The 144,179-nt window shown below is 34.6% G+C and overlaps 3 protein-coding genes across 9 annotated transcripts; all 3 read left to right on the top strand.

Annotated features, from left to right (window-relative positions):
- Positions 1-31,107: 31,107 nt before the first annotated feature.
- Positions 31,108-121,974, top strand: LOC129949459 (protein hu-li tai shao). Of its 7 annotated transcripts, none has more exons than XM_056060936.1 (11): positions 31,108-31,264; positions 43,361-43,489; positions 43,586-44,066; positions 44,122-44,860; positions 55,442-55,565; positions 58,061-58,171; positions 83,348-83,639; positions 86,482-86,601; positions 86,669-86,740; positions 116,797-116,864; positions 120,485-121,974. In XM_056060936.1, exons 2-11 carry the CDS (start codon positions 43,397-43,399, stop codon positions 120,590-120,592), a joined length of 2,208 nt encoding a protein of 735 aa, XP_055916911.1. In that variant the 5' UTR covers positions 31,108-31,264; positions 43,361-43,396; the 3' UTR covers positions 120,593-121,974. The 7 variants fall into 7 exon arrangements, with proteins under 7 accessions (XP_055916911.1, XP_055916904.1, XP_055916905.1 ...); XM_056060929.1 differs by having other exon boundaries at positions 120,479-121,974; XM_056060930.1 differs by lacking the exon at positions 31,108-31,264 and adding an exon at positions 31,265-31,402 and having other exon boundaries at positions 120,479-121,974.
- A 13,577-nt stretch (positions 121,975-135,551) lies between these two features.
- Positions 135,552-138,503, top strand: LOC129950604 (uncharacterized). Its single transcript, XM_056062536.1, has one exon. The coding sequence runs from the start codon at positions 135,552-135,554 to the stop codon at positions 138,501-138,503; it is 2,952 nt and encodes a 983-aa protein (XP_055918511.1).
- Positions 138,504-139,755: 1,252 nt separating this feature from the next.
- LOC129950603 (uncharacterized) lies at positions 139,756-140,742 on the top strand. The gene has a single exon (XM_056062535.1). It carries the CDS (start codon positions 139,756-139,758, stop codon positions 140,740-140,742), a length of 987 nt encoding a protein of 328 aa, XP_055918510.1.
- Positions 140,743-144,179: the final 3,437 nt, after the last annotated feature.

Genomic DNA, 144,179 nt, shown 5'->3' with positions numbered 1-144,179 from the left:
ATACGCGATTCGAACGCATGCACGCTTACACTTGACTTGTAAAAAAATATGAAAATTTTGTAAAATATGGAAAAATTTTGTATTATATTAGAACGAAAAATGAATTGAAATTTTTGAAATTTTTAACGGCAGTGATGACCAATGTTGGTCGGTGGCGCTGGTGAAAGCGTTGGCGACACGTGCTAGTGGCGCTTTGAAGAGTCGTTGGCGACAAGGAGGTAGTGTCAATCAGCAAAATCAACGATGAACGGTGGCGGCAGCAGCAATGATGATGAAAGATGACGGTAGCAATAACGAAGAGGAGTGGTAGCAGACAGTAGCAATAACGATGGTGGAAGTGGTGATATTTGGAAATGGCACGTTGGTGGTTGGTAAAAAAAAAAAAAATCGTACGATTTTGTCCTAAAAATGTCTTGTTCGATGGTATTTGTTGATAAAAAACTTTTTCGTTGGTGCGATGGAGAAAATATGCCGAATTTTCTATGAAATTGTAGCCGTGGTGTGCTGATGCAAGTGTGGTTAAGTTGAACGTTACTTGTGCCGTTAACTGTGGCGTGTTAGATCCGGCCTAACTGCACTTCGTATGCGTTATGCAGTCGACCGAACAAAATTCTAACGGCCCGAAAAACTTTACTTGCACTCAATGATGGCGTCTGGATAATTTTAGAAAAAAACTAGGGGTCACTAATGTTACCTTGGTTCACATAGTCCAACGTGAAAAAGAGACCACAACGTGTTTTAACTTTATATATACATACTTTTTAATATAAAATAATTTAGTTTAGGTATTTAAGTTTAGAATTTAATTTTAAGGCTTACAATTTAGTTTTAAGTTTTCCTTTTTTAGGGATGGAGTTGCTAGCTCCAGCACAGACAGAATTAATCTAATTGAAATATTTTGAAATGAACGCGAAGATGGTTTCGGTTGTAAATTTTGCTTTGAATTCGGAAGTGTTCCGAAACATGTAAAATGTAAGGGCGCGTGTTGTGAATCGCGTTAATCGCGCTAAGGCTAGTTCGCAACGCGATTGATTTTGGAAATGCATTTCGATTGTTGGTTTGTTCTCAAATGCATGTCCACCACATCACCCTCCTCCAATCGAGTCCCCCTTTAGATGATTACTTATGATGGTTGATTTGTACTATGGTTTAATTTGGTCGAAACACTAGATACAATGAGCTGGTTTGAGACGATCGATGGAAATCGAAACACTTTTGTTGTTCACTTGAATAACAAAATGTTTTCTCAGGTGGCGAATAACATTATATGGACCCTCGTATGAAGGCATGAGACCTGTTTTAACTTTGTCAATCCTGATAAAGACCTGTTTGCACTCATTTAAATGTTTTAGAATGAAAATTTCTTGATTTGCTTTTCTAGTTTCTGTTGGTATGAGATTTCTCATACCAAGAACGTCTGGAGAGCTTTCTTGATTTTCGTTGCCAATGAAAATTTCTCCAGGAAGCCTCAAATTTTGACCATATACCATTTCGGCCGCTGAAGAGTTTAGGTCTTCTTTAACTGCGCAGCGAATTCCTAAAAGGATGATTGGGAGTTCTGAGCTCCAATTAATGGTATTACATCTAACCTTTAACGAACATTTTAGTTGTCTATGGAAACGTTCAACCATACCATTGGCTTGCGGGTGATATGGTGTAGTGTGCATTTTATGTATGCCCAACAGTCTAGAAAGCTCGCTAAAGAGTTTTGATCCGAATTGACTTCCTTGGTCTGTAGTGATTTTTAAAGGAGTACAAAAACGGGAAATGAAGTTTTCGACGAATGCTTTTGCTACAGAACTGGCAGTTATATCAACTAGAGGATAGGCTTCTGGCCAACGCGTGAATCTGTCAACAGCAGTGAGGATATAAGAGAAACCGTTTGATACAGGAAGAGGGCCTACCAAATCTAAGTGTATGTGATCGAATCGACCTGTTCGTACTTCGAATCTTTCGAATTCTGATTTGGTATGCCTCTGAACTTTCGATTTTTGTCATCCTATGCACGATTTTGCCCAAGTGTTGATGTTCTTGTTCATGTTTGGCCAGAAGTATCGCTCTGAGATGAGCTTGCGCGTAGAGCGTATGCTCGGGTGAGAAATGCCGTGAAGAACCGTAAAAACTTTGAAACGAAGTGTTAAAGGTATGAAAGGTCTATTTTTGTTTGTTGAAGTCTCGCAATAAATGGAAACGCTAGGAAATTTAAATTCACGCAGTACGAAATTCGAAGTTTTCTTTGCGTTTTTGTTTTTAAGAAGCTCTTTAAGTTCTGGGTCCGTTGACTGCAACTTGGCAATTGTGTAAATCAAGTTCATGACTTTTGATAGCGGCGATTTCATCAATGCGGGAAAGGGCATTGTCTTTGCCCTTGACGTGTTGGATATCAGAAGTGAACTGTAAGATAAAGTCTAGATGACGTGATTGACGTGGACTCCTTTCAGTTTTGCTTGTTAAATTGAAGGAAAGCGGCTTGTGGTCTGTGAAGACAGTGAATTCTCGTCCTTCAACGAAAAAACGAAAATGCTTGATCGATAAATATACAGCGAGTTACTCGCGATCGAAAGCTGAATATTTTCTTTCTGAATCCTTGAGTTTCTTAGAGAAAAACGCTAAAGGTTGCCAAGACTGAGAAATTTTTTGTTGAAGCACTGCACCAACGGCAATGTCGGAAGCATCAGTGGCGATGCTTAAAGTGCCGTTATGTATTGGATGAGCGAGGAGAGTTACTTTCGAGAGAGCTTCTTTTGTGTTTTTGAAGACGCAGTTGATGTTTTCCGGACATGAAAAGTCTTTTTTGTTTTTTTTTTTTGTTTTTTGTAAGCACAGTTAAATGTTCGTGAAGAGGAGCGAGTACTTGAGCTAGTTTTGGAATAAAGCGATGATAATAGTTTATCATGCCTTTAAAACGTTGAACTTGTTTGATAGAAGTGGGTGTTGGAAAGTTTAAAATTGCTTTAACGCGATCCTTTGAAGGAGAAAGTCCTTCAGCGCTAATTGAATGACTTAAAAATTTCAAGGTTGAGACACCAAAAACGAACTTTGAAAGGTTAATGTTAACATCGTATTCTTCCAGCCTCTAGAATAAAAGCTCGAGGTGTTCTTTGTGCTGTTCTTCGGTGTTACTGGCGATAAGAAGATCGTCAATATAAGCGAAAACGAAGTCAAGTCCAAAGCAAACCTCATTCATAAAACGTTGAAACGTTTGAGTCCAAATGGCATTCAAAGCCATTCGAATAAACCAAAAGGTGTGGTTAATGCCGTTTTATGAATGTCTTCTGATGCAACTGGGATTAGATGATAAGCTCTCACAATGTCAATCTTCGAAAAAACTTTGCAACCATGGAGAAATCCTGAATGTGGTGAATTGGATGACAATCCGGTACCGTGGCAGCGTTTAATCTGCGGTGATCACCACACGGCCTACAATCCTGATTGTTTTTTTTTTTTGACCATGTGTAGAGGTGAGCATGTGCTCGAAGACGATAGCCGACAAATTCCCAGTTGCATCATATGTTGAAATTCAGTTTTTGCTGCTTTATGTCTTGAAGCGTCCAGCCGTCTAGGTATTGAAACTGGAAGTTGACCTTTTGTCACGATATGATGGACTAATGTATGTTTAATTGGTGCGAAATAATTGGGTTCTTCTATCAAGCTTGGAAACTTTTTTAAAACTGTGTTGTATTCGTTATTTACTTGAAAATGTTTGGGGGTTGGATCATCAGTTCTAATGGTTGTTGCGTTTGTGCAAAGCTTAGTTAGGGGATCCATCAATTTTTTGTTTTTAATATCAACCAGCAAATTAAATTTCGATAAAAAGTCAGCTCCGAGTATTGGTGTATTCACTGAGGCTAATATGAAAGAATGAATGAGATTCAATAATTTTGAACCGAATGTTGGAATCGAAGTTAATAAAAAAAACCGAAACGAATTTCGAAAATAAATCGCGAAAAGGAACTTGAAATTTGAATGTTAAGAAATGCGCGAAACGATAAAACCCAATACGCGATTCGAACGCATGCACGCTTACACTTGACTTGTAAAAAAATATGAAAATTTTGTAAAATATGGAAAAATTTTGTATTATATTAGAACGAAAAATGAATTGAAATTTTTGAAATTTTTAACGGCAGTGATGACCAATGTTGGTCGGTGGCGCTGGTGAAAGCGTTGGCGACACGTGCTAGTGGCGCTTTGAAGAGTCGTTGGCGACAAGGAGGTAGTGTCAATCAGCAAAATCAACGATGAACGGTGGCGGCAGCAGCAATGATGATGAAAGATGACGGTAGCAATAACGAAGAGGAGTGGTAGCAGACAGTAGCAATAACGATGGTGGAAGTGGTGATATTTGGAAATGGCACGTTGGTGGTTGGTAAAAAAAAAAAAAATCGTACGATTTTGTCCTAAAAATGTCTTGTTCGATGGTATTTGTTGATAAAAAACTTTTTCGTTGGTGCGATGGAGAAAATATGCCGAATTTTCTATGAAATTGTAGCCGTGGTGTGCTGATGCAAGTGTGGTTAAGTTGAACGTTACTTGTGCCGTTAACTGTGGCGTGTTAGATCCGGCCTAACTGCACTTCGTATGCGTTATGCAGTCGACCGAACAAAATTCTAACGGCCCGAAAAACTTTACTTGCACTCAATGATGGCGTCTGGATAATTTTAGAAAAAAACTAGGGGTCACTAATGTTACCTTGGTTCACATAGTCCAACGTGAAAAAGAGACCACAACGTGTTTTAACTTTATATATACATACTTTTTAATATAAAATAATTTAGTTTAGGTATTTAAGTTTAGAATTTAATTTTAAGGCTTACAATTTAGTTTTAAGTTTTCCTTTTTTAGGGATGGAGTTGCTAGCTCCAGCACAGACAGAATTAATCTAATTGAAATATTTTGAAATGAACGCGAAGATGGTTTCGGTTGTAAATTTTGCTTTGAATTCGGAAGTGTTCCGAAACATGTAAAATGTAAGGGCGCGTGTTGTGAATCGCGTTAATCGCGCTAAGGCTAGTTCGCAACGCGATTTATTTTGGAAACGCATTTCGATTGTTGGTTTGTTCTCAAATGCATGTCCACCACATCACCCTCCTCCAATCGAGTCCCCCCTTGAGATGATTACTTATGATGGTTGATTTGTACTATGGTTTAATTTGGTCGAAACACTAGATACAATGAGCTGGTTTGAGACGATCGATTTAAATCGAAACACTTTTGTTGTTCACTTGAATAACAAAATGTTTTCTCAGGTGGCGAATAACATTATATGGACCCTCGTATGAAGGCATGAGACCTGTTTTAACTTTGTCAATCCTGATAAAGACCTGTTTGCACTCATTTAAATGTTTTAGAATGAAAATTTCTTGATTTGCTTTTCTAGTTTCTGTTGGTATGAGATTTCTCATACCAAGAACGTCTGGAGAGCTTTCTTGATTTTCGTTGCCAATGAAAATTTCTCCAGGAAGCCTCAAATTTTGACCATATACCATTTCGGCCGCTGAAGAGTTTAGGTCTTCTTTAACTGCGCAGCGAATTCCTAAAAGGATGATTGGGAGTTCTGAGCTCCAATTAATGGTATTACATCTAGCCTTTAACGAACATTTTAGTTGTCTATGGAAACGTTCAACCATACCATTGGCTTGCGGGTGATATGGTGTAGTGTGCATTTTATGTATGCCCAACAGTCTAGAAAGCTCGCTAAAGAGTTTTGATCCGAATTGACTTCCTTGGTCTGTAGTTATTTTTAAAGGAGTACCAAAACGGGAAATGAAGTTTTCGACGAATGCTTTTGCTACAGAACTGGCAGTTATATCAACTAGAGGATAGGCTTCTGGCCAACGCGTGAATCTGTCAACAGCAGTGAGGATATAAGAGAAACCGTTTGATACAGGAAGAGGGCCTACCAAATCTAAGTGTATGTGATCGAATCGACCTGTTCGCACTTCGAATCTTTCGAATTCTGATTTGGTATGCCTCTGAACTTTCGATTTTTGTCATCCTATGCACGATTTTTCCCAAGTGTTGATGTTCTTGTTCATGTTTGGCCAGAAGTATCGCTCTGAGATGAGCTTGCGCGTAGAGCGTATGCTCGGGTGAGAAATGCCGTGAAGAACCGTAAAAACTTTGAAACGGAGTGTTAAAGGTATGAAAGGTCTATTTTTGTTTGTTGAAGTCTCGCAATAAATGGAAACGCTAGGAAATTTAAATTCACGCAGTACGAAATTCGAAGTTTTCTTTGCGTTTTTGTTTTTAAGAAGCTCTTTAAGTTCTGGGTCCGTTGACTGCAACTTGGCAATTGTGTAAATCAAGTTCATGACTTTTGATAGCGGCGATTTCATCAATGCGGGAAAGGGCATTGTCTTTGCCCTTGACGTGTTGGATATCAGAAGTGAACTGTAAGATAAAGTCTAGATGACGTGATTGACGTGGACTCCTTTCAGTTTTGCTTGTTAAATTGAAGGAAAGCGGCTTGTGGTCTGTGAAGACAGTGAATTCTCGTCCTTCAACGAAAAAACGAAAATGCTTGATCGATAAATATACAGCGAGTTACTCGCGATCGAAAGCTGAATATTTTCTTTCTGAATCCTTGAGTTTCTTAGAGAAAAACGCTAAAGGTTGCCAAGACTGAGAAATTTTTTGTTGAAGCACTGCACCAACGGCAATGTCGGAAGCATCAGTGGCGATGCTTAAAGTGCCGTTATGTATTGGATGAGCGAGGAGAGTTACTTTCGAGAGAGCTTCTTTTGTGTTTTTGAAGACGCAGTTGATATTTTCCGGACATGAAAAGTCTTTTTTGTTTTTTTTTTTTGTTTTTTGTAAGCACAGTTAAATGTTCGTGAAGAGGAGCGAGTACTTGAGCTAGTTTTGGAATAAAGCGATGATAATAGTTTATCATGCCTTTAAAACGTTGAACTTGTTTGATAGAAGTGGGTGTTGGAAAGTTTAAAATTGCTTTAACGCGATCCTTTGAAGGAGAAAGTCCTTCAGCGCTGATTGAATGACTTAAAAATTTCAAGGTTGAGACACCAAAAACGCACTTTGAAAGGTTAATGTTAACATCGTATTCTTCCAGCCTCTAGAATAAAAGCTCGAGGTGTTCTTTGTGCTGTTCTTCGGTGTTACTGGCGATAAGAAGATCGTCAATATAAGCGAAAACGAAGTCAAGTCCAAAGCAAACCTCATTCATAAAACGTTGAAACGTTTGAGTCCAAATGGCATTCAAAGCCATTCGAATAAACCAAAAGGTGTGGTTAATGCCGTTTTATGAATGTCTTCTGATGCAACTGGGATTAGATGATAAGCTCTCACAATGTCAATCTTCGAAAAAACTTTGCAACCATGGAGAAATCCTGAATGTGGTGAATTGGATGACAATCCGGTACCGTGGCAGCGTTTAATCTGCGGTGATCACCACACGGCCTCCAATCTTGATTGTTTTTTTTTTTTGACCATGTGTAGAGGTGAGCATGTGCTCGAAGACGATAGCCGACAAATTCCCAGTTGCATCATATGTTGAAATTCAGTTTTTGCTGCTTTATGTCTTGAAGCGTCCAGCCGTCTAGGTATTGAAACTGGAAGTTGACCTTTTGTCACGATATGATGGACTGATTGTATGTTTAATTGGTGCGAAATAATTGGGTTCTTCTATCAAACTTTTTTAAAACTGTGTTGTATTCGTTATTTACTTGAAAATGTTTGGGGGTTGGATCATCAGTTCTTATGGTTGTTGCGTTTGTGCAAAGCTTAGTTAGGGGATCTATCAATTTTTTGTTTTTAATATCAACCAGCAAATTAAATTTCGATAAAAAGTCAGCTCCGAGTATTGGTCTATTCACTGAGGCTAATATGAAAGAATGAATGAGATTCAATAATTTTGAACCGAATGTTGGAATCGAAGTTAATAAAAAAAACCGAAACGAATTTCGAAAATAAATCGCGAAAAGGAACTTGAAATTTGAATGTTAAGAAATGCGCGAAACGATAAAACCCAATACGCGATTCGAACGCATGCACGCTTACACTTGACTTGTAAAAAAATATGAAAATTTTGTAAAATATGGAAAAATTTTGTATTATATTAGAACGAAAAATGAATTGAAATTTTTGAAATTCTTAACGGCAGCGATGACCAATGTTGGTCGGTGGCGCTGGTGAAAGCGTTGGCGACACGTGCTAGTGGCGCTTTGAAGAGTCGTTGGCGACAAGGAGGTAGTGTCAATCAGCAAAATCAACGATGAACGGTGGCGGCAGCAGCAATGATGATGAAAGATGACGGTAGCAATAACGAAGAGGAGTGGTAGCAGACAGTAGCAATAACGATGGTGGAAGTGGTGATATTTGGAAATGGCACGTTGGTGGTTGGTAAAAAAAAAAATCGTACGATTTTGTCCTAAAAATGTCTTGTTCGATGGTATTTGTTGATAAAAAACTTTTTCGTTGGTGCGATGGAGAAAATATGCCGAATTTTCTATGAAATTGTAGCCGTGGTGTGCTGATGCAAGTGTGGTTAAGTTGAACGTTACTTGTGCCGTTAACTGTGGCGTGTTAGATCCGGCCTAACTGCACTTCGTATGCGTTATGCAGTCGACCGAACAAAATTCTAACGGCCCGAAAAACTTTACTTGCACTCAATGATGGCGTCTGGATAATTTTAGAAAAAAACTTGGGGTCACTAATGTTACCTTGGTTCACATAGTCCAACGTGAAAAAGAGACCACAACGTGTTTTAACTTTATATATACTTTTTAATATAAAATAATTTAGTTTAGGTATTTAAGTTTAGAATTTAATTTTAAGGTTTACAATTTAGTTTTAAGTTTTTCTTTTTTTAGGGATGGAGTTGCTAGCTCCAGCACAGACAGAATTAATCTAATTGAAATATTTTGAAATGAACGCGAAGATGGTTTCGGTTGTAAATTTTGCTTTGAATTAGGAAGTGTTCCGAAACATGTAAAATGTAAGGGGGCGTGTTGTGAATCGCGTTGATCGCGCTAAGGCTAGTTCGCAACGCGATTGATTTTGGAAATGCATTTCGATTGTTGGTTTGTTCTCAAATGCATGTCCACCACATATCCATATATAGCGTATCCAAGTAATAATATGGGCGTTGTTGACGGTTGAGTTTTGCACAATTCTTTCCAGAACAATGTTAAAGAGATCGCTTTGTCTAAACCCTTTTCTGACATCAAAAGCATGGGTAAGATCTTTTCCGACATTGATAGAGCACCACAAGTACTCCATCGTTGTTCTGCAAAAACGGATAATTTTGACAGGGATGTTAAAACTGGGCTTTGCTCTGTAAAGCTCTTCCCTATAGATTCTGTCATACGTAGCTTTAAAATCGATAAAGAGATAGTTTTATACGTTATGTTTATGTAGTTAGGGCAAATCAAAGGTCTCCTTTCTTGAACATTGGGTAAATTATGCTGAGATTCCACTCATCGAACATGCTTTCTTTGGACCAAATTTTGAAGATGAGTTGGAGCATGCCACCAAGTCATGTCCTGCTGCTTGGAACAATTCGACAGCGAGTTAAAACATCCTCAGAGTTAAAACAAAACGTTTGCTTTGATTGTAAATAGCAAAATGATTTTGCAAAAGTACACATCTTTGCTTTTTATCTGCATTTTAAATCATTTTAGTATTTTAATTAGTCAATTTGGAACGTTTCTTGTTGTTCGGTTTTTAACAGTTTCAACTCAAAGAACAATGTTCAACATGTGTGTTCAAGAGAACACAAGCACCCAGAGGTTTTTCTCAAAATTCGCCTCTTTATCAACTCCTACTCTCACCTTCCGTGATGAATTTTAATTTTTGTCTTGCCTCCCGTCCCCGTCTCGTCACAGTCTCGTTTAATTTAATTTATTTTGAACAAAAACTCAATTAAAACAAAAAAAAAATTAGTGATCAAAAAAATATAATTGGTTTATTCAAAAACACATGGATTGTAGATTACTGTTTTGATTGTTAGGGTCCGGACCAATTCAACGTCACTACTAAAGGCATAACACTAGTAGTGAGGTTATATTGCAAAGATCTTTAAATAATCTTACAGTAATATACTCGAAAGCCTTTGTTCGATCTCATTGTTATCGGTTGTGGAATTAGTGTTTTTCTGAACAGTAGAAACACTGCAAATGCTTGAGCTCTGGGAAGCCTCATAAATCCTGTCTGCAAGATTTGCTAATTTTTCTAGACTTTTTTGTCCAACCGATAACAATGCGATGTTAATAGCTTGAGGTAATCGACGCATCCACAAATTTTTTATTATATCATCATTGAAAGAAGAACCAGCAAGCATTTTCATAGATCTTAGAACTCCCGAAGGTTTTCGATCGCCGATGTCGGCCTTATCGATGAGTGATTCTAAGCGTTTAATTTCGGAAACGGAATGGCGTTCTATTAATACTGCTTTCAATGCCTGATACTTTTCGTTGGCTGGTGGATTTGATAGGATGTCGATTACCGTATCGCAAGTGTCTGGTGGTAGAGAACTAACAGTGAGACAGTATTTTGTCTCAGAACTTGTTATTCTGTGCACTGTGAATTGTGCCTGCGCTTGAATGAACCACGTAACCGGATTGGAATTCCAAAATGTTGGAAGTCGAACTCTGATGGAGTCTAAATTCCCCTGGGGGAGACCCGATTGGGTCTGTACAGGCAGATCTGCATCTGAACCATTTTGATTATTATTGTTGTCTTCCATCTTGTTCTCGCTTTTAATTTCAACCATAAAGTGATTGAAGAAAAAAATCAAAATAAAAAAAACCGAAACGAATTTCGAAAATAAATCGCGAAAAGGAACTTGAAATTTGAATGTTAAGAAATGCGCGAAACGATAAAACCCGATACGCGATTCGAACGCACGCACGCTAACACTTGACTTGTAAAAAAATATGAAAATTTTGTAAAATATGGAAAAATTTTGTATTATATTAGAACGAAAAATGAATTGAAATTTTGAACATGAAAAAAAATCTGTGCTGAAGCGAAAAACTCTTACCTGTACAGTTTTGATTGTGAAAAAAAAATTAACTGGAACTCTGGATCTCTGATTTTTTGATGATGCTGTGCTGCTTTGAAAATATTAAAACTGCTCTTCTGGTTGGGCGCTGATGAACTCAGGACTTTGCGCTGATGGCGCTGTTACAGCTTGTAGTTGTTGTTTCTTCTTATGATGTTTTTTTTTTTAATTTTGCGAAAAGCCATTTGCATGTTATTTGTTCACAAAAAAAAACTTGCGAAAAAAAAATCTGCTTCGTTAGTGCAAGTTGTTTGTTCAATAAAAAAAACTTGCGAAAAAAAAAATGGTGGAGGCTGTAGCAGCTACTAAATGTTGGCGACACGTAGTGGTTGCACATGCAAACGGTGGAGCTTTGAAAAGACGTTGGCGACACGGCAGCGATGACCAATGTTGGTCGGTGGCGCTGGTGAAAGCGTTGGCGACACGTGCTAGTGGCGCTTTGAAGAGTCGTTGGCGACAAGGAGGTAGTGTCAATCAGCAAAACCAACGATGAACGGTGGCGGCAGCAGCAATGATGATGAACGATGACGGTAGCAATAACGAAGAGGAGTGGTAGCAGGTGGTAGCAACAACGATGGTGGAAGTGGTGATATTTGGAAATGGCACGTTGGTGGTTGGTAAAAAAAAAAAATCGTACGATTTTGTCCTAAAAATGTCTTGTTCGATGGTATTTGTTGATAAGAAACTTTTTCGTTGGTGCGATGGAGAAAATATGCCGAATTTTCTATGAAATTGTAGCCGTGGTGTGCTGATGCAAGTGTGGTTAAGTTGAACGTTACTTGTGCCGTTAACTGTGGAGTGTTCAATCCGGCCTAACTGCACTTCGTATGCGTTATACAGTCGACCGAACAAAATTCTAACGGCCCGAAAAACTTTACTTGTACTCAATGATGGCGTCGTCTGGATAATTTTAGAAAAAAACTAGGGGTCACTAATGATACCTTGGTTCACATAGTCCAACGTGAAAAAGAGACCACAACGTGTTTTAACTTTATATATACTTTTTAATATAAAATAATTTAGTTTAGGTATTTAAGTTTAGAATTTAATTTTAAGGTTTACAATTTAGTTTTAAGTTTTTCTTTTTTTAGGGATGGAGTTGCTAGCTCCAGCACAGACAGAATTAATCTAATTGAAATATTTTGAAATGAACGCGAAGATGGTTTCGGTTGTAAATTTTGCTTTGAATTAGGAAGTGTTCCGAAACATGTAAAATGTAAGGGAGCGTGTTGTGAATCGCGTTGATCGCGCTAAGGCTAGTTCGCAACGCGATTGATTTTGGAAATGCATTTCGATTGTTGGTTTGTTCTCAAATGCATGTCCAGCACATATCCATATATAGCGTATCCAAGTAATAATATGGGCGTTGTTGACGGTTGAGTTTTGCACAATTCTTTCCAGAACGATGTTAAAGAGATCGCTTTGTCTAAACCCTTTTCTGACATCAAAAGCATGGGTAAGATCTTTTCCGACATTGATAGAGCACCACAAGTACTCCATCGTTGTTCTGCAAAAACGGATAATTTTGACAGGGATGTTAAAACTGGGCTTTGCTCTGTAAAGCTCTTCCCTATAGATTCTGTCATACGTAGCTTTAAAATCGATAAAGAAATAGTTTTATACGTTATGTTTATGTAGTTAGGGCAAATCAAAGGTCTTCTTTCTTGAACATTGGGTAAATTATGCTGAGATTCCACTCATCGAACATGCTTTCTTTGGACCAAATTTTGAAGATGAGTTGGAGCATGCCACCAAGTCATGTCCTGCTGCTTGGAATAATTCGACAGCGAGTTAAAACATCGTCAGAGTTAAAACAAAACGTTTGCTTTGATTGTAAATAGCAAAATGATTTTGCAAAAGTACACATCTTTGCTTTTTATCTGCATTTTAAATCATTTTAGTATTTTAATTAGTCAATTTGGAACGTTTCTTGTTGTTCGGTTTTTTAAAGTTTCAACTCAAAGAACAATGTTCAATATGTGTGTTCAAGAGGACACAAGCACCCAGAGGTTTTTCTCAAAATTCGTCCCTTTATCAACTTCCACTCTCACCTTCCGTTATGAATTTTAATTGTTGTCTTGTCTCCCGTCCCCGTCTCGTCACAGTCTCGTTTAATTTAATTTATTTTGAACAAAAACTCAATTAAAATAAAAAAAAAAATAGTGATCAAAAAAATATAATTGGTTTATTCAAAAACACATGGATTGTAGATTACTGTTTTGATTGTTAGGGTCCGGACCAATTCAACGTCACTACTTAAGGCATAACACTAGTAGTGAGGTTATATTGCAAAGATCTTTAAATAATCTTACAGTAATATACTTAGAAGTTCGTTTGTTTTGATTTTAGGATTATTTTATATTGCAATGACTTATAATTTTAGAGTAGATTATAGTAATGTTCGTGGGCTGAGATCGAATTTTCTGTCTGTGTACATCCACACTAATTTTAACAGACCAGCTGTTTTGGCATAGGTAAAGATTGCGATCCTGCTGAATTTTGTATTCATGGGTATTGATTGGTGCCATTATTCTTATCACACCATGTTCTCACTATATATTAGGAATGATGTTGCATATCAACTTTTACCACTATACGGTCATTGTACCAGCTCCCTCTTTAATTTCATGTGGTTAAAACTTTCCGTGAATAAGCACATCATTCACTATTGTTTTCTTTATCGGAGCCCAAATCTGGATAGAGTTTCAACTTCTCAGGAATTTGATGCTCTTTCTGAATTAATACAAAGAATTGTCTAACTGTATCCTCACACTGAAATCGTTATTACGGGCGATTTCAATTCACAATTCTTCGTGGCTTCGCCATTCTGGGACGATCCCAATAATTTCTTCAGGATCTTTAATTGGTCGCTTCCTCTGTAGTGACGTAGACTACAGTGCAGATATGATTTTTAGTATGATTCATCTGGGAATGGAAACCAAGGTTAAATCATGGTTCGATTCGAGCTGCAAAGAGGTTATCAAGGAAAAAGAGGTGAGGAAAACCGGTAAAAGTTTAAGCAAGCCAGGATGGCCTGCAACGCCTATATTTGATAAGGACCAAATTTTTACATGACCAAAATTTACGATACATCGAAGGCAGTAAGAATTTTTTATCATTTGAAAAAAAAACATTAGGAAATCTTCCTCTTCCTCGGTTCCTACGCTTGTTGTCAATGACACTCCTTTAATTAGCTCTATTGATAAAGCCAATTTATTTGCAAGGCAGTTCGACGAATATTCCACCTTACCAGATAGTGTCATGACTCCCCCGTTTTTTAACGCGTAAATGATTCTATGGAACCAATCTTTTTTCGTACTCAAACTGTGGCGAGAGTTCTTAAAGGGATCTACCACAATATCTAGAAATTAATTATCTAGAAAGTAACAAAATTCTGGATAACTTACTTCTCTTTAACAAACTTAAAGTTGACAATTAAAGTTATCAATCATACTGCACATTTCTACAATGCACCTTTCTTATTGTTTCAACTATTTTTCTTGCTCAGAAAATAAAATATTGGGTAAACTGATGTATTTGTGTTTTATTGAATTTTAACAAAAAAAATCTCGAATTTTTTTCTAGATAGAGTCTTTCGAGATTTTTGTTAATTCTGGATTTTTGTGGATTCAAGATTTTCGCGTTCTTGATATTTTTTTTTTATTTTCGAGATTTTCGCCATTCTAGATTTCGTCATGATCCCTTTTTTTTATTTTCGAGATTTTCGGCATTCGAGATAATGGGAATTCTAGATTTCGTCATGATCTCTTCTTAAAGATCTCAACATTCATAAATCAGCTGGCCCAGATTGTATCCCCGCTATTATTCTGAAGAGGTGTTCCCCACGCTAGCAAAACCACTGCGAAAGCTTTTCCATCTATCCTTTTCTTCTGGGCTCGTTTCGAGTAGTTGCATTTTTTCAGCCAATCTTAAAAAAGGCGAAACTTCTTCTCCCACAAATTACTGACCGATAGCACTAACGTCCCTTCTTTCGAAGGTCATGGGAATTTTGATTATTTATCAGCTTAAGAAATATCTCGAGGAACGGAAGCTTTTTAATGACCGGCAATAGGGCTTTCATAGCAATAGGTCTACTGGTGAACTCAGGGTTCATCTCACCGAACAGTGGAACAAATCTTTACATCGTTTTAAAGAAAGTAAGATTATTGGACTTGATATTTGATAAAGTCTGGCTCTTTTATCGAAAATGCGTGTTTTCGGTATCGACGAATCTTTTCTTCGTTGGATTAGAAATTTTCTTTTGAAACGTTCAATACAAGTTGTTTTAGACGGATTCAAGTCAGAAACTCATAAAATAAATGCTGGTGTGCCCCAGGGCTCCGTTTTGTTTCCAACCCCCTTCCTAATTTTTATAAATGATATCCTGTCTGCACTCTTAGCTTTTCATATTCGTTTCCAACCCTCTTCTTAGCATGTGAAACTGCAACGGCAAAATATGATTAGCAATTTAAATCCGACCTACACAGCATTGTACAATGGGGAATGAACAAAAAAAAATCAAATGGGGTGACGCAACAGTCCGTTGTGAACCAGGGCCTAGTGACTTACAACTCTCAACCATTCCTGTGTGCGAGTACTGTTGTCAGGAATTTAAGGGACCTACAATTTGAGGCCGAATCCAAACGGCTAGTTTTGAGAAAGCACTTTTTCATGACAAGAATTACTCTTGAAGGATTTGTCAATTCCTCGCAAGAGGCAATGAACAAGGGGAATGAACAATCGTGTGGAATCTAATGCTTCGAAAACGCAATGCTGTCTTGTATTGTTAAAGCGAGATAAACCCTCTTTGCAACTATCGATGAGTGGTACTTGCATCAACGAAACTTACTTGCATCAGCAACCACCTTTTGTGGAGCGTTCACATACGCGATGTTGTCAAAAATGTCGCAAGATGTCTAGGTTTTTTGAGAGGTTGCAAGAAGTTTTTCTCTCCGTCTGATCTGGCTAAAATCTAAAAAAACTATATACGTCCGAAACTTGAATATAACTCTCAATCTGGGCTGGTGCTCCAGTAACTTATTTAAGCATCTTGAACGGTATTAAAAAAAGAACGGATTCAGGCTCATTGATTTTGCTGCGGGGGGAAACGTCATGGTAGCCAATAGGCGTTTTCCACACCTCAACATCCACAAAGGAACTTGGAATTCTCCATATCAATCTACCGTCAACCAGATTGACCATATTGCGATCGATGCCAGACACGCTTCCAGCATCATGGTTGTCTGACCTTTCCGAGGAGCTATCATCGACTCGGACCATTACTTCATTGTAGCCAAGGTAGCACTTCGGGTTTCCAGAGCCAAAGTAAAACAAGGAGGTGCTGGGAGAAGGTACAACGTCGAATGGCTACAATCGTCAGAGATCGCCAAATCCTTTTCCGACCGAGTTACCTCTCGCGAAGTTCTCTGCCGCTAACAAAATTTATCGAAAACCAGTGGCAACATTGCCAAGATGCAATCAGAGAAACCGCTTCTGATGTGCTGGGTTTCAAGCAGCCACGAACAAGGAACCCCTGGTTTAAAGAAGAGTGTCGGCAGGCGAATGCAGCCAAACAACAAGCACGCAAAGCTGCGTTGCCTAAAAGGACGTGAGCTGCTCATGAGCTCTATGAGCAGAAGAGGCAAGAGGAACACCGACTTCAAAGAAGGAAAAAGGGAGGACATGAGAAGCGTGCGGTCAAATATGTTGAGAGGTTTAAAAGCAAGAATGAAGTTTGAAAGTTTTATGAACAGTTGAAACGAAATTCACAGGTACATAAACCTAGAACAGAAGATTACAAAGGCTAAAGTGGAAACATTATAGTGGAACCGCAGTCAATTCTGAGGATATGGAAGAACCACTTCTACAGACTGTACAACGGCGACGACGAATCAAATCCTGCTGTCAGGCAGGATGATCCATTCAACAAAGACGGCGAAAGCCAACCATCCCGTCCTCCCGACTTAGACGAAGTAAAGATTGCCATATCTAAGCCGGAGTCTTATAAAGCCGCTGGAGCGGATGGCTTGAATGCCGAGCTCTTTGAAGCAGCTGGAGATAAGTTGGTTAGGAGCATGCACCAGCTCATTTGTAAAATATGGCCGGAAGAAAGCGTGTCCGAGCAGAAGTCACACGTCAATACTAGAGGCACTTCCTTTCAAAAGTCTGTCCAATTACTAGTATATGCTGATGACATTGACATAATCGGAAGAACTCAGCGTGATGTCAATGGGGCTTTGGTAAGTATTGAGGCAGAGGCGGTAAAAATGGGTTAATGAGGGCAAAACAAAGTACATGCTGTCGTCAAGAAAGGTCATACAACACCGACATCATGGTCAAAACGTCACTATAGACAGACGTAACTTTGAGGTAGTCAATTACATCGTCTACCTAGGCTCCGCTGTAAACGCAAAAAACAAAAACCCTAAATGCAAACGGACCACCAACGAAATCCACACGAGAGTGAAAAAGAGTAAGTAATTGTAATTTAGTCACCAACAAAATATTTCTAATTCGTATAAATTTACAAAAATTTGGACAACGCGCAAGTATTCCGTACAAAAAAAAAACTATTAACCAAGAACCAAAAATACTTAAAACAAACCGGAAGAGGCCTGTTTATGGAGTTACCGTTTGACACAAATGAAGTAAAAAGTTTTTGGAATTAAGGCAGTAATAGTGGGGATAAGTGGTGTTTAAAGCTATAGTGGTGAAGACGAAAGTTAGTTAGTTTTGGTATAAATGAAATAGTCAATTATATTTCTTTTGAACACTTTTAAATTTCGATGAAAAATGCATAAACGTGCCTCAAATCGAGGAGTCTGTCCTTCTTGCGCGAAAACAGGTGGAGCTACAGGAGAAGTTCGTGACTCTGCAAACAGACATACAAGCTGTACTTGAACTAGTCAATTGATGGTGTCAATGAAACCTTAAAAGCCCTTTGCACGGTCATTGGAAATAATGGCAGTCATCGCTGTCTCTAATATCTGAAGATTTGCGGTTCGAAAAAACTTTATTGTTGGCAACTGCCAAAAGTGATATGAACATAGATATATGTGTATATCTCTGACCCATGAATTATTTATTGTTTTTTTGTTAAAAGTACATTTGCATGTACTATTTTCTTTGTTTTGTTTGTTTGGTCTTCGTTTTATTATTATATTGTATGTGTGTACACTGTACATATATTCAATATTGTTAAAATAAAAAATGAAGTTACATCTATATATGTAAAAAAATTAAAAAAATTGGGTGGCGCAACAGTCCGATCAGAACTACGCTCTAGTGACTTACAACTCTCAACCATTCCTGCGTGCGAGTACTGTTGTTAGGGATGGAGGGAACCCACACCTTTAAGCCGAATCCGAACGGCAAATTTGAGAAAGTACTTTTCATGAAAAGAATTAATCTTGGAGAATTTTTCAATTCCTCGCAAGAGGCAGTACCCGTGAAAAAAACTTTAGATGGCATAGGCAGGGATCAAAGCCAAGTCCTCTGGCATGACAGTCCAAGGCACTTTTTTTTTCAAATTCATTTTTATTTACTCAATCATAAACCTATCTTAAAGCTAGACAAAAATTCATAATGGTCCCATACGGACACTCTAAGTTAAACTATAACACTAACTACTAATGCCCTTTGGCCCTAAGATCTATTTTACTTCAATTTATATTTTATTTATTTCTGTATTTATTAGAAAATTTTGAAAAAAAAACTAATATCAAGATCCTTTTTTTTACTTAAAAACTACTTAAAATAAGGTCCTTCCTATAAAACTTAAAACTAACTTAAAATACCTATTCAACCTATAAGTTACTTAAAACTAGAACAACCACAGCAGCAAATCTAACTATCTAACATTTTTGTTTTCCATATTTTGTTGTCTTTTTTTTTGTTTTTTTTTTTATTGCATGTGTTTTTTTTAATGTTTTTTCTGTATTTTTTGTTTTTTTTTATTGTTTTTTTTTTTCTTTTTGTGCCACCATGCCTATTCTACTTAAAACTAAACCCTAAAACTATAAAACAAGTATGTAAGCCGACCAAGGCTAAAACCCCATCTCGACTACCCAATATCAAGTGCCGATTGAAGCCACCAAAACTGGTTCTCCTGCTTCACCCTATCAGTTCGGTCCCGTTCGGACACCTTGTGCCATGACGTCCTGACTGTACAGGAGTCGCCTATCCACGGTTCTTCGTCTGACGTGGTAGATTAACGGAACTGCCAATCTATCCTGTATCAGACCGCATTTGTCTAAAAAGAGGAATGCCTCTGGTGGAATAAAGCCGCTCAAGCGTGCACTTTCAAAATACTCGTCGTTCGGATAGAGTGCCCCGAAAATTAAATTATTGGTCGAAGACCAATAGAAGAAGACATAGCTCTTGCAATGTGACCTCGAACGAGTTTTATCACGAAATTGTCAATTCTGTTGATTCGAGCCCCGTTGTACAGGATCTCGTTGGAATAATAATGCACCAAGAAGATTCGGCTGTTCGATATAAGCCGGTACAGCGTCGTAAACACTGCCGCTCGAACACCCGAAACTTCTCCATCTGGGAAGGGGCAACGTTGAACCACACAGGACAAACATACACGATCATTGGCCGTATGAGGGCCATGTAGCAAATTACCTTCACTCTGGGGTCAAGCCGACTGCTAAAAAACAGCCGTTTCGTCAGAGCGAAGGCTCCTCTGGCCCTGGTCAGAGCAGCATTTATATGTCTGTCGAAATATAAATACTGATCTAACCAGATACCGAGGTACTTCACAACACTTTTACTCGCTAATGGCTGCCCGTGAAGATCAACGATGACCATCTTGCGCCAATTCTTGCACGTATCCCTTGTGGCCCTAGCCAACGGAGTCCGGAACAGAATTGTCTCCGACTTCTGGACATTTATTTTCAGTTTCCAGTCGTCGCAATATCGCTGAATCTTGTCGAAATCACGCTGCATGCGAATTCTAATAACCTCAACCTTTCGGGCCGATCTGTACGCAATTAGATCGTCAGCGTACGCTATTGCCTTTGTAAGACTACCTATCAGATCGCTGGCGTTAATGCTGTAGAGAATTGGCAAATTCACCGCTCCCTGTTGAAGACCATTTTTAATTGAGAATGTTGTGGTAGAAGTTACATTGCCACTTTTGACAACAAACTTTCTACCGTTAAGCATATCATAAAGTATATACAACAATGGCTTGCTTATGCCAAGCCTGCTCAGTTTAAGGTAAAGACCCTCTAACCATACGGTGTCAAAGGCCTTTTCCAAATCAACCAGAACAGCACCTGTGCATTATTGTTTTGATTTATTCCATTGGATATCAGAAACGAGTTTAGACGCAGCATGAATTGTGTCATGACCAGCCTTGCACCCGAACTGTTTATCCGGAATTATTTTGTTGTCCGCAGCCCACTTAGTCAGAGCCCTATTAATGATTTTTTCGAAAACTTTGCTGATGCTCAGATACCGATCTGATCTAACCAGATACCGAGGTACTTCACTACACTTTTGCTCGCTAATGGCTGCCCATGAAGATCAACGATGACCATCTTGCGCCAATTCTTACACGTATCCCTTGTGGCCCTGGCCAACGGAGTCCGGAACAGAATTGTCTCCGACTTCTGGACATTTATTTTCAGTTTCCAGTCGTCGCAATATCGCTGAATCTTGTCGAAATCACGCTGCAAGAGAATTCTAATAACCTCAACCTTTCGGGCCGTTCTGTACGCAATTAGCTCGTCGGCGTACGCACTTGCCTTTGTAAGACTACCTATCAGATCGCTGGCGTAAATGCTGAAGAGAATTGGCAAATTCACCGCTCCCTGTTGAAGACCATTTTTAATTGAGAATGTTGTGGTAGAAGTTACATTGCCACTTTTGACAACAAACTTTCTACCGTTAAGCATATCATAAAGTATATACAACAATGGCTTGCTTATGCCAAGCCTGCTCAGTTTTAGGTAAAGACCCTCTAACCATACGGTGTCAAAGGCCTTTTCCAAATCAACCAGAACAGCACCTGTGCATTATTGTTTTGATTTATTCCATTGGATATCAGAAACGAGTTTAGACGCAGCATGAATTGTGTCATGACCCGCCTTGCACCCGAACTGTTTATCCGGAATTATTTTGTTGTCCGCAGCCCACTTAGTCAGAGCCCTATTAACGATTTTTTCGAAAACTTTGCTGATGCTCGGAAGAAGACTTATCGGCCGAAGATTTGACAGGTTGGAGTTGTCCTTTCCCTTTTTTGGGAGAGGATGAACCACAGCGATCTTTCAATGTACTGGATAATATGCATTATTCAGTGCATTATTGAAGAGTGTGGGGTATAAATGTCAATTGCCTCCATCTTAGTACAACGTTGGATATACCATCGACACCTGCTGACTTTTTGTTTTTTATTGAATTGAAGATGAGCTGAAGCTCAACCTTCGTCACTAACTAACTTCAGTGTCCTAATCTCCAAGTCATGTGGGTCTGTAAGTCGTCTGTACAAGTTTTTGAGTCTTATCAGTAAGCCGCTCTTGTGTCTTCCCAGTGCGTCAATAGTCGCGTTTCTGTAAGCGTCCATTTAGTCCCGTTCTTTGTACTTTGGAATTGTCTGTTCCATCGTTCGTTTTATTGTTTCGTCCATCTGTTGTAAATGTTGGGGCTTTGTCCCCCGAACGAAGTTCTCTCGCTAGCGCGTTGGTGAAGAATGCGTTGCAACGTATTCCTCCAACTGCAAGCGTTCGTTCAGAATCTGGATTACAGCAGCGAGTCCGCAGTGATCACGTCGTACTCGACTGTCTGTAAGCAGTTCCGATGGTGATTACCCACTTTGTCTGTTACTGTCAGTCTGGTGTGGTACAGCAAAAGATCCAGAAAGGAGCCTCTTTTTGGATACGATGGCTTTTCAGTAGCCAGCAGGTCGACGCTATATTCAACGCTGTAAAGATTCATCATATTAAAAAGATGGTTACCTCGGGGATTATTATGTTAATTTCCCCAATTTTCATGTTTTGCATTCAAATCACCGGCCAAGATTAAGTTTCCTAAAAACAATCTCGAGTTTTGATGCAAAGTAAGTGACCTGCGGAGCTCCAGCGGAATAAGCCCCAATCATATAAATCCGCTTCCCTTGAGAGAGAGATGCATACAACGCAAACTTTTAGCGTCTTGAGATTTCGCAATTCAATGTTGTATATGACTTTATAATTAATGCCTTTTCGTATAAAGAGAGCGACACCGCCCCCTTGAAAGGAGTTGGGCCGGTCTAGGACTTTAAGGCGCGTCTACGGCAGCGCGCCCATTATGGTCTATATTGCGCCAGGCCAGGCAACAAAGAGTAGAGATGATCTACCCTTTTGCCTTGCTCCTTTATCTGACTTTGCAGTCCTGTTAGTTAACCTTGAATGCCCAACAACAAGGCTACAATGTTAGGCTGCACCTCTGGTGCCTTAGGCACAGGGGCCTTTGGGGTAACCGTTGGTGGAGCCTGTCTCGTGTTTCCACTCCCTGACACCATTTGGACGAAAGAGAATTTCGGATCCACGAATTTTTGTGTTGGAGCCTGTCGAACTGTTCGACTTCTTTCGGCTTTTTGACTGGCCTGTTTTTGTTTAATTTCTTGGACCTTAGGGCAACCCCTATAACTAGCCGGGTGCCCTTGGTTTCCGCAGAGGACACACTTGAGCAGGGTCAAATCCTCAACCCGCTCATTCCCCAGCTTGCACTCTCCTACTTTGTGGGTTTCTCCGCACCTGACACAACGCAACTGCATATTGCAGTTGGCATTGGCATGGCCAAACATCTGGCAGTTAGTACATTGTAAAATGCCGTCGTGCCTTTTTAATGTATCCCAGCGTGCAGTTTGATAGTCAAGAGATGTGATTTTCTTCACACTATCAAAACTGCTTTGGGGCGATAATGTTACCAGGAACATTGGCAGCCTATAACCCCCACGCCTTGACTTCACCGTAGTAAAAGGCTTGACCCCGATAAAATCGAGATTGTCAATGGCTTTTTGGCGGAGCTCAGCTAAGAGCTCCTCCGGTTCCATGCAGGAACTTATGCCCTTCAGAAGGACCGTCTTAAATTTCTCACATTTGGGTGTGTAGCTAAAGAACTCAGCTGTGGCCTCTTTTAGCAACCCTTTTACTAATTTGAATTCGGCCAGTGAGAAGCACTGGACCCAATAATTCTTTTCTTTTCGCTTAAGAGTTTAATTAAAAATTTGCCCTTAGTGGCCAACTTACACACCTGATTTATGTCGTCCAGGTCAACTCTATGGGTCCTAATTGGTGGTATTTTTTCTTTCTTGGCCTGTGGTTGTTTCTGGTGTTGCTGCTGCTGCTGTTTTTGCTGTTGCTGCTTCTGTTGCTGTTGTTGAGGTTGCTGCTGTTGATGTTGCTCCTGCTGCTTCTGCTGCTCCTGCTGCCTTTGTTGTAGCTGTTGTTTGGCCTTAGCCGAAGTCGATGGGCCTTCGGACATTGGGCCTGTCACTGCTGGTAAAGCCTTAATTTTTTGTTCCGCTCCATTGATTTTGGAAGCAGGCTTTGGCTGTGGTTGTTGCTGCTGTGGTTGTTGTTGCTGTCTTGTTTCAGGCTTTTTTTGCTTCGCCTGTTGTTGCTGTTTTTGTTGTAGGAGCCGTTGTGCTTGTTTGTCCTCCTTCTCAGCTGCCTCTTTTTGTCGGCGCTCTTCAATTTTGTTTCTTAGTGCACTGAGAAGGGGCTCCATCTCCTCCTTCAGCTTTTTTAGCTGGTCCTCATAGGCATCCATTTGTTCCTTTTTTGCCTTCAGCACTTGTGCCAGTTCCGCTTCGTCGGCTTCGTTGTCGTTGGGGGCTTCAGGCACCTCCATCTCCCTTTCCTTAGGCTGCTCTGGCGGCGCTAGGCTTGGGAACCTATTTTTATTTTTACTTTTAGGCGACCTATAGTGCCCCTCTCCACCTTGGGAGACGTAGTAAATGTCACCGTCTGACGACTCGTTTTGTGACGTCATCGTTTGTTGTTTTTTTTGCTGCACTCCTTGTCGCATCGCTCCGCGCCTAGCAGCATTGTTCCTTTCTACAAGGTTAGGCTTAAGTTTTCTTTTAACATTTTTTGTTGTTGATGGACTATCAGACTGGTGGCCTGATGATGTTGCGGTGAATTTGTGTACCGCTGATGGCACCACATTGGCATCACCTGATGAATTGGCAGAGGTATCTTTCGATACCCCTGCTTTCCTCTCCATCTCCATTTGCTTTTTTTCCCAATCTTTAAAATCTACGATTTCACGATTGTGAAAAAAAGCTTCCAGATTTTTAGTGCACTTCGCACGGGATTCGAACCCACGACCCTTGGAGCTGTTTTCGGACGCCAGTTTTTTTTTTTTTTTATAATTCATTTTTATTAATTCATTCTTAAACCTATCTTAAAGCTAGACAAAAATTCATAAAACTAGCCTAATTATCCATAACTTACAACTAACTTAATGGTCCGATACGGACACTCTAAGTTAAACTATAACACTTAAAACTAATGCCTTTCGGCTCTAAGATCTATTTTACTTCATTTAAATTTCATTTCATATATTTTTGTATTTATTAGAAAATTTGAACAAAAAATTAATATCAATATCCTTTTTTTATTTATTTTTACTTACAAACTACTTAAAGTTAGGTCCTTAAATAAAACTTAAAGCTAACTTAAACTGCCTATTCTACCTAAAAACTACTTAAAACTAGAACAACCACAGCAGCAAATCTAACGTTTTTTGTTTTTATATTTTATTGTCTTTTTTTTTTTTTTTTTTTTTATGTTTTATATTCCATGTTTTTTTTAATTTTAATTTTTTTTGTATTTTTTTTTGTGTGCCACCATGCCTATTGTACTTAAAACTAAACCCTTAAACTATAAAACAAGTATGTAAGCCGGCCAAGGCTTAAAACCCCATCCCGACTACCCACTATCAAGTGCCGATTGAAGCCACCAAAACTGGTTCTCCTGCTTCACCCTATCAGTTCGGTCCCGTTCGGACACCGCCCTACTGAACCGAAGGAGCTCTGCTCCGCCTTGTGCCATGACGTCCCGATTGTACAGGAGTCGCCTATCCACGGTTCTTCGTCTGACGTGGTAGATTAACGGAACTGCCAATCTATCCTGTATCAGCCCGCATTTGTCTAAAAAGAGGAATGCCTCTGGTGGAATGAAGCCGCTCAAGCGTGCACTTTCAAAATACTCGTCGTTAGGATAGAACGCCCCGAAAATTAAATTGTTGGTCGAAGACATAGCTCTTGCAATGTGACCTCGAACGAGTTTTATCACGAAATTGTCAATTCTGTTGATTCGAGCCCCGTTGTATAGGACCTCGTTGGAATAGTAATGCACATAAGAAGATTCGGCTCTTCGATATAAGCCGGTACAGCGTCGTAAACACTGCCGCTCAAACACCCGAAACTTCTCCATCTGGGAAGGGGCAACGTTGAACCACAACCATACATGATCATTGGCGGTATGAAGATCATGTAGCAAATTACCTTCACTCTGGGGTCAAGCCGACTGCTAAAAAACAGCCGTTTCGTCAGAGCGAAGGCTCCTCTGGCCCTGGTCAGAGCAGCATTTATATGTCTGTCGAAATATAAATACTGATCTAACCAGATACCGAGGTACTTCACAACACTTTTACTCGCTAATGGCTGCCCGTGAAGATCAACGATGACCATCTTGCGCCAATTCTTGCACGTATCCCTTGTGGCCCTAGCCAACGGAGTCCGGAACAGAATTGTCTCCGACTTCTGGACATTTATTTTCAGTTTCCAGTCGTCGCACTATCGCTGAATCTTGTCGAAATCACGCTGCATGCGAATTCTAATAACCTCAACCTTTCGGGCCGTTCTGTACGCAATTAGATCGTCAGCGTACGCAATTGCCTTTGTAAGACTACCTATCAGATCGCTGGAGTAAATGCTGAAGAGAATCGGCGAATTCACCGCTCCCTGTTGAAGACCATTTTTAATTGAGAATGTTGTGGTAGAAGTTACATTGCCACTTTTGACAACAAACTTTCTACCGTTAAGCATATCATAAAGTATATACAACAATGGCTTGCGTATGCCAAGCCTGCTCAGTTTTAGGTAAAGACCCTCTAACCATACGGTGTCAAAGACCTTTTCCAAACCAACCAGAACAGCACTTGTGCATTGTTGTTTTGATTTATTCCATTGGATATCAGAAACGAGTTTAGACGCAGCATGAATTGTGTCATGACCCGCCTTGAACCCGAACTGTTTATCCGGAATTATTTTGTTGTCCGCAGCCCACTTAGTCAGAGCCCTATTAATGATCTTTTCGAAAACTTTGCTGATGCTCGGAAGAAGACTTATCGACCGAAGATTTGACAGGTTGGAGTTGTCCTTTCCCTTTTTCGGGAGAGGATGAACCACAGCGGTCTTCCAATGCACTGGATAATATGCATTATTTAGTGCATTATTGAAGAGCGTGGTGTATATGTCAATTGCTTTTATCGGTAAATGTCTTAGTACAACGTTGGATATACCATCGACACCTGCTGACTTTTTGTTTTTTATTGAGTTAAATATGAGCTGAAGCTCAACCTTCGTCACTAACAAGGGACTTGGTCCCGTTTGCTCGGCGAGTATGGCATTTGCCAAGGAATCGTCATTGAACTGCATGAAACCGCGGTTCTCAGATCGCCATTGTGTCATATTATTTCGAAGGTAAAAGTGATTAAGTAGGGCTCTGTTTTCCAGGTCGTGGTTGGGGTGAATGCTAACATTCACCTTGTACACTTGCTCCAAAGCAGCTCCCACCGCCTCCACTTTTTCCTTCGGATCTTCAATTATATAAAAGTCATCGTCAAAGATGGCTTCTTCTGGATCTATTTGAGCTGTCCTGAGTACGTCTCTGTTCTCTTCGGTTCTTTGGAGTTTAAGACACGAAAGGTCATTGTAGTTTTTTTTTCCTGAATATCTTATTGATTTTGGGGAACATACCAGGGTCACTCGAATTAACTGACCGGATCTTGCGGGCCCAGTACTTGTTAATTGATAGCCTGTAGTTCTCCTTAATCAACAGATTGTCATTTTTTATTGACGACTTCAGTCGCGTGGGTCTGTAAGTCGTCTGTGCAAGTTTTTGAGTCTTGTCAGTAAGCCACTTTTTTGCCTACGTAGTGCGTCAATTATCGCGTTTCTGTAAGCTTCCATTTGGCCCCGTTCTTTGTACTTTGGGATAGTCCGTTCCATCGTTCGTTTTATTGTTTCGTCCATCTGTTGTAAGTGTTGGTCAATTTCTGTATTTGTCAGGTTTCTGTTGTTGGGGCTATGTCACTCGAACGAAGTTCTCTCGCTAGGGCATTGGTGAAACGAGGCCATCGCATCTTACTGTAATTGTAAGAATGCATTGGAACGTATTCCTCCAACTCCACGCGTTCGTTCGGAATCTGCATTACAGCAGGCAGTCCGCAGTGATCACTGTCGTACTCGACTGTCTGTAAGCAGTTTCGCGGGTGATTACCCACTTTGTCTGTAACTGTCAGTCTGGTGTCGTACAGCAAAAGGTCCAAAAAGGAACAGCTTCTTGGAAACGATGGCCTTTCAGTAGCCAGCAGGTCGACGCCATACTCAACGCTGTAAAGATTCATCATATTAAAAAGATGATTACCTCTGGGATTACTATGTTGATTTCCCCAATCTTCATGTTTTGCGTTCAAATCACCGGCCAAGATAAAATAGTTTTCTTCCAAGCTCAGTTTAAGTTCCCTAAAAACAATCTCGAGTTCTGATGCAAAGTAAGTGACCTGCGGAGCTCCAGCCGCATAAGCCGCAATCATATACATCCGCTTTCCTTGAGAGAGAGATGCATACAACGCAAACTTCTAGCGTCTTGAGCTTTCGCAATTCATTGTTATATATGACTTTATAATTAATGCCTTTTCGTATAAAGAGAGCGACACCGCCCCCTTGAGTGGAGTCGGGCCGGTCTCTTCTTACGATATTGTAATTTTTATGAGTCAATTTGTGTTTGTGGTTTAGCTTAGTTTCGCTAGCCATAAACACATCGGGACTGTAGTCTGTCAACAATTGGAACATATTGGCTCTTCGTTCAATCCTAATCAGTGAATTTACATTCACAGCTAGGACTTTTAGGCGCGTCTCCGGCAGCGCGCCCATTATTGTTTAAATTGCGCCAGGCCAGGCAACAAAGAGTAGAGATGATCTACCCTTTTGCCTTGCTCCTTTATCTGACTTTGCAGTCCTGTTAGTTGACCTTGAATGCTCAACAACAAGGCTACAATGTCAGGCTGCACCTCTGGTGCCTTAGGCACAGTGGCCTTTGGGGCAACCGTTGGTGGAGCCTGTCTCGTGTTCCCATTCCCTGACACCATTTGGGCGTAGGAAAATTTGGGATCTACAAATTTTTTTATTGGAGCCTGTCGAACTATTCGACTTATTTCGGCTTTTTGACTGGCCTGTTTCTGTTTCATTTCCTGGACCTTAGGGCAACCCCTATAGCTAGCCGGGTGCCCTTGGTTTCCGCAGAGGACACACTTGAGCAGGGTCAAATCCTCAACCCGCTCATTCCCCAGCTTACATTCTCCTACTTTGTGGGTTTCTCCGCACCTGACACAACGCAACTGCATATTGCAGTTGGCATTGGCATGGCCAAACATCTGGCAGTTAGTACATTGTAAAATGCCGTCGTGCCTTTTTAATGTATCCCAGCGTGCAGTTTGATAGTCAAGAGATGTGATTTTCTTCACACTATCAAAACTGCTTTGGGGCGATAATGTTACCAGGAACATTGGCAGCCTATAACCCCCACGCCTTGACTTCACCGTAGTAAAAGGCTTGACCCCGATAAAATCGAGATCGTCCGTGGCTTTTTGCCGGAGCTCAGCTAAGAGCTCCTCTGGTTCCGTGCAGGAACTTATGCCCTTCAGAAGGACCGTCTTGAATTTTTCGCTCTTAGGCGTGTAGCTGAAGAACTCAGCGGTGGCCTGTTTGAGCACGCCTTTAAGTAAATTGTATTCGGCCAGTGAGAAGCACCGTACCGAATAACGCTTTTCGTTGTCATTCAAAATCTTTATTACAAATTTGCCCTTAGTGGCCGACTTTCATACCTGTTTCAGGTCCTGCAGGTCAACCCGGTAGGTCCTAATTGGTGGCTCCTTCTCTTTTTTGGACTGTGGTTGTTGCTGGTGTTGCTGTTGTTGTTGCTGCTTCTGCTTCTGCTGCTGCTGTTTCTGCTGCTGCTGCTGTTTCTGCTGCTCCTGCTGCCTTGGTTGTAGCTGTTGTTGTTGCTGCTGTTTGGCCTTAACCGAGGTCGATGGGCCATCAGCAATTGGGCCTGTCACTGCAGCTGGCTTCTTTTTATTTTGCTCCGCTCCTGTGTTTTTGGGAGCGGGCTTGGGTTGTGGCTGTTTTTGCTGCTGTTGTTGATGTTGCTGTTGTTTTTGCTGCTATTGTTTTTGGACTGCCTCTTGCTTTCGGCGCGCCTCTTGTTTGTTGTATTTACTTACTTTGCAGTTTGGAGATCAAATGTATTTAATTTATTCCTCAAGTTAATCCGGATGAGCATGACTCTCTTATCTTCAATTTGATTTGTATTTTCACAGTTTTGTGTTTGTAAGAAACAATTGAATCGGCACAAAAATATTCATTTCAACTGAAAAGCTTAACACAAAAAGTAAACGAAGTAAACAATATAGACTTTAATCAAATTGACACCTAAATAGTTGTCACTTAAAAAAATCAACAACTAGTTGATAATCAACTATCACCTTACATAGTCAACTATCAAAAATCAGTTTACACGATTCAGTGGTGGTTCAGTGGTGAACTCGGGATCAGTCGGTAATTGGTTTAACTCATTTCAGGACCCATAGTGATGGTATTTTTACAAGATTTATTTTTAAAATAATTGTAAATCATTGTAACAAGAAAATATTGTACTTGTCATTCTTGTACCGGCTCCATCTATCTATTTTTTTCTGATTAAATTTGAAGCCACCTACGGGGCCAGTTATAGCTTTCAATTAATTTTCATTTTTAAATTTGAATTTAAAGAGTTGTAATACCGCTGCGTTTAAGTTTGGAAAGTTAATCGGTTCACCGAAACGATAATAAAAAAAGAACTGTCAAACCAGACTCGTGAATGTGGTTTCAACATTTAATATCATTTAAAAAATAGAAAAGAGTAAGAAAGCAGAATAAAGAATTATATTTAGTGTTTTGGGCATGCATATAGTTTCATCGTGTAACAGCAGACAGTGGGCGCCCAAAATTTCCTACAATAACCAGGAATGTCCAGTTTAATAAGTGTTTGTTTACAAACGGTTTTTACGGGGCGACTTTCCATTACCGCAGCACAAATTTCCTTCTGATTTTTTTTGTACAGTTAGGTAGGGGTCTCAATAGAACATGTTTTAAATATTAGGGCGAGGAAACAACTTTAAGTCATAAAAAAAAATATTTTCTTTTTCGGACTTAACCCTACTTTTTTGTATTGCATTTTTTGAGCCTAAAACAAGTTTTTTTTAATTGATAGCACGGCGCGGCGTGGCGTACTAACAGCTAGGTATGTAACGGGGGGCATGCTGCCCCTGCAACCCCCCTGCTTGGGGTCACTATAGGATTTGGGGTGGGTGCGAGTTTGGGTATATGCAAAGTACTTTTCCATTTGAGCACTAAAATAAAAGAAATTACCAAGAAAAAAAAAACAAGTATGGCAAGACTGAACAAAAAACAGGGAAGAAAAGTCAAAATCAACCATTTTTGAGTGTTTTGTATGGAAAAAAGTGAACTTTAAAAATTAATTAAAAATAGACATAAATGTTTCCTCGCTCTAAAATTGCTATAGTTATTATTTATTTGCACATATCTATCGAATAAAAGAAAACGCGAGTCGAAATTCGTGCTGCGGTAATGGAAAGTTGAGCCCAAATTTCATTGGTGATTTTGAAAAGCAATACGCTATTAGTTCAAATGAATAATATAGAAAAGTAGTTGTGTTCACGCAATGGTAGTACATTTTTAAGAAACAATGTTTTCGCTGTACACCGGCAGCCCTGATTACATGACATCGCAAGAAGTATTTTCTCTACCCTGTTGCAGTGCAGTGCGACGTTCGCTTCGAGCGCGACAGTAGTGTGACAGATTCGGTTTTGGATTTTTTTGGAGTCGGAAAGTGGTGCAGTGCAGAGAAGGCAGATAAATACATTCATATATTTATATATTAGATCCAGAACTCAGAAGTAAACTATTGATACTACATATAAGTCCCAAATTTGATAACTGAAAAATTAATAGATTGTAATTTTTTATTTGCGCACACTGGTATAAACGAAGCCAGCACGTTTATACTTTTTTTAAATTTCTGAATAACTTGTTTGGTAAATAAAAAAATACTTTTTTCATAAAATTGTCTTAAGATCTCGTTAAAGAAGCATAATTGCTAGGGAGCGTCGGGCAGGCGGGAATACGACTGAAAACGGTTCAAAAACTTCGAAAGTCAATTAATAGTTAGTACTTGCATGTGTACATATAAACATAAACCGCGATATATTGCAAAACGCGCCCGCATTTTGACTTGAGAGTGACGTAATTCATATGAAGATTGTTAATTTGTTTAATAATTTAAGTTAAAACGTCTAATTTAATAATTCAAAGCAACATTTATTTCTTTTTTGGTTTCCATTTCATTAAATTTATTTTCTTTCATACAATTTTTCACCTCTGAATCAGAGACTTCGATGAAGTACGTCAACTGGGCGTGTTTGCTTTTAATATCAGGGAATATAAATTTCCCTATTTGAAAATATAATTTTAATGTTTTCTATTTGTGTGCGTGCGTTGTTGGAGAGAATTTTTTTCGACACCCAACATCGCACGGCACGCGTGCGTTCGATATTGTGTCTGGCTCATTCAGTCATTTTCTTCTGTATCTGTACTTGTATTTAGTCATCTGTCTTACATGGATCAGTTTGATCGGGATGAACAATTTAATGAATAAAAGTAGAATTATTAAATTAAATCTTAATTTTTAAACTTTTTAAACTACTATACAAAGTTGTTTGGATTCAACTTAACTTAACTAATTATATCCTACCCTAATTGAAAGTGTAAAATATCGAAAAGTAAAATACTAAAACATAAGTCGGTAAGTGTTTGTTTGCAGTAGATAATGTATATTGTTCTTGTTGACTTTTTCTGCGTTTCTGTGCGACGACATACTACTCTTTTCTCTGCACACACCGTTCGTGGAATATTTTTCTTATTTACAGGGAATTTATTTTTTAAGTCATCGCTTATAGATTTGTAGTGACATTTGAGTTTTCTTTAAAGAAGTTGGGCTGTGTTTTAGATAGAATCTTTACAAAAAAGTAGTAGGTAATAAACAAATTGCCTTAAAATTAGAGTAATTCTTGAAACTAATAACTAAACTAAATTGCCGGTTTTTAAATATATTTAAATTAAGTTTTCTGTTAAAAAGTTGCCAATTGAAAAGTGAAAACGATTAAAATTGTTTAGGTATGTAAGTACCTATATACTTACGAAAATAATACAAATTAATTTATTTTATACAATATTAAGTTGAAAACTAAATAAATAGAATAGAAATAGAAAATTTATTGAATGAAACGAAAATAGGAAGAGGAAATTATGAATTGTGCTTGAATAATGACGTCATCCATGGTATAGAGAGGAGGTATACAAATTATATGTAACCCCAATTATGATGAAAAAACAAAATGGGTTCGTTTAATTCACTTGAGTTTTTGCTCCAAACATAAAATATCCACAAATTTAAATTAACACTACAAGGGTTTCGAAAAAAGGTACACTTGTTATGGACAAGGTTATGTACTTATAATAAAGTAAGTCTAATATTTTTACAGCCAAACAAAATAAAATAAGTTATTTGGTTTTTAATCAAAAGCCCTAAAAATTACTGAAAATATTGGTGTTACAAAAAAGTATATTCATGAACCTATTTAAGATTTATTAGTTTCCCAAAATGCAATATTTCTAGAAAAAAAGAAAGAAATCATTTGACAGTTTTTACTTGAACTCATTTAGACATCTCGTTTTGAAACAACATTTACTAACGTGTGATAGCGAAATAGTATGGTATGAACTCAGAAGGATCAAATTGTCCATGACAAAATGAGAAATATATTTTTTTGCTCATTTGATTTATTATATTACCTGCCTACATTCATTTAAGATATAGGTAATAAAATTATAAAAGTGAAGAAAAAGGAAAATGTTTTTTAATATGAAAACCCTTAGATGGTTATTAAGCATGTTCCAAAAATTAAAAGTGCTTAAAACTATTGAGGAATTTGCGGATGAAATTTTATTAAACAAGGTCTACATTTATAGTAAGACTCTTTGGATATTTAAAAGTTTGGACTTAGATTCGGTCCAGCGGAAGAAAAATAAAATAAACAAACCTATGCCATGCTCAAACATAGCTCATTTTGTGTATTTATGAACGAAAATTTGGCAGTTCTGCGGAAGTTTTACAATAACGAAGTCTTTGCGAAGTCAAAGCGTTCCCGAAAAATTGAGAAATTAAATTAAAAAAAAAGTACAGGCTGGGATGCGACCGACCCACACTAGTAACTTCTCATCCCGTCTGTCGATTTTTCTTGCTTAAAATTTTATCAAAATATTTATAGCAATATTCGGTGTTTGATAAATATTATAAAGTCAATATCTTTCTATTTCTCCTAGTACTTGAGTCAGAAACCAACCATTTCTAATCAGTTTTTTGTTGTTTTTATAGACTAATTAAAAATTACCAAGATTATTTTGTGTATGATGCAATAGTTTGATGTTTTTCAAATTTCAGTAATTTTAATAAAAATTTAACTGAATGTCAAAAACTATATTTTTTATAAGATGCAATTAGTTTAAAGCCAATACTTTTAATTTTTGAATAGATATTTTAGTCGAAAATCACTTATTATTTTTTGTAAAAAAAACTCATGTTTCCAAAATTTCACTAAACCTTAAAAACTATATGTAATTCTAAAAAAAGATAGGTATTTAAATTAAAAACCAATTCGGTAATTTTGGTTATATCTGAACAAAATTTCATTGAGTTTACAGCTGAAGAATTTGGAGTGGTGTAAGCCTTTCCATTGAAAGTAGTAACGCGCAATCTGTCAAAAAGAACCCATTGAATCCCTATGAATCACTCGATAAAATTGTTCTACATTTTATTGCAAAAAAGTTACTCTGAGTAACTTAATCATAATGTAAAGGCGTTCAAAGATCTTAACTAGACATTTTTTCATTTTGTGGTTATCTTTTAATTTTACAATAAAAATAAGATTATAGCTCTCTAAACCTTAAAATTAGCAATTTATGATTACTTTGGTCGGTATAAATTGTTGCTAAATAGGACATAATACTAATTCCCCTTCATTAAACACTGTATCTGATCACTACTAATAATGCAGCTCGTGAAAGCAAAACAGCAAACAAACCTAAATTTAAGAAACTGACTTATTAAATTAAAAATACTAAAATGTAGAGATTTTAAATCTATAGAAATTAAAAAAATCATCTTAGCTCAATAAATTACTAAAACTACTTTCATTTTTTAACAAATCGTTTAAAATATATTAAATACAGTGATGGAAAAATAATAGAAACACGTGTCTTCATCAATTTCGATACACAATACTTTTTTTTAGCAATTAATAGTCTTTCTATATTTTATTTAGTCAGATATTTTATTTTCGATACTAACTATATTTTTTAAAAGTCGTCTATAATGGGTATGGGTCGTGAATTACATTGTACTCGTTTTGAACGCGAAGTGATGAAAAACTAGGACAAGCTATAAAAGTCATGGTTGAAATTGCAAAACCCTTAAACTGTTCGAAAAAAGAAGTATTTGAAACTATACATTCATGTCTAAAGAAGAAACAAGAGGGAAAAAAAGATCAACTTCTTCGCGTTTTGATACAATATTGGTAAGAATATGTAAGAAGAAACCATTTCTTTCTTTAAGACAGCTCAAAAACGGACCAGTGATAGCAAGAACAATAAGAAACCAATTTATAGAAGCAAGTCTTCTTGGTAGAAGTCCACGAAGCACCCTTCAAAATTATCTAGACAATACTTACAACAAAACAGAAACAATGTTATGGAATGGCCATCACAATCCCCCGGCCTAAAGACTTATGGGGCATTCTAAAGCGAAGGATCGGAGATTGTAAAACAAAAAAGAAATACCAGTTGTGTTCGAAAATTCAAAGGGAATGGTACTCCATACCTGTAGAGACATATGCCGATTTGGTGAATTCGATGGGACGAACAGTGGAGGCAGTTATTAATAATAAGAGTACCACTACAAAATACTCAAAGAATTTGAAAAACTTTTACCGTTAACTCCTTACTGCATAATTTTTTTCTTCATGAAAAAAATATATGTAATAGTTAATTATAATTGTGTTTCAGGAATTTAGATTTTTTTGGAAAAAAAAGTGCAAAATTTTGCGATTTCCGGTTTGGACCATACTCGTATATGGCACACTGAGCAGAAAAGTAACAAAAAACTTTTCAATAAATGAAATTAACTATTTATTAAAAAAATGATGTAGTATGGAATATCGTGAAACAACTTCTTTTCTCATTCAACCAAAGATTTACTTTGCATTTGCGGCACTCCACATAAGATCTTCCTTGGCAGTCTGGAACCTTACACCGCTGTCTTGTGGTCAAAACAGGAAGGTGATCTAATTGATTTAATCGAACGTCCTGCGATGACATTATGGCAACAGGTCCTTTCAATTTCTTTAATTGTAGATTATTCTCCATGACATAAGAGCGTCGTCCACATTTGGTAGTTGTGCTTGGTTTGCTGGCATGGCATAGATCTTCGGCTACCACGCACTTGAACTCTTATAGTGGCAGCAACGCCTCAGAGCCATCAAGCGTTCGCCTGTACAATAGCCACGCTCTGTCAGAGAGAAAAAACTAAATGAGAGAGCCAAATTTCCCCGTCTCCGTCCCTTTGGAACCTCTTACTCTCATTTTTTATAGCGTGTTGAATTCGTATCGGTGTATACATGTTTTCACCTCGAAGAGCAGAGAGAATTGAGACATTTGATATTTGTGTCTCTCTCTGGTTTTCACAAATTAATTCTAGCAAACAATTTTCGTTTGTCAATGAATTACGGTAAACGTTAAAACGGAAGATTGTGGTGAATTTGTTTTTCTTTTCTCTTTCTTTGAGTTACAGATAGATGGCATTAACAACCAAAACCAGAAAAGATGTGTTCAGAAAGAGTGTATAACAAGGTTAAGGTTTTTTAGACTAGACTTTATTTGTTATGAACAAGTACATGTTTTTTATAAATGTATGTTATGTTTATTTCAATAGTAATACCTTAACTAATAACTTAACTGCTGTTTTATCTACAATATACTGCATTGAATTATTTTACATCGAATTAATTATAATAGGTGGAAATAATAAAGGTCTACAGTTTACCGGGAATATTTATATAAAATATCCATATCTTCTGTAATTGCGGTATCAATCGATATTTTCTATATTTTAGTGTTAACGTAACATTTATTTGTCATGAATTAGTCTTTCAGCTGTTTTATACACCAACAAAATTAATTATTAAATTTGGCTGCGATAATAATTACTTGAACACAGCATTTTCTATGTTTATAGTTATTCAGGTTTAGCCCTTAACTTGGATTTGCATTTATTTATGAATAGCCTAAAAACTTTAGCAAACATCTATGAATAACCCACAATGCACTTTCAGAAAAACTGTAATTAGAACTTTCCCTAACAGATTTTTCCTTGTCGCTATATAACTGAAAGATAAGATATAAATAAATAGTAGAACTGTAAAAATTATAAAAATGATGCATAAGACTTAAATTTTGGTTGAAGAACAAATTTGTATATTCTCTTCACAAAACTACTGACCTAGCGAGAATACAAATACTTTTACTTTTGTACAAAAGTACTTTTCGGTTTACATATGTAGTTAAGCCTTTAAAAACAGCACACTAGCTTAGTGAACATAGCTTATCGCCAATTCACAAATCTTATGCGATGAAAATTGGCAACAGAAGTTCACGGTTTTTTATTTAGTCTCTACTTAAATCACTTATTTTCAGCATTTTGGAAATGTCGGTAACATAAAGAAAATAAACAACGAGTACACACAAATACAATAGGAATGTAAAAAAGAGATGAGTATATAAAAATGTTTTCAATGTTTCTGCGTTGTTTTATTTTAATGATCCATGTTTACATTCTTTAACTCTCGTTGTCAATGTTCCAGCAACTCTCGCAGCCAAAATTAAGTCGATGAACTCTGAAAATTAAACTAAATCTGAGTTTTTTTTTGTATTTTTCAACGGTCTGAGCGAAAATTAAACGCATAAACGCAGCTATAATAATAAAACAAATAATAGTTGTAGTGCTTTCAGAGTTTTATGTTTCTAGGTCCTAATTCTCATTGCACCGTTGCACCACCTTATTTATTTTACTTACTTTATAATTAAAACTGGCTTCAAATAACTAACTAATATTTCTCTAAATGCGTAATTTTCAATTGTTGCTAAATCTTCATTTTTCTGGCACCTAACAAGAGTAATTAATTTCACTTCATATTCGAATGATATTACTCCCAAAGTAACACAATGAGAATACCAAAAAATTGTTCATCCACAATTTTGAATTTTCTTTGAACACCTCTGAACAGCATGGCATCCGCCATTTTTCAAAGGTGGACGCCATTTTTTTTTAATGTGGGGAGTATGCACATCTTCTTGCATAAGTATTCGTTCCCCACATTTTTTTTATATGGAGTTAATACATATGCAAGTTTATGTGCAAATCGCAGCTTGTAGGCAAAAAGAGAGCAACCGTCGAAGTTGGTTCTCTCGTTTAGTTTTTTTCTCTCTGGCTCTGTCATGTCGATCATGTGGAAGAACATTCTGTGGTAAAAAGTTTTGTGAACTAATTTGTATTCTATGTATCCAAGAAGATCAAAAGATTAACTCCACCCATATGCCGATTACATGTCATGTCTGCCTTTGGACATGATACAGTTTGGTAGTTCTTTTCTTTTTTGTTGAAGCGTTGGAACAGCAAGGTTCACAATTCTGTTGTCAAACCATGTTACCACAGAAATATCCAGGTTATCAATTGTCCCCAGTTTTTCCACAGTTGTACCTCTTCCTATTTTTTCAATTCCTTTTCGGTATTAACTTTATAACCTGGAATTCGATTTGCTTTTATGGTTCCTATCGGTAAAATAGCTTTCTTTGCAAGATAAGTCAACAGCGGTAAGGATGTGTACCAGTTGTGAAAAAAAATTTGTAGCTGAATCCGTCAGGAATAGTTCTTGGCAGTCGAACAACAACGTCACTGGATGTACTAATGTTTGGCAATTTTGTTGAAATGTATGAACCTTTTCATTTCTTCGAACCGGTTACATGCCATTACAGAGTTAATTTTTGGTAACCCAGGCTTTCATTCCAATAAAGCCTATTTGATGGTAACTGTACGATAAGCATTTAAAGGCATATTCCAACAAACTGTTCAAGTTCCATTGCTGTTGGGCAGTTTTTTCGGGACGTTTTTAACAGGAGTGAATGTTTCTTGTTCTATATATTTAAACATTTCGTCTGTAGAATTGTATTGGCGTATCGTATCACCTGTGAATGCTGTTTCCTTATCACATTTTTCCAAAAACCCATCCCGGCTCTGGTTTTTTTTCAGCTCTCGCACTTCTATTTGAGGGAGGCACCATCTTTGATAGAGAAATGTTATCTTATAATTCCCAATCGGATTCATCAGACTCTGGAATATATAGAGGCGGTTTACCTCGTGCTCATCATCTGAAAAATCTTCGTCACTGCTGTTGTCGGGAAAATTTTGTATAGAAGTATGGATACCTCCGTAAAACTGATATGGGTCCATATCTGAATTCTGTTATATCGGTATAAAATGACGTACATTTCTGCATGGTGTGTCATATTTGATCCAAACCGTTTTCTCAACTTAAAAGTACTTGTTATTTCATAAAATCGAAAAAATTCACATTGTCAATAATATTTACATGTATTATTTGCTTTACTGGTAAATTGTTTTTCCAAGCACTACATTTTATTTTTATATTTTTTTATACAATTTTGAATTTCTCAAACACGCGTTTCTCGCACTGCATCCCTTGTGACGAGTTTGACGGAAAAAATTGTTGTCGAAACTCGTTCATAGATGGCGTTTAATAATACATTTAAGAGCGTTTATGTTACTTAATTCACACTGTATGCACAAAACAACAGAATTTGCTGAAAACTAGAAAATATCGACAAAAATACTGTTTGGCTCATATGCAGTAAAGGGTTAAGTTATATACATATATAAGAAAACCATTCTAGTTTTGTTTCTATTATTTTTTTTTCAAGATGAAACAACATAATCACAAATCTACTTTTTATCATTATTTCCCATTATTACATTTAAAAAAATGTTTGCATTTAAGCAATATATTATTAAAAATTTATCTGTGTTCTTTTTATTTTCCTACTCCTCCAAAATCCCTTTTTATGTGTTAAAAAGAATGAACAAGAATCTTGTTTCTATTATTTTTTCCATCACTGTATATACATACACTAGGATGACTGCAGGACAATTTATATATCAAATGAAGTATAAAATAATACAAACAAAAATAAATAAGGTGCATACAAAATTATAAATTGAGTATTTTTACTACATACTCTACATCATGCTCCATAAGATTTAACAAAAATTGAGCCTTCAACAATTTTCGTCCGATTTTGATAAATTATAATTCAATTAATTCAGCAAAAAGAATATTAAAATTGAAAATCAAAGAAATTAAATTTTAAAACATAAAAAGTAAGGTATAGTGACTAGAATTAAGAACTATAAAAATGATAATCTATTAATAATCTAACAACTTACGATTACTTTGTTGTTTTAAACAATTTCAAATCATCTGGAAAGTTACAGCGCCGAGCAACACGTACAAATGATAAAATTTTATTATCAAAATGGGTGGCAGCAACGATGAGCGCGTTGCGTCTTTTTTATAGCGCACATGGTCGTCCTTCCAATTCGACTACTCATTTTGGATCAGTTGCAAGGTGTTTCCAATTTTAATCGAAGGATCAACTTTAGCAATGAGCCATGCATTGAAGAGGCGAATATTAAAACGGATTTATTTTCAATCAGAAGCTAAAGAAGAAAAGAGAGAATGTTATATTCATTTTTTTGAATGAAATGATGTGGTCAACTGGAGTTCAGTTATCGTACTTAGTGCGGTTAATGGCAATTATCTTTAGGCTATTAATGATGTTGTCAAATTTTATTCCCTTTTACCGATTCTGGCAAATATAGGCCGGGTTCTGCTGAGAATAACTTTCGAAAAATTGAAGGTTGATTTTTATTTAGTTCTTAGATTTATAGTAGCTATGTATTAATTTTTGTTAGGCGGAAAGTTTAGTAGACTTAAAAAATAAATTAGATGGCGCAACAGTCCGTAGAGAACTATAGAACTAGTAACTAACAACTCTCAACCAATTCTGTGTGGGAGTAATATTGTCAAGAATGAAGGGGACCTACAGTTTTTATGCATAATCGAACTATTAATTTGAGAAAGCACTTTTCCATTTACGAATTACTCTTGTAGGATTTTTTACTTCTTCGCAAGAGACAGTATCCGGGAAAAACTATGTGGCATTAGCAGGGATTGAACCAAGACCTCTAGCGTTAAATAAAATTGATCATACCGATCCTGATCAATTCATTATGTTTGCGTTGACAATAACAGTACCAAGGACGTTAAAATCACCAATGCCCAGTATCAGTACTTTTTTAAGTACTTCCTTCAAACACTTTTACTAGGTACTGAAATGCTGTCAAGTACTTTTACTGGCTACTGTACTGTATATTTCAAGTACATTGCAAATTGTAACAAGTCTTTGAAATGGAGATGGGTAATTATTATACAATTACATAAAAACTTTATAATTTATCTTTCATTCGAAAAAAAAAACACTTTACAATTCGAAAAGTACCTACACAGTACTTGAAAAAATACATGGTAGTTTTGCAATACCCAGTAAAAGTACTGGTACTGGTGATTTTCAAGCACCAAGTTCTAAATACTTGAAGATTTATCCACACTAAATATATTTATTATATACATATGTAGTGGGTTAATAATGCAGGTATAAGTTGTATGTATTAATACGAAGCTTTCATTCTGGCAGAATGATATTGGTTTGGAGCACCAGTTGAATTTATTTTTTTTTTTTCGAACGTTATGTCTTCATACGTTACGTATACGTTTTTGTTCTACTCGGTTTGAACTGTAAATTTGAGTTTTGTTTAAAAGTGATTTAATAATTTTTAAATCGTATCCCTTGCTTTTGTTACAGCTAACACATCATCTACAGATTTGGTCAAGAATTTGATGTTTACTTGCTCCTTTTAAGTTCTTTCAATGTTATATTTATTAAATCAAAAAGGAAGAAAGGTATTGTCCGGGAAAGACCTTTGAACCAAAAGGTTTGGTTGTGAAATGTATCTTCATATTTGAAATAATTGTTCACCTTCGGGCGAAATTCTAGCATTTACAGAAACTGTGTTTTTGATATTTTTCTGAAGTTTGTGATTGTGTCCAATTTCTTCATCTCGACTTTGATGGCCAGGTGAGTCGGAATATTGTGATGAGTGAAACATAAATAGAAAACTGCAATAATGTTTGAATACTTGTTAATATTTTTCAAAATTAGTCCTTTGTGTTTCAAAAAGTTGGTAGCATTGAACGTTTGTTTACGAGAAAAAGGATCTCAATGTTAGTTTCTGGATTTTAGCAAACCTTAGTCTCGTCGCTGTTGATAATGAAGTGTAAATTGTATTCTTTTGTCATTGATCTATTTATTAAAAAAACTTTATTTACTTAACTATTGTTAGTTTGTTGTGGTTTTATGTTGGATCTGTCCTATTTTTTTGTTTTTCATTTAAAACTGAAACCTACATTAACTTGTTTAATTTTACATAATGTCTACTGCCTATTGCAAATTGTTTCCAATTGAGTTTCGTAAAAACTTCTTATCAATGTGTTCTCTCTCCTACCCTTTTCTTCGGATTAAAATAGTCAAATAAATCCTCTACTTTTTATTTTTACCATGGACGATATGAACATGATTACTTAATATTCCCATATTTTACTTTACGCTGACGACACCAAGTTGTTTAAGACGTTAAGTTGATACATGATTCTTATAATACTTTTTCAATACTTTTTAAATAATTTACATAAACGTTATTCAAAGAAGTTTTCCCGATCACTCTACATTACCTTTTCTAATACGTTCTTGAATACGCCTGTCAAAGTTGGTTTTAAGATAGGTAGAGTTGTCAATGTAGCTTACTGAATAAAAACTGAATAAACGGGGATGTTGCCGCACCAAATTTAATTTGATTGAACTTTAAAAACTTTTTAGAAGGAACACCAAATTCAAAATTAAGTCTCAGCGAGGACAAGAAGATAGAAAACGAGGTTATCGGACGTGATTCGAACTGAGCAGTAGTAAGAATAAATGCTCTATATTAAGGGAGGACCTATAAATTGGTGCTGCAGAAAAAAAAACTTGCGTGTCCCTTTCAACAACTGAAGTGGAGTTTTTAGCTTTATTTGAAGCGTTTAAGGATTCGATTTCAAAGCAATCTTAATTATATATAAAATAAAAATAAAATATAAAATATAACTTAATTTTTGTAATTTTTAAATCTTTAGATATTGAATGAACAAAATTATTCAATTACACTATTTTAAGATTTTTTTCACTGTTAAAATTAAAGTGTAAAATAAGCAAAAACGATGTTTTGTTTAAAATACTATAATTTTTGTTTTGTTTCATGTGAAAGTATATGTATTTATTTAAGCTACTTATAATCTTTTAATTTTCTTGGAAAGGCTATAAGTAGTTATTTTTATTCGTAGAAAAAAATTATTTGTATTAGTGGGAAAAAGTAACAGTATGAACATTTAATTTACTAATAGCATTCATTAAAAAATTATGAGCTAAAATCGAAATTTCCAAAACAAGATATTTTATATCTTTGTATACTCACTTTGAACTTTTCGATTTAAGATGATAAATGTTGAAACTTTTGTATTGCATTCATCTTGTAAATTGTCTTGAACATTATTTCTTTTATAATATTTATCATCTTGTTAGTTGTCAGGTTGTTAGTTTAAAAAGCAGTTTAGTCTAAACTCAAAATCTTTGTATTGTAACTTTTCTATTCCTTAAAGGTTTACGAATTCGAATCCATAGGATAATTATCAAAAATGACCGAAGTTGAACAAACATCTCAAAACGGTATAGAATTAATGGTGGAGGAAGATGCAAACAATAAAGCCAGGCCGGCTGACATCGAGCAGGTAGGCAAAACATTAAAAGTGCTCGTCAAATTAAGATGCATTTAAATAATTTAATTAAGTAGAATATAATTAAATTAAATTACTTGCTTTCGAAAGGATATGCGGGAAATGGAACGACGCAAGCGGGTAGAAGCTATTATGGGTTCGAAATTATTTCGAGAAGAATTGGAACGTATTGTTGACAGTCAAATTCGAGAAGGTGGATCGTCGGGTATCCTTCAGCAACTGTCTGATATTGTTGGTATTCCAACTTCTCGAGTTGGAAGCGGTTTTAAAAGTTCCAACTGCGTTTTACCAATAAATGATATTCGAGGTATCGAAGCAATGGGCTACTCGAAAGGTGAGAAAATACTGAGGTGTAAGTTAGGAGCTACCTTTCGCCTGCTAGATATCTACGGTTGGACAAAAGGTTTAGGCGCTCAGATCACTGCTCGGCTTAAGGTCGATCAAGAACTTTTTCTGGTTAATCCATTTGGCCTTCTGTTCCATGAAGTAACTGCCTCCTCGCTTAACAAAGTCGATATGCAAGGCAATGTTGTAGAGCAGGGAACAACTAATTTTGGCGTTGATAAAAACCGTAAGTAAGCATTTAAAGAAGCAAGATCTAAATTATTCATTACTGTTTTTATTAGATTTTATATTGCACTCTGTCGTCCATGCTGCCCGCCCAGATATCCGTTGTGCCATTTATATCGGTTGCAATTCAGTTGTTGCTGTATCATCACTCAGAGTCAGTTTGTTGCCATTGACATATGATTCTGTAGTCCTCGGTGAGATATCCTCACATCCTTATACCGGTTACCTATCAGACGCTGAAGAACGGGAAAAACTTGTTCGTAGCTTAGGTCCCGTTTCAAAAGTATTGCTGCTTACGAATTACGGAGCTCTTTGCTGTGGGGAAACTATTGAAGAAGCATTTTTCGCTGCCCAGCACATTGTACAAGCTTGTGAGACTCAATTGAAACTGTTACCTATGGGTATTGAAAACTTAGTCATGATTCCTGAGGAATCCCGAAAAGCAATCTACGATGCAGCTCGTCGACCACCTGAAGACATTATTGCTGCCTTCGAAAAGAAAACGGCTCTTATTTCAGCTGCTTCCGAAGATGCATCAACTGCAGATGAATCGCAATTGGAAAATAACAAAGATACGAGCCAGAAGCTATTGCAGCAGCCGAAATGGCGTGTCGGAGGTGCAGAATTTGAAGCTTTAATGCGAATGTTGGATAATGCTGGCTTTCGGACTGGTTATATTTATCGCCATCCGTTGATTAAATCGGAATTGCCTAAACCAAGAAATGATGTTGAACTTCCACCAGCTGTATCTTCTTTAGGTTATTTACTTGAAGAAGAAGAACTTTATCGTCAAGGGTAAGCACACATTTTAATCTATACGTTTGGTTTATATTTTTTTATTTGTATACAAATAATCCAGATTTATTACTATACAATTGTTTTATTCGGTATATTTTGACAAAGAGTTAATCAACAAAATTCGTAATTTAGAGTAATTTTTATAAAATTAAACTGTTGGGTACTTGTGCTCAACTGTCTCATAATTATTAAGAGTTTCAAAAATTCTGATGAAATTATAACACTACAGTGTCATTTGTGGTTATTTCACTTTTATAGAGCCTAAAGTTTAAGTACAATAATTCATCTTTTATTTTGAAACTTGTTAAAATATCTTATAAACTAGTTTTTTGTTAAAAGAAACGAGTGATTTATTTAGTTTTATCGGATAACTTTATTAAAAGACGTCCTTATCTGTTAGAGAGTTAAATTAAAAAGAAAGACGTAAACAGGAAGTAAAAGTGAAGAAGGCAATTAATGAAGTTACGATACAAATTATATGGATGTGATAACTTTCCTTAAGCTATAAATACATTGCTTATTAAGGTATCAACACCCCTACTCAAATTCATAATTGTCGAAAGAAATTTACATCTCATGATTCAAATTCAAAATTTTTACATATTAATTAAATTTACGTTTAAACTTCAAAAGTAATAATATTTTAATTCGTTTTATACAATAAAATATATGTAATTAAAAGCTACTTTACTGTTCGAAAAACCATACCCATCTCCTTGAAATGTTTGAAATGTGGTATCAATGGTAACTGCTTCGTAAACGCATCAGCTTTCATATCTTCAGACTTCAGGTAATTGATTTTAATTTTTTTTCTGCTACTGCATCTCGAATGTAATGGTAGCTCACGTCAATATGTTTTGTTCTACCTTGGTTTGACTGATCACTTGCAATATGTTTTGCGCTTTGATTGTCACAGAACATATCGACATGTCCGACGTGTAGTTTAAGCTCGAGTAAGATGTTACGAAAATATGCCACATCCTTTGCGACCGATGAAAGTGCGATATATTCGGCTTCTGTACTTGATGTGGCTACTATTTTCTGTTTTCGAGATCCCCAGTGGACCGCTCCACCAGCATAAAGAAACACGAAGCCAGATTGAGATTTTCTATCGTTTGTATTTGCAGCCCAATTAGAATCTGAATACGCTTGGATTTGTTGATTTGTGTGTCTGTATACTATTGTTGCAGTCTTGGTGCCGATTAAGTATCTTATCACGTTAACTGCTGCGTTCCAATGTTGACGCCTAGGGTCCTCAACGCGTTGAGAAAAAATATTCACAATGTACGAGATGTCTGGTCTGCTGAAATTCGACAGGTAAAGCAATCGTCCCACTAGTTGCGGATATGCTGTTATATCCACTTTCTCACTTTCACCTTTGATGATCGGTTCCTTTTGAATGATGAGTTTGACTTGTGATGGTAAGCGGGATGGTTTTGCTTCACTTAAATTATATGACCGTATTAGACTGTTGATGTATCCCATTTGCCTTATGTTGATTTCTCCCTTGTTCCTCGTGATTTCAAGGCCCACGCATAATTTTGGTTCGCCCAAATCACGGATATCAAATTCCTTTGATAGTGCAACATAAATCAGTGAGTATTCTTCGGTGTTGTTTGTTGCCAAAAGAAGATCATCAACATATACGTTGATAATCGTGATCGTTTTCTTAAACATTTTATGATATATACATTTATCATACGACGACTGGTTAAATGCGAGATTCTTTAAAGTCTTATCCAACTTAAAGTTCCATTGGCGACCGGACTGTTTAAGACCGTATATCGCCTTTTTCAACATGCACACCTTGTTTGCAGCATCGTTGTTGAAAACTTCCGGCTGCTCCATGAAAATGATGGTATCTAGATCGCCATTCAAATATGCTGCAGAAACGTCAAGGTGGTACAACTTCAGATTGTGTTCTGCTGCAATTGCTAGTGTAAGCCGAATGGAGTGGATGTTGGCTACCGGGGAATACGTGTCCGTATAGTCGACCCCATGAATCTGGTCGAATCCTTTTGCCACCAGCCTGGCTTTTCTTCGCTCTACTGTACCGTCTGCAAAATATTTGGTTTTAAAAACCCATTTAGACTTAATTACCTGCCGGTTATTTGGCCTGTCCACCAACACCCAGGTTCCATTTCGTATTAACGATTCGTACTCTTCTTTCATGGCACTGTACCACTCCTCCTGATGTTCATTGCTTTCCAGCTGTTTAACATTTACAGGGTCAACTCCAACGCTGTAGATTTGCTCTCCATCACTTGTTACCTGTTCTGCAGTTTCCGCCTTAGGTGATTCCTCCAGGAGCACTTCTTGACTCGCTTCATCAGTTGGTTGTTGTTTTAGGTCCTTAATATCCGGAACATCACATTTAGGCTGTTTAATATCAAAAACATAGTAGTTTGGTAGAACTCCTTCACCATTGTCGGTATGATTGGACTCCTCTTCTACGAATCGTACATCTCTCCTCCTGATGACTATACGGGTTCCAGGTTTCCATAGCCGATATGTACCATGCTCACTGCCATACCCAACAATTACATGTTCATTGCTTTTTGACTCAAACTTACCGAGACTACTTCCTTTGTCTAGTACATATGTCCTTGTACCGATACACCTGAATGATGACACGTCCGGTTTGGTGCCAGTCCAAAGTTCCTCCGGAGTTACTTCGCCGTTCATTTTCGTGGGACATCTGTTGCGAATAAAGGCTGCCGTACAGATTAGTTCTGCCCACAACATATCAGGTAGTTTTGCCTCCAGTTTTAAGCACCTCGCCATTTCTAGTAGGGTCCGGTTGGCCCTCTCTGCTATGCCATTTTGTTGTGGCGTTTATGGGGCAGAAAACCCATGGTCGATTCCGTTTTGTTCTAAAAATTCATCATATTTCGAATGTGTGTATTCCGTCCCATTATCTGTTCTTATCGATTTAATTGATTCCCCTGTTTGTTTTTTCACGTATGCTTTAAAGATTTTAAATTTATCTAACGCTTCGCTTTTCATTTGCATGAAATAAACAAAAATTCTTCGGGAGTAATCATCGATGAATGTTATGAAATATACTGCTTTGATCAACGATGCAGTTCGCATGGGACCACACACATCGGAGTGGACCAATTCAAGTCTTCTTTCCGTTCTTTTATTTTCACTGGTTGTAAAAGGTTTTATGCACTGTTTAGCACGAATACATGAGACACAACTGCTTGTATCGGATTTGAACTTCTCTGGTAGACCAGTCACCATTACAGTTGACTGAAGTTGATTTAGTGAGGTTATGTTTAAGTGGCCATTCTTCGGTGCCACAAGTTCAGTGGGTTGTTGTTTTCATGTGCAGTTAGGACTCTATCACTTTTTGACACTATATACAAACCACGACTCTGATCAGCTGTGAACAACAGTGTACCAGTTTTGCTATATATCTCCTTCAAATACTACCTTAATACCGCTTTTTCCGGCTTTGCTTACCGAGATGAGATTTTCATTTAAATCCGGTATATAAAGTGTGTGAAACAATTTTATATCTTTTCCGATATTGTTGAGGTATGATGGTAGTGACGCCGTGCTGATTCCAGCAATTTTAACTCGCTGACCATTGGCTAAAGTCACAAAGGCTTCTTTTGTCCACATTTCCAAACTCTCAAACAAGGATTTTGTCGCACACATTGCGAGGTCGCTCCGGAATCAAGACACCATGTAATACAGACTCCTCCGTTATACCGAATCCATATTCCGCTCCTTCTGTGGTGCTTGACTGTACAGTTTTTGCCTTTTCTTTATTTTGGTAGCAGTCCTTAGCCATATGACCTCTATTGCCACACACTCGGCAATTATATGGAAAGGAACTACCTTTTTTGTTGTTGTTTGGTGTTTTCCTGGGTTTGTATTTTCCCTTTGTGTATAATGCTGTGCTCTGATGTTGCCCATTTCCATCCTTCTTACGATCGCTTACCTCTAAAAGTCTCGTGCACACGACATCGACCTCCGGGTACTTGCATTGGGCGTCAAAAGCTGCTTGAACATCTCGGTAATCTTCGGACAGTCCATCCAGAAGAACAACTACTAATAAATCCTTATCGAGAGTTGCATCCATTTCCTGCAGTTTGCTGACAGTCGTTTTGAATTCACGGATATATTCATCCATCCTCTGGTTCACTTCCATCTTCATGTTAATGAGACGCCTGAACTCTTCCGCCTTCTGCCTGGGTCCCTTGCGATCGTAGGTTTCACCTAGGAAGTCGCAAATTTCTTTGGATAGCCGTTCCTCTTTTACTAGCGACACGATATTTGGCTCCATCGCCAACAGTAACTCCGCCCTTGCATCCATGTCTTTGTCATCCCAATTTGTTTGCTCACCTGCATCCTGCGGTCTAGGGATTGCTCCATAAACGTAGCCAGTAAGCCTCGCTTTATGAAGAATTGCTTCCATTTGTGGCTTCCAAGAAGCAAAATGTTCTCCATTGAAGAGTTGGATGCGTCCATGAATATTCGTGCTCATTGTTGAGGTTATGTTCTGTAGACTCGATGAAACAAAACGAACAAGAAAATATTCTTGATTTAAAAAATTAAAAATATCAACTCCTTGATATTAAATGGGATGTTTGAAATATCCTGGGCCCATAACCTGTTAAAAGAAACGAGTGATTTATTTAGTTTTATCGGATAACTTTATTAAAAGATGTCCTTACCTGTTAGAGAGTTAAATTAAAAAGAAAGACGTAAACAGGAAGTAAAAGTGAAGAAGGCAATTAATGAAGTTGACAACTCGATACAAATTATATGGATGTGATAACTTTCCTTAAGCTATAAATACATTGCTTATTAAGGTATCAACATTTTTAAAATAAGAGGCAAAGAGTTTTCACAACAAAATATTTACATAACTTTCAGGTAATGATTTCTTAAAATTAAGTAGTGTTTGGAGTAGATAAAAATGTTCATATTTTTTCTAATGAAATCTCTGCTACAAAAGGGTCCTTTATTTAATAAAATTTCTATAAAAAAAAATATTACGTCCGTAAAAATTGTTGTTGTATGTAGTTATGTTTTAAGAGATACCCTAATATGCTGTAAACAAATAAATTTAAAAAAAGAAACTGTTCTTGATGATTTCTTCTAAGCTCAATGAAACCAGTTTGATTCCCTTACGAAACGTGGGAGGCTGATCAAGTTAATTTGATTGCGATTCAAATTTAAAAATGATTCCTATAAACCATCAAAATAAAATTATTGAATTGGATGTGTTTCAATAACATTCTTACTTTTCTTGTGGTTTTTCTAATGTCGTAAGCTTTGTCCGACACAAAAATGTGTTTTTGTACCTAAAAAAAGGTAACTGACAAAATTTTAAATTCGTTTTTTAAGCGTCTGGTAACTCTATTCAGAAACGACATATTAGTAGGAAAACGACTATCACATTTTTTGTGAGAGCTTTTTAGGTATCAATTTGACTATCACCTTACAAAGATCAAATTCGATTATTTTGACTGTCATTTATGAACAATCACCTTAGCCGATTCCACCCCTGAACCACTTTACACAATGCTACAAAAATCAAAAAACACACGATCAGTAGCACGCCCGTTCCTAAACCCAAATTAAATTAAATTAGGTGGCGCAAGAGTCCGTTTAGTACTAACTCTCAACCATTCCTGTGTGCGAGTTCAACTGTCAGGAGTCAATCAAATCAATTTTTTTTCAATTTTGTTTTATTGAACATTTATATATACAATTTAGATTTTAGCTAATATGATACTAAGGATAAATTTACATTTGTTGGCATATAAGAGGCCTAACGTTATACAATTTCTTAAATTTAAAAAAAAATTATAGGCATATAAATTACAAGTCAAAAAAATTAAAAAAAAAAAAATCAGCTGATTTATCGTTCTAATGTTGTTCATTCCCGGTTGTCAATGTTACTTTTGGTATAGGTTTGGGGGAAGTTGTGTTTAGCCTCGGTAGAAGGCTGGCCCAATGCCAGTGTAGAACGAGACTGGTACCTTGGCTCTGGATGTCGTTTTTCAGTGGTCATCCTTCTCATTAGCTTATTCGGGTGGTCGATTATGTTCCGTAAAAGTATATTCGCTGACAGAACTAGGTATTTGTCAAGCGGGATTATTTTGGCTCAGAATATGTTCCTGTAGTGTTTCCGTCGCTGCCGGTCGAAGTACAGGGGTGCAAATTCTGAGAATCTTCCTTTCGAATACTAGAAGCTTCTTCATGGCTGTCTTCGAGATTGAAAACCAGACTGGAAAGGAGCAGTTGATCACTGGTCTTAAGAGTTATGTACATTGTACATGTTTATTAATTAATATCTTCGTTGGGTGACTTAGTCGTGTTCTTTTCTTCTGTAGGCGGTGGAAGGCCAAACTGGCTTTTTTAAGAAAATTTTTTTGAGTGTTGGTTGAACCTTAGCACCTCATTGAAGTGGATTCCAAGGTACTTCACATCCTGTTTGGCAGTTATGGTGGATCCGTCAGGGAGTCTCAAGACAAGGTTCCTGCAATTGGTAGCTGTGCGGCTACTTTGCCAGATGAGGGACTCCTGAAGCAGACAAGTTCCGATTTGAAAGTGTTGATCCGGATGCCCCAGCCGAACTGCTATTCAGTGATGATGAAGCTTTCACTGCAGAATATCTTCAGTCTTCAAAGGATTACTTCTTCCAGTAATTTGCTAATATTATTGAGGAGTGATATTGGCCTGTAGTTGGATACTAGGTTTGGAAGCACTTTTTTCGGGATTGCCTTAATCTTCGCTGTTTTCCACGTCCGGGGAAAGTTACAGTTGTTGAGGAAGATAATGAGAGAGATCATTACTACTGTGGAAACCTTTTTAAGTTGTTGAGACACCATCTGGTCCAGCTGATTTTAGGCTTGGTCTTCTCCTTTAGTTTGCATAGATGTGGGCTATCGGTATGATCACTTGCTGGATTAGTGTCAAAGAAACTGGTTATATCCGGGCTTGCCTGTAGGCTAAGCTGAATTGATGATGATTAAGTTTCCTTCAAAGTAGTTGGCAAACGCTTTAACTTTGTCCTGGGTTGAGGTTGCTTCAATGATGTTGCTGATGATGTATACAGGCATCTGTGGTAGTTTCCCGATTATCCTTTTGATATTTTTGAAGGCTTCAGGTCCTGGCTTAATCGCTGGCAATTTTCTCCGATACTGGGGGGGAATCGGCTAAGGTGATTGTTGACTATCAATTTTTTGATAGTTAAATTGATTATCATTTTCATTCCGTCTGTGTAAGATGATTCAACTTTATTCAATTCGATTGAACAATTTCAGATTCAAATTGTCAAAATTCGTTGGTGCATTGCTTAAATTTTAAATTGATTCTTATTAAATATATAAATAAAAGTTTCAAATTGGCTGATTTCTAATAAAATTCTTACTTTTCTTGCTTTTTTCGAATGTCGTGAGCTTTGTCGGTCACAGGAATGTGTTTTCTTAACGAAATAAAGTGAACTTAGAAAATTTTCCAGTCGTTTGTGAAAGCGTGTGGTAGCTCTATTCGGAATAAACATATTTGTTTGAAAACGACTATCACATTTTTTTGTGACAGATTTTTAGGTATCAATTTGACTATTACCTAACGTAGATCAAATTCGATCATTTTGATTGTCATTTATCAACAATCACCTTAGCCGATTCCACCCCTGGATGTAGTTGTGGTGTTGAAAGGAGTTCCGGAACATGATGTTGAATTGCTGTAGCTCATTCCAAACTTTCTGGTAGTTGATGTTTTTTTTATTTAGCTCGCTTTATGTGAGCATACAAATTCTGGACGTACTCAATAAGATGCTAGTACCTGTCCTTTCACGTCTTAGGCCTCTTTTGCTTCTCAAGGGCTTCAGATATAGCATGTTGGATGTTGTCAATGGCGGCATCAATTTTTGTATTTAGCAGATTCGTGTTTGAAGGTGGAAAAGTAATGCTGGTGAAGTTTTGCATTATCCAGCCGTCTGATGTTGATAAAGTTTTCGGGGGCTTCTGTCGTAAGGATCATGGGATAGTTGAGGTTGATGGTCAGTTGAACATATTCATTTTCCGAACCGTTGTGAACTCCTGTACAGATATAATTCCGGATTTGCGGAAGAATATGTACTAAGTTGGAGGAAGCCAGGAAGAAGTCAAACGTCGATGGTGTCCTGGGTAAGGTCGGTTTCGGCTTGGATATTACCACCAGAGGTCTCTCCTCTTCCCAGGGTCATCGTGATGGAGGTACTCGTTTTTGTCTTGTCGGTAAGTTTCGCTGATGAGGGATGGCGTTGTTCTTTATAAATATATTAAATGGTTGGTGGAACCGCACTCCTTTCTTTTCTCATGACCGTAATCTGGTCGGAATGAAAGATTCTCTGTACTTCGCTGTTGAGGTTTACTGGTGCTGTGACTTTGGTTGATCCAGTTTTTGTTGGTATCAACAACTTTAAAATTCTGAAGTAGTACCATTAAAACGATGTCTATCGATGTTGTATTACTTCCGCTACTAAAGAAGAACAATTTGTACGTACATTTTAAATCGATAACGTCGAAAAAAGCCAACAAAGATATGGTACGGAGTTGCGGTGGCATATGGGAAAGACGTTTAACATTTCACCAAATTTCTCCTTTCCTTCAACGTTCACTATATTTATATACTATAAGTAACCTTTAAGAAACTGTTATAAAAACTAGGTCCTAGCTTGTTGCCTGATACGTGTTTTTACAAATAATCGGTTCCAAATTGATAGAACTATTACTGAGTACTTGTGTGAAGAAATGAGTTGATACCGATTTGAGTATCAATTAAAGGACTAGTGCAGTTTTCAAAGTAAGGACTCTGTGAAGAAATTCAACTTAGTAGTTTGTTCGAAATTTTGATATAATTTTAAACCATTGTAATTTAATTTTTGAACATATTTCATTGTTGGTTTTCGGGTTTGTGGCATGCCAAAGGGCTGACATTTTAAGAAATAATTGTGTTTTTTAGTAACTTGTATTCATAATGAGCAACTGAAATAGGGTGACTAAAATAAGGTTTTTTCATTGTTTTAAAATAAATGGCAATCTCAATAAAATATAATAAGGCTTTGTTGATGACATCTATGTAAAATTGTACATACATTAAACAAAACATAAATGCAATTTTGTACGGGTGAAATGTATTATCTTAATAATAAAAGTGCAGAACATTTTAAAGCTCAATAAATCAATTTTTGTTTGAAATCTATACATTTGTGCTTCTGTTATTTAAAAAAAAATTAAAATATATTTACAATGAATTTCATGAAAAAATAGAGAAAAAATTTAATTTTTGGCATCGGAATTCATGTTTTATTATGGGTTTCTACAGTAAAAATTGGGCAAAGTATATAATCAATTATAGTTAAATTGAATTTTTCATATATTTACACGAATGACAAATCTCGCAAACAAAAATATCAAAAAGCAGTGGTGGCGAACACTTATAAAATGTATCAATATGGATCTGATACTGTAACAATGCAAAATAGGAACAGCCGTAATTTTGTGTATGTTTATTTTTGGAAGATTTCAGCATTTTTAACTCCTCGTTTTATTGAAAGTAATTTTGTTTACCGCAGCTGTACTGAATAAAACATATTTACATTAGACATATAGGAACTATGTGGCAAGCATTCGTAAACAATTTCAAACTCAAGGTTTAATCAAAGATGACATTACGATAGAAGAGAGGTCGAACAAAGTTGGCCCCCGATTCCGCCGTATGTCTGTCCTCTCCCCTAGAACACAAGCCTACAGTTAAAACTTGGAGATTAAGGTTTTTAGCAGATTCGAGTTTGGCGTTTTTTTTTACATTATTTTAAGGTTAAAAATAAGAAGGCCCCATACAAATTTTTTGGTCAAAAAATTGAAACTTCTACCGATTTATTTTTATTAACTGTTCTCTTAAATATGTATTCTTAACTTGGCTTCTTTCTAAGTTTTTTTTTAAGGACCGATTTCAATAATTTGTTTCTGCACGCGCTCTTATACTGTCTTATTAATATTTGACGAACAAAAATGTTTTGGATTAAAAAAAAAAAATATTTAGTTATATTTTTTCCAAAATTCAATATCTCAAAAATTCAATACATGCACTACAAAACTGCATACCAAAAGCATTTTTACTAAAAATTAAAAAATTGTGTACAAAATTATGTATACAATTTATTTATTAATGGCATTAATATTTTTGAAGTCAAACCTTTTTTCTTATTTTCTAGATATACTTCTTTTGTAGACATACTGTTGATCACAAAGCTTTATATACATTTGTATTGTTAGTAGGTTAGCTTAGGTTAAAGTGCCTGTCCATGATGGAATAGGACACACTTAGGCCAGTTTAATGGCCCATTGTGATACCACATGAATCTAAAGCCCAATGAAACCAGTTTGAGTCTCTTTCGAAACGTGAGAGGTTGATTATGCTATTATGTATTGTTAGTAAGATAGCTTAATTTAAAATTGTAATCTAAGCGAATTTGCTGTGTTATATATGTATAAAAATATCTTAAATTACTAATGTATAGTCAAAAGTTTTCTTATCGGTTGCTAACTATTTTTTCTGTTTTAGAATTTGGAAAAAAGGTGAATGGCGTAAGGGAGGCGACCGAAGCCGATGGCTCAATTCGCCAAATGTTTACCAAAAGGTTGAGGTCTTGGAAACTGGAACGCCCGACCCGAAGAAGATAACAAAGGTAGAAATTATAACCTTCGAGGATAATAATTAAATACTCAAATCAATGCTATATACCGAAAAAAAGCTAAACAAATTTGTAAGCATACACAAGGCAAAGGTTTTAGAACCCATGTTGAGCTTTCTAAACTTAAATCATTCCAAAGTTGACCATGTTAAGAAATTTCTACTTTAAAAATAATTTAATAATTTATCTAAAACATTTAACTTACAATGTACTAAGGTCACAAATTCGCTATAAAAAAAGTAAATAACTCGCCATTATACTGTTACTTGAATTTTCGGGTCTGTAAAGCTATTTTTGGAAAATCTTACGAAAAAATTATTGCGACTGGGAATTTATTCTGTTCAACAAAACAAATCATAAACAATTTTGTCCGCGTATTGGAGCAAAAATTCATCAAATAAATCGTATTGCTTTTAGATATTTTGATTGAACAAAATTTACTTTCCATATAAATAAAAACAAGCTTATAAATAGAAAAGCTCATACACAAAATTTCGTTTTTTTAAATTTAATTCAAAATTTTGCAACCTTAATTTGTTGTAGACATCTCGCCGTGGCGTCTATTTTAAGTCTTATTGCTACGTATCAAATTAATTTCGTGTTTTCAACGCAAAATCGTAATTTGTTCGTTAATAAATCCGGCTTATTCATCGGAAGGATTACATTAACTTATATTCTGATATTTTAAGATGGTGCGTATAAGAAGTCGATTGTTACTAAGAGAATATTTCAGTTGTGGCCCAACGGATACCAAAATAAATTTCAAAATCAACCCTAAGTTAAAGAAACTTTTTTCATTTGAAATCTATTCTATTCCAATTCTTCGTGGTGTTATCTCATGAATATATTTTTAAATAGTTTAAAAAACTTTTAAAGTTGATAGAGTATCTATTAAAATGAGAATTTGTTACTAGACTAACTGGTAATCAGTTACCAATAACTACACCGCAAACTATAGAAGTGGTATATATTTAATTTTTTTACTGCGAAGTAATAAAACTTCTTCAGAATGTTCTTTTTTTTATTTCAAAAAGAAATGTTACGAAATTTGTTCGATTGTGTTTATAATTTGTTTAGTTTGTTGTTGATAATGTTAGTTTATTTGCTGAATTAAGTCCACATAAGAAATATAAAATAAAATAGTGCAAATTATGAACCTTTTACTGCAACGTGATCTTAAAATATTAAAAAAAAGTTGTTTAGAAAACCAGAAACTTTCAGTCTGTGTTCATTGCATCGATACAAAATAGTAGATTTTGATAAGTTTCCTTAAAAATAGTTCAATAAAAAGCTTATACAAAACTATTCAAAAATGTATATGAATAAATAAATATATATAAATAAAAGAAAAATATGTGTGTTTACAATTTTATAACTTCTTATGAAATAAAAAATAATTTTGTGCCACATCTAGGAATTGATTGATGGATTGTAGACGTGTATATAAATCATGAATACTTATTTAAACTGAAAGAAAAACAGAAAATATTTTTTGAAGTACTACAAAACTTAAAAAGCATAGCGACAATCGTTCTATCTGTCTTATTTTTATTTGCATTATCTATTCTAAGTATGATTGTGCTTTATATTTTGTCTTGTGGTCATCAATATTTTTTTGTTTGGTTTAAATAGTAAACAAGTTACCTTTTATTTGGACTTAATTATACTTTTCCCAAGGCTTTTAATGGCCTGAGTTGGAATCCCACTTCAGAATCATTAAACTATCAGTTTTTTTTTTAAACCTGTTAAAATTTTGATCAAAATCATTTTATTAGTTAGTAGTAGTTTTTTTTTGCAAACATTTATTGCACTTAAAAATGTTTTTATTTATTTTTAAAAGTGAAAATTCAAAATATCTGATATAGTTTGAAAAAAATTCTCCATTGTATAAGCATCCCTACATTTGAAATTGGGAGTTACATTAATGTTGGAACAAATTATTTACACAATTAAATTAACTGTTTTTTGAAGATGGAAATTAATAATCATTGTGTTTGCAAAAACACACGTAGGTTAAAAACGGTAAATACAAATCTTAAAAAGGCCTTCAACACTTTCTTTATAAGTTTTTTTAACGATTTATATCCCAAAAACCTGATGGAACACCCTAAGGAAAAGTATTGTTTGGTTCGTTAATGTAAATTCATCAGTCCGTCCATAGGCACAAAATTATTTTGTTTTATGTGTATATATTTTTAATTAGTTCGGAAATTATTTCTTTTTAACTTTTGTGCATCATAAGAAATATGTCAAATAAGTCTCTCTTTTTAAATTTAACTATTATGAAAATCAACTAATTTTAAATTGTCGCTAGTAACTTTTGCAATTGATATAAAATAATTTAGATGCAACATAAATAAGAACAGAACTAAAGACAGGAAATATTTTCTTTTTTTCTTTCATATTAAATCGTTTCTCTTCTACTTTTGGAACTCAATGGTTGTAAATTTGTTTCATATTTTTTGTTACACAAATTATGAAACTAATAGTGGGTAGCTGAAGGTTCTCCAACACATTCCACTCCAGTGAAGATTGAAGGTGCTCTACAGTTTGTACCAACTGGGACTAATTCGAAAGAATTCAAAAAGGTGCAACAACAGGTAAGCTTAGCAGGCAATGCTTTTATATAATTCTGCTTTCTTTTTGTATTATTATCGGTATATTTTTTAATAACAAAACAAAAGAACTATTTGTTAAACGTTTTAACACCACTGACCCCAAAAACAAGTCAATAAGGATTGTGGTTTTTGTTTACGAAGAAACCTAAATGTTCCTTCACTTGGTATGTTGGCTTGCATTCGTGTAACTTCACCTACTCTTAATGCAAGATCCTGAGAAAAATAAATAATAGTAATAAAGAATAATAAATAATAATAAACAATAATAATAAATAATAATAATAAATAATAATAATAAATGATAATAATAGATAATAATAAATAATAAATAATAATACATTTTTTATCGGTATATTTTTTAATAACAAAACAAAAAATTTTTTAAACGTTTTAACACCACTGACCCCAAAAACAGGTCAATGAGGATTGTGGTTTTTGTTTACGAATAAACATAAATGTTTCTTCATTTCGTATGTTGGCTTGCATTGGTCTAACTTCACCTACTCGTAATGCAAGATTCTCCTAGCAAAAATAAATAATAGTAATAAAGAATAATAATAATAAATAATAATCATAAACAATAATAATAAATAATAATAATAGATAATAATAATGAATAATAAATAATAATAATAATAAATAATAATAAATAAAAATAATAATAATAAATAATAATAATACCTAAATAATAATAATAAATAATAATAATTAATAATAATAAATAATAATAATAAATAATAACAATAAATACATAATGATAATGATAATAATAATGATAATGATAATGATAATGATAATGATAATGATAATGATAATGATAATGATAATGATAATGATAATGATAATGATAATGATAATGATAATGATAATGATAATGATAATGATAATGATAATGATAATGATAATGATAATGATAATGATAATGATAATGATAATGATAATGATAATGATAATGATAATGATAGTGATAATGATAATGATAATGATAATGATAATGATAATGATAATGATAATGATAATGATAATGATAATGATAATGATAATGATAATGATAATGATAATGATAATGATAATGATGATGAAAATAATAATAATAATAATAATAATAATAATAATAATAATAATAATAATAATAATAATAATAATAATGATAATGATAATTAAGTTTAACAATTTAATATGATATCTTTTCCTTAAAATATCCTTTTAAATGCAATGACGAAAACCAAATCAATTTTTGCAAAATGTAATTGAATCCTTCGGGAACAAAGGGTTTAATCCGAATATCCCAAAATAAGTATTGTCTTTAAAGTTAAAAAAATATCTTTCATCCGATACAATGTTGCTCTTTTTCTTAGAGCAACTTGATTTAAAACTTTAAACACAGAATTGTATTTCGTGGTGACGGAAGAGAGCAATAGACGGTAGAGATGTTTTTTTTATAGTTTTATCTGAATGTTGTTGTTATTAAATTTTTAAACATGCAATATTTGCAATTGTGAGTTATAATCATTCCAAAAATGTGTTTAAAAATATTGTCTTGAAAGGCAGAAGTACCAGATCTAAAGAAATTTTGTTTGGTTCATGTGTGTATTCTTACCAACTAAGTACCATTTTTTTAAATGTTTACTATGGTTTGGGAATATTTGTAAAAAGTGACATTCCACCATACGAAACTAAAACATAATAGAACTTTAATTTAACTGTTTTGGCTTTAAGATAGATTCAAATTAATTTTTTTTTGCTTGCGCACACCATAAAATTTTGCCAAAATTAATTCAATTGCTATTTTACGAAATCGATGTTGCACATCCCAAAATTCCAAGGCCATATCTCTTTTAGATGATTTTTGTGCTTTCGCCCGCTCTGACCCGATAAGGATATTTTTGATTCCGGATTGTGATGGCTCCACCCACTTAAAACAACGCAATGTAAACCCAACTACTTGTTTATTCTTACTATGTCATCAAATTTTCACTTTTCGATGATTCCAAAAAATGTCGTGTATTTTTCGTGTTTCCACCTCATTTGAACTTCTACTTTTTTCTGCAAGTGTCTCTACGGCAACACCAACCACACCAACGTTTTTTTGCTGTTATTGATGGAGCGGATTTTAATGATTTGTTTCAATTCATTGAAATCACTTAAACTCTATTTTTTCCAAGAGTGTAACATTAAATGCACTTTGGCTGATTGAATATTTATTACAAAATCTCTTGGGTCTCAAGGAATTGGCCCTAACGCGAATTTCTTTATAATCAGAAAATTCTACAAATTACGAACAAAGCTTTCACTAAATACATTCATTAGTAACGCAAAATTTTGTGAAGTTTTTCACCACGAAAGTATTTGGTAACAGTTTTCACTTGGGTTTTAATAAATTTTCCGATTACGATGGATAAGCTGATTATAACCAAAACATAGCTGTTATCATAAAAATTAACAAGAATTCAAAGCATCGAAACATGTGTTTCACACTTTAATAAATGTTCATTGTTGGTCTTTATTGATATTAAGGGACAGAATCCTTCATCTATCAAAAAACAAGCTTCTTAAGAAGAAACATGTTATGAGTAGGTAGTTGTTGCCCATGCCTCGCCTAAAATATCGTCAGAAACGTTAATGGACCCAATTACAACTGCAGGCCTCATCCATTTTTTTAAAATGAGTTATGAAATGAAAACGTTGAAAAAATGAGAAATATAAATTATTTGTTGGAAGATTTTGTTCTGACTTGTTGCAGCAGTACTTGTACAGTACATACATATATTTAAAAATTGGTTATCAAGAAAAATATTTTCAAACTATTTGTTTTAAGCTTTGAAAAATAAACCACTTTTGAAAACATGGGATACAAATTGGCAGAAATAAGAAAATTAAAAAACAAAAAAAATAATATTTTTTATAATATCAAAACCATTAAGAAAAAACTAAAAATTTTCTTTAGAAAATTCCTAAGTAATTTTCAGATGGTATATTTCAATACTATTTGTAATGGCAAGGGGTGGAATTGGCTAAGGTGATAAGTGACTATCAAATTGTCAAATTGACCATCACCGAGCTTTTCGTCTGTGTAAGATGATTTAACTCAATTCAATTCGATTGAACAATTTCAAATTAGAATTGTCACAACACATTGTTGCTATGGTGAAATTTTAAAATGATTACTACAACAAATCTAATTAAAAGTATCGGCTGTGTTTTATTAATATTTTTACTTTTCTTGTTTTTTTTAATGTCGTAAGCTTTGCTAGTCACAAAAATGCTTTTTTACGGAAAAAGGTAACTAAGAAAATTTTTCATTCGTTTGTGTATGCGTCTGGTAACTCTGTTTAGAAACAACATATTTGACAGCTATTTGATATCAATTTGACTATCTTACCATCTTACATTGGATTCCACTCCTGGTCTACATTTTAAGTAAGGCCCTTCTGATTCATAACAGTGGAATCCAATTCAGTCCTGTAAAATTAATTTGTAATAAAATCACAGAAAGCGTAGTGGAGTAAGAGTTTGGCACCAGTTTTCTCCTATCAAAAATGCATGCTTCTGGTATTGATGAATATCTTCTTCGTTGGATTAGAAATTACTTTTCTAACCGTTCAATACAAGTTGTATTGGATGGTTTCAAGTCTGAAATTCATAAAATGTTGTCCCCCAGGGCTCTGTTTTGCCTCTGACTCTCTTCCTTATATGATCTTATGTCTGCCACTTCCAATCCAATAAACTGTTTCGCCGACAAAAGAACCCTCAGCTTCTCATACTCGTTTCTAGATTCCTTGTCCTTCGGATGTTGAACTAAAACGAAAGCGTATGATAAGCTCATTAAATTCTGATCTTAACAGCATTTTCCAATAGGGAATCAGAAACCGTGCAGAATGTAATGCTTCGAAAACTCATTGCTGTCTCCTGTCATTAAAGCGTAACACACAACCGATGCCACTATCTATGAGTCGCACTTGCATCCAAGAAACTAATTTACTGTCAGTACTCATTATGTGTATCACAGATCACCTTTTATGGAATGATCACATATTTGATATTGCCAAAAATGCTGCCATGTGCTTAGAATTTCTCCGACAGTGCAGAAATGTTTCACCCCTTCTGATCTGGCTGTATTTTACAAAGCCCTCATCCGTCCAAAGCTTGAATATAATTCGCATATATGGCAGGGCTTTAAAAATGATAGGCCATAGAACTATAATCGAAACATTTACATCGCTAGAACACCGCCGCAATGCTTCATGCCTTTCGTTGTTTTATCGATGTTTTTACAAACAATGTTCTTTCAAATCAGCCAGTTGCATTCCATCCCTTAAACGATTCAGCCCTAATACTCGCACATCCACAATTGCTCATCAGTTTACCTTTAAACCCAATTTCGGGCGTACTGACGAGTGTAGAGATTCTTTCTTAAATCGCACATCGAGAATGTGGGATGCTTTAGCCAACTCTATTTTTCCCTCCCATTTTGATGTTCAGAACTTTAAGACCAATTTGCACCGGTATCTCCTCTTAAATCCTTCCCTAATTTCCTAATTGTCGCACTGTGTTTAAATATAAACATATAAAGGGTACTAATAACTCCTCGAGCAACATAATAAAAACAAATGATAAATTGACAGTAAATTCACTGTAGTTTCACTTTTATACAGACAACTGTTGCCACGCTCGCACAGAACTCATGCTGTATCTTTACTTTAATTAACCCAATTTTGGCAGTATTGCAGAAGTTTTACGATTACGACTGAGTTCGTTTTCCAGCTACCTAGAAAAGATTTTCTTCTGGGCATCATTGAATTGACGTTAAATTTTGGTACTAGGATTGAAATGGTCATAATTATTGCTGGGAAGGTGGAAGACGGGAACAGTTCTCAGTGTTAAAGAAATATTGCCAGTAGTGCCAATGGTACTATCACAGATGGTTGTTTTATTTTCCTTGGATAAAAAAGAATGTGCAAAGAAATTTTATTTTGAGAGTACGATAAATTTTGCGCCAAGATATATTAACGGTTTTTGGTAGAGGGACTAAATACAAGCGTTTTTCTCTATGGGAGCGGTGTTTAACTTTCCTCGTTTAGGCGGGAGGGGAAATTTATAAAAATTGACTTAAACGAAAATATTTAAGAAGAACGGCAACACTTTGTGAAATAAATGAATTCAAAGTTAATATTGCAGAAAGGTAAAAAAATAACATTGAGTATTATTTTTCTCTTGATTACCATCGATAAAAAAAGTAATTGATTTAGTTAATTGCTTCAATTATTTTTTTATTAAACACTGAAAACTACTTCTTTTTAAGTCTTCTAGTTTTTAAGATAGTTGAAAAGTTTCTTAAATTTTAAAAGAAACTTTGCATATAATTGAATTTGCACCCACCCCAAAGCAACATGCAGGGCAGTATTTTCTATAAAAGAAAAGTGCCGTTTATTGATAGTTGTGGAGTGTTGTTTCATGAATCGTAGAATTGTAGAATATTTTTCAATACCTACGTACTGTCGTGCGCTGTCGGTTCAGATGCGGCTTGTATTCTTTTGGCTAAGTACCTGACTGTAATTTTCATTATTCCTTTATTATATTATTCAGTCCACCTAAAACTATTTAAAAACAAAAAAAATTCAATGATACCTTTTTTTACGAGGGTGTTGTTTTATGGGCAGGATATGCAAGGTAAGGTTAGTACATTGACGGTTTGGTTAACCTCTGAATTAAGGTACTGTACTGAGTTTTGTTTAACGAAAAGGGAGACACTTAAATAAAGAAACCGGGGATTTTCGGAAAAAAAACATTGAACTTGAGCAGCTTCAAGATTTCATGGTGCAATTTAATTAACGGAAATGCTGTTTGCTCATCTTGTTTTGTAGATAACTTAATTCAAATATTTCCTTGTACACGTATCCATGGTTAAATCCTTAAAACTATTTCCCGCGGGGATAGCCTAATTAACAGATCTGACACATTTGAACTGTGGTTGTAATATTGAAAACTGGGATTGCCATATAAATATCTTATCCGTATTTTTTAATACAAATTTATTGATCGAACTCGAGTTAATATGTGCTGCCTTATCTACTTATTTAAAGGTGTTATTGGGGAGAGTACGATAACTCAGGCGATGATGGATTTGTATAAAACAGTTAAAAACAAGCTTTTTTTAGGAGCGGGTGTCTATCTCCTCCCGATTGGGCGGTAGGCTCAATGTACAAAATATGTTCGTTAAATTAAAAAAATTATTGAAAATAATGGTAATATGTACTTACAATTAAGTTTTATACATTTTTAAATCCAACACTTTTGTCTATTAGCTTTGGGCAAACAATGTTGAAAAAAAAGGTTTAAAGTGTATTTTTTAAAAACTTTGATATTATATTTAATATACTATTGTTTTTTTTTTTTCGTTAGAATTCATTGCTCTTATTTGTTTTTGATCAAAAACTGAAAACTTTTGTCTTCTAGTTTTTGAGAAAATTAAAAAAATGCCACCCTCTCTATCTTACACCCACCCCAAAGTCCTATAGTTAGCCCAAGGAGGGCTACAGGGGTCAGCATGCACCCCCATACACACCCCACCGTTGCATACATCCCACTGTTGCACACTCGCAACTATCAAAATAAGACTACTCAAGCAAAAAAAAATAATTAAATTAAATTAGTAGTTGTGTTTATTTTCAATTTTCAAAAGAAATAAAATCATCTAGATTTAGATTGAAAAATAATAAGAGCAACAAATTATTAAAAAAAATTATTCATAAAATAATTTCTTTAAAATTGAAACTTTTCAAAAACTATGCGTAGTTTTGACCTGATTTAAAAACTGGCTAATAGAATACTTAATTGTAATTTATTGTAATTGTTATTTTTTAACTATTTTTTTCCATTTCGAGTAATCATTTTTGTAATCCCGCCTTAACGGGGGGTATAGAATAGTAGTAAAAAATGCTTGTTTTAACTGTTCTAATAAATATCCTATAATATCTTGTCGCCTGAGCTATCGTTCTCTTGCCGTGCTATGACTTTTATTTCTTCTCCAATCGATTTATTTAAAAAAAAATAAAACTGAGTGAGCGTATGTATATTTACAAAATTTCCCTCTCCGTTTTTAAGAAAAGTGTTTTTTATCAGAAGTTTTGTTCTTACAGTTGTTCTTGTTGTTGACAAACAGCAAGCGACTAATAAAAACAACTGTTTTTGAGATATATATTGAAAAATGTAACCTAGAAAGGTAAATGATTAACTAAGATCTTTATTGTAACGATTTTAAAATGCAAACTGTAACCATGAGGGAAAAGGGGCGACACTGCCTCTAATTGTTCGAAAACATCATTCCAATCCGGTTGACTTGTTATCTAAACTATTATAAGAATAAAATTACATTTTCAACTTTTTTAAGTCCCTAATTATAAATTATTTTCAGATTTGAAAGGTTGTATAGCTTTTAAGTAAAGTGCGTGTTTACTAGAGGACTTAAACAACGCATTGCCCTTAAAATTACAATTGTTTGAAATTCCACCCTTGTTTAAACTCTCTGCAATGTCAGTGTTTCCTTGCATTTTCATCAAAAGTATAATATCACTTGCTTAAGGACATGCATTGATAAGGGTTTATTTTGACTGTCAATTACTAATATTTTAGTTTAGTTTAGTTTTATTGACTTCAACAATTTAATGTAGTTCAAAATTTTCTTGTAAGTCTAACTTAAGTCTTTAAATGGTTTTGCCGATGGCCGTCTATCAGACTGACATTTATATTTTAATTTTTATAATAAAAATGCTAAGGAAAAGTCTAATTAACGTTTTCAAAAATTAAATTTAACAGTTTTGCAAATAATTTTGTATACATTAAAAACTTTGATTATAGATTTTCTGTATCGTCAGGCCCTCAAACAATATTGTTATAAGACTTCCACCGTCATTCTCCATTCATCAATTTTATAGTTTCCTCTGAACTGAGTACATACATCAATTCCAAAGTTTCTGCTTCTTTCAGAATTGGACAAACTCCAAAAAATGAAACACTTCTTCACGTTCTCTTCGATTCCATAGATCACACCATATAGGATGATCTGGACGGTGAGGAATACAGTTTAAGCTGAGGAGTTCACCTCTGACTTTTAAGATTGTACTGATTTTGCGTATCGGCTACGAAGTAGGTCTTTTTTTTTCAAAAAGTGGTTAACTTTACCGTAATGAGCTATATATAATGAAATGATGATTCCGCTTCCTTAGTTAACTTATCGTACATTCTTTTTTCGAGTTTCATCAACGAATCATCAAATTTTGAATTGCGAAGAACGGTTATCTCTAGTTGATATTGAAAAAGTTGTTGAGCAATCGTTCGCCATTTTATACCCCTCACCTACGCATGCTCCTCTGGAACTGGAATTAACAACTTAGTCCGGTGTTACTCAGCGCATGTTTTTCCTTGCATCAATGAAGTGCGAACGAGAAGGGAATAAATACAAAATGAAATAGAAATAAATCTGTCTCGGCTATTATTTTTTGCATGTTTTTGACGTTTGTCCTTGTCTTCGTTTTTTTTTTCGCATTTGCTTAATTTCATTTTCGTAATTAGTGGTGCTAATACTTCAATTTGGGACACGTAAGTTAATTCAACTGGGGCCCTACTATGTAACTCGATTCTACTTTTGATTCTATTCGAAACTCATTTCCGATTCTACTTTCAAATCGTACTACGTATTAAAGTAGAATCGGATGCCAGTTATACCAACTTTTTTTCAAAAAATGTTCTACTTTCGAACGAGTATCGAGTTGTTTGACAGGTTTGAAAAAAAAATAAATAAAAAAAAAAAACGATAATAAAACATCAAATTTTTGGACAAGAATAATTACTACAAAAATGGACACCGTTGTAATTTGGTTCAATTTGAAAGGAAATGAAGAACGGTACAAGCAAATTAAACGCAGAAGAATAAGAGATAATTCCAAAATAATGGAGCTGAGTGAGAAAAGTTTGGTACATATTATACATACATACATATATACGGTAGAATATTTAAACGCCTTCTTAATGAAAAATATATACTTTTGGTTTAGTTTTGTTAACTCGCAAAAGACAAAATTCTGTTCCGATTATCATTTAGTTATCAGCAGCATTGAATTTTTTAACAACAAGAGTTACCAAAACTAAATCGGTGGTGACAAGAACGCTGGAATTGCACAGAAAACGATGTCAAAAATACTTGCCGAAGTTTTGACTTCAATCGAAAGAGTCACGTGCATGCTGATGATCAATTTTGAAGTGAATGAGGAAGAACGAAAGTACAAAACTTATTTTGGTAAAAATTACGAATTCCGGGTGTAATTGGGTGGTAGATGAAACTCTTATTCAACATTTTACTTACACTTTGGAAAAAAAAACTACGCTCGCAAACACATTTGTTGTAGAGTGATTATTTTCGATTTTGCCTTGTTTTGAATTCTACTTTCGAGTTACGTAGTTCCTCGTTTATTCGAAAGTTCATAAGAATATAGTTGGCACTACTAGAACTATTCGATTCTCGTTGATTCGAAAGTAGTCAAATAGATACATAGTACCAATTTTTTGAATTCGAGCAATTTCATTGTAGAATCGAGTTACATAGTAGGGCCCCTGGGCGATAGGTACACCCACGCTTGCAAATTGAAAAAAAGATTGTGTCCAAATTTGAAAATAAATATGACTACTTGTAGATAAAAATGACCAACATAGTTCAAATGCATATATTTTTAATTACATAACATTACATGACATTTACTTTTTGAACATAATTTCATTTAAATGTTGACCGCGGCTGCGTCTTAGGTGGTCCATTCGGAAAGTCCAATTTTGGGTAACTTTTTCGAGCATTTCGGCCGGAATAGCCCGAATTTCTTCGGAAATGTTGTCTTTCAAAGCTAGAATAATTGCTGGCTTATTTGTGTAGACTTTAGACTTGACGTAGCCCCACAAAAAATAGTCTAAAGGCGTCAAATCGCATGATCTTGGTGGCCAATTTACCGGTCCATTCCTTGAGATGAATTGTTCTCCGAAGTTTTCCCTTAAAATGGCCATAGAATCGCGAGCTGTGTGGCATGTAGCACCATCTTGTTGAAACCACATGTCAACCAAGTTCAGTTCTTCCATTTTTGGCAACAAAAAGTTTTTTAGCATTGAACGATAGCGATCGCCATTCACCGTAACGTTGCGTCCAACAGCATCTTTGAAAAAATACGGTCCAATGATTCCACCAGCGTACAAACCACACCAAACAGTGCATTTTTCGGGATGCATGGGCAGTTCTTGAACGGCTTCTGGTTGCTCTTCACTCCAAATGCTGCAATTTTGCCAGAAAGCCTCATCGCTGAACAAAATTTGTCGATAAAAAAACGGATTTTCTGCCAACTTTTCTAGGGCCCATTCACTGAAAATTCGACGTTGTGGCAGATCGTTCGGCTTCAGTTCTTGCACGAGCTGTATTTTATACGGTTTTACACCAAGATCTTTGCGTAAAATCTTCCATGTGGTCGAATAACACAAACCCAATTGCTGCGAACGGCGACGAATCGACATTTCACGGTCTTCAGCAACACTCTCAGAAACAGACGCAATATTCTCTTCTGTACGCACTGTACGCATTCGTGTGGTTGATTTAATGTCCAATAAAGTAAACTGAGTGCGAAACTTTGTCACAATCGCATTAATTGTTTGCTCACTTGGTCGATTATGTAGACCATAAATCGGACGTAAAGCGCGAAACACATTTCGAACCGAACACTGATTTTGGTAATAAAATTCAATGATTTGCAAGCGTTGCTCGTTAGTAAGTCTATTCATGATGAAATCTCAAAGCATACTGAGCATCTTTCTCTTTGACACCATGTCTGAAATCCCGCGTGATCTGTCAAATACTAATGCATGAAAATCCTAACCTCAAAAAAATCACCCTTTACATGCGCTGTGTAATACTGGACTTAGCAAAAGTATCGGAATTCTTTTTTCTCTCATCTCCATAATTCTTGCCACATAATTAAATTGTAATTTGAGAGTATCAAAGAAAAGAGGGCCTGTTCCTGTTTCTAGGTGCAGCATATACATATGTACATATATGGGTCTCGTACTCGGCAGCCTTAAAGTGCTATTAAAGAAAAAGCGGTGTTGGACTGTTTCCTCTTCCTCCTCGTCCATGCAGCTTCTACAGAAGTCATTTGTGTAGACCCTTAGCCTTAGAGCATGTCTTCCTATGAGGCAGTGTCCCGTTATTACTCCAATTGTAGAGCTTATACTTTGTCTGCTCAGTGATATCAAGCTTTTTGACCGTTTTAAGTCAATACTTGGCCATATTTGCTTGGTTGCTAGGCAGGTGGTACTTTGTGACCATCTAGCATTTATTGTTTCTAGAGCATATTGCTTGAGAAGATATTTGCATGTAGCAAGTGGTGTTCCTATGTTATGTTTTTGTCTAACATAAGGCAGAAGTTTTCCGTTTTTGGCGAGCTCATCGGCTTTGCAATTAATGATGGATCTTGATTAGGACTAAAAAGCTTTGTCGCAGTGTTTAAAAGCGAGGGAAAGATGATTGCTGATCGTAATCTCAAGGGAGCATTGGTCGTCTCGAAAATGTTGTTGGATTCGACAGTAAGGAGTTGTAGAAATTTGGGGGTAATATGTTTGTAAAATTCAAAAAGTATTCTGTCCTCCGCAGAAGTTTTGTATAGCTACTTCAACTTCGGATATAGAAAATGGAGTATCAAGAATTTCATCGGCTATTAAAGGGATTGCATATTGAATTGGAGGCAATATTTCAGTTGAAATATATTTCAGACTCGTCTTTCCACTCAAAAGTTTCACTGCTTACCAGAAATCTGTTTCGTTTTGACGTAACAATCTCAAGCATCTGCCAGTTCAAAAATTTGAATTCCCTTCGTGTTACACACCTCATCTTTCGATTTAATATAATAATGAATATGATTCGTTCGACTGTTAAAGTTGTTTTGTCATATCGTCTATCATCATCTTATTTGTTGGTCCTAGTTCATCAACAAGTACTCTCAGTTTGTCTTGATGTCAATGACTGCAATTCAAATAAATCGAAAAGATGTAAAAATGGCTGTCTTCAATTGATATTTCAAAAACTCGGGATTTATGTATGTTTTTAAATTTAACTGACAAATCTTTCAGAGACTTTTTATACCCGAAAAGTTCACCTCCACTTCCCCTATCAAATACATTAGTTTTTACAGCTGATATGCATTCTATTTCATAGTTCATAAAAATGTTCTTAAAACCAGATTCATCATAATTAATAATAAAAGTATCATATTACTAGCTTTGTTGTGCAATTTTGCATTCACAAATCTAGTTAAATTTTGACTTAGTCCGCATCCGCGGATGTGAGTCTTAAAAAATCCGCATCGGCTTCCGCGTCAAAATTTGTACATCCGCAACAACCCTTGTTTGTATGTAGGTACGTTCGGACGTCCGTACGTTCGCGATTTTGTTTGTTGTCGTCCATACTTCAAGAACCAGTAGAAATATCGACTTCAACTAAATTGTGTTATATGTGTCGGTGTTTTTTTTTTAACATATAAATTTAAAAAAAAAATATAAAAATGTTGGCTTAGCCAAAATATACGAACCAATAACGCTATATAGTTTAATTGAATTTTATATTGTAACGTGATACCTAAAAAGTATATTTTTGGAAAAAAAATCCAGTTAAAGGTTTTTTATAAATACAAAAAAAAAATCATTTGTCACCTCGAATATTTTACGAACAAAAATGATTTTATCTCCAAAATAATTTTGTGCAATGAAGAAAAAACGTTTTTGAATAATTTTCGACTTCGAAATCAAAGTTTTTCATTATATGCAACATATTTTTCGAAATTCTTAAATTTTTAGGAATAATTCAACTGATTTTGTTAGGTCTTTGAAACACAAAAATAGTATTTACCTACCTATGTACATGCATATGTATATCTAGGTCCTAGTTAATACCTATGTATGCAATAAACATAAGGTACATAATTTTATGGTTTTATATTATATTCAAATGAGAAAAATCAATTTAGGCAGATATGTATACATACAGTTTTGAGTTTTTTCTTGTGTTAGGTAAGTAAGGTACTAACATATACCTAAGGTATCTTGTTGAACCTTCGCCGATTTATGTTGTTTATCAATGTTTTGATTAACTTTAAATACTTTGTAGGTAAAGCAGATGATTTTAAGTAATTTTTGTTTTGCTTGAAAAAAAAACTGTAAATTGATTTTAGTTACGAACCCCATCAAATTATAGTTGCAAAACTCTTAAATAGAATAAAAATAGCGTAAAAAAGATAATGTACATGAATATATTAATATAAGATAGGTATACTGGTACATAATATGTACATTACAATAAAAAAAGCACTTCCTTTAAAATTTAACCTCCAACGGGTTAAATTTAGTATGAAACTAAGGTTGGAACTAAATGACAAAGGCCAAGCTACTTTATGATTTTGCTTGATTTACAGTTTTTTTTCACCATTTAGTTTTAACTTAAGTTTCAAAATTAAATGCTGTTATGGTTGAATTCTGAGAAAAGTGTACTTTTTACATAATTTAAGAATTCTCTTGTGGGAATTGTCAAGCCTCCATTAATATTATTTTAGAATTGACGAAATTCTATTAAATGTTCCCTTATTTCATAGTTATTTTGACAGAAGGACAGATTTTGCAATATATCCTACAAAATATGTTAAGGACATTTCATCGTCATTTTCATTTATTTCATCCAATCATTATCAACGTCTCCAACAAAATGGAGCCAAAATAATTTATTTGATTTAAGTTAGGCATTGTAAATTAAAAAAAAAAAAGTTTCAAGAAATAGTAATGTATTATTTAAGTGCATTTATGGGCATTTCCATAGAACCTTTCATTTTCAACAATTGAAATTTTTTTTTATTTTGAGGCACATCTATAAACAAACATTTTCTTGATTGTTTATCATCTAAATAACAAGAAAATACTTGTGTGATTCATTTTGAAACATCGTTAATAAGGGTAAGTGTTAAAAGAATATCCGTTACGTAATATCCGGTACGTTAGAGTCTATCTCCCTCCCCCGTTATTATTTAAAATGGAAAAAAATAGTTAAAAAATAACGGTAAAACTTTAAGTATCTTACATTTTTTGAATATTTTTTTGAGTTATATAACTTTATAGTCTGGGAGGCGACCGTAGGGTACCCTACCTCATAAGCCGACTGGAATTGAGTGCCAGAAATGGATAGAGCATGACGTGGCATATACAAAACTGCAGGGCGGGCTAACTTTCGTTGGGCCTTGTGGTGGCAAAATGGCTACTTCTGGTACCGTTTTTTGGTACATACCTACCTCATAAGCCGACTGCAAAAATGTACAACGGGTCTATTGGTGTTTACTTACAGATTTAAAAACAGGAGGGCTGGCAAAAAAACTCGGGCCAAACCGCTTGTCCGACCATCTCGAAAAACGGTATTTTTGGTACAAACCTACCTCTTCCGCCGACTAGACAAATGAGGTATCAAATGAAAGCTTAGACTCTCTAGATTAAGAATCCGTTGGGCGGGCTAACTTTTGGTGGGCCAAACATGTGCCCGCCCAGCTGTTTTTGAAAAAAAAAATCAAAATTCATTAACTTTTTACTTAACGAAATTTCAAAATTTTGTATCTCAAATTAAAGAAAAAAGGGTGAGTTGATTAGTTTCACTGTAAACTCAATAAAATCTTTTACTGAATTGAAAAATTTTTAAAATTATTTTAAACAAGTATTTTACCACAGTATTATTCGTCTTATTTTCTGCAACAAATTTTTCGATCTTCATTAGGTATTTAAAAAAACAAAACACATACGAAATATAGAAGTATTTATCCTAATTTTTTCAAAAAACAAACATAATGTAATATAATTTAATATAACACATTTAACAAAAGAAAGGAATAAGAACTTTTCATATTTCACACAATTATCAACATAACATTTTCATTTGTTTCATCTATAATATTAAAAATAAAATAGTAAACATGAAAAAATTAATATTAAAAAACTGAAAATAAAATTATAAACCTGTACCAACATTTTTATTTGCGTTACATTTTTAACAAATTGTCATCAGAATCTTCATCACTTAAATATTCTATTTCGTCATTTTCATCTTCATTAAAAATAATTTCATCAACACTAAGAGGATTTGGTTCGCCTTGAAACCAAAGTGGTAATAACTGGCCATTTTTTTATCTCCCATTTAAAATTTTCTGAATTGAGCTTAACACAATCTGCCTCTGATGCATTTTGACATATTTTAAAAAATACCGTGGAAATGCCCATATAAGTACTATCAAATAAATTATATGTATTCAATTTTTGTTAAAGTTTATTTAAAAAGTTTAAAAAACTTCAAATGCCTTAACTGAAGGAATTTATTTTTTTAGTTATCATACAACATGTGCTTCGGCTATATCATACTGTTATTTACAAAACTAAGTATTTGTAGAATGGTATATCTGAAAGTACCGACACAAAAATTGATGAAAAAGTAATTGCAATTTTTTTTATTTATAACAAGAAACCTCGGAGTAAACGATTTGGGAAATTAATTTAACCAAATCTCCAAAACAAAATAAAAATAGTAAGAAAATGACAATTTTTTTAACACACGAAATATGAAATATGTACACCTATTCTTTTTTGTATGGCGACACAAACACACTATCGCATTTAACGCGTATCTACATTTTACTGTCTTTATCCGTAAACATTTATGTATTTCGTTTTTAAAAAAGATCCCAAAAGGACTTTTTTGAACATATATGTAAATTATCATACACAAAAACCAATATCGTGAAAATGATATTAAAGCTACTAATTGTACTCACTGGGTGTTCATAAGTCGCATGTGTCGTTTGATCAATGTTCGGTGTCCACTTCTATTTGTAATTATTCAATGGTACTATCTCCCCAATAATTTTACTAATAATGACAAAAATATTTCCATTTTTAAGTCCCAATGATGAATCCCATGTAAACATTGTGTCTTGTACATACAATATTATGTCGTCTTTCACATAGATTTTCGTTCTCGGTTTTTCCTCGCGGAGCACCATCATCACAGCAAGCAATTTTGATCTTCTTTGACATGCGCAGTACCGAATGCCTTATGAACTTATTTTAGTTTTAAATTTGAATTTCTAACCTTTCTAAGTGTGTTCTTAATATGAACTTTGAAAATTATCTTAAGTTTCATACTTAGTAATAATTTCTTGACCAATACCTCAGAGTTGTGTTAAGTACAACATTCTCATCTTTTTAATCTTTAGTTCTTTGTATTTACAATTTTTCTTTTAAATGTCATCATAAAAATGTTAAAACTTTCAGGTTTCAATATCTTTATAATTTATAAATCTTAAGCTTGGAACTATTTTATAAGATAATGCACTTCATGGATAAAAATACAAATACAAAACAAAAACATCTGGAGACGCACATTATATACATACATTGTACATATTCACAATGACATCAATGATACTTGATCTTTGCAAAAAGTGGAAATGTAGGGTAAAGTCAGGGGTGCTAGCACGTAAATTGATACAACCGAGTTTAGTCGATACAATCGAGCATTGGCAGCACACATTTTGGTTCAATCGAGTGTTCTCGATTGTTTCGTCAGATTTGGCAGCATACAAATTGCAAATTGACGTTTGAAACAAAAAGTTTTCACTCGACAGAAATTAGTTATCGTCAGCAGTGATTTTTGTGTGAGAAAAATGGAAAAATAAAATAATAAGTCAATAAATAGACTTAGATTTTGACCAATTTTATGAGTTCTCACGTCGCTTACATGATTGTAAATCTAGTCAAATTTATATGTACATTTAGTAAGTGAAATAGAATTCATAATATTACCACCATTGCATTCAAGCAATGGAACCCTTTTCGGTTGAAATAGATATAGATATATAATAGTGCTCGTTTTCTTTTGGTCTTAAAATAGGAATATGTGTACCATCAACGCAGCAACTATTCTCAGTAGTTTAAATTTCCTATAATAATACTCCTTGCTGTTTCCAAGACTCAACGTTCGGCGAAAAAACTTCGAAATTGTTGTCTATGCCATACTAAGCAACACATTTGTTTCAACAGTGGTTTGGTAACTGCAACTGGTTAGAAGATTTAATGTTGCACAGAACTGTAGAACTGGTGGAACTGATGTTCTTCTTCTGTCTTCTGGAAGATCTAACGAGCTGAGTATCGTGTAAAAACATTCCTTGTTGACTCTAAACTGCTGCACAGAGCTAACAAAAAATTGTTTTACAAATGTTATACATGATCTTTATTTTCTTTTTGAATTTACTCATTTTCACTCAATTCGAATGGATTGCTATTATCTCTCAAATATCTTCTTTTGATATTAGCACATGACACTTCTTCCCCTTCAATTTCACTCTCCGAATCAAAGAAAAACATTGCGAAAAAAACTTAAAATTGAAACTAGAATTAAATAATTTCAAAGAAAATTCATTTGACATTTCAATTTATAGTTCACAATGACTTTTTTAAGTAAAAGTCACAATAAAACTCGTCTCAAATTACGTACTGTCAAAAATAATTTGTTTCGAGTTGATCGACGATCGATCATCCTCGATTGTATCAAGTTACGTGCTGGCACCCCAGGAGGATTTGGCATGTGGGAGGAATTGACATCAGGACTTTTCTAAAAAAGTGTAGACATTGGCAGCACTTTAGTTATGAAAAAACGAAGATAGTTACGATTGATTTGAGCTACCAAAAAATTATAACTGTGATCTGATCGTTGTGTGAAATAGAAAAAATAATAGTTTTTGAGTCCAGTTGATGCAATATTTGAGAAAACTAAACTAATTGCAGTTTCAATAGTAAGTAGTTTTAGTTATTTAAAGCGAAATATACAACACGTAGATTTGTTTTTAAATAATATTATACTATAAGTATTGGTGATCAACAATTCTTTATTTTTTTAAATTATTTTCCAAAAGTCAACTGAAAAGAGGTTTTGACACCAATGTTGAAGGAGCAATTGACAGTGTCAAATCCTCCAAAAAGGAGTTTACAATAAACTTTTTGTATCCTTTATCAGAATGTTAAAATGCCAAATATATATAAAAGAAAACATCCATCTCGCAATGTTAACGAAGCCAACATCCAAGAGGCAATTGAAAATATTAAAAAAAAAATATGGTATAAATCGTACCACTTTAAATTTCCAACTAAAGAAAAGGCGTGAAGGACAGTCAATCAATACAGAAAACAGCACGACATATTCCAACAAACAAATTCTCCTTCAAGAAAAGGAGCTTTGCGATTATTTTAAAAAATGTTCTGAGGAGGGTGCAATGAGTCTTCAAGATGATTCCGATACGTTTCAAGTATCGAAACGAGAAAGAAGAGCCTACACCAAACTAATGTAACCTCTTGAAACTCAATTTCAGGTTTAATCCTGAAATTAACGATTATGTCCTTGTGAAATTCGGGACCAAACATTTTTTATTATGTTGGTATCATTAAAAGTGTGGGTAAGACAAGTTCCTTATTAAATATTATCGTCGTCAAATTTTCGAAAACTTTTTTTTATAACTTTGAGCAATTTGATGTTCGCTGATACGTTACGTTCCAATAATTTTTGTTTATTTATTTCATCACCTTGTTACTGCGTTATTTTAATTATGTAAATATTTACGAAGTGTATTTTATTTTTAATAATTAGTTTGTTTTGCTGCTAAGCTTTTTTAGATATAAGATTTTTATTTGAATCAAAGTAGATTAAAAAAAAAGCAGAAATTAAGACTGAATTTTTTACCTTTTAAATAAAAAAAATAAATTCTTCGTATTATTACTACCGTATATTTGGTTGTTTTTTTTTTAATACTGACAAAACATCCTTGTGAAGCTGTCAAATCCTCCTCCAAGGAAGGAAGAATTGACATTCCGAAAGGCATTAGATAAAAGTTTGTAACTTTCGAAAACATATTTATATGGACAAATTATTGATGGTTCTTTCTTGTTTAAATAACAGGTAAACTTATGCAAAACTTTTAAATTTGAAATTATACTTGCATCTCAAAATATTTAAAAAATACTGTTAACCTGTCAAATCCTCCTGACTTTACCCTATACAAAGAATAGTGAAGTTTTCTATAAGAATACAAACATCGAACGTACCAAACAAAAATATCTCTTTATAATTGAATCCAGGCTCGTTTTTAATCATTGTATAAGGTCAACCACGGGTAGTACCCGTGGCATGATGGTTAGTGCGTTGGACTGTCATTATTTGACTTCCAGCGAGTGAAAAAGTGTTCATTAATTTTTGCAATTTAATTTAAAAGTGTTTGAACATTTGCTAAGTTGGCATTGCGCCACTGTTTTATCACAATACAAAACAAAAAGTCAGCAGGTGTCAATGGTATATCCAACGTTGTACTAAGACATTTACCGATGGAGGTAATCGACATTTACACCACACTCTTCAACAATGCACTGAATAATACATATTATCCAGTGCATTGGAAGATCGCTGTGGTTCATCCTCTCCTTCGGTTGATAAGTCTTCTTCCGAGCATCAGCAAAGTTTTCGAAAAGATCATTAATAGGGCTCTGACTAAGTGGGCTGTGGACAACAAAATAATTCCGGGTAAACAGTTTGGGTTCAAGGCGGGTCATGACATAATTCATGCTGCGTCTAAACTCGTTTCTGATATCCAATGGAATAAATCAAAACGACAATGCACAAGGGTTGATTTGAAAAAGGCCTTTGACACCGTATGGTTAGGGGGTCTTTACCTAAAACTGAGCAGGCTTGGCATAAGCAGGCCATTGTTGTATATACTTTATGATATGCTTAACGGTAGAAACTTTGTTGTAAAAAGTGGCAATGTAACTTCTACCACAACATACTCAATTAAAAATGGTCTTCAACAGGGAGCGGTGAATTCGCCGATTCTCTTCAACATTTACACCAGCGATCTGATAGGTAGTCTTACAAAGGCAATTGCGTACGCCGACGATCTAATTGCGTACAGAACGGCCCGAAATGTTGAGGTTATTAGAATTCTCTTGCAGCGTGATTTCGACAAGATTCAGCGATATTGCGACGACTGGAAACTGAAAATAAATGTTCAAAAGTCGGAGACAATTCTGTTCCGGACTCCGTTGACTAGGGACACGAGGGATACGTGCAAGAATTGGCGAAAAATGGTCATCGTTGATCTTCACGGGCAGCCATAAGCTAGCAAGAGTGCAGTGAAGTATATCGGTATCTGGTTAGATCAGTATTTATATTTCGACAGACATATAAATGCTGCTCTAACCAGGAGCCTTCGCTCTGACGAAACGGCTGTTCTACAGCATTCGGCTTGACCCCAGAGTGAAGGTAATTTGATACATGACCCTCATACGGCCGATGATCGTTTATGGTTGTCCTGTGTGGTTCAACGTTGCCCCTTCCCAGATGAAGAAGTTTCGGGTGTTCGAGCGGCAGTGTTTACGACGCTGTACCGGCTTATATCGAAGAGCCGAATCTTCTTATGTGCATTACTATTCCAACGAGGTCCTATACAACGGGGCTCGAATGAACAGAATTGACAATTTCATGATAAAACTCGTCCGAGGTCACATTGCAAGAGCTATGTCTTCGACCAACAATTTAATTTTCGGGGCGAACGACGAGTATTTTGAAAGTGCACGCTTGAGCAGGTTCATTCCACCAGAGGCATTCCTCTTTTAGAATAGAAATGGTGGCACAACAAAAAAAAAAATAAAAAATAATAAAAAAAAAATGGAATATAAAAAACAGGAAAAAAAAATTAAAAAAACATAAAAAAGACAATAAATACAAAACAAAAAACGTTAGATTTGCTGCTGTGGTTGTTCTAGTTTTAAATAGTTTATAGGTAGAATAGGTAGTTTAAGTTAGCTTTAAGTTTTATTTAAGGACCTAATGTTTGGTAGTTTTTTAATTCAAAATAAAAAGGATATTGATATTAGTTTTTTAAATTTTGTAATGAATACAAAAATAAATAAAATTGAATTGAAGTTAAAATAGATCTTTGGGCCGAAAGACATTAGTATTAAGTATTATTGTATAACTTAGAGTGCCCGTATGGGACCATTAAGTTAGTTGTAAGTTATAGATAACTAGGCTAGTTTTATGAATTTTTGTCTAGCTTTAAGATAGGTTTAAGAATGAATTAATAAAAATGAGTACAAAAAAAAATAAAAAAAAAAGTGGCATCCGAACACAACTCCAAGGGTCGTGGGTTTGAATCCCATGTGGAGTGCACTAGAAATCTTGAAGCTTTTTTTCACAATCGTGAAATCGTAGATTTTATAGATTGGGAAAAAAGCAATTGGAGAAGGAGAGGAAAGTAGTGGTATCGAAAGATACCTCTGCCAAAACATCAGGTGATGTTAATGTGGTGCAAGCAGCGGTACAAAAAATCACCGAAACACAATCAGACCATTCAACGGACCAGTGGGCAATAGGGAAGAGAAAGAGGCAATCTCCTAATTTGGTGAAGCGAGCCAATCCAGCTAAGCGGAACGCTAATAAAAAAATGGAAGAAAAAACGAAAGGTGTGACGTCAGAACAAGAAAAATCAGAGAGTGACGCCTCTGGGAGCCCAGATTATGTATCAGGGGGTGGAGAAGGAGCCAGAACCGCCAAAAAATAAATCGTTCGAGGGGGAGGTGTACCAAATCCTCCAAGAAGAGGAGCAACTGATGGAGGCACTGCAAACTAAACAGGCCGCCATCAGTAAATTTGAAGACAGCCTAAAAAACTTAAGCTAAAGCAGGAAGCGCGCCGGCTGCAAGAGGCAGCGCAACGGCAAGTGCAACAAAAACAACATCAGCAAAAACAACCACAACCACAACCCAAGCCCGCTCCCAAAAACACAGGAGCGGAGCAAAATAAAAAGAAGCCAGCAGCAGTGACTGGCTCAATTGCTGAGGGCCCATCGACTTCGGCTAAGGCCAAACAGCAGCAACAACAGCAGCAGAAACAGCAGCAGCAGAAACAGCAGCAGCAAAAACAGCAGCAGCAGCAACACCAGAAACAACCACAGCCCAAGAAGGAGAAGATGCCTCCAATTAGGTCCCATCAGGTTGACTTGCAGGACTTGAAACAGGTATCTAAGTGGGCAATTAAGGGACATTTATTACTAAATATTTTGAACGAAAAAGAAAAGCGGTAATTGGTGCTGTGCTTCTCACTGGCCGAATACAAGTTAGTGAAAGAGGCCACAGCTGAGTTCTTCAGCTACACGCCTAAAAGTGAGAAATTTAAGACGGTCCTTCTGAAGGGCATAAGTTCCTGCACGGAACCGGAGGCGCTCTTAGCTGAACTCCTTGAAAAAGCCACGGACGATCTCGATTTTATCGGGGTCAAGCCTTTCACTACGGTAAAGTCCAGACGAGGATGTTATAGGCTGCCAATTTTCCTCGTAACATTATCACCCCAAAGCAGTTTTGAGAGTGTGAAGAGAATCGAATCTCTCTACAAGCTGTACACTGGGGCACATTAAAAAGGCACGACGACATTTTACAATGTACGAAGTGCAAATGCATTTGCGCTGTGTCAGGTGCGCAGAAACCCACAACGAAGGAGAATACAAGCTGGGGAATGAGAGGGTTGAGGATTTGACCCTGACGAAACGGCTGTTCTACAGCATTCGGCTTGACCCCAGAGTGAAGGTAATTTGCTACATGGCCCTCATACGGCCGATGGTCGTTTATAGTTGTCCTGTGTGTTTCAACGTTGCTCCTTCCCAGATGGAGAAGTTTCGGGTGTTCGAGCGGCAGTGTTTACGACGCTGTACCCGCTTATATCGAACAGCCGAATCTTCTTATGTGCATTACTATTCCAACGAGGTCCTACACAACGGGGCTCGAATCAACAGAATTAACAATTTTGTGATAAAACTCGTTCGAGGTCACATTGCAAGAGCTATGTGTTCGACCAACAATTTAATTTTCAGGGCGTTCTATCCGAACGACGAATATTTTGAAAGTGCACGCTTGAGCAGGTTCATTCCACCAGAGGCATTCCTCTTTTTATACAAATGCGGTCTGATACAGGATAGATTGACAGTTCTGCTAATCTACCACGTCAGACGAAGAACCGTGGATAGGCGACTCCCGTACAATCGGGACGTCATGACACAAGGCGGAGCAGAGCACCTTCGGTATTGCTGGGCTGCCAGCACGTAACTTGATACAATCGAGGATTGTCGATCGTCGATCAACTAGAAACAAATTATTTTTGACAGCAAGTAATTTGAGACGAGTTCCATTGTGACTTTTACTTAAAAAAGTCATTGTGAACTATAAAATGAAATGTCAAATGAGTTTATTTTGAAATTATTTCATCCTATTTTCAATTTTAAGTCTTTTCCGAAATGTTTTTCTTTGATTTGGAGAGTGAAAGTGAAAGCGAAGAAGTGTCATGTGCTTAAATCAAAAGAAAATATTTAAGAGATAATAGTAACCCATTAGAATTGAGTAAAAATGAGTAAATATTCAAAAAGGAATAAAAGATCATGTAAAACATTTGTAAAACAATTTTTTTTAACTTTTTGCAGCAGTTTATTGTCAACAAGGAATGTTTTCACAAGATACTCAGCTCGTTAGATTTTCCAGAAGACAGAAAAAGAACATCAGTTCCACCACTTCTACAGCTTTGATCAATATTAAATCTCCTAGCCAGTGGGAGTTACCAAACCACTGTTGGAACAAATGTGTTGCTAAGTTTGGCACAGATAACAGTTTCCAAGTTCTTTCGCTGAGCATTGAGTCTCCTGGAAAATAAGTTTCGTCCGCAATGGATTAAATTTGATAGCTCTAAATTTCAAACGATGTGCATATTGCTATTTTTCCTATCTTGGGCAATTTTAAGAATTCCCCTCCCTAAATCAACGTGAGAAATCATAAAATTGGTCAAAATCTCAGTCTGTTTTTTATTTATTGACATATTATTATTATATTATTTTCTTTTTCCATTTTTCTGACACAAAAATCACTCCCGAAGATAAATAATTTCTGTCGAGTGAAAACTTTTGTTTCAGACGTTAATTTGAAGTTTGTGTTCTGCCGAATCTGGCGAAGCAATCGAGGACACTCGATTAAACCAAAATGTGTGCTGCCAATGCTCGATTGTATCATATAAACTCGGTTGTATCAAGTTACGTGCTGGCAGTGCTGGCACCCCAGGAGAACCAGTTCTGGTGGCTTCAGTCGGCACTTGATAGTGGGTAGTCGGGATGGGGTTTAAGCCTTGGCCGGCTTTCATACTTGTTTTATAGTTTTAGGGTTTAGTTTTAAGTAGAATAGGCATGGTGGCACGAAAAGAAATAGAAAAAAATACAATTTATATTTTTATAAGGTCAACCTCATTAAAACAAATGATTAAACAATTTTGTTTGTACAAAACATTTTCGTATTTACCATCACTATAAATAATAGGGTGATACCACAAGTAAGAATTTCATATTGAAAACTACAACTGTCACTTTAATTTTGGAAAAAAATATTGGGAAATAACAATCGAATAAATGGAAATGTTTGTATTGGCAATTTAAAGTTTGCACCTGTTTGGCTTATCGCGTAGCGATTATTCTTGCTCGTTAAAATAGTTCTACCAACCGTTAACAAGAGTGATTAGTTTCACTAAACTAAATTGTTTTATATTTATTATTTTATTCAAGCAAACTGTTGATCAGTTTTTAAACATGTACACATATTACCGGTACATAACCAAAAATGGTTTAGACCTACCATAATTAAATCAATTCAGACATAACTGAAATATTTGAAGTTTTTGTTGAATTTAGTGTTGATTTTTAATGTTTTTATCATAAGACTTTTTTGTTGAACGAAAAACAACTCCACAGGTACATATATGATGCATACCTCTAAATACCCCTATCTAATAGCTATTTAACGTTGTATACTTCCAAAACCTTCTATTTAATAGGTTATAATAACCCCACAAACTTGTAATCTTATTGGGAATTTCACATAATTCCTAGCCTTAATATGGAAAACACAAATTCTATCTCTAATCTAAAGTGTTTAAAAATGTAGAATATTGTTCTTAAAAATTACGGTTTTGTTATAACATAGATTAAAGACAACCGTCGTGCAGATAAAATATCCGCTGGCCCACAATCCCATATTTTGGAAGGTGTTACATGGGATGAAGCTAATCGCATCAAAGATGCAACAGTTTCTTCGGCTGGAGATCATGTTGTTTTAATGGGTGCTGCATCAAAGGGAATTATTCAACGTGGCTTCCAACACAACGCTACCGTTTATAAGGCACCATACGCTAAAAATCCATTCGATAATGTCACGGATGATGAACTCAACGAATATAAGAGAACTGTAGAAAAGAAAAAAAATATTCATGGCGAATGTAAGTTAAACAGTTCTATTCCAACTTTCAAATATAACTTCAATAAGAAAAAACATTTTCAAAATTTATTTATTTATATTTTATTTATTTTTTCTATATATGTATGTAGATATATAAAAAGTTTATAATGACACAAAACAAACTTAAAATAAATTAAATCTTTAACTAATTAGTGTGTTAGTTTAGGAGTTTTAGAGTAAGCTATAGAAATTATTTGCGTTGATTAGTTATACGTAGGAGATATTTTCAATGAGGCCGTTATTTGTACAGTATTGAAGAAGGTTTAAGAGAGGGACATGTCTGATGTTTGGTCTCTAGAAGAAAAAGTGAGTGAATGATCTTATTAAAAGCTATCGCAGAAAAAGAACATCAGGTTTGATTTGAGGATTAATAAGTTTTAAAAGATGTTCATAAGGCGGTAATATTAAACAATCAATGTCAAGATATGAAATCAAAAGATTAGTTATGCTTGTTAAAAATAGTCGCGTTTTATTATCACAATTATCTAATCCAGAACAGGTTAAGAAAATAAAACATTACAATTATTTTATTTACTGTTTAGCGCGGAGTTGCCTTTCGATAATTTTGTTCAGCAATGATTGTTCATTTTTTTAGGTAAAAGTGATAACTATGTATTTAGTCAAATATACACTTTTTTAACTTATTCATATTAATTTCACAAAATCGTGTTTTGTTTTGTTAAACACTTCTATTATTTTATCGATTATATACTTATAATAGTAATGTGAAAACACTGTTTTTATTGAAATTGTTGGAAGTGATACCAAACCTTATAACAAGGGTGTCACAAATAATCTTCGGTCACGAATAGAATAAATAGAGTTAATGGCAACATCATGCAGACTTTAAGATCGGGAGGGAAGTTCTAATTTCTTACGGTGATTTGGTATATTTCGAGATATTTAAGCTTGAAGTTTAAGTAGTAAAAATCGAGAAAATCGTAGTTTTTGCCATGTTAGCTTTTAACTTTCGACTAGAAGAATACATTAAAACTATATTTGTGCCATATAAAAGATCAACAAAATAGCTTCTAGATGGTATATGTATATTTTGTGTCTATACTTAGTATATTTTCATATAATTAGCTCAGGCTTTGCTGGAAAAACGTATTTCAGTTATTCCCATGTAGGAAGGACCATAGTAATTAAATGTTTCTTATATTTTTTCCAAAACATCAAACATAAGAAAAGTCGGATCATGCTGGTTTTGGTCTCATTGGAATAAAAAATACTTCATGCAATCGTATTTCTTATTTTCAGGACTATATTCTATATTTAATTAAAGGTTATAAATTAAGCTTATCAAGGTAGATTAGCAAGGTATCAACAAAAGAATATGTCATCGCTGTTTATTTCGAGATATCAACATGAACAAATTACTGAAATATTTTTTTTTAAGCAAAGTCTAAACTAATTATATGAACAAATATTTTTGTTCTTTCATGGTCTTGGGTGTACGCACTGGTCCTAAAAATGGGCCATTGTCCTTTTAGTTAAAAACCGTTTTCATGTAAACAAGCCTTGAACTTAGGTATGATTTTTCAATTTCGTATTTTAACTTGGGAGTTCTGTAAACTGCAAACAATATATTCTTTGAAAGATAAGAGTTTTAAGATATTTATGCACCAATTTAATCTTTTAAATGTTATTCAACATTGAAGTTAAAAAAATGTTTACGTTTCTATGTAAAAAAAAATTATGTGGAAACATCATTGACAAACACCAATACAATTAGTCAACAAATCCAAAGATTATATCTGCTCAATTCCGTTGTCATTAAATAATGTTATATTCACTGTCTCAAACTAATCTCCAAAATAATAATTAATTCAAGAAGTATAAATTTGGAAGTATTAAAAAATTTACATATTTTCGATGGTTATTTTTAAAGACAAATGTTTGTCAATAATTTCGAACGTCAATGAGCGGGTCAAAAACGATAGAAACTTAACTTAAATTTTGTGTTAACTTCAATAATGAAAAACTTTTGAAGGATTAATTTTGTTTTAAATTATGTTGAGGCCATCATATAAGAACATTTCAAAACATGTAATGTGGGTTACAATATATTTCCTTGTTGGTTACTTACGAAATTCCAATCCTAAAAAGTAATATTGAAAAATAATATTTATATTAAAGGTTTGATAACATGAAAATGTACGTCTGAAGAAAAAACATACACAAATATATGCAATGGATCAGTACGATTAGGTTGGGTTTAAGTAAGCGAAGTAAAACCAAATATTATCGCGTCATCATAGCATTATATCTGCAAGCCCAAATATGATTTTAAGAGATTGTGGTCAAAAATAGGGTACTGAACAATAGGATTAGAAAAAACATACATTTTATTTTGAATTTAAGGTTGGTTATGAGTAGACGGTGTTAAAGGTAAGGCAACCGGCTTTAAGTTATGAGAGTGAATCAAATTTGGAGAATTGTAAAAGATAGGACTGGTGGTAAAAGAAGTTTTTAGTTATAGGTTTTGTAAGATTGAGAGAAATTCGGGAAAATTTTAGTTTTAAAAATTTTCTTCGAATGTTAGACTTAGGCCTAAAATTAATGATTAATTTTTGTGTAAACACTTTGCACGCAATTCAATGACATCTATCACTATCTGTAACAATTACAATTCTTGATAGGCGTAGTTTTAATGTGTTATGAGAGAAAATAGAATATATGTATGTAGCTTAGTGTGTTTTTTTTTTTAATAAAGAATTTGTTAAAACATTTTAAATCTCAATGTAGGTTGTGTTTTTGATTTATCTTAAAATTTTATAATTAATTTTTGTTCTTATTATAAATTTGTTATCATTTATTAGATACTGACACTGACTTCTCAGAGTCAGAAGCTATTAGTTCCGTTCAAGCTTCTGGTGCACAAAAACAACCGTCTATGAAAGCTGCCGTATTAAGCCAATCAGAAAATGAAGACGCTTCAGGTAATTAATATATATATTAATATATATGTATATATATTTAAAATTTTAAAATGCGACTATTTTTTAGAGCACCAAGTTATGAGCATAGAAACAAAGCAAGCTCCAGTCCCTAGCCAACCCGAAGTAGTATTAAGTGATGGTAAGAAATATTAATAACTTGATTTTGAGTTTTTTTCTAAGTTAATTTCTGAAGAATACAAACAACATAATATTATATATATTAAAAAAACAAAATCTCGAATAATCGATTGAAAAACCTTACAGCACATTATGTAAGCAAAATACGATTTCAATCTATTCTTATCTTAAATGGTTATTAGATAAATATTTATAAGTCACATAATGCTTACAGTATTTATGAAAAAATGCAACAAATATAACTTTTAACTTTATTTCAATTATTCGACTTTAAATTTGGCGCAAGAGATAATCAATTTTAAGTGTGAAAACCAAAAATTGTATGTCAAAAAATCAGAAAAACCGTGAAAATTTCGCCCTTAATACTATCCTGAGTTTGCCATGAGGTCAAATTGTTTTTTTTTTTTGTTATATTAGTTTTAATTCGTCAATTTTTTGTAAACAACGTATTTTAGAAACCGTTAGCTCTCAGACACAACCTTAACATTAAATGTACTTTTTTTTAAATCGTAGACCATGAATGAGAATGTATTAAAAAAAAACTCTCGTTCAGGGTTAAAAATACCAATAATCGAAATTTTCCCGTAAATATCTTTAAAATACTTAAATATTCAAATGGACTTTAAAGATTAATATCTAGACTAAAAATTAAAGTATCAATTATTTTTACGACAGATGTTACAGCGATTATTACATTTTAAAACAAAAGCATATGACACATTTTTGTGAAATTTGAATTTATAAATTTCGTTTATATCTTTATAATGTTTTACCGTTATTATCAAAGTATAGTTCGATTTAAATTGCAGTTAGGATAGAAATATTATACCTTATTAAAAAAAATTTCTTGTGAAATTTTAATAAAGCAGTTATAAAAATTGAAATAAATTTTCTTGTACAGCGTTTTTAATTACAATGGTTACTCGCTTGCTTTAATTCTTGTTCTGTTATAAAATTTGTAGTTTGTTTTCATTTTTCCAAGCACAATTCGTACTAATTTTTAATTCAATTAACAGTATGTTTTCTTCGCAAACAAATTTTTGTTGATCGATTTTCTAAATTGATTAGTTTGTGGGTATGATATAAATTATATTGAATGCGCTCTAATCTATAATTAAACTGAGTAACCCCAATGCCTTGTTTGTATCTCTCTATATGGCTATTTTAAGTATATTAAAAGCATCATCGAAATGTTAATTAATCAATATCTGTTTATTTGAATTGATTTGATGATTTGAACATTGTAGATGATTTTCTTACTGATTTCAAAGTGTTCTTAAATCTCCTGCTCATAATTATTATTATTAGTTTGAAGTTACCATTTTTATACAGTTCCCACAAGATTAATTAAACCTCTTTCTGTCTGGTTTTCTTTTGGAATTATCGACCTGTTTTTGGCTCTTATATAACCAACTAATGTTTAAAATCATTCCTCGTTGCTAGACTATCTATGTCATCTATATTTATTACATAAAGAATTGTGTTCGTGTGGTTTACTATTTCAACTTCTATGACTTTAAAGGGTGTGTATCCTATTTCTTTATGTATTTGGTTCACCCTGTACTACTGGGAACAATAATAAGAATATTATCACATCTTTAAAAGAATTTTCTATAACACGATTCATCTTTATTTCTAATCTTCTTATAATTTCATATTATTATTATTATCATCAATAGAAGCAGTCATAGACTCAGAACAGTGACCTCACATAAGCTCTTAGGGAATTTCAATCAGGTGGTACATTTCAATAACTTACCTTTTAACTTTTTCTAATAACCAATGGAAATTCCCCCAAAAGCAATTTTTTTGTGTTTGTTTGCCTTTTTACAGCTGTTGAGCTGTCAGGCTAAGCAAATGTTAAGAAAATTTGAACTAGAGCTTCCGTTTAGGGTCACATTACGTAACTTTACGTTCTTCTACTTACGATTATCAAACGAAACGTGAGGTCAAAGCTTCATTGTGATAGCATGCATTTAATTCTAATGGCTGAACTCGTTAAAGTCAGGCGAAGCCGAAGCTGAAGCGTGTTTGTGTTTCAGCCATTAGATTAGTCGCTGTAAACAACCATTATACACTCAGTGGCTTTTAGTGACCGCTTGTTGTGCTGGCAGCCAAATACATGCAGCATAGACAAGTCAGGCTTACTATTTCATACGATAAAGGGCGAAATGGAAACCAATTTATTAAGAACGCAGAAGTAACGCCATCCTCAGCCCAAAAATATTTACCCAACCCACTGTCGAAAAGCATGCAACGAACCTTTTCCATTATTGTGCAGTACCATCTTATGCACATATTCCTGAATTGAACAGTCTATTTGACTTAGCCCAACCATATGTTTAAGCAAATCTACATGACGACCGATGCCAGTGTCCTCAAATACAGCGTCCAACTCTGTCCCCTAGAAGCACTTCCAATGGAATTTCGTAGCAGGATAGGCCTTGGCTACAACACTATGTTTTTGAGAAAATTAAATTTAATTGTGCATGTAAACTAACTTCCGCAGTTAGAAAATCTGTATTTTAAAAAAAATATAATAATACATATAAAGGTATGTACAAATGTATGTCAGGTCCATTTCAATCTGTTTTTCCTAAACATACAGCCAAAAAAAAAAAAAAAAACCGTACCTGAACCGACAGCGCACGACAGTACATAGGTATTAAAAAAATATTCTTCAGTTCTATTTTTATAATTTTTATAACAAAACGTTACATCTTACTGCCTTGAAGAAAAATATAAGGGCGACCGGTGATCACAAATAATGGAATTTATACTAGATGTAAAAAAAGTGTACTCACGTTTGGTTGTTAGATAAAAAAGTGTGGGTTTGTAACTATAGGACTTCGACCCTCCCAAAGTTCGCTGTTAACACCTACAAGATGTATTACTGCCAAAACGACATCGACTCTTGACTATCAATGACGAACTTAGCGACTCCACTGTGACACTACGAGTAGTATGGACGATGAATTCATTAACGAGACTTAAAATATCTTCAACAAATTGAAAATTGACGTGACTATATTCTAAGTTACGCCACATGAATTGCTTCACTTGGCTCACAAAGATGAACTTATCACAAAAATGTAATTTACGATGCAAACATGACATGCTGCTCCCCTGCAATCCCTTGCTTGGGCTCACTAAAAGCTTTGGGCTGGGTGCAAATTATTATCCAAATTTTCTTTTAAAATTAAAGAAACTTTTGGGTTTAAAGAAGTATAGTTTTACTATTTTTTAATTATCTCAGAAACTAGAAAACATACAAAAGAAGCAGTTTACAGTTTGGCACTGTTGACTTTAATTTTCAGTTCATATTTGGCGTCAATAGTTTTTTGGTTAGAAAGTTTCAAAAGAATCAATCTATGTTTTGAGAAATATAAAATAAAATTATGTGGTGCAACAACTCGTAGAGAACTAGTGCTTAGTGACTCACAACTCTCAACCATTTCTGTGTGCGAGTAATGCAGGGGACATACATGCATATGCCGAGTCCGAACGTTTATAAATCACTTTCATAACAAGAAATCTTCTTAAAGAATTTGTCAATTCCTCGCAAGAGGCAGTGCCCTTGAAAAAAACTTCAAGTGTCACAGGCAGGGACTGAACCCAAGGCCTCTGGCGTGACATTCCCACGCACCAACCATCAAGTCAAGGGTACTACTGTTTTAGAAAATGAACAGATTAATTCGTAGGTGCAATTGTGGAGTTTCACAAGAAAAAATAAAATAATAATGTTAGTAATGTGATGATTCGTAGTTCAAAATATTATTTTTAAAATTACATTTAATTTTAACTAATTTACAATAACATTTATCAAAGAACTTCAAATTAGCAAGTGACATATGTTATAATATATCATACATCATAGGTGTTTTCATTGTATGATCTATGTTTGTTCATCGTTTTTCTAAAGAGGTAGTATGTACTAGTTTGGATTTGTCAAATTTTTTAGAGAATCTTTTTCATTAAAACTGTATTAAAGCCAAACTTCCTATTGTAACTTACATCACATTATGATTAGTATAACTCACAAGTTTCCGAGTGCGGGAATATACAAAAATTCATAACAATTTGCTCAAAATAAAATAATATTTTTAAAAAAATCAGTGTTCTAAAAGGACATGCTTTTTGCAATATAAGTGAAAGACAATATCTGTACAAATATTTCAAATAATACAATACAAAGGCTAAAGTATTGAACTTTGAATGTCTGCTTAATTATGCCAATATGTAATACATATCTAACTTTTTTAAAGTGGTCCCATTGTTTTGTCCGCTTCCTTGCAACAATTTCTTTATACTTTTTTTTAAATTAATTTATTGGTATTTATAGATAAAGCTTTAAATATTTAAGTTTTTATAAAAAATCTTAACACGTTTAAAGTAGTCCTATTGTTTTGTTCATCACTCCACCTCATTTAAAATTGCATTTAAATAAAAAAAAATATTTGCTCCTTATTAATTTTATTTTTAAAAATTCGTTCATTTTCTAGCTCAAGAAAACCAAATAATTTTTAATCTTAACAAGTCATCAATTCAAATGGCACAATTCAATACTGCTACTCAGAAAAAAGATTTGCCCCTTAAAATGTGTTCCATTTTAAATAATTCATATCATCATCATTCATACTCACTTAAGCAGCACGAAATTGGTCCGTTAAAATTGTATGTATCATCGTCTGAGAAACTCCCTGTGGATGGAAATGTGTTAGCATGCGAAAAAGTTTCCTTAAAAAATCACATTTTATATAATGTGACGAATTATAAAGACCCCTTGGAATTTCAAACTTCAATGAATAAAATCTTCAATGACAATATAAAACCATATCGAACTTACTCACATTTCGGTTATAATTGCAAACAATTTCAGAGTACTCCGAAACACTACCATATCCCAATATTACCAAGCAAATATACACCAATTAAAAAGTCGCGTAGCTACAATGAAGTATTTTCAAGCACTCGATATTTTGATTTCTGTGACATATGCTTTGAAAAAATCAGTCGTATTGGTCCAGATTTTTTTTTCGTAGTTGGTTCCAGATCGGAAAATCATCACACCGAGTCATTGAAGAAAGTACTTCTTGATTATAATAACATTGATTTCTTCACAGATTTTAGTTGTAAAAAAGGTAAATTAAATTTACAAGACGCGTCCGAAAAATCGTCCGACGATAGTAGAGTTCTTGAATCGGTTCAAGAAGTTGACGAAGTTGATCACAGTCAGTCTTCCAAATCCACAATGGATTTCAGAGATGATATCGAAAATTTAGACTTTTGGGACAAAATTACGCGCATGAATTACTCCGATGAGTCTACCAATTTATGCTATGATTTCTCAAGTACGATTTCGTCTAACATATCTATCAAACAAAATATCAACAATTTGACAAACGAATTTAGTACCCCTTCAATTCAAACGAAGAAAGTAAATATATCCCAAACAGAAAAGGCATTATTTTATAATTTAAATAAAATAAAGCACCAAAGAATGGAATCAAAAAAGTCAGACAATAACTCTCGTAAGTTAATGAGTCGCGAAGAACGTTACCAGCGCAAACAAGAATTTTCAGAACTTTGGGAAGATCATGTGGAATACTATAGTCCTAGATGGAGTAGTGAACCGGACATTTTTAGACACAATGAATTTGAAATTTATATTGGAGAAAGTTTCATTAAGAGTTTGGAATGTTTAGATAGCAAAAATAAGTTTCCCTCAACAAATATAACCCCATTTAATATTTCTAGTATATTGAGGATCGACCAAGGAGAAGTCAAGCAAGATCATAATCCAGAATTCCACTGTTACTCCGATGTAGTGCGATTAGTTTCCGATTCTATAGAAAAAGCCGAGGTGAATGATCTTAAAAATCTAAACGTTTTTGAAAGAAATATTCAGCCGCAAAAAACACCATTCAATTTTGAAACAGCAGTTATTAAACAGGAGGAAAAAAACAATAATTTAAATGCAAAAACATCAATTTCTGAAAACTTTAACTTTAAGAGAAAAAAAAACTTAAATGTATTTAAAATTGAACGAGATGAATATGTAAACAACCTTCAGGTCAAAAGTAAGAAATTACGACCTTTGGAAAATGTTTCGATATTACAGAATGACTGCTTTCAATGCGTTACGCCATCAGGAAATATCTACTTAACTGATAAAAATAATATGAATACTACATCTCCTTCCGTATATCGTATAAAACAAAATCGAACATCAAACAAAATATTTAAATTACGAAAACATTCTTGGAGTGTTAGTGATGAATATAAAGAAGCTCGAACACCAGCTAAACGTAACTTTATCGCCGAAAACATTCAAAAAGCTTCAATTCCTCGGCGCAAGAATATTACTACAAGTTTCTCAAAATTGCCTGGAGCTAGCACAAGCTCGCCTCAATTAATTTATCCGAATGCAATTCCATCGGTATACTCATTTCAAACTAAAATGGTGGGTGAATCCCCAAGGTTTTGGGTTTCATTATCTCCAATAGATAGAGAGAAACAGTCCAGCTCACACAACAAGCAAATAGTTAGAACAGACAATGAAGTTGTACAGCAGAATTAAAACAATTTAAAAAAGTTACGTTACACAATTCCAAATAAAGAAATGATTATCATTAATAAAGAAATCAAAGCCTCAAGACATAGTTCTGATCAGTTTGGTAAGACGTTTAGTGTTGGTTGATTTGCAATATTATTTAACTAATGCATTGTTTTTGAGAAATAGAAACTAAAGTTTTGGTAATAATTGCACAGAGATATTATTTGGAAATTATCTTTGGGAAAATTTTGTAACGATGTTTACCGATCTTTTCTATTTTTGAGAAAGGTGACTAGTTATTTATCTTTGCTCGTCGTATATAATAAATTATTAAAGATTTGTTAATAAACTTTCTATGAATTTAATAAGTAGTTTACCTCTTTATCAATACAAATATATTTTTTTTCGCTAGCGTATTCGCATTTGATGTATGAAGTAAAAATAAATATATTTATCAAACAAAATAAAAATGATTCTTTTTCTTAAACATTTACCGTCGTACTCACAGTCATATATATATTTTTTTAAAGAAATTTAGACGCCTTCTTAATTATATCTTATTCACTGCGTTTAAAAACGTCCTTAAGCAATATTAATTATATTCTAACATCCGAATGACAACAATATACAATATTTTAATTTAAACAAATTGCAATTTCTTTAAAAGTTTTTTAAATAGCACGAAATTGGAAAAGTAATATTAATTTACAAATTAAGTAAATAACAATAAGATTTGAACGCAGTATATAAATAAAACCATCTAAAAATCTTGACAAAAAAAGGATTGGTTTGAAAACTATATCTATTATTTATTTTATATATATATCTCCGGTAAATAAAGGATAATCCTGAATATGACTATGAATACCACGGCGTTCAAGGCATTCAATCAATTTTCCCTTACAGGAATTTTATGTATTATGGGTGCCAAAACTACCTAATCGGTTAAAATATTTAATTAAAAAACAATTACATTTTGGGCTTATCATGATAGTCGTAAGTAACGCGGGGATAGTACTTTAAAACGAATACATAAAAAAAGTGGCGCAACAGCTCATAGAGAACCAGGGCCTAGTGACTTGCAGAAAGATCTTTTCATGACAAAAATTACTTTTGGAGGATTTGTCAGTTCCTCACAAGAGGTAGTACCTATGAAAAAAAAAAACATAAGGTGGCACTTGCAGGAATTTAGCCCCAGGCCTCTGTCAAGACGGTCCTACACAATTACCATCAAGCCACGAGTGCATGTTGTGTAATATAATTTTATAACCAATAATTATTGTATTTTGACATTTCTTTGAGTGTACATTTTTTTATGTTTTCAAACAAATTCTCCTTTCGTATTTTTATTTGCTCCTCATCATGAAGCTTGTTTTTATGAAAACTACTGAGTTTTTAGCTCTTAAACTGCTGATGTAAGCATCTTAAGTCAGTAGGAATCGGCAGAGAGAAAAAAATAATCGAGAGAGCCAAATTTTCTCGTCTTCGTCCTTTGAAACCTCTTACTCTCATTTTTTATAGCGTGTTGAATTCGTATCGGTGTATACATGTTTTCACCTCGAAGATCAGAGGGAATCGAGACTTTTGATATTTCTTTCTCTCTCTGGTTTTCACAAACTAATTCTAGCAAACAATTTTCGTTTGTCAATAAATTACGGTAAACGTTAAAACGGTAAATTGTGGTGAATTTGTTTTTCTTTTCTCTTTCTTTGAGTTACAGATAGATGGCATTAACAACCAAAACCAGGAAAGGTGTGTTTAGAAAGAGTGTATTTGTTATGAACAATTACATGTTTTTTATAAATGTATGTTATGTTTATTTCAATAGTAATACCTTAACTAATAACCTAACTGCTGTTTTATCTAAAATATACTGCATTGAATTATTTTACATTGAATTAATTATAAAGGTTGAAATAATAAAGGTCTACAGTTTACCGGGAATATTTATATAAAATATCCATATCTTCTGCAATTGCGGTATCAATCGATATTTTCTGGAACTTAGTGTTAACGTAACATTTATTTGTCATGAATTAGTCTTTCAGCTGTTTTATACACCAACAAAATTAATTATGAAATTTGGCTGCGATAATAATTACTTGAACACATCATTTTCTATGTTTATAGTTATTCAGGTTTAGCCCTTAACTTAGATTTGCAATTATTTATGAATAGTCTAAAAAGTTTAGCAAACATCTATGAATAACCCACAATGCACTTTCAGAAAAACTGTAGTTAGAACTTTCCCTCACATTTTTCCTTGTCGCATTATAACTGAAAGATATAAATAAATAACGGAACTGGAAAACTTATTAAAATGATACATAAGACTTAAATTTTGGTTGGAGAACAAATTTGTATATTCTCTTCACAAAACCACTGGCCTAGCGAGAATACAAATACTTTTACTTTTGTAGAAAAGTTCTTTTCGGCTTACATATGAAGTTAAGCCTTTAAAAACAGCACACTAGCTTAGTGGAAAGCATAGCTTATCGCCAATTCACAAATCTTATGCGATGAATATTGGCAACAGAAGTTCACGGTTTTGTTATTTAGTCTCTACTTAAATAACTTATTTTCAGCAATTTGGAAATGTCGGTAACGTGAAGAAAATAAACAACGAGTACACACAAATAAAATAGGAATGTACTTAATGATTAAAACTGGCTTCAAATAACTAACTAATATTTGTCTAAATGCGTAATTTAGAATTGTTTCTAAATCTTCATTGTTCTGGCACCTAACAAGAGTAATTAATTTCACTTCATATTCGAATGATATTACTCCCAAACTAACACAATGAGAGTACCAAAAAAATTGTTCATCCACAATTTTGAATTTTCTTTTTAATGTGGGGAGTATGCACATCTTGCATAAGTATCGCAGCTTATAGGCAAAAAGAGAGCAACCGTCGAAGTTGGTTTTCTCGTTTAGTTTTCTTCTCTCTGGAATCGGTTACTCACTGAGAGTTGTCTGAGAGTACATTATATGTTTATTACGGAAAATGTTAATTTCTCGCTTCTTGGTGGATTATCAGAATTGATTGCAATCATTTGAAACTGTATATATTCTTCTGTACATTCTCTTGAAATCCTTTCTGTTTGAAGTCGTTGCTGGCTAACAGCCATCAGCCGTTAAGTTCTTGTGCTTGTTTACATGAGCAAGTCTTCAGGGCCGTAGAAATATAAATCGCAAAGTTCCAAATTAATTAGGAAAAATAAAATAGCTGGTCTTCGGTAATATTTCTAACAATCCGCTTGTAACATGGTATCTTATACAGATATTCTCCACATCGGTATGTTTAAATCGTTAATACGGATGCTGTTATCTAGAATTTTCCTGTAGAATTGCTCTTGATCATGCTGATTTTAATGCAATCTCTTGTCAATAACTTTAAATAAATAACCACTTAATGATTTTCGATCGACAAGTGCGAGGTTGAATGTATACAAAGTTTCTTTCGCGTTTAAAGAATCTTAAATTTAAAGAGGTGGCTCATTTTTAGGCCAGAGCGTACACCTTTGAAAGCTTACGTTCCTTTTGTGAAGACAAATTTGCCACTCCCTGCTCATTTTCGAAAAAAATGGCCCAATTATGCACCAAACTGACTCGTTTTGGGTATATCGGCTTTTTAATTTATATGTACGAGTTTTCTGCGCCCCAAATGCCACAATTTTGGTTGTTTACATACCCGCCAAGATCAAAATGAGCCTTATCTGAAAAGATGATTTTTTTTTGGCAAAATCGGAATCTTATATTTGTTCAGCGGAAGGATAAAACTAATTATCTGTCAAATCAGACATGAGCTAAGTGTTACTTTTCAGGAAATAAGTACTAGTTGAAAAAAAAAACGTTAGATGGCGGACCCTATATTTACTTGGTTTGTAGTTTTCATCATTTTTAATTCGAGAAATTGATTTGATACCTAAGAGCAAAAATACTCCATTTACCAAGATGGGAATCTTTCGTACGTTTCACTCTCCCAAACCCGTTTGTTTACATTGTTGTATTTGTAATTTTGACAATTAGTCCATGAATAGATATGAAAACAAACAACAAAAAAAACGATGCCGTGGGCTAGCGGCACTTTGCAAAGCAAAAACAAAATGGGGTGGTTAATATGTTTTTTTCAGGTTTTTCTTTTTACTTTTTTCGATGAAAAAGTCAGTTTTAAGCTTTAATTTTGCAGTCATTTTGTTGATAGCGAACATTTTTGTCTTGAAAAAAACATGTTCAACATCATTTTATTCTAATTAATTCACTAATTTAGAATAATCACTACGAAATTCTTTAAATTTCATAATTAACCTCGAATTATTGTATCAAAGATGCGTTCGAAGAACCATCAAATTAAGGGTGCGAGCGCAATTTATTGATACTACTAAATTTTCGTTAATGAACAATTCTTGATTGATGGAAGCGTACGTGTATTTGCTATCAAACAAAACTATGTAACACATCAAAGGAACATCAATGTTTAAAAAAAAATAATCAGAACGGTTATAGCGAACCCGTTTAATGAATGCAGAGCGAATAAAATGCAAAATGCTGCTTAAATGAAAAAAATAATGTGAATTAATGAATAAAATTAATTTGAAGTCAATGTCTTCTATTATTCCCGAGACATCGAAAACCAAACATCAATTTTTACCAATTTTCCGTACTTTTTTTTTTGTATATTTTAATTCGAAATGAAAGTGGTTTTGAAAAACACTTAGAGGAGAATAATTATGACTTAGAACCGTTGGAACAAAAACATCTTGTTTACTTCTTTAAGCGTTAAATGGTTGGTACTCAAGATATTTAAATAAACTTTTTTAAAAAATTGAATCAGTGGCAGTAAAATGTTTGAGGAAAACAAACGAATGTTCTATTAAAATGGTGATACAGTCAAGTTATTAAATATTATAAAAAATCAAATATATATTAAAGCATACCTAATGTTTGACGATATGAAAAAAAATATATATTTCATATCTTTATTTTATAAAATATAAAATAACATTGCAGTATAGAAATAGAGTTCCAAAAATTAAAGGAAATTCATAAAATACACAAAAATTGCAATGATTTTTCTTTAGCATTTTTGATTATTATGCCGAATTATTCAACAGACTTGCTTATGTCTGTTTTGTTGTTCTACAAAGTATTGAGTTACACTTTTGTCCATTTCTAATTATACTTTACCAGTTGCAGTTCATATTGAGTTCGCAAATAATTTAAGTAAACAAAATACAGTACTAATAAATCATTAAATATGTATTTGGTCAGTTTTATTTTAAATAATATACATTTACAACATTTATTTGGATTGAAATTAAAAAGCTATACAAATCTTCCAATTTAAGACCATGTCAGCACTTCAGATTCTGTTGGTTAGGATGGTTTAGTTTTTGAACGAAGCCATAAAACATTCAAAATAAAGCATTTAGATGTGCCTGCAGACTATAATGAAGCATTTTGATGGGCCGGAACACTAAATGTGAGAATGTGTTTGGTTTTTGCATCATTTCACGCACACTTTCTCACATTTAATGTGTCCTTAGCTTGTAGGCAAACCGAAATGTCAGTCTGAGATTCCGATCTTGGTAATGGAGTATTTTTGCCTAAGCGTTTCTTCGTCATTTTCGAAACATGATTTTTGTTCATAAATTGAAGTTCATCGTTCAAAGCCCATTTCACACAGTCTATTTTGGCCCTGATTTAAAAAAAAGTTTCTGGGACATCATCATTAATACTTGTTTACTTTGCCATCACATTGAAGACAATAATGTCAGCTAGACCCTTTCTCCAAAATTAATTCCATATCATATTTTCTCTTAACTTACCGGCAGAAATATTGTTTTTCCTAGCTTGGTTTTCTTACACATTTTCAACCCATAATTCGAAATTATGGACTCGATCAACAGTGTGCGAACCTTTTCAACTAGGCTTCTGTTTAACCTTTTATACAACAACATCCCTGACTACATTACATTTTTGTCTAAATCTTCAGATTAAAACAATTTTTTACAAAAACTATGCAAGTTAACACACGTCTGTTCCATTAGTAATTAGAAAATATGAACCAAAATATAATAATTAGCATTAAGCCCGATCGTCATGTAGGACCATGTTGTTTTCATAATAAATGATTCATATATAAGAATCCAAAAGTTCTTTGTTTAACCATATTTGATGACAGTTTACAGCAAAAATGTTTTTCGATGTTAGTCTTAAGTTGGCAAAGTGTTGGCTTTAAGAAAATTTATAAAACTTAGTTGTTAGTATTACCATTATTTATAAAACTTAGTTGTTGGTATTACCATTATTTTTTTAAATTGCCCCTAACGCCTAAACGGGGAAAATAAACCCCTACTCCAATAGTAAAAACTGCTTGTTTTTAAATGTTCTATACAAATTCGTCAATAAAATTTGTAGTCTGCCTTATCGTACTCTTCTCAAAAAATGAAAAAGCTAATGTCGCCGTAGCCATTAGGTGCCTCCCCTTAAGAATTATTTATCATTATGTGGTGAATTGACTTTAGCGGGTGGTGAATTGATGTTACCAATTTTGAATTCAAAAATCAAATCAAATCAAATGGGGTGGCGCAACAGTCCGTTGTGAACCAGGGCCTAGTGACTTACAACTCTCAACCATTCCTGTGTGCGAGTACTGTTGTCAGGAATGGAAGGGACCTACAATTTAAGGCCGAATCCGAACGGCTAGTTTTGAGAAAGCACTTTTTCATGACAAGAATCACTCTTGAAGGATTTGTCAATTCCTCGCAAGAGGCAGTACCCGCGAAAATTAATTTTTTTTTTTTAAATTAAGGTGGCACAGGCAGGGATTGAACCCTAGACCCCTTGCATGACAGTCCAACGCACTAACCATCATGCCACGGGTACTACAATGTTGAATTGATATTAGAAATAAGGGTGCGTGAACATTGACGTTTCAGCTTGTAGGCAAACCAGAATTATAGATAGGTTTCCGGTGTTCAACATCAATTTAATATAATTTATTCACTCATTTACAGCAACCACAACGATATTCTTTGAATTTCATAATTAACTTCGGATTATTGTATCAAAGATGCGTTCGAAGAACCATCAAGTTAAGGGTGCGAGCGCAATTTATTGAATTCAAAATTTGTTTTGCAAGTAATTAAAATCTGTATCAATTTAATTAATCCAAGTATATTTGGTTTAAGCTTATTTAAATTCCATTTTGATTAGTAAATATTAAATTTAAAAATAGATTTATAATCTAAATATACCTCATCCTTAATACATTCTTGATTGATGGAAGCATACATGCATTTGCTATCAAACAAAATTATGCTTCAAATGAACACTAATATTTAAAAAAAATAAACAGAACGATTATAGCGAACTTGTTGAATAATTGCAGATGAAATAAAATGCAAATTTTGACTTTAATCACAAAATGAAAATGTCAAAAAATCGTTTTGAATTCATGCACAACTCATTCAATAGATTATGTAATCGACATGAGTGTTTATTGTTGACGTACAGAACTTTCTTTTAGTGAATTCCCACTGTTTAACGCAAAATACAATTTTCATTTATTCTTTAAAAATGTTTAGTTATCAAAGCTCAAGTTTACTTATTATTGTTTGAAGGGTATGTTTAGTAAAAATGCTGTTAATAATGAAAACAAGTTAATGAGCTTACGTATATGTTTTTGTTTTTCTTAATAAAATAAATACTATCGTATATTACTTTTTATAAATGCAAAACATAGAAGAAAATATACATAAACAATAGTTTTTAGCTAAGAAAGGCATTCAGGAAATATCTGCTTCGGCAAACCTTCATCAACTTTTTAGAAAAAAATTAGCATTCATTGCAGCCAATTATTGGGTGTTCGGTTTCCCCATATTGGAAAAAAAATTACTTAAACCTATTTATTGCACTCATCTAGTTGGTATTGTGTGTAACCATATTGCCTATCTCTATTCCTTAAAGATACTTTACACAAAGCAACTTATTTTTAAAACATGGTTCCCTCAAATTTTTATTCCAAAATCTAACTACAAACAAAATTCTAATAAAATGAAAAGAAATGTTCAGGAATATTTCTGCAACAAACAAAACTAAAATTTGGTCTTGCTATCACCGAACTGCTTGAATGATGAAAATACTAATCTAATTGAGGAATCTGAACTAGCTAAAGTTGGAAATGGAACTTCACAAGTATGCTTCTCAGCATTGTCTATACAAACAAATACGGAGGCACCCACCTGTTGTTTCCACCTGAACTTCTAACATTGCCAAAAACTGCTATAAGCTGCTCTAAACAAACTACAGCAATGAAAAAATATTCTGTTTTATTGTTTTACAAAGTATTGAATTTAATTTTTTTGTCCACTTCCAATTATACTTAACCAGTTGCAGCTCATATTGCTTTCACAAATAATTTAAATAAACAAAAGCACTAATAAATCATTTAATATGTATTCTTATGTAAACTTATTTAATTTAATATACCATTACAATATTTATTTGGATTGAAATTAAAAAGCTATACAAATCTTAAAATTTAAGACCATGCATTTCAGATTTTGTGGGTTTAGATTGTTTCGTTTTTGAACGAAGGCCAAAATGAAGCATTTAGATGTGCCTGAGGACTAAAATGAAGCATTTTGATGGGCCGGAACACTAAATGTGAGAATGTGTTTGGTTAGTTAGCTTGTAGGCAAACCGAAATGTCAGTCTGATATTCCGAGCTTGGTAATGGAATATTTTTGACCGTAACGTGACAACGAGAACAACAATAAATGACGTACAATACAACATAGGGATTCCCGGTGAAATATAAACAAAAAGGTTTGCCAACTTGCGAGAACAAATCAAAAATGACGACCAAACTAATACAATCAAAGGATTCCTCGTAAAGCTTAAATGAAAAGGGTTGCCAATTTTGGATTTTTAATTCCCTAATTTTGTATTAAAAAAAAAACAATGTTACGTAACGTGTTGTAAGAAAGACCCCCTCCGCCCCTGTAACGCATCGTAACGTTTTACGAGACCCCCCCCCCCAAATTGCGTTATGTATTACTTGAACGCTTCCCAAGTTGAAGTGCGCGAAAGGCCGAGTTCTTGTGCACGTTTCCGTGTTCGTTAACACTCATTTCCATAGTAAAGAACGTGCTGTTCATTCGTTTAACTTGCCATGATGATTAGGCATAAACAAGTGAATAATAAACAAAAGATTTGACAGATGTCACCAAAACAAAATGGCTGCCACGGGACGAAAAAGTCTACCGGCGAAAAAAACCTATGTTATGTTAACTACCTTAATGAAATTAGAACAGATATATTATTTGGCGTTAAAATAAAGGATCAATAGAACCCATTAAATATATTCGAGCTTAAAGGGTGTTTTTTAGCGATATGGGTAGAATTATTGCCATAACATTTCCCAATGTATAGATAGAAACCAAGAATCAATAGTGTAAATTAACATAACTTAATATTCTTTTTATGATAAAGACAAAGCAGAACGGTTTAGTTTTTATTATTTTAAGCTTTGTTCCCTCATTAATTCATTAAATGCATAAGTATATTTATTTGAAAATAAATATTAAAAATGTATATATGTACCTATATCTTTTTACATATATTTTTTGATTTTAAATGTATTCCATCTTTTCCGGTCGATATTTTAACATCTAGATTATAGTTCATTGATCACTGTTTGAAACTCTTCACTAGTGTTTAATATATTAATGATATATGTTAATCGGAGGTTTGGAAGATATTTCCCATTTATTTCAAGTTCTTTTCCTAATCGAGCTGCCTTAAGATCTATTCAAGAAGCGCTGATAGGAGCGTGACATTTTAAATTCTGTTATAATAGATTGCGTTTGTATTCGTCTAGTGTTTTTATCGTTCATACTCTTTAAGATTCGTACTATTTGTTCGTCTGTGCCTTGATTTATTAGTGCCTTCCGTATAAAGTTCCTTTCGAGTGTATTGAAAACATTTTCAATCGATAAAGCAAATTAGGTAGCCATGGTTTACTATCTAGATAAATAATCCATTATTGAAAAGCCTGATCGGAATCCAGTTTACCCAAATGGCTAATTGAAATAAAGAGTGAGTGTTTTTAAAAAAATATGATTAAAAATGCATACTGCACATGATCTAAGGTTATTTTTTAATGCTTGATTTAGCGAAATCAAAATGAAAGCAGTCCAACTCCAAAAAAAGTTATTGTATTTTGATTAAAAGAAGTTAAAACAATAAATTGAATTTGTCTGAGTTTTATTAGGTTGGGCATTTAAAAGTACCTTAAAATCATGTATCATTTATGCAATTAGTTACGAATAGATCGACTTGGCCCAGACGGGGAAAAGTTGTAAAAACAGGGAATAGAATGAGAATGAAATTCGACTATCTTTGAAGCGTCGAGGAGTATCAAAACCTTAACATAATAATTCTCCATGGATTTTAATTTGTCCTTAGAAACATTTATCAAAGCAGTGAAGCAGTGATAACTTACCAAATCCGAATTACATTTAATTCAATTTTACTATTATAAGCAGAGTATCATATTATCTTACATTGTATACTACATACCCTTACATAGATTGCAATTCAACCACCTCTTCAACGTATTCTGTCGCATTGAAACATCAAGAAAACATACTAGATCACTCAATATGTTTTTACTGCTGCATTTGTTTTATGATTTTTTAAAACTTATATTTTATAAAAATAATAATAAAAATAATAATAACAGTAATAATAATCATAATAATTATAATAATAATAATTGTAATAATAATAAAAATAATATTAGAACCCGTGGAGTGAATGTTAGTGCGTTGGACTGTCATGCCCGACGTCTTTGTATCAAACACTGGATATGCCATCTAAACATTTTTCACAGGTGCAACCTCTTGCGAGAAACTGACAAATCCTCCAAGAGTAATTCTTGTCATGAAAAGTTACTTACTAATTAAGGTGGCGCTACAGTGGGGGTGGACCTGGGTCTCAACCAACATACGTCTCCAGCCAGCTCTTTCCCTAGCTAGCTGTCTCCAGTTTCGCACGCCAAGTTGGTTGAGGTCCTCTCCCACCTGGGTGCGCCACCTGAGTAGCGGTCTTCCCTCGTCCCTCGGGATTTCATTTGAAGACCTTCCGGCCTGGAGCGTTGATATCCATCCGCTCTACATGACCTAGCCATCTAAGCCTTTGAACTTTAATTCTGCTAACTTGGTCAGTGTCGCTGTACAGCCCGTACAGTTCGTCGTTATATCTTCTCCTCCATTCTCGATCTATGCGTACGGGACCAAAAATCACCCGAAGAATTTTTCTCTCGAAGCATCCTAAAACGCTCTCATCTTTCTTTGACAGGGACGATGAGTGTCTTATTATAGATGGTGATTTTAGTTGTTTGAGAAAGGACTTTACTTCTCAATTGCCTTCTAAGTCCAAAGAAGCAGCGATTAGCAAGAGTTATTCTTCGTTTGATTTTAGCGCTGGTGTCATTGTCTCTGTTAATAGCGGTGCCTAGGTAGACAAAGTCCTTAACTAGGTCAAGTTATAGCTGTCCATGGCGAAGTTTTGTCCAAGACGTCGTCGTTCAGTGTCCTTTTTTGATGACAGCATATACTTGGTCTTGCCCTCATTGACCACTAAACCCATCTTCTTCGCTTCCGTCGCAATGCTCAAAAACGCTCCACGTCATCACGCTTTAATCTTCCAATTATGTCAATATCATCTGCGTATCCGAGTAATTGGATGGACCTTTGGAAGATTGTGCCTCTAGTGTTGACGGTTGAGTTTTGCACAATTCTTTCCAGAACGATGTTGAAGAATTCGCATGACAGTGCATCGCATTTTCGACATCAAATGCATCAGTAAGATCTTTTCCGACCTTGATAGAGCAGCGTGCATTCTCCATCGTTATTCTGCACAAACGGAAAAGTTTGACAGGGATGCCAAAACTAGACATTGCTCTGTAGAGCTCTCCCCTATAGATGCTGACATACGCGGCTTTAAAATCGATGAAGAGATGGTGGGTATCGATTTGAAACTCCTGGGTTTTTTCCAAGATCTGCCGTAGTGTGAATATTTGGTCGATAGTGGACTTTCCTGGTCTGAAGCCACACTGATAAGGACCAATCAGGTTGTTGACGAATGGCTTCAGACGTTCACATAATACGGCAGAGAGGATCTTATACGCAATGTTAGGGAGACTGATGCCTCTGTAGTTGGTGCAGTTTAGAGGGTCTCCTTTCTTATGTATCGGGCACACTATGCGGAGATTCCACTCATAGGGCATGCTTTCTTCCGACCATATTCTGCAGAGTTGGTGCATGCTCCGTACCAAGCATGTACCAATACCTTTAGTGCTTCGCAACTAAAGGTATTTTTTACGTGGCCAGAAAGTCACCCCGACGGCACAACCCCCAACCTGGAGGGCCAGATCCTTAGTATAACTCCAAGGAAGGGGAGCCGGATAAACCGCTCCTTTCAGGCCTGGGCTCCGAATATGTCGAACTTTATTATTTATTACCAAACTCCGAAAACCATCTTGTACTTTGCTCACGAGCTAAACTGGAGAGGCATTATTGTTTTTATTTTAATTTTAAAAAGAGAGGAGAGAAATCAAAATGACATTTACGAAATAATAATAACAATAATTTCCTTATGTAGGCTCTATACAACCTCAAAACGCGTTTAGCTTATTATGGGACTATGCAACCTTGTATAAGTTTTATAAATAGCATTTTTTAGTTTAGAGGCATTATAAAGGTTACATAACTTTATGTAGGCTCTATACAGCGTTTTTAAATAAGCCTGCTAGTGATCCGTCTACAATCTGTAATTTTTTTGTTGACTTTTTTCAATCCATCTTTAATCCTTCTTATAATTAAACGAGGCTTTGGTTGATGTCTTCATCTCAATTGATTAATATAAACCAATTATCAGTTGATAAAGAAGATATTATCTGTGAACTTTTAAAGTTACATGAAGATAAACACTCTGGGTATGATGGAATTGCTCCTATTGTTTTAAAAAAAGTGCTATATTTCCTTAGCAATCCCCCTTGAAATCATTTTCAACCGTTCTCTCCGTGAAGGTTGCTTTTTAAAACAATGCAAGAGTTCTTTTATCTATCCGTTTTATGTATCCGTTTTAAATCAGGATCCAAAAATGATGTAACCAACTATCGTCCGATTTGCAAAATATCTGTGATCCCTAAGCTATTTGAAAAAATCATTTATAAAAAAATACTTTTTTTTGTGAAAGAAATAATCTCGCCTTTGCAGCATGGTTTTATCAGTGGTAGATCAACTGGTACCCGTGGCATGATGGTTAGTGCGTTGGACTGTCATGCAAGAGGTCTTGGGTTCGATCCCTGCCTATGCCATCTAAAGTCTTTTCACGGGTACTGCCTCTTGCGAGGAATTGACAAATTCTCCAAGAGTAACTATTGTCATGAAAAAGTGCTTTCTCAAAATTAGCCGTTCGGAGTCGGCATATAAACTGTAGGTCCCCTCCATTCCTGACAACATTACTCGCACACAGGAATGGTTGAGAGTTGTAAGTCACTAGGCCTTGGTTCTCAACGGACTGTCGCGCCACCCAATTTATTTTTTTTTTTAGATCAACTACAACTAATCTTATAATTTTTAGTAATTATGTACTCAAAGCTCTAGAACAAGGAAACCAATGTGACGTGGTGTATACTGATTTCGCGAAAGCGTTCGACAGAGTTGATCACTCAATATTAATTTCCAAATTGCATAACATCGGTTTTCATTTTAATTTATTGTCATGGTTTAAATCTTACCTTACTGGCAGAATTCAATATGTTCGTATTAATAATGTTACTTCCAACCCTGTATTTGTTACTACCGGTGTCCCACAAGGAAGTCATTTGGGTCCTCTCCTCTTTCTCTTGTTTATCAATGATATTCCCAGTTGTCTAAAATATTGTTCTTGTTTGATGTATGCTGACGACCTTAAATTATTCCTGCGCATTAATTCTATTTCAGATTGTATAAAGCTGCAGAATGATCTTAATAATTCTTCCGTTTGGTGTTCTAACAACGATCTTCATTTAAATGTTTCTAAATGTCATAGTATGTGATTCTATCGCGGCACCTCTCCAATTATGTTTTCTTACAGTTTACTTGGGTCAACCTTAACACAAGTCACTGAGAAAAAAGATTTGGGTGTAAACTTTGATTTAAAATTCGAATTCGCTAATCACATTAACTATATTATTTCTAAGGCCAGTTCTGTGCTTGGATTTATTTCCAGAAACGCTAAAGACTTCTCTGATCCATATACTCTTAGAACCTTATTTTTCATACGTTCGCTAAATTTTAGAATACTGCTCATCTACCTTTAATCCTATGTATAAAACTTATTCGGCGAGAATTAAACGAATTCAGAAACGCTTTACTAGAATTGCAATTCGAATGTTGCGTTGGAACACGGATATGCCTTCATATAATACCAGGTGTTTGTTGTTGGGTATTCTATCCCTAGAATCACGACGTATTTATTTCGATGTAATGTCACAGATTTAATAAATTATAAAATCAATTGCCTCACTTGCTTTCGTTGATTGGCTTTCATGTTCCTTGTCGTGAATTACGTAATAATAGTTTATTTTGTGTACCCTTTTATACGGCCAATTATGGAATCAATGAACCCTTAACTCGCTGTTTAAGACAAGCTAATTCTGTTTGTAATGCTATCGATTTTAATTTATATTTAAGTAGGGACTGTTTAAAAAAAATTGTTATTAATAATAAACTTCGGTGGTTAATGTTAATTGTACTTTTTTTTTTATTTATTATTATTTATATAAACTTACTATTGTTCTAAGTAGTCTTTAAGAGCTGTGTCTCTGCTTGATGAATAAATAAATAAATAAAGAAGCCCTATAAGGTGTTCAATAAGTAGTTCAACCTTACTGGAACTGTAGACGCCACCGTTGATTCCATCTCAAGAATTCGTCCGCTGCCGCCTGGATAAGGAGAGGTAAGGAGAGGTAAGTAGAGTGGAAACACCTCTCCGCCTCTCTCTCGTTTGCTGCCCCAATAACTTTCCACTGGGGTTGGAAACCAATCTCCAGTTGAGGTCATGAAAAGTGCTTTCTCAAATATGCCGTTCAGGATCGATTTAAAACTGTAGCTCCCCTCCATCCATGACAACATCACACACACAAATTCAGGGTGCATCGTCCAGACCAGTACGTACACACCATTAGCACCATATTAAAAATTTCAACCACCCCGAAATACCCAGGTAATCAGGTATTCCTGCAGTCTACCTATGCCTTAAAGAATTTTTTTACCCTGGTTTTCCACGGAACAAAGGTTTTTTTAAATAAGTGTTTAGTGTAATCAGTGCTATAAAAAAATAAAAACAAACAATATTTAATTTATTATGTTTTATTAGGCTCTTTTGGTCTTTTTGTTTTTTGGAATGCGAATAAATAAAAAACTTTATTCCATTCTTTTACCCAACGTTTCGTAAAAATTCCTTACTTCTTCAGGGGATTTTTTTGTTCTTTATTCAATACTTGTATTAAATCACATTATAATTGTTAAAAACTCCGTATTGCAAACTCCCGACAGCACTGACACAAATTTAAAATAAATAACAAATACAATATAAAATAAAACAAGCAAAAAAAAAAAAATTATTAAACTAGACGAGAAAGACATTTATATCACAGACACCGATAATATCAAACAAAGCTATGCTGTAGCACTTTAACATCAAGTACCTGAAAATTAAGCTGTGATCGAGTCCATCTCAATTGCTCTTGATGCCCAAAAAATACAGGACAACGAAGGACAGATACCAACACCTCCCAAAATATGTCAAAAATCTGTACTCTCACCGCCAAAGGCTGAAAAAACGTCTTCGTAGAATTCATCAGAGGAAACTCAACAGGGTGAAAATCGAATACCGGGCTATCAAGAATGAATTGGAATGTGTGAACATCATGTTCCGTACCTCCATCCGACACCACAACGATATCTCTTTCAAAAAGTTAACATCAAAGAATGACAAAGTGGAAGCTTTTGCCAACTACTTTGAACAGAGTTTTACCCCAAAACCATCAACGGACCAATCCTTCCTGAACGAAGTGAAAACCTCCATCCAGTTGACTCAACAGCCAATCATTGTAGTTCAATTTGACGACATTTGCAAAGCCGATGAACCACCTAATATCCAAAAATTCTGCAAAGATTATTAGCATCTTGAAGTCAATTGAAATATACGGGATTTCCAACTACATTCTAAAAATACTTCCGCAAGTGTTTATGATAATCTTGGCTATTATCATAAAGATCTGGCAGCAGAAAGGCAGTACCAACATGAACAACTACAAGCCGGTCGAACTCCTTATCAACATCAGCAAATTTCTGGAAGAAGTCATATTATAAAGGCTGAAGAAATTCAGCAACGAATACAACATCATCCCCGACATGCAGTTTGGATTCCGACGAGCTCACTCAACGATCCGTCTCAGTCCGCCGCTGTTAATAGCCACCGAGCCACAGTTGGATACTTTCTGGATGTCGAGAAAGCTTTCGACAGAGAATGGATGGTATATATGGTTTACCATATCGAAAAATGCTATGGAAAAACTCAAAGTCTTCAAAGGGAAGTAATTAAGGATATGCACTAATCTATAATTCTACCATCAACGACAGAAGCACTATAGCAATCGAAGAGTCTACGAAGAAGCTGAAATCAACCCACTTGACCAGTTCCTTGAACAAGCCGCAAGGAAGGTAATCACCAAAGTCGCCAGCCACCCTAACCAATTAATAAGGCGGATGATCAATCAGGAACGGCACCTGGACCCGAGAATACTTTGTGGTATGAATATCTTCGATACATTCCCCACCGACGACGACATCTCCTTCTATGCTGACCTGTAGTTAGCATACTACCGCGGCTATTAACTTCATGTTAAACATATTGTAGTTTTCGGCTTGGTCCGAAAATTAAAACTTATTCACATTTTGTAAATAAAACACAAATGTGGTTTATTCAAATCACTCACAAACTTATTTATTTAACACTTTCAATTATTACTTTTAAACACAGTCTTGACTTTCCATTATTACTTTTCAAATACAGTTTTTACTTAATCACAGTTCACAATCAATCATGAACCGCTTCGCTTCTCCGGCTCTCGCCCTTGAAGTTGAATCAAGGACCTGGTCCTTCAGATTGAAGGTCATGCGTCAAGGTGACTTGGTGGCCACATATAGAAAACCCAGTTGTGAAGCACCAACAAGCCTTGAAAACGGACGGGTTTACTGTTGACACACCATGCAAACGAATTAAGGACAACAAACTTCGGATATGGAATGTTATGTCCCTTAACAGACCACGTGCTGCCGAAGAATCAGCGGATGCCCTAGACTGCTTTAAAGCACATTACCGCCATCCATGACCATCCGCATCAATGCTAATTTTGGCAACATTTGCCTGATCTGCGCGCACGCCCTCACGGAAAAGAAGGATGACAACACCAATGATATATTCTTCGAGATCTTAGACAAAACATATGAGCAGTGTCCTAGCTACGATATTAAAATTGTCCTGGGCGATTTTAATGCCAAGCTAGAAAGGGTAGACATCTTTGGTGCAATAATCGGGAAAAACAGCCTGCACGACAACACTTCCGACAACGGATTTCGTCTCATTGGTTTTGCTGCGAGGCGAAACGACGGTAGCCAGTACGCGTTTTCCACACCTCAACAACCACAAAGGAACTTGGAGTTCTCCATATCAATCTATCGTCAACCAGATTGACTATATTGCGATCAACGCTATACACGCTTCCAGCATCATGCATGTCCGAACTTTCAGAGGAGCTAACATCGACTCTAACCACTACCTAACTAACCAAGGCAAAACAAGGAAATGCTGGGAGAAGGCAATACGTTGAACGGCTACAATCGCCAGAGATCGCCAAATTCTTCTCCGACGGAGATGCAAGTATCCTCTCTCGAAGTTCTCTGCCGCCAACACAATGTTTTGAAAACCAGTGGTAAAATTGCCAAGATGCAATCAAAAAAGCCGCTTCTATCGGCAGGAAAATGCAGCCAAACAACAAGCATGCAAAGGGGCGCTGCATAGAAGGACGAGAGTTGCTCACGAGCTCAATGAGTAGAAGAGATGAGAGGGAAAACGACTTCTCAGAAGGAAAAAGAGAGAGCATGAGAAGCGTGCGGGCGAAGATATTGAGAGGTTCAAAAAGAGGAATGAAGTTCGAAAGTTATATGAGCAGGTGAAACGCAGTTCACAAGCATATAAACTCCGAACCGAAGTCTGCAAAAGTCAAAGTAGAAACATCATAGTGGAACCGCAGTCAATGCTGACAATATGGAAGGACCACTTCTGCAGACTGTATAACGGCGATGACGAACTGAACTCCGCAGACACAGGCGACGAAAGCCAACAATATCGCCCTCGCCACTTAGACGAAGTAAATATTTCCATATTTAAGCTGAAGTCTAACAAAGCCGCTGGAGCAGATGACTTGACAACTATCGAGGAATCAGTCTATTCAACATCGCTTACAAGATCTTCTTTGCTGTAATATGTAAACGTCTAAAGCTCATCGTCAACAATCTGATTGGTCCTTAACAGTGTGGTTTTAGACCAGGAAAGTTCACAGTCGATCAAATATTCACATTACGGCATAACCTGGAAAAAATCCAAGAACATCAAATCGACACCCACCATCTTTCTAAGGCCGCATATGTCACCATCTTTAAGGACGAACAGTATTTAGCCATGTCTAGTTTTGGCATCCTTCCCAAAGTCGTCTGTTTGTGCAGGATGACCATGGAGAATTCACACTGCTCCATAAAGATTGGAAACATTTAACAGAACCTTTTGATGTCAAAAACGGGTTTAGACAAGGTGATGTGCTGTCATACGATTTTTTTTAACATCGTGTTTGAAAGAATAGTGCAGAGCTCACACGTCAACACTAGATGCATTATTTTTCAAAAGTCTGTCGAATTACTAGCATATGCTAATTACATTGACATAACAAAGTACATGCTGTTGTCAAGAAAGGACCTACAACACCGACGTCTTGGTCAAAACGTCACCATGGACAGACGTAACTTAAAGGTAGTCAAGGACTTCGTCCACCTTGGCTCCACTATAAACGCAGAAAACAACACCAGCGCTGAGGTCAAATGAAGAATAACTCTTGCGAACCACTGTTTCTTTGGGCTAAGAAAGCAATTGAGAGGCAAAGCCTTCTCTCGAGGGATCAAAGTGTCGTTACATAAGACCCTCATCATACCGTCCTGCTATACGGAGCAGAAGCATGGACTATGTCAAAAGCGGATGAAAGCACCTTGGGTCGTTTCGAGAAAAAAGTTCTTCGTGCAATCTACGGTCTCGTATGCGTAGAAGGGATGTGGAAGAGAAAATGAAACGACAAGCTGTACGGGCTGAACAGCGACGTAGACTTAGCCAGAAGGGTAAAAGTACAAGACTAAGATGGCTAGGACACGTAGAGCGCATGGAAACCAATGCTCTGACCCGGAAATTCTTCGAATCCACACCCGCAGGACAGCGAAGAAGAGAAAGGCCGCGATCAGGTCTCGAGCACAAGTTTAAAGTGACCTCACCCAACTTCGAACGCGAAACTGGAAACATCTAGCTAGGGACCGAGGTAGATGGAGAAGTTTGTTGGGTGAGGCCCTAGTTCACACAGGACTGTAGCGCCACCTTAAGTAAGTAAGTAAAATTCTGAAATCCCTGACAACATTACTCGCAGACATGAATGATTGAGAGTTGTAAGTCACTAAGCCCTAGTTCTCAACGAACTGTTGCGCCACCTTATTTATTTATTTATTTATTTATTATAATAGCAATAATAAAAATAATATATGTTGTTTGAGCTGGTTGAGTTTCTGACCGCTATTGTCGCCTGATGTATAAATAATTTCCATGGTATGAGAATGTTAATGCGATTTTTTTCTTCCTTCTAAAGACCAAGATCATTTCAATATTAAATGGTTTTGTTTCGTAAAGATTCATAAATATTGAATCATCCATATGATAATCATAGTATGAACCACAATCTCGCAAACAAGTGGTTATTCTTTCTTTTTTCAAAAGATTTCATACGTAAAAGGAATCTTAATGTGGTATTCAAAAATCTTGTCCGTAACATTTTTGGCTTACGCATAATAGAATTTCTAATGTCTCAAAGTGCGTTCGAGTCTTGAAAACTATTTCAAGTTTCGTGACCTTTCTATGCTTTTAAATATTATCTTGACCAATCAACCCTTATACCTTAGAGATGTTTTAATTACTGTCTCATCCCTTAGAATTCGAATTCTGATACAACCACGCTATGCATCTCCCACTTCGGAGTGTCAGTTCTTTGTATATTCTACACGTCTATGGAACCCCTTACCTCGTCAATTGAGAGAAATTAATGGACTAATGAAAAACATTAAAAACAATTACTCCCTGCTTTAAAAGTATCTTTCTTTTAAATACTGTTCTACTTGCTAAGTTAAATTTATCTTTCTCCTTTCTCTATTTGTTAGTTGTTTTCTTTATATTATCCTTTTCTTAAAAATTGTAGGTTTTAAACCTTGTACATTTTTAAATTTAAACGCTTGTCTCTATTTTATAAGACAATGTCTTAATGTATATATGTATATGTATAAGCACTTTCCGAAAAAAATAAATTGAAATTGAAAACAAAAAACGCAATGGATTTAAGAAACAAAATTGATTTTAAGATGATTTATATTTTATAATTATAGCTGTCAATTGTTAAACAAATTTTTAAGATTTTCATCAGAAATTTAAGCAACTTTATGGACGAATACGTCGGCAACAACGGCTCTATTTTGTTTTTAGTAATTTTGGTGGTTTTAACGATAATTAAAGAGGAGAGATGAGGTGGATGGATCTTGTTTGAGATATATAATTTTATCTTGTCTTGCTTGTCATTTTAGTTTGTTTAATTTTAATTTTTGCTAGAGAATTAGTACACAATTTAACTTGTGTTTATTTTAATTTTAGTTAATTTGCATTTTAAGTGCACACATATATGTGTAATTTAAAAATGTTATAGTGTTAATTGCATATCGTTTAACTGACTGTACTTCACACTCAGTGCATGTAAATTCCCTTTAAATCTTGCAATGATATCTTAATTTAGTATCTTAGTAAAATTACCAGTGACACAAACAACTATTCAAAAATTTGTAAGTCAGCGATTAGAAACTAGGTTTTCGCTCAGATTTTGGATATACAAAACACCTTTGACGTTTACTTTAATACCTTCATTTTCCTCTGATCGGTACACTCTCTTCAGCAAGTAGATTTTGCTTTACTCGTTGAACGGTAAGATCTTCTTTCATGTTAGCTACTAACTAACGGCAGAGAGAAAAAAACTAAACGAGAGAACCAACTTCGACGGTTGCTCTCTTTTTGCCTACAAGCTGCGATTTGCACATAAACTTGCATATGTATTAACTCCATATAAAAAAATGTGGGGAACGAATACTTATGCAAGAAGATGTGCATACTCCCCACATTAAAAAAAAATGGCGTCTACCTTCGAAAAATGGCGGATGCCATGCTGTTCAGAGGTGTTCAAAGAAAATTCAAACTTGTGGATGAACAATTTTTTGGTATTCTCATTGTGTTACTTTGGGAGTAATATCATTCGAATATGAAGTGAAATTAATTACTCTTGTTAGGTGCTAGAACAATGAAGATTTAGCAACAATTAAAAATTACGCATTTAGAGATAATATTAGTTAATAATAATTAACTAATTAATAATATTAGTTAGTTATTTGAAGCCAGTTTTAATTATTAAGTAAGTAAAATAAATTAGGTGGTGCAACGGTGCAATGAGAGTTAGGACCTAGAAACATAAAACTCTGAAAGCACTACAACTATTATTTGTTTTATTATTAGCTGCGTTTATGCGTTTAATTTTCGCTCAGACCGTTGAAAAATGCAAAAAAAACTCAGATTTAGTTCAATTTTCAGAGTTCATCGACTTAATTTCGGCTGCGAGAGTTGCTGGAACATTGACAACGAGAGTTAAAGAATGTAAACGTGGATCATTAAAATAAAACAACGCAGAAACATTGAAAACATTTTTATATACTCATCTCTTTTTTACATTCCTATTGTATTTGTGTGTACTCGTTGTTTATTTTCTTTATGTTACTGACATTTCCAAAATGCTGAAAATAAGTGATTTAAGTAGAGACTAAATAAAAACCGAAAGACTAATTCATAACAAATAAATGTTACGTTAACACTAAGTTCCAGAAAATATCGATTGATACCGCAATTACAAAAGATATGGATATTTTATATTAATATTCCCGGTAAACTGTAGACCTTTATTATTTCCACTTATTATAATTAATTCGATGTTAAATAATTCAATGCAGTATATTGTAGATAAAACAGCAGTTAAGTTATTAGTTAAGGTATTACTATTGAAATAAACATAACATACATTTATAAAAAACATGTACTTGTTCATAACAAATAAAGTCTAGTCTAAAAAACCTTAACCTTGTTATACACTCTTTCTGAACACATCTTTTCTGGTTTTGGTTGTTAATGCCATCTATCTGTAACTCAAAGAAAGAGAAAAGAAAAACAAATTCACCACAATCTTCCGTTTTAACGTTTACCGTAATTCATTCACAAACGAAAATTGTTTGCTAGAATTAATTTGTGAAAACCAGAGAGAGAAAGAAATATCAAATGTCTCGATTCTCTCTGCTCTTCGAGGTGAAAACATGTATACACCGATACGAATTCAACACGCTATAAAAAATGAGAGTAAGAGGTTCCAAAGGGACGGAGACGAGGAAATTTGGCTCTCTCATTTAGTTTTTTCTCTCTGCTAACGGATCCAAACTCTCTGGAAGTGTTGGAAGCAACTGTGATACAACGTCGCTCTCTGCTTATATTGCCCCTGCTGATTTTCTAACCAAACCATCGAATTCCAGAAAATAATAACATTTTTTTCATAAAGTCGAGTTTTTCACCAACAATTTAATGGAAAAAATTGCTGAGGGGTACGCACTAAAAGCTAAAATTTTGGTAGTTTTTCTCCAAATCGAAAAAAGCGTTATTATACATATGTTCTGTGTAGATTTAGGTGAGCTACAATGTGAGCCAACATTTCACTTTTCAGAGGTAGGACATTTTGCTATCTAATTTTTCTGGACTTTCATTATTACAAAGGATTTTTTTAAAGTAATTTACAAAATAATAATTAATCCAAATAGATGTATTCCTAAATTAAAATGAAATATATTTCTTTGGAGTTTTTGTACAGCTTAAAAAAAAACTAAATGTTATTTATTTGTTGAAAACAAAATTATATATATAGGAATTAAAAATTAAACGTTATCAACACCAGTATGTGTCTTAATTTCTTATGCAATAATGATTATTTTAATTTTCAGGCGAAAATATACAAAATGGAGACCATTCTGAAGCTCACTTGAGTACATTTTCTCATAGCAGTAAAGAGGTAAATATTTTGAAAATACAGAACATTTCATCAATCAATCAAAAATTGTGTATTTCTATGACTTTTTTGTTAATCGCAGGATCTTTTTGTGGACTTTTTAATTCAAACGTCGATTTACTCCTTGAAAACATATGTACATACATTTGTTATAAAATGTTTTTTTACCGACAAAACGTAAATTTTTAATTCAAATGTATTCAAGTTATTTAAAAAAATAAAAAGTAGAGTTTATATAATTGTCGGAGCAAAATTCTATGAGGCTTAGCCCAAGAGTGGTACCCAAAAAAGGTGTGTTCAAGGACATTAAAACTTTAGAAATATCGTAGCTGGGGATTTTCAGATATTTAAGTTTCAACATTTGAATGCACCTTTTGCTTGAATTTTGTGCGATTAAAAGAAAATTACGTGTTATGTCATAGGAACCGTTAAACATACCCATATGTATTTGTTATCAAATAAATAGTGAGTTTTTGAATGGCGTCAGAACTTTGATCCTAAGATTTTCAATTTTTTAAAAAATCAATTTAGATCTTTAGCCTTAAAACAAATGGCGTTTTTCTTTTTTAGTTCAGAGCTGAGCTCTGAGCAGAGTCTGAGCGAGCAGAGTAGAGTTCTGAGCAGGGTATGTTCAGAGCTCTCTGATTTAATTATGAAACAACTGAGCACTAAACTGTCATGATTTTAAATGTCATCTGTTTGAAGGCGTTCAAAATATTCTTTAATCAAATTAATTTATAAAACAATCATAGAGTTGGTCCATTTGACTCCTGAAATAAATTTGATTCATAAAAATGCTATATGCAATTAGCTTTTTCGAAATTATCTTTCCTTCTACACTAAAGCGACTAGCCTCTTCCGACATTTTTATTGTTTTGACGATATTTTTTTTAATTTCCCAGCTTTCAAATATCAAATTGTTTGTGTTCAGCATTTTACTCCGTTTACTCTGTTATTTTATTCTGAGCTCACAGAACGTGCTCTGAACATGTTCAGACCTAAAAAAGGAACACGAATTCGAAGCTCTGGACGATCAGAGCTCAAAAAGAAACACAATTATTCTTTTGACAGTTCGAGCTCTGCTCTTAACTAAAAAAGAAAAACGCCAAAAGTATTTTTTTCACAAACTTGTAATTCAAAAAAAATCTCTAGTGACATTATGTGAAAGTGACATTAGTTTCAAGATTCAGCCCACAATAAACAAGAGAATTCCCTTAGAAATCTTAGCTTTGAGCGTTTGATCAAACGGCGTGTGTACAATATTGTGGCTAGATCTTATGCGAGAAAAACTAATCAGTAACGTATTATAAAACGCTGGGCAAAGGAGTTCAATGATTCCTATGCTACTCTTTCTTTGTATAATTGCCATGTTCGTCCTCATCTTGAATATGCTTCGCAGGTATTGGAACAATTCAACATAATTTCATTCGCTTTGCCCTAAAGGGTCTCCCTTGGGAAGATCCTTTTGATCTGCCTCCCTATGAACATCGTATTCTACTTCTTCAAATGCAATCTCCCCATCAAAGGTGTGTTAATAATGACTTAGTATTTTTTCATCAACTCATTAATGGTGAAATTGATGCACCTTATTTGTTTTCTTGTGTACATTTGAATTACCGAGGCGGAACCCATCACATTTGATTTTATACATATTGACTTCCATAGAACTAACTATGGCAAGAATGAAGCTTTAGTTAAAGTTAAACTATTCATCGATAGATTTAAATTTAAATAAGGTGGGATTAAAATCATTGTTTAGAACCAGTGCTCCACTATGGTAAACGTTCTCATTTTATTTGTTGTTCTGTAATAATTAAATGTTAATTTTGTTTTGTATTTTGTGCGTGTGTAAGGCTATTATTGTATAATTTTTTACTAACAAATAACACATGTACTTATGATGAGCCTTTAATCGTAGTTTGACGCTTGCTATAAGCTTACTACTTTCTGAAAATTCTGAAGTGTAAAAAAAAAAGTTTAGTTGAAAGATAATGATAAAATTTTTTTAATTTTTTTAAAAAGCGTGTTTATTTCTGACCCAAATTAGTACTTGGACATAAGATTAAGTGCTTTTTTTGGTATTCTATACATAGTACATTGAGAAATTGCCAACAAAACGATCCGCAGGCGCCAGATTTTTGTATTTATAAATTGATACAACTGAAAGAAAATCTGTCAGAATTATAATATAAAAAAACCCACAAATTTTTGTGAAAATCAAATGTTAAAATTAACATAGCAAAAAAACTCACTAAAACTAATAAAATGGACAATTTTCAAGAAGAAATGGTAAGAAAACGTCTGAAAGTTGAGATTCTTTAAAAATGGTTTATTTAACAATTGCTTCAAGGAGGGGGTTTGTTCGTAGACTACTACATTAACATTAGCTTGAAGAACGCCTCAATTATTTATATTCCTGAATCGAGTTAAAATGACCTTGATTTGACTCTATTCCCTTCGGAGATCGGAGTCGAGTCAAAATTGATATTTTTCCCCAATGGAAAACAAATACATAATTCAAAATGTACAACTACTCAACGAACATAGCCATCGAGATGCAAATGCAATATCAATCGTACCAACATTTGAGAAGGATATCACATAAGATCCATTCGAGACTCGTATAATTGTCAAAAACCCATCCATAGTAAGATTGTACTCTAACTTTTATCGGTGTCATTCATGTTATGGATATTGTTTTATCAGTTAATTTTTCGTATTATTTTTTGCGTGTGTTAGGTTAAAATTTTATAATTTTGCTAGCAACCAACACTTACATTTAAATGTAATGAGCCTCTGATCGAAAATTAAATTAAATAACAGCGTGTTCTTTCTTATAACTCTAAAAAATGTCACTAGAGATTTTTTAAAAAAAAAACTCCTTAGTTTGAAGCATCATAATTTGAACGCTATTTAAATATAATGCACGACTGGGTCGCACGAAGTTGCTCCTGATTTTTCAAGAAAACGTTTACTTTTCAATTTTTCTTTGAAAATTTTATTGTTCATAAAGTCAGCGGTTAAAATTTGACAATATTTTTAATTCGAGTATTGCACCACTTCCCCCAATTATGTCTTGTTGAATTCATTTTTCGAAATATTTTCAATTATAATTGACATATAATTTAACAGAACGGATGAAATATCATTGATAAATAACAAAAATAATAACGAAGCAAGATGACTACCGTGCACACTATTATTTGAATATAATGAAAATTGTGCACAAATTATTTCTAATAGCTTTTAATACTCCGCCATCTACTGAATTTGCTTTATCCACATGATGATCTTCCCTGAAAATTAATAACTCTTGATCAAAAAAGTCAATGCCTAAAATAATTGCGATCAACCATGTTTCAGTGAAAGCGGACAGAACGTATAGAAAAGCCTGATTATTATTAAAAATCTTACTACTTTTATTGCGAAATGCTCTTAAAAAATATTGGTCTTGATTTTGAGGTGTTTTAGATTGACGTTGGCAACTATGTACATAAAAAGACATTTATCTTCATATGTTATTTTGTCAAAAAACGCATTTATCTTGCGATTTATTTAAAATAATACAAAAAATTTTTCATCGCAGTTGATCTTTTCATTGAAAATTTCTATTTTTGTTCCAGGATATTTCAATAGATGATTCTCCGAAGAAAGACAAGAAAAAGAAAAAAGGACTCAGGACACCATCTTTCTTGAAAAAGAAAAAGGAGAAAAAGAAGGTCGAAGCTTAAAGTTGACATCCATAAAGGCATCTATTCATGGTTATGAATGCAAAAATATATTTAAAAAAACACACACATTTTTAATAATTAAACATTGATATTATGATATGACACACAAGCAAAACACCGAATTCAAAAACGGTTGAGTACGATAACTAAATATCCAAAAAATACTATTTGATTTTTGTAGAACTATAATGGCGGGTTGGTCAATTTTTTAAATTAATATATTTAAAATGGATGCAATTATTTTAAAACAATACTTATTTTTTAGGCTTAAGTCTGTTTTATTATGTATGTATTTAATACTCTAACCTATTCAAAATGGAATACTTTGAAACATATTTCGGAAGACAAAAGCATTTTATTCCTTATAAATTGTTAATCCATGACTATTTCATTCGAGCACTGAAGGCAAACAAAATAAATAGAAAAAAAAAGTTTTCGAAAAAAATGTTCTACAAAACTAAGTTAGTATTTACTGGACTTTTTATCGAACTCTACCCACGAAAGAAAACAGATTTACCAAGCCAATTCTAAAATGTATTATTTAAAACAAAGGAAAAGTATTGAGACTATAATGCAACTATGTTTTCTTATGAAAATTTAGTGCTAGTTATTATTAAATCAACTCAAACGACAAGATAATAGTAAAATCAAGAGCAAACAAATATGTATGTAAATAATCTATTACTCTTTATAAGAAAAGACATACCTTTACCTTATACGAAAAAAGATGTATTTTAAAAAATCGGACATTTAACTAAATCTTTTTGACTTTTTAAATAGCAGAAGCACTAAAAATTACAGATTGACACGCAATTTGAATGAATAATTTTGGTACCCACACAAAAACTACACCCCACCACATAACTTTTAAGACACGAAATAATAATACATTTACATATGCCAACATATGAACACCGAAATAACACGTTTAGCACGAAGTGTTGTGTAGAGGAGGTTTGATGGGCTCTTGCATTAAATAATATAAAATTTCATTATTATAAATATAGTAAGCCTAGAAATGAATTATAAAAAAAATACCTGTAAAGAACACTGAATTGTGTGCTCCAAATGCAATTGCTTCAGTTACTTTTCAAGAAGCATTTTTGCTTGTTGTATTTTATATCTTTTTGTTTAAGTTATCTATAAATTGAGTAGTCTTATATAAATGTATAAATATTTTTATATACGAAATTCAAATTATTGTATATTTCTGTCCTTAAAAAAGATTATTTTATTTTAGTAATAACATTTTGAATAATATTTCTTTATTTAAAATTTAAGAAAAATGTATTTTGGGCAACAAAAAGTTATGAGTTGTTGATTTCTATTTAATTTATTTTTTGTTATTTTTAATATACTTCTACGAAATATTTTTCGAATGAGCTGTTAGTTTTGTTTTATTTCATATATCTTGCACACATCACAATCACAATAGACCAGTCAGTTAAATTAAACTTAAAATCATGCACAATAATGTAGTTCTGCATTTTTGATATGTTATTAGAATAGTTTTAATCCTAATTACCTTCTTCAAAAACCATTTCTCGTTGCATTTTGATCGAAAATTTGAACTAACGTGCATTCACGAAGAAATTACTTATGGGACAACATCAATATGCTTTGATCAATAATTGAATACTGAAATCAATGGATTTGGTTTGAGAATGGAGACAGTTTTTTTTTCTCTTTGAAATTTTTGTGAAGTGAATGAAGTAATTTTTTACTTTCAGTGGTCATTTAATGTTATTAAACTTTAGAGTTTTCTCAAGTGTACACGTTTTGGTATAAAATTGTAAATTTTGTTTAAGTAACAAAATGTAATTTTCAAGTACTCAAACGCGATTTATTTTTTCATGCAAAATATATAAATGAATGATTAAATAACGACAATGTAATCAATCAAATACCTTTCGTTTGTTTTAAAATACATAGATACATAACAAGAACATGGTTTAAAAAACATTCACTTTTTTATATTTAAAAAAAATATTCTATTTAATGATACAATAATGGTAATATAACAAATGAAATACAAAACTTTATTAACAAAAACCCTTTCGTATACAAAATTTATTCAATATTCATATTTTTGTACTAAAATTGAAAATTTGCTTCAACAATTTTGCAGCTTTAAAAAAAAGGTTTTTAAAATAAGTAGTTTTCATTTTTGTCGTACTTGGAATGGTATTACTAAAATAAAACTTTGATATTTTATTTTTGTCCACTGATTTTTTCTATCTTATTTATCGATTACCTATATTATATACATATGTTTTGATTTTTTCGATAATTAAGACAAAATAAATTATTTATTAAAACCAATTTTTAATTTCGGATCTTATATTATATTACATATTTACATATGTATGTATGCGTATGAAATCGTCGACGGTGAAGATGACACCACATCTTTTATTCGTGCTTTCTAATGGAAGAAGAAAGACACCACCTTCCTTTGTGTCGTTTTACCTATGCCAATGTGCATGTTCAAGGCTGTATTCACACGACCACCTCAAACATTTTTAGACGTGATTTAACTTACAAATGTCACTTAGAACTATCGTGGAAATGGGATCTAACTTTTCTTCGTGCTTTTTTATTGAATAAATCTAAACTTCGCGGGATACAATAATCAAAAAATAGACAAAGTTTCCATCTATTTATTGTTAATAGCAAACCCTATTACTATTTATTGTTAATAGCAAACCCCAAACAATTATACATACATAACATATGTATGTGTACATATGAAAAAAACCCTTTCGTATACAAAATTTATTCAATATTCATATTTTTGTACTAAAATTGAAAATTTGCTTCAACAATTTTGCAGCTTTAAAAAAAAGGTTTTTAAAATAAGTAGTTTTCATTTTTGTCGTACTTGGAATGGTATTACTAAAATAAAACTTTGATATTTTATTTTTGTCCACTGATTTTTTCTATCTTATTTATCGATTACCTATATTATATACATATGTTTTGATTTTTTCGATAATTAAGACAAAATAAATTATTTATTAAAACCAATTTTTAATTTCGGATCTTATATTATATTACATATTTACATATGTATGTATGCGTATGAAATCGTCGACGGTGAAGATGACACCACATCTTTTATTCGTGCTTTCTAATGGAAGAAGAAAGACACCACCTTCCTTTGTGTCGTTTTACCTATGCCAATGTGCATGTTCAAGGCTGTATTCACACGACCACCTCAAACATTTTTAGACGTGATTTAACTTACAAATGTCACTTAGAACTATCGTGGAAATGGGATCTAACTTTTCTTCGTGCTTTTTTATTGAATAAATCTAAACTTCGCGGGATACAATAATCAAAAAATAGACAAAGTTTCCATCTATTTATTGTTAATAGCAAACCCCTATCGAGGTTACCGATCAGAGAGGAATGTTCTCCGATATTTCCGAAATATATCAATTTTGGATCATCGTGTCCGTTCGGATACACAAATTAGAGAAATCTCCGAATCAAATTTTGATGGACGTCGAAAATGTCATACTAGTGCAGTGCATGTTTCCCGTATAATTTCGCATTACATTCGTTATCCATTCATCTGAAGTGCAAATGAATCCATTTACTTTAGTTATTTTTTGTTTATTCGTTTTCGAAAATATTTGCTTTCGAAATGCATTATTGATTAGGGCCCCTGTATTAAAAATATTATATCTCAAAATAATGTATATCAAAATACTATGTATACAAAATAATGTATGATCAAAGTACTGCATCTCAAAATTCTTGAAATTATCAAAACGATTTTTTAGCCTTATTTACAGCACTTTGAAATACAGAATCCTTTTTTTTTAATCATAATAATTTTTCATTAGCATAATATTCTAATATACTTCTCTTGAACAATTATACATACATAACATATGTATGTGTACACATGATAGTTCAAAAGTCTTTGAAATAATAAAATCAAAATCATCATCAATAGTATCTTCTTATTTTCTCTTTCTCATTTTCTTCTTCTTAGTTATTTTCATCTCTCCCACATTTGTACATGAATTTTTCCATCATAATCAACAATTGCACCAAACTAATTCTTCTGCCAAATATTCCAATATTATACATTATTATGAGATATAGTATTTGACATTACAGCATTTTGAGACACAGTACTTAGAACGTACAGTATTTTGAAATACAGAATCTTAACCATACAGTATCATACAGAATTTTTGACCCGCTCCCGTATTTTCTAAATAATTTTGGTGGAAAAATAACAGAAATTTTATCCACAGCTTTTTGGCTGCTTCCTTTTGTTTACTTATGCTATTTCAAAATTAAATATAACATAAATAAATGAGGTTTCGTAAAAGTCCGTTGATAACTAGGGCACAGTGACTTTCAACTCTCAACTATTTCTGTGTGCAAGTAATGTTGTCAGAGATGGATTTTAAATTGAAATAAACACATATACACCGCAATTATTATCAACTTTAAAAGTTTATTGCACTACAATATTTTTTTAAGAAATGCTCTTTATTTGTATGAACACAAAAACTTTTTGGGACTTAAAAATCAAAGTATAATAGAATAATGAACCGAATTCCATCAAAAACTTGCCCAAGCACTAATCCTTTCTTTAAAAAATATCAAAGTAATATCTGTAAAGCTGTATTTTAATCATTTTCTTTAACGAAAGAAATAGTGGAAAGCACAAAAACCCGTAACGATAACACCTATTTCACTAAACTGAAAATAATGACTTTTTCATATGGCGTGGGTAGATTTTGGGGCCTCGTGGCGGCCATTTTGTTTTGGAGACATCTGTCAAATCTTTGTTTATTACTCAGTTGTTTATGCCAAATCATCGTGGCATGTTGTTCAATCATGTACATAACTTGCCAACTTGACGAGAAAATCGCTGGGGTCCCTGGAAGTGTACAGCAGAACCTCAAACTCCCATACTGCTTTAAACATGCTAGCTGTATTGGCATTAGTAACACCCAAGTGGGTGTGTATTCCGATCCCACTGAATTCTTTATTTAAGGGTATAACTTGATAACTTCTCGTGAATTTGATGCTTTGTCTGATTCCATCCAAAGAATTGTTTCGTCTTATCCTCGTACTGAAACCGTTGTTACGGGCGATTTCAATGTACACAATTCTAAATGGCTTCCACATTTGGGCCAGTCAACACCAGAAGGAGTGTGTGCTGAGATCTTTGCTGAGTTAAACCACCCAACTCAGCTGGTCAACGAGCCCACTCGAATATCGAACGTGGTAGGTCGAGCAGAAAACACTCTTGACTTGTTTCTTACCTCTGACCCTAGTATGTAAGTACACTATTAGTGTTCTATCTCCTCTAGGCACATCTGACCATTGTGTCATATCAGCAAATTTCTCGTGTAAAACTCTTCAGTTAAAGAAAGAGCTCCTAAGAGAATCGTTTGGCAATACGAGAAAGCCAACTGGGACGGTCTCAATAATTACTTTATAATCTTTAACTGGTTACTATGCTTCCTTGATAGTGACGTTGGCGCCAGCGCTAATATGATCACAAGTTTGATTATGCTGGGAATGAGAACTTTTATCCCGAATAGGTTGAAAACATCAGACCTAAGAAAAACGCATTGTTCGATGCGAGCTGTAAAGAGGTTATTAGGGTCAAGAAGGTAAGTTTCCGTTGTTTTAAAGCCAATCCAACTGAGGAAAACCGGAATAATTTCAAGCAAGCCAGGAAGGCCTGCAACGCCCATATTCGACGGACCAAATTTTTACATGACCAAAAATTGGTCATTTGTAAAAAATATGAGGAACTCTTCCTCGGTTCCTACGCTCGTTGTGAATGTCTGCAACATCTAATTCAAAACAGCATTGTACAATGGGGAATAAGAAACCGCGTGGAATTTAATGCTTCGAAAACCCAATGCTTTTTTGTATCGTTTAAACGAAATATACCCCCCATATCCATAAATGGCACTTGCATCAAGGAAACTGAACATCTCGATATTCTCGGTATGTGTATCACCAACCACCTTTTGTGGGACACATACGCGATGTCGACAAAAATGCCAATGTTCGGGTTTTCTAAGGCGAATCAAGTAGTTTTTCTCCCCCTCGGATCTGGATGTTATTTACAAGACTTATATACGTCCATAGCTTGAGTATAACACCTCCTCCTAAGTCTGCTCAAACACTTGGATGAATTTAAAAGTACTTTCAATGATTCCAAAATTGACGTCATTTGCGTATCTGAAACATGGTTGACCGAACAAGTTGATAGCTGCTTATTGAGCACCGGTAACTTTAAAGTTTTCAGATCTGACCGTATTGTTTCTAGGGGAGGGGGAGTGTTTTTTTTCATAAAAAAAATGTTTCAAAAGCAAGTTAATAAGAAGTACAGACAATAATAGTGGATTGTAATACCTATTTATAGAAGTCACTTGTGCATCCAATAAATGTCTGATTGATGTTATCTACAAACCACCAAACATAACAGACACAAACGTCATTACAGACATTCTAGAGGAAGTAACACCTAACTTTAACCACATAATTATTGCAGGAGACTTAAATATTGATCTATTAGATAAACATAACAGTAGGACCAACAATTTCAACGAAAATCTATTATCCATCAACCTTTTTCCAGTTAACACTGATCAACCCACGCATTTTACTTCGTCTAGCTCCACTATACTTGATACATTCCTGGTCAATCAACCACATCTTGTGAACTTCTATGGGCAGCTTGATGTTCCCGGATTTTCCAAGCATGACTTAATTATCGCTTTTTATAACATTAACCTAAATCCGACCTCAGAAACAGAAAGCATTTCATTTAGGAATTTCAATGCAATCGATATGCAATCATTCGTAACAAGTATGTATAACTCTAATTTAGAAAATATATACTACATCTCAGACGTAGATGAGCAAGTTTATTTCTTTACTAACAAAAGCCGCGTTTTATTATCACGGTGATCTGATCCGGTTCAGATCATTATAATAAAACAGCATTGGATCATCATATTTTTTATTATTTAAAGTTTGGTAGCAGTGTCAAATTCGTTCTTTCAAAAGTGACATTTCGAAGCAAAACAAATATAAACAAATACCCAAAATGGAAGCTGCTGTCGTTGATCGAAGTATTCATTTTAATTTTAATTTCTTTTCTCTATTAAAAACTTTTATAATTTGCAGTTTTTATTTGAAAGCGATGAAAGCGAAGAATCAAACAATTCAATTTTATCCCTATTGAATCTTATCGATGATGATTCAAGTTCCAGTTGTAGCTCGACAACTTCTGAAAATGTGCAAATCACAAAAATCAAAAAATGTTGAAAATACTTTTACATGAGAATTTTTTGAAATCATTCTTTAAGTTGAAAATGGTTGTAAGAAACACTTAGGTGACATAAATTAGAACTCAGAACCGTCTGAACCATCTCAATGAAGAGAGTAGTTTTGAAATGACAGTGGTTTGTATATAACACTTCCAAGAATTTCGAGAGAAAATCATACAAAATTCTTAAAAGTTTTACATACAACCCACCGTCATTTCAAAACTACTCTCTTAATTGAGATGGTTCAGACGGTTCTGAGTTCTAATTTATGTCACCTAAGTGTTTCTTACAACCATTTTCAATTTAAAGAATGATTTCAAAAAATTCCCATGTAAAAGTATTTTCAACATTTTTTGATTCTGATTTTGATAGTAGTTTTGAAATGACGGTGGGTTGTATGTAACACTTTTAAGAATTTTGTATGATTTTCTCTCGAAATTCTTGGCAGTGTTATATACAAACCACTGCCATTTCAAAACTACTCTCTTCATTGAGATGGTTCAGACGGTTCTGAGTTCTAATTTATGTCACCTAAGTGTTTCTTACAACCATTTTCAATTAAAAGAATGATTTCAAAAAATTTCCATGTAAAAGTATTTTCAACATTTTTTTCTGCTGCAGCTTTCCCGATTTTATTTATGTTTTTTGACATTTAAAGCAGGGTTGCCCATAGAACATTTTGCTCAATGTTTTTTTTGTTCCTTTTTTTTGGGGAAAATAATACCCATAAATTATGTCAAATATACATTTTTTTGGACTTAATTATTTGAATTTCACCAATTAATTAGTTTTGTTAAAATATCTAATTATTTAATGGATTATATACCAAATAAATAAATATAAAGCTTCTCTCTTTTTATTTGAAAAAAAATATTTTATTTCAGTCAAATTGAAATGTTTATATGGCAATACAGGTTTTATTTAATTTGTGTGCATTGATACCAACATTTATATGTGAAATCACAATGATAGAGCGCTCCTTGTTGTGAAAAAAAGAATTAAATTTTGGATCTCAAATTGAGATCCAAACACAAAGCAAGATCTTGTGTTGTTGTTGTAATGCATGTAAATCCAAGATCCGGATCAGATCATGGTGATAATAAAACGCGGCTAAAATTAATGACCTTTTCTGACATCTTTGTGCCAATTAAAAACGTGCGAATCAAAAACCCTGAAATAGGATGGTATACTAGTTAATTTGATAAACTTATTTTGAAAAGAAATATAGCTTAGGTTAGGTTAGGTTATAGTGGCTGTCCAAGATGGAAACGGACACACTTAGGCCAGCTTAATGGCCCATAGTGATACCACATGAATCTTAAGGCTTCCTCCTAAGCTCAATGGAACCAGTTAGAGTCCCTTACAAAACGTGAGAGGCTGATTATACCGATATAATTTAGATCGTTTAAATCGTTAAAGAAGAATTCTCCTAGGTAATTCTTGCGTTTTCGAGCTAGAGCAGGGCATGTGCAGAGAAGATGAAGAACCGTTTCTTCCTCTTCCTCGTCCACACAGCTTCTGCAAAAGTCATTTGAGAATACGCCTAGTCTCTTGACGTGTCTTCCTATAAGACAGTGTCCGGTTATGACACCTATTATCGAGCTTATATGCGATCTGCTTAGAGAGAGCAAGCACCTTGAACGTTTGAATGTTTTTTGTGGCTTGACACGTGGTGACGTTGGTCCACCTGGTGCCTGCCCTCCTCGCAGCGTCTTGCATTAGTAGCAGTTTACAAGTAGCGATTGGTATGCCAGTACTTGCCAAACGTGGTAGGATGGGCTGTACTGTACAGTTCCTGGCGAGTTCATCTGCCTTACAGTTACCTGGAATGTCTCTATGGCCCGGCACCCAGCAAAGGTGAATAATAAACTGTTGCGCCATCTCCATTAGAGATGATCGACAGTTATGGACTGTTATAGAATTTGTAGAGACAGAGTCCAGAGATTTGATAGCGGCCTGGCTGTCGGAGAAAATACGGATAGCAGATGTTGATATCACGTTTTCTTTGAGCCAAGACAAGACTTCCTTAATAGCCAAAAGTTCCGCCTGGAACACGCTACAATGATTGGGAAGGCGGAATGAGAGACTTAATTTCAGTCGTTCAGAGTACACACCACCACCAACCCCTTCTTTGGTTTTTGAGCCATCTGTGTAAAAAAGGATTGACTCATCCTCCAAGAATGTCCTATCCTCCCAAAAAGATCTGGTAGGTATAGAAATCTGGAAATTCCTGTCAAATTGTAGTTGGGGGATGGTGTAGTCTGTGTGCTTTGGAATTGATTCTAAGTACCTTAGAATTACGGTGTGGCCAATGTTGTTGTTAGTCCACTGCGACGAAGTATTGAGTCGAATAGCAGAGCTTGCAGCTATTTGTTTACTAAATATGTCAAGAGGTGTAAGGTAGAGCAAGGTGTCCAGTGCCACAGACGGGGTCGTGCGAAGCGACTTTATTTAACTTATCCCTGTTTATACCTTTCTCTAAAGCAGTCCACCATATTGCCACACCGTACGTTAAAATCGGTCTGATTACCGTCGTGTATAGCCAATGCGTGATTCTGGGTTGTAAACCCCATTTATTACCAATAGCTTTTTTGCAAGAAAAGAGAGCTACAGTAGCTTTTTTGACTCTTTCCTGTACGTTGCGTTTCTAATTTAGTTTTTTGTCTAAGACAAGACCTAGGTATTTAGCCTCGTCTGAGAATTTTAATTGGATTCCTTTAATGTAAGAAGGGTTGACAAATGGAATTTTGTATCTCCTCGAAAATAAGACCAGATCGGTTTTGTGTGGGTTAACACCCAGTCCACACCGATCATCCCAAAGTATTAGTCTGTCCAAGGCATTTTGTAAGAGTTCTTTTATCATATTGAGATGCTTTCCTGAAACTGCTATAGCAACGTCGTCCGCAAAGGCTATCACTCTGAAACCCTCCGCATCCAGACTAGTTAGGATTTCATTCACCACTTGGTTCCAGAGGAGAGGGGATAGAACACCACCTTGCGGTGTCCCTCTAACGAATCGTCTGCTAGAAGAGTTGCCCAGTTTTGAGTTTATTATTCTGCTAGCAAGCATTAAATGAATTAACTCCCGAAGCGAACTCTCTACATTTAGAGATGTCAGTGCAGAAGTGATTGCAGTTGTGTCCACGTTGTTAAAGGCACCTTCGATGTCAAGGAAAGCAACCATAGTGAACTCTTTATGATGGAGGGAATATTCGATGGTGCGTACTAAAGTGTGTAACGCTGTTTCCACCGATTTACCCTTACAGTAGGCATGTTGAGACGAAGACAGAAGTCTTGTATCGATACGTGCCCTTAAATGGATATCAATCAATCTTTCCAGGGTCTTAAGAAGGAATGATGATAGACTTATAGGTCGTAGATCTTTAGGATTGACTTGGGAGCATTTACCTGCTTTAGGTATAAAAACAACTTTAACTTCTCTGCATGCCGAGGGAACATGGACCAGGTAAAGACAGCTGGTAAAAATTGCCTCAAGGATTGGTGCAATTATATCAGAAGCTTTTTGTAATTCGGCTGGTATTTTTTCATCTAGTCTGCAGCTTTAAATGGTTTGAAGCTGTTGAGAGCCCATTGTAGCTTATCCTTTGTGATCAGACCTTGTGGAAATGTTGTATTTGAACTTGAACGTGTAAAACTGTTGCAAGTTTCGGTAAGAGAACTATCAGGAAAGTGTGTGTCCAATAGTAATTTCAGCGATTCATTACTTGAATTTGTCCAGGAGCCGTCTGTATTTTGTAAAACGCTTGTAAAGGTCACAAGATCTCTGGTCACCACAAACCATGAGTTTGACATGGCCTTGATGCAAACCCCCATCGCTTATGGAAGGAAGTGGTCCTGGAAGCTCTCTCAAAATGCTCAAAAAGCCACCCGAGAGCTTAACCTTGACCAACTGCCAACGATCAGCCGATATTGTGCCATCATCATCACTCCTGTCAATGACCGCAACCACGACTTTGCCCTTCGCGACGTCACTGAAACTGGATTGTTTCCTGATGTGATTGAGGGGGGTGCTGGTGTTATGCACCCGAGGCCTTTTGGTGTCAGTGCGGCCCCCTCAAGAGATCTTTCTTTTTTGAACGTAGAGTCCTTATTGGATCTTGTTGTAGCAATTATGCTTTTGGCCCATTCGACGCTAGCGGTTTGCTGCGGTGTCTTTTCAGATAAGTCTTTACAGATAAGGCTAGTTAATCCGGAGGTCGCCAGGTATCCTGATACTCCGTTAGAGACTGGGCTATTTTTGAATTGGGCCCCCAGCCAGGCTGATCATCGACACGGGTCGTTAAACACCTTAGATCCAGCCCAATAATGATGAGAGGTGGTTGGGGAGGAAGAGAAAGGGTGAGGAGTCAGTTGACGTTAATTCATCATTCTTACTTGTAAGGAAAGGATTGGGATTCGGTAACAGCAATTCAGCTAGGTTACCTAGAGTGAGAAGGAGTATAGGAGATAGGACCGTTGCTAGCTTTTTCGCCATTAAAAACGTGGGAGGTGAGATGGGAGTTGGTGACATAAGCGTAGGCTGGTATGCCTTGTTTATGTGGGAATGGATGATGATTTTGGGAAGGTAGAGGGATAGGAATAAATATAGCTTTTAAACGTTGCAAAAGGTTCAAGTTACCACAGTTGTTCATGCAGTACAAAACTTTAAGAAATGCAGTGAATATTCATATCAGAAATTCCAAGCGAAGATTTTTTGCGTCGAGATTTAACAATGTTTCTTCCAAAAAACTGTGGAAGAACATAAAATCTCTTGGTATTACGACGAAACAACAGATTGCTGAGGATGACTGTGATGTAAATGAACTAAACAAACAGTTCGTAAGTTCTATTTCTGACACAAATAATGGTGTTGCGTTTGACACGAACTTTGAAAGAAGTAATGAGCTTCTCTCAAGTTTCAGTTTTAAAAAAGTTTTTGAAGTTGAGGTATTTAAGGCCGTAAAAGACATAAAATCGGACGCTATTGGACTAGACAATATGCACCCTAAGTTTGTAAAAATTATTCTTACTTTTATTTCTCCTTTCTTGACACATATCTTTAATTCAGTATTAACAAAGTCCTGTTACCCGGCACTATGGAAAGCGTCAAAAATATTGCCAATTCTTAAAAAGTCAAATTCGCAACAAAAAGAATACCGACCAATTTCTATCCTACCATTCATCTCAAAAGCGTTCGAAAAGATCGTTAGTCAGCAGATAGCAGCATTCTTGGAAACACGGAATAACATAAAATCTCTTGGTATTACGACGAAACAACAGATTGCTGAGGATGACTGTGATGTAAATGAACTAAACAAACAGTTCGTAAGTTCTGTTTCTTACACAAATAATGGTGTTGCGTTTGACACAAACTTTGAAAGAAGTAATGAGCTTCTCTCAAGTTTCAGTTTTAAAAAAGTTTTTGAAGTTGAGGTATTTAAGGCCGTAAAAGACATAAAATCGGACGCTATTGGACTAGACAATATGCACCCTAAGTTTGTAAAAATTATTCTTACTTTTATTTCTCCTTTCTTGACATATATCTTTAATTCAGTATTAACAAAGTCCTGTTACCCGGCACTATGGAAAGCGTCAAAAATATTGCCAATTCTTAAAAAGTCAAATTCGCAACAAAAAGAATACCGACCAATTTCTATCCTACCATTCATCTCAAAAGCGTTCGAAAAGATCGTTAGTCAGCAGATAACAACATTCTTGGAAACACGGGATTTAATTACACCGACGCAATCTGGCTTTAGACCGAAACACAGCTGTACGACTGTGCTTCTTAAAATAAGCGATGACATACGACAACAAATCGTCGATAATAATAAAGTCACAACTCTGGTTCTCCTTGATTTCTCTAAGGCGTTCGGCACTGTTTTACATACAATTCTTCTGAAAAAACTGAATTCTTTCTTCTTCTTTGAAAACTCAGCCTTAACCCTCATAGCACAGTATCTAAGCCATAGAACTCAGGCTGTTTTTGGTAACTCTAGGCTGTCGGATTTCCTCTCTACCCCTCATGGTGTGCCCCAGGGATTGATTTTGGGACCACTCTTATTCACACTTTTCAATAATGACCTTCTATCTGTATCAGGCATTGCAAAATTCATATGTATGCTGACGACGTTCAAATTCATTTGAGCTACAAAATCGGCATGGTTGAAGACGCAACTGCCAGAATAAACGAAGATTTGATGTGTATAAACCAGTGGTCCAGGGAGAATCATCTTAAACTTAACCCTAAGAAATGTTAAGCAATCGTCATCAGTAACACTGCAATAGATACTTCTTATGTCCCTAGTATTGAACTTGAGGGGAAAACGTTAAGCTACGTTAAAACGGTTAAGAATCTTGGGATTGTTTTTAACCAGAAACTTACATGGGACGATCACTTGACTTGTGCCGTTGGTCGAATATATGCAGCTTTGCGGGTTTTATATATATCTGCCAGTTGTCATCCAGTTTCAACAAAAATTACTATAGCAAAATCTCTTGTCATACCAATACTTTTCTATGGCAGTCCCATTTTCTGTGCCCTTGACAGCTCTAATAAACGAAAACTTCCAGTCGCGTTTAATAATGTTGTTCGCTTTATTGATGACTTGGGACGGTTCGATCATGTTTCTATGCAAGCAAGTACACGCTGTTGCCCTATGGAACTCCTTGTCGCTAACCTGAGAGGGATACACAGCAGCACTCGTTTTGAGAACTCTTTAAAGAACTTATACAAATGCTGAAAATCTTTCCAAAATAAAAATCACTTTGTCTTAGAATTTAAAAATTTATGTTTAGGAATGCCGTGTTTAACTATTTCATCCTAAATTATTATTTATCTTAAATTTACTAAATTTGTATCTGGAATTGTAAATTAATGAATTCTTTAAAACTCAATTAACTATTTATGAAATATTAATATTTTGCAAAGTTGCCAAACATAGTTATATAATACCTTATTTTTATTACCTTGAATTTTGTTTTGGCTTTATAACTTTTAATGCTTTTCACCTTTGTTTTTCTATATAATGTTTAAATCTTAATCCCTTTTACAGCTTATCCATATACATTTGTTCTTATATGAATAAGCATCTTGCGATGGTGCAATGCAAAGAATCGATCTCTTTACAAGCAACCATCATCGAGGCAACATCAAGTCCATTAAATAAAATTTGTCTTGTTCCAATAATATTTAATTAAATACATTCCTTGTAACGTGAAAAAAGGTTGTATTTTATTTTGAATAATTTTGATTTATAATAATTATTGCTGAACAAAGTTGGTCCTTCGTAAAGCCGGATTTTTTTGGAAAATTAATATTGAAATAAATTCAAATAAATTTAAATTGACTTTTGAATTTATGTATGGTGGTTGCTTGGAACTTTTGGATTGCTGGAGCTGCACATATATTTGGTAAAATTGTATCGAATTATTTAATTTTTTTTGCTGTTGTCTGCTGCTTTGCTGTTGCTGCTGCGCGTTAGGGTTTTTGGAGTGCTGTTGGGAAATAGGTTGCTGCTTTTCTTAAAGAAACTTGTGGTGAAAAGTACATAGTTGGTGTTACTATTTACTTGATTTGTTACTCGTGAGTTTCGGTTTATACAATTTTGGTTTTAAACATAATAATTGCAACAATCATGCAGACATTAAGGCAGGCTCGTGGACATTTAAAGGGTTCGATAACGCGTGCGCATGCTTATATTCTAGAAGTAGAAGATGAAGATATAGACAATTTAGAAACGCGGTTAGAACGGTTAGAGGAAATTTGGAAGGATTTTTGCTCTAATCATAATGAGTTTTTTCAATATTCCGAGCAAGAGGGATACGGTGATCCCGAAATTGATTTTATTTATACGGAGAAAAAATATCTCGATGCCAAAAGTGCATTTGTGAAAGCGATTAGAAAGAACACTCCTTCAATTCCTCCCCCTCTTCCACCACGTTGTCAAGCTAATGGTGATTCGTTGGAAGATTCTTCCAAGCAACAAGCCGCCTTGTTAGAGACTCTTTTACGCAATCCGTCGGTTTCGAAACTATCGAGTGAAATTGAGTTGCCAAAGTTCAAAATAACTCCTTTCGGTGGCGATTACCGCGAATGGCCTGAATTTCGGGACATGTTTTTAGGAAGCGTCGGTTGCAAGGAAAAACTTCCGGGTGCTCAAAAAATGCGTTATTTAAAATCGTTTTTGACTGATGAAGCTGCAAAACTTTTAAACGGGATGGAGATAGCGGATTGCAATTATGATCTAGCGTGGGAAAAACTCGAGCGTCGGTATAATAAGCCGTTGTACATTATAAACGCGCATATTGAAAGTTTTATGAAAATGCCAACGGTGGTCGTCGCGGACAGTGGACATTTACGCCGGTTAGCTGATAAATCAGATGACGTTATTCGTGGTTTAAAGGCTCTGAAATCCGAAAGCAGAGATCCTTGGCTGATTTATCTAATGCTAAGTAAGACCGACTCAGATACGCGTAAAGCTTGGGCACTTCATAATGACAATTCAGAAAAAACAACAGTTCAGGAATTAATCGATTTTTTTGAAAAAAGATGCGATGCTTTGGAAGCTTGCACAACCAAATCTCATGATTCGAAAAACCGTAGTAATAAAGTAACAACGCGTTCGGGTAGTTCGTCGAACAATATTAAAAGCCTTGCCGTATCAAATTTCGTGTGTCCAATGTGCAAACAAAATCATAATCTGCCACAGTGTTCTCAATTTCTTGTCTTGCCCATTACTGCTCGTCGAAGCTTTGCTAGGGATCAAAAACTATGCTACAATTGTTTAGGAAGCAATCATTCTTCATCGCGATGTCGATCGAAAGCTCGTTGTCCTCATTGCCGTATTCGTCATCATCTGTTGGTTCATCTAGATTCGCTATCCTCGGTTAGTGAAGCTAACAATTCAAATGGAGCAATTGCCTCGACATCTCAAGCTTCCTCGTTGCCTATTGTTAGCAACCACATTCAAAACGATATTCGTCCCTCCGGTATTTTACCAACAGTTTTGGTTCAGATTCCAGATATTTTTGGTAACAAACATCTTTGTCGCGTTCTGCTCGATACGGGATCTCAAGCTTCCTTTGTAACTGAAAATTTGGTAAAAAGATTACATCTTCGCCGTCGTCATGCTCGCGTTCCTATTTCTGGAATCTCTTCGCTTGAAGCTGGTGTTACACAGGGTGCCGTAACCCTAAAGCTTAAATCTTGTTTTGATTCAAATGAAATGGATGTCGAAGCCTTCATTTTGAATCAAATAACTTCGAAAACTCCTCCTTTGCCTCTTGACCTTGATAGATCATTATTGTTGAATGAGTTGAGATTGGCTGACCCAGGTTTCAACGTCCCAGGTCCTATTGATATTTTGTTAGGATCTGACAAGGCCTGGAGTATTTTGCTTGATGGTCGTCACCTTGATAACAACGGTAACTTGATTGCCCACAATACCATTTTTGGGTGGGTAATAACCGGTAAATGTCCAAAGGAGGAAATTGTTTCCTTAACAGTAGGGATTATGCAGGATGTTGATGTTCTTCTGAAATCGCTTTGGGAAATTGAAGAACTTCCACATAACACCTATTCATTGGATTCTGGTGATTTTGCAGACTCTCATTTTTGCAAAACTTTCTCTCGAGCGCCTAATAACAAGTATGTCGTGGAGTTGCCTTTTCGTCAAAAGGAAGTTGATTTTAGAAACACTCTTTCAGGAGCATTATCTCGGTTGTTTGCTATGGAGCGTCGCTTCTCTCACCAGGAAAATCTTCGCTTGGAGTATTGTCGGTTTATGGAAATTTATCAGGAGTTAGAGCACATGGAGAGTATTCCAGAAAGCGAAATTGAACCGAATTCTATTAAAATTTTCTACTTACCTCATCACGCGGTTGTAACAAACAAATTACGTGTTGTTTTCGACGGATCTCATAAGGATGCAAACGGTACCAGCTTAAATGAGATGTTACATATAGGACCTCCACTTCAGCGTAATTTGATTAATGTTTGTTTGCGGTTTAGAGTTCCTAGATATGTTTTTTGTGCTGACATTATCAAGATGTTTCGCCAAATTTGGGTGGATAAAAAAAATCGTGACTTTCAACGCATTGTGTGGCGAAAAAGTCCTGATCAACCTATCAAACACTATCGACTGTGTACAGTCACTTACGGCACTTCTTCTGCCCCATTTCTATCGATGCGAGTTCTGAAACAACTTGCCATAGATTATGCGGATAAGTTCCCTGTAGCATCACATGCTATATTGCATGATTTTTATGTTGACGATATAATGACCGGTTCGGATTCTATATCAGGTATATTGGAATTGAAAGCAGAGTTGGTTGAATTGTTGTCCTGTGGCGGTTTGCAGTTGAGCAAATGGAGTTCCAATTGTTGGCCAGTTTTGCAGGGGTTAAATTGTGAGCCTTCATTTTCTCTTGATTTGGATAGCGCTGATAATTGTACAAAAGTTCTTGGACTAGTTTGGAACCCTCATCGTGACATATTTACTTTCAAAATTTCGTTGGAGAAAAAATCGCCATTGTCACCCACTAAACGAATGCTTTATCAGAGATTTCAAAAATCTTTGATCCCTTAGGTTTCTTGGCACCTGTTACCATTTTGTTTAAAATGCTGCTCCAGGAGTTATGGGTGCATAAATCAAAGATAGGATGGGATGATCAACTCCCAAGTGAAATAGCTGACAAATGGATTTTCTATCGAAAGGAGTTGCTCTACTTAGAAAGGGTCGAAATTGTCAGAAGGTTTACGTTAAATTCAAAACATTTTGATCTGATAGGGTTTTCAGATGCATCCGAGAAGGCATATTCCGCAGTCGTCTACGCTCGCAGTTTGTCAGAAAATGGAGAAATGAATGTAAGACTTGTTGCGGCTAAGACCCGTGTTGCGCCTGTTAAGCAGTTAACAATTCCACGCCTGGAACTTTGTGGGGCGCTTCTCTTGAGTCGTCTAGTAAAATTGGTTCGTTCTTCTTTGGATATAAAACCCTCCCAAACCTTTGTTTTTTGTGACTCTAAAATCGTTTTAGCTTGCCTCTCATCTCCTCCTCGTCGATGGAATACGTTTGTTGCCAATCGTACCGCTGAGATTCTTGATGTTCTTCCCCGCTCCGAATGGAACTACATTCGCTCAGAAGAAAATCCAGCTGATTGTGCATCCAGAGGAGTTGAGCCCAGCAAGCTGTTGCAATTGGACATTTGGTGGAGAGGCCCAGATTGGCTATCTATAGATTTTAACTTATGGCCGATTTCCACAGAAAAAAAGGATTTTGAAGATTAACCTGAAAGGAGAAAGCAGCCTGTTGTTGCCAATGTAATATGTGTGTGATGGAATCACTTTTTGACAAACTTGCCAAACGAGTCTCATCCTGGTTTAAAGTAATTCGAGTCGTTGCTGTTTTTGTTCGCAGTGCGAGAAATGGTAAATTTCCTCCACAGGAACGTATAAAAGGTTTCTTGTGATCTGAAGAAATGCTTTACGCTAAACGAAAATGCCTTTTATGGGCTCAAGAAGAGTTTTACGAAGAGATACAATCCTTAAAAACAAAAAATTATGTCTCTACACGATCGAAACTGGCATCCTTATCACCGTTTCTGGATGATGTTGGGCTACTTCGCGTTGGGGGAAGAATTTGCAATGCAGTCAATGTTTCTTTTAGCCTAAAACACCCTATAATATTGCCTAAAGGTCATCCGGTCTCCATTTGGATTCTACAGGATGCTCATATTAAATTTCTTCATGCAGGTGTATCGGAATTGTTTTCTCTAGTACGGCAGGAGTTTTGGATTTTTGGATGCAGAAACCATATAAGAAAAATTGTACATGGTTGTATGGCATGTTTTCGACAACGTAAAGCTACAACAACACAACTCATGGGAAATTTGCCTTCTTCAAGACTTTCCCCATCTTTTGCTTTCGACCGAACGGGCTGTGACTATGCTGGACCAATAACTCTTCGAATCGCCAGAGGTAGAAATTCAAAGTACACGAAAGGATACTTCGCATTATTTGTTTGTATGGCGACAAAGGCTTTACATTTGGAAGTCGTCAGCGATTTATCTACGGATGCATTTTTCGCGGCGCTGAGGCGATTTATTGCTAGAAGAGGAAAATGCAGCATCATTTACTCCGACAATGGCACCAATTTTCAAGGAGCTGCGAGAACCCTGTGTGAATGGGTCAAGTTGGTGCGTTCTGAAGAACACAATCATCTGGTGTCTTCAACCTTGGCAGCTGAAAGCATCAAATGGGAGTTTATTCCTCCACATAGCCCTCATTTCGGGGGCCTTTGGGAAGCTGGTGTAAAAAGTGTCAAACAGCACCTCCAGCGTGTAGTAGGGAATAATATTCTCACCTTTGAAGAAATGTCTACTTTGCTTTCCCAAATTGAAGCACTCCTAAATTCCAAGCCTCTTTGTGCTATATCAGATTTAGACTTGAACCCTCTAACACCCTCTCATTTCCTTATAGGTAGACCATATACGGCGATACCGGAGCCCAGCTATCAAGATGTTCCACTTAACAGACTAGGAAGATGGCAACTTATTCAAAACATGTTGCAAGGTTTTTGGCGTCGATGGAACTTTGAATACCTAACTTCACTTCAACAACGTCCCAAATGGAAAAAGAAGACCAAAAATTTTAAAGTTGGTGACCTGGTAGTCATCGAAGAGCTTAACTTGCCACCATCCAGATGGGCTCTAGGAAGAGTTGAAGAACTTCATCAAGGAGAAGATGATCTTGTACGAGTGGTATCTGTTCGTACCAAAAATGGCCTTTTCAAGCGACCTATAACGAAGCTGGCTATTTTACCATAATCCTGAAATTCTTTCAGGGGGGCTGGCATGTTTAGGAATGCCGTGTTTAACTATTTCATCCTAAATTATTATTTATCTTAAATTTACTAACTTTATATCTGGAATTGTAAATTAATGAATTCTTTAAAACTCAATTAACTATTTATGAAATATTAATATTTTGCAAAGTTGCCAAACATAGTTATATAATACCTTATTTTTATTACCTTGAATTTTGTTTTGGCTTTATAACTTTTAATGCTTTTCACCTTTGTTTTTCTATATAATGTTTAAATCTTAATCCCTTTTACAGCTTATCCATATACATTTGTTCTTATATGAATAAGCATCTTGCGATGGTGCAATGCAAAGAATCGATCTCTTTACAAGCAACCATCATCGAGGCAACATCAAGTCCATTAAATACAATTTGTCTTGTTCCAATAATATTTAATTAAATACATTCCTTATAACGTGAAAAAAGGTTGTATTTTATTTTGAATAATTTTGATTTATAATAATTATTGCTGAACAATTTATGTTATTTAATTTTTCATCATGACCATTTATCTAAAAACAACTTTTCTCTTAACTTCAAGCAAATTGTAAATTTAGCATACTAATTTGATTCCTCTTTTAATTTGATAAAATTTAAATCTGAACATAATAAGTATTAAAAATAAGACTCTATGTTTTAAAATGCATAATGATAATAAAGAAATACAATATAATACAATACATCTGGGCTGGTGCTTCTGCAACTTAGTTAAGCCTCTTGGATAGTATTGAACGTATAGCATTTAGATTGATTGGTGATATTACCATCATAAGATCATTTACGTCACTTGAACATCGTCGAAATGTTTCTTGTCTCACCCTGTTTTACCGTTATTTTAATGGTTTATGCTCCAGAAAAATAGCCAGCTGCATTCCTCCTCTTAAACAGTTCAACCGTAATAGTCGCGCTTCTAGGAATGCTCATCAATATATCCTCGAGCCCAACTTCAGTCGTACTGTCAAGTACAGAGATTCGTTCTTTAGCCATACTATCCGAATGTGGAATGCCTTTCCACACTATTGCAATATTCAGGAATTCAAAACCAATGGGCACCGACATCTCCTTTCAACCCCTCTCTCCCTTTCATAGTGCTCACACTGTAATACATAATAAGGGTAAGTGTGCGCTTTTTATAAAAAAAGGTTATTCCTCACCGTGCACAAGAACTCGGCCTTTCGAAGACTTCAACTTGACGAGCTCAACGAACGACACCAATCCACGAGAGGTTCATCAGGTGATAATGCATCCTTAAAAAATTACCATTTGGTGCGAATTTTTGGCCGACCGGCGCGGAGTAGTAATTGTTCTATACTTGTTTGAAAACGACGTTATTGATGCGGTCACCGTCAATAAACGATACATAACGATGATAACTAATTTCTTATGCAACAAAAAGAACCATATGGACCTATTCGACATGTGGTTCCAGCAGGATGGTTAAAATATTGTTTAAATGATTTGAATTGGCCACCAAGATCAAGCGATTTTAACTCGTAAGACTTTCTCCTGTGGGGTTTCTAGTAGTCACTGGTCTATGCCAATAAACTACAATCGATCGATGTCCTAAAGGTGAACATAACACAAGCCATCGCTCAAATTCAGTCGAATCTATGTGCAAGGGTAATTGAAAATTGAACTACTCGAATCCGTGCAACCGTAAGAAGCCGAGGCGGGCATTGAAACGATGTCATATTTCACACTTAATGACATACAAGTTAACACGACACCTTGCACCTTATCACCCACCTATTCCCAATCCAATTCCAAGAATTGTTGAAAGCAAAATATTATTTCTATTTTTGTTAATTAAGCAATAACTTATATTTTGTTAACTTAAAATAATATTACTAATCAATTATTGTATTATAATTTTGTCAATTTAGCAAATATAAAAGCAATAAGTAAAATACTTTACATTTCTTGGAAACCAAGAAATTATATGTTTTTTGTTAATTAAGCAATAATTTCTATTTTGTTAATCAAGCAATTATTGGAAATATTGTATTATTATAAATATAGGTGAGAAATAAAATAAAGCTTCACTTTTTAGTCAACCACGAAACAAATTGTGTTTTTTTTAAATCGTGTGGCAGTACACACGATAACTGGCGCCCGAGCAACCAATACCCGAATTAAAGTGCTAAGATTCCTGATTAATAGTGACTGTGAAAATAAGGTGCAACACAAGAACCACCTACGGTTAAAAAGTGATTTTTAAGAAATTACTATAAAGTTAATTTGAAAGGAATCAGTGAAAGGTGCAATATTCAAATTGACCTACAAATTAGTGCTTCGCGTAAAAACTTAATTTTTGTGAAAGGTGTAAACTTAAGAACCACCTAACAAACTGTATTTTTACGCAATAATTACAAATAACTCTGTGAAAGGTGTAAACGTAAGAACCGCCGTACAGAAAATTATAATTAAATCAGTGTAAGCGCAACATTAAAACTGCCGGAAAACTACAAACCTATAGTGCTTCGCGCAAGAACTTAAATTTTGTGAAAGGTGCTAACTTAAGAACCACCTAACAAACTGTATTTTTACAAAGAACTCTGTGAAAAGTGTAAACATAAGAAACACCATTCAGAAACTTTTAAAAAAACAGCCCGAAAACTACAAAATTAGTTCGTGTCTCTTACACAAAGAAGGAAGATTTAAAGAAACTCTCCAAGATTGCATCAAACAGTGGAAGAACCCGTTCCCGAGTATCCAACGAAAAAAGGACTAAACGGAATCCCGGCGATGCTGCTATTTTTGTAAGGAATTAAAAATATTTCCTATATTTTATAAAAAATATATTATCATACTATATTATATTTTATAATAATTATATTATTTATAAACTCCAAACAAATTAAAACAAATATACTTTATACAAAACCTATATTATATTTCATAATAATTATATCATTATATTTTATATAAACTACAAACAAATTAAAAAAAAATATATACTTTATAAGAAAAAAAGGAAAATTTAAAATAAAAAATCATATCGAATTCTTTAAAGCTATTAGGCAAATAGATATTTGTGCCAAAATCAAAAACAAAAAAGTCATTTAAACGAAAAAATATAAAATTGTGTAGGATCACATATCTGTCATCTTTTCCCATTCCCACATTCCTCCAACTATCATGTCTGAAATTGAACATTTAAATGAACTTGTTAGGCAACTAACAGGGGCTGTTAATGCCCAAATCGAACAAATTAAATTAATAAATAATAGACTGAGTCAAGTGGAGAGTAGGGTAACACCACCTCAAAACTTAAACAATAACCTTTCTCTTCCAAGAACGGAACAAGACCTTATCGAAATAAGGAAACTTCCGGACTGCGTTAGGGATCTCCAAGTCTTCGATGGCAATGCCGTCCAATATATTTCATGGGTCCACAGTG

Source organism: Eupeodes corollae, chromosome 3, assembly GCF_945859685.1.
Source record: "Eupeodes corollae chromosome 3, idEupCoro1.1, whole genome shotgun sequence".
NCBI lineage: Eukaryota > Metazoa > Arthropoda > Insecta > Diptera > Syrphidae > Eupeodes > Eupeodes corollae.
This window is presented reverse-complemented; position numbering and strand designations above follow the sequence as displayed.

What these genes read in the sequence shown, in the direction of transcription:
- LOC129949459 (XM_056060929.1), top strand. Translation starts at nt 43,397, where the DNA reads ATGACCGAAGTTGAACAAACATCTCAAAACGGTATAGAATTAATGGTG. An exon ending in TTTTGGCGTTGATAAAAACC is followed by an intron (nt 44,067 to 44,121) that starts GTAAGTAAGCAT and finishes TGTTTTTATTAG; the next exon opens with ATTTTATATTGCACTCTGTC. An exon ending in CGAAGTAGTATTAAGTGATG is followed by an intron (nt 86,741 to 116,796) that starts GTAAGAAATATT and finishes TTTAATTTTCAG; the next exon opens with GCGAAAATATACAAAATGGA.
- LOC129950604 (XM_056062536.1), top strand. Translation starts at nt 135,552, where the DNA reads ATGCAGACATTAAGGCAGGCTCGTGGACATTTAAAGGGTTCGATAACG.
- LOC129950603 (XM_056062535.1), top strand. Translation starts at nt 139,756, where the DNA reads ATGGCATGTTTTCGACAACGTAAAGCTACAACAACACAACTCATGGGA.